Raw genomic sequence first — 118272 nt, 5'->3', positions numbered from 1 at the left:
TTTGAGGTTGTGGACAGGTGTCTTTTATACCGATAACAAGTTCAAACAGGTGCCATTAATACAGGTAATGAGTGGAGGACAGAGGAGCCTCTTAAAGAAGTTGTTACAGGTCTGTGAGAGCCAGAAATCTTGCTTGTTTGTAGGTGACCAAATACTTATTTTCCACCATAATTTGCAAATAAATTCTTTCCAAATCAGACAATGTGATTGTCTGGATTTGTTTTCTCATTTTCTCTCTCATAGTTGAGGTTTACCTATGATGTCAATTACAGGCCTCTCTCATCTTTTTAAGTGGGAGAACTTGCACAATTGGTGGCTGACTAAATACTTTTTTGCCCCACTGTATTTGACTGTCATAGTTTGTAAGTCTGAACATTGTGATAGTGATGCACAGGTTGTCCTCAGCACATTTGCTCAGAAAAAGTAGGCCCCACTGCTATTTAGTTTTCCTAATCTATGTCTCCCATGAACTCTGTTCCAGTTGTTGTCTGTCCTCACTCTAGTTTTGAAGTCACCAGAATGATGAATCTGTCATAAGTAACATACTAATTATTTATTAAATAATTGTCGTAAGACAGAAATATGTAAGGAAACAACATTTATAACTGAATTTTCAAATGAAAGCAAGATGATATATTTTTAGAAAAATACTTTCCTTTTTAGAGTTTAAAATAGGAATATTAAATTGATTACAGCAAATTCAACATTCACAGTATTCTTCTATTTACAAAGCTCAAGGTTGGAAACTCTAGCCCTCATTCTATTAACCTTTTAGCCAGTATGATATTCAGGCCCACTATCTGAAGATAGTTATTTCTGGCAAGCATGTGACCTTCAATACATTTATTACTGAGCAATACAAATAGGAGAGGTATTTATAAAACCATAGGTATGAGCCAGAAAAAAAACAATAATCTTAATTGGAAAAACATACGAGAATCATGTTAGGTAAAAAATATGTTTTAAGGTTTATGAAAATTGGAATAAAATTCTCTATCTCTCCATGACATTACAACTATTACTATATCATAAAAAACAAAGCTGCTACGGTATCTGCAATGAGACAACTGGGTGGCTGGTAAGGAAAATGAGTTCATAACAGCACTGATATCTATGAGCTCAGGCTAAATTAGTATGTGTCTTAAAATAGCCAGCTATTGATTCTTCTGTCCCTTAGAAAGCTTTGGGTTACACAGTGTATCTCATAGCAATGGTTTTCAAGGCAAGAATGTCAATGGTATATGATGGAAACAGAGTGGTCTGGTTGGAATAATGGATATATAACTCCATGCAATTCTTATATATTTTCAAGATGGGTAGCCCTTCCAACAAACTTAGTATTTTGTAATTCAGTGCAGCAGTAGTAATTTTTAGGGTAAACCTGTTTAAACAAATGATTTTATCATGTCCTGTACTATCTATTTACATAATGTAGTTTCAATTGCTCATGACCAACTTGTACCCTGAGAATTGAGCAACAGAACACTGCCCACCAAAATGTGTTAAGATATGCACTTTCTTGGATAGAAATGAGATCTGAAAATGTTCAGTCCCAAAATAAACTTGGAACAAATAATGCACTTTACTCCATGCTGTTCCCCAAAGATAACTGACATATTCTACATAGTATGTCAGGAATTTCAATCTGCCAATCTCAAGTATGTTTCAGGTCTGTTTTTCAGAGTGTTCATTATTCTTATACTGACACCCTATAATTATTTTAAATCAAAAGTGGGTAATTGGTTTAAAACATGCAATCTTCCTCATGCAATGAACGAAATATAGTAATAGAGCTCAGAAATTTATTATTTTTGTCATGAGCATATCTTATTTTAAACAATATTTTGTTTTTAAAAGAACTTATGAACGAGGATTTTTCAAGTTTTGACTTTTCGATTCATTAGAACCCTCCTTGAAGACTCAAAACAATGCATTTAAATCAAATTAAATTTGGAAATGAACCAGAAAAATAAGTTTACCTGACCAACAACTATAGAAGGAAATAAAGGAAGTCCTCCTCAACTGGCCATAAAAATATGCAGGTTCCCTCCCCCCCTCCATATCTTGAAAGCTGTAATTGTTCTTAAAATGCAAGACATTCTTTGAATGGTTCTGTGCAGCAGAGGAAAGTGAAGAAAACCACTAAAGGAGATACGATACTTGAAAATTCTAATAAGGACGGAGATTTTTCTGTTAAGCATTAAGAGTTGCTCTAAAATTTAACTATACTGCTAATTCATTTTGTAAACACAAATTAGAAATCAGGCTTCTGCTCACCTAAAGAGATTTAATGTTGATTAAAGTTAATCTTCAGTTTTGTTTAAAAAAAAACACCCAATTCTTCTGGAGGCCTTTGAGAGAATTTTATTTGAGTGGTTCTTACAAAGATTGTTGCCATATGAAAGTTGTTTGTTGATAGAAATATTAAGCTGTTTTGTCAAACACACTGAAGTAACCCAAAAATATATTTCAGAGCTCACAGAGCTTAAAAAAGAGCAGAGATTATATGCAACCAGACAAAATATATTCCTGCATTTCCTACTTCAACTTTTAATTAAGTACATTCCCTGCAATCATTGGAACTTTAATCTGGAAATGCAGAGATAGCTTTGTTTGGAATTCTAAACACACCTTACACCTTATTTACAAGAAACTTTTACAGAGACAATCAAAAGTTACCATCTAGAAATAAAATCTTCTAATCCTCTCAATTTTACCAGCTGTTCAATATTACATGAGCAGATCAGATGACTGAAAATTGTTCAGTAGCCTCTTCAATTTTCAATCCATACAAAACACACTAAATATGTCCAGTTAAATCTGATTTTAACCTTTAGCAGAGCATCTACATTTTAATAAATGTAAAATGCAACTTCTGCATTAAAAGGAAGGCTTGCAAAACATTAAAAATGTCCTCTCCATCTTTTTACAGAAAAAAAATCTTTTCTATAACCTATGTCTGTTCCTACACCATACTTTAGCCAAAAGTCTAAATGTACAAGAATTACAAGGCAGAACAAGTAGTCAGCTTTGTTTACAGTGGGAATGCTAATCATGAGAATAATCACAGCATTCCTGCTTATTATATATATTTCTTTAAAAGTAACAGGAAATGTACACAAAAGGACTTTACATCTTTTTCCTTTTGTTTTCATCTAAATAAAGGTAACTCAAGTCTTCCTTCAAAAATAGCTATGTACAAAACTGACTCAATCCTCCTTCATCGCCGAGTTGGAACCAAGAGCTGGGTTGCAGTCATAGAATCTGGGAAAAGATTATGGTATGTCGGAAGAGGAACATATGCTGCTGTGATCATTTTACCTGTAAGAGAAGAAAACAAAGTATTAATATCTAATAGGACAAAGTGCAATGCCTGTAAAATATAGGAAACAGCTTCCAGTTTTATTTTAGATAATTCAGATTACTATCCTACAATGAATATCCATCATTCAGTATGACTCAACTAAAACCAAAACATATTCAATATGTTTATCACAGACACAAGACCATGCGAAGCATTTATTTAAAAAATAAGTCCTCAGGAGATAAAATGTCACATAGGATAATAAAAAAGAATTTTAAATGCTTGTAATAATTGGACATTTGGTTCCCACCCATAAAGATAAACTAATTTGTACTAAGTATGGCAAAGATAACGTAGGTCACACTGCTCAGTAGGTAATAGTGCTGTGCCCTTGTGTAGAACTCTGGAATTAGCAACCCGGTTTCATGTGTTTGTCCAAGTCTCAGGAATATGTAAAATAAGAAATATTTCCTTATCTGCCTTATTGACTAAATTTCCTTGGGGCAATTTGTCACAAACAAGACAAATTATACAAAATAGGCATGATCAGAGATAGTCTTCAAATCAATTCCTTATTAGTTTTGTTAACTCTCCTAAATTTGGAATTTTCAACTTATCTCTTAAACTACCCCTAGCAGAAATCACATCAAATAATTTTTTGTTTCTTAAAAAGTTTTCCTTCATTTTGAAATGTAACTTGATGTTCTGTCCCCAACCACAGGCTCAGGTAACGGAGCCACAACACTTCTATTGGCTCTTGACAATATGTATCACTCGCCATATGGTTACGAGTTGAAAACACTGAAAACCAAATTTAGGAAATGTACTTTTACATCATTTTAAGAACACCTTTTTCTAGACTCCCGCTCCTGGCCCGAAGGAGTTGGTGATAGTACGGCAGATACTAACAGAGGATAGAAGATGCATCTGAAAGAGCAAATTTTCCAACTTTCCATCCCTAATCTATATCTATTAGTCATATTATAACCATACTGTATTATGACAATATAGTAAATATTCACTTACCTGCAAACCATCTTCCATGTAATGCATTGACAGCTGCAATTGCTGCTGCTATTGAAGGGCATTTGACATACACATTGCCCTGAAGTTAAAAAAAAACAAAACAGTATTTACAAGACAGCCCATACACCGTTTCCTTACCAGATTCCTCAATGCCTCCAGTAACAACAGAGATTTTGATGTACTGCCCTCATCAATAAAAGTCCTTAAAAACTCGGGAAAAATATTCAAAGAGGAAAGAGGTGCACCACCACCACTACCAGGTCATCATGTCACAGCAGATACTATCACCCCTTGTCCTGATGAAGAGTTCACCAGAGCTTGAATCTAGTCTACCATCTCAGCCTGGTGAGATCGTCTGTTGCCATGAGGTGAGCGAACATCAGTATGCTCATGTTATCCAGTTATATATCTTCATCCTGGTGAGCTTAGTGATGCTGTTGATGTCCTCTCAGTATCTGGATGGCAGGCAACAGGCTTACATTTGAAAGTAGCCTATGTTGAATTGTATAGCAGTCAAGCTTCAGCAGTTGAGCACAGGAAAAGTTTTATGGTATTTTGTGCTTCATAAAATGTTTTTTAAAAATGTAAAATATATTATAAAAATCTAAATTTCATGGGAATCATGGATCCTGGATTTCATAAGGTTACAAACATGAAATTTTAGTACACTATAGATTCATTCTACCTAGCAATTTATTTTCTTCGACTATTTGCTCTTCTCTATTTTAATGCTTAGATAAACATATTTAATTGATCTTTTTACTTGCAAATCAACAGGCCTTGGCATAGAAATTTTAAGAAAAAATCAATTGGTAAAAATACTTTTGTCTTTGCTAATTGCTTAATTTTAAAAATAATTTGTATTAAATCATTAACAGTTAAAACACCTAGCACAATTTTTTGACTAAGGTGAAAGCAAAGAAATGTATCTTAAGAGTGTATCTGTAGGATAACCAGGCTGAGCCTGAGGGAAGGGTCAAATGTGTCATTACTCTCGAGTCCCAGAAGAGATCTAAATTCAGGCCACCTTGAATTCTATTGATTCTTATCTACCAACTATTTGCTTTCATTGTTAGTAGTTCAGATTCTTGTAGAGAGCATCAGCTTGCAATAAACATTTATATTCATTTAAATTGCCTGGACTTCCTGATTTTCTCACACCTGACAATATCTCATTTATTTGCTCATTAACCCAATATACAGTGACCATTCAATCCCATCTAATGATTTTAACACCTAATCTCAGATAAACATCTTGAAAATGTTGAAGTTTTTCAATACTTGAAAAGAACAGTGCAATACAGAGCTTTTGAGTATAATCTCCTGAAGTAACAGGAAAATTAAAGTATAAATAACCACTGTATACTGTACTGTTACTGACACGCCTGTTAGAAGTTGGAAGAAAACACTCCAGGATTTATGCAACCAAAAGAAATGCAAGACTGTGGAGACCCCTCTTCTCAAACTAGAAACCAATGTTTATAGGTAGGTTGATCCAGAGTTTTGCACACTCTATTTTGTTGTTGGTTGAAATATCATATTTGAATTAAAAATGGTGATTATTTCCCCATTCCATAAACTTTATATTGAATTTTCAACATTGTAATATTCATATAATTCTACATCTGTGAGATAGAATTGGGAAGAGAGACAAGCCAAAAGCCCAATAGAACATCCAATTGAATAGTGTTTGATAAGTTTAAAATTGCTATGGACTGTGAGAAGAGGAAATAGTAATTCAGAAGAGGAATGATGAGATGAGCAGGAGATTGACCTGTAGTTGTCACTGATTAAATAATATGGATAGGTATAGCTGGCTGCCACTTAAAGGTAAACTGCCACTCAAGGACAGAGTAACAACCAGGAAGACAGGCCTAGTAGATGTATATCACAAAGGTACACAACGATTACTCTGGAGTGGTAAAAATGGTTGTCCCATGTCAATTTCTTTGAAATTAAAGAGGATGGAAGAATATAATTTGGGTCTTGAGAGAGAGACTGAACAGTGAAAGTTTGATGCTGGTAGACCATGTATAGAGGAAGTATGATCTCCTGGTTCTGCTGAACTTTTTAACAGCTGGTGATACTATCTATCTATCTATCTATCTATCTATCTATCTATCTATCTATCTATCTATCTATCGTGATTTTATATATTTATATATATATAGCACTTAGATTTTAAGGCATATGTTGCAGTGGTTCTTCTCTCAAGTAGGTAGTTCCAGTCAGTAAGGGAAAGATCATATCCCCAGGGCGCTCCAACATGAAGAATTATGAAGCGTGGATTTTCAATATATACTATTGACAGTACATTATCTTTACTATTCAATATTTATATGAAGCTATTGGGAAAAATTATCCACCAGTACCTGTCTATGGAGATTCTCAGTCATCCAGCCAAAGGTGCTTTTTCAAAAGGCAACTGGGCTTTCTTTATTTTGCCTTGAAGACATTTTGCTTCTAATCCAAGATTCTTTAGAACTGAAGGTTCTTGGATGAGAAGTCAAACATCTTCAAGGAAAAACAAAGCCCAGTTGCCTTTGACGATAAAACTATACAGCACTTAGAACTGTGTTATCCCTGCATTGAAATGGTTTTGTAAATGAAATGGATGTGTGATTTCACTGTTCCCAGTCCTAAGAGGAGGCGGCAGTCATAATGATATTGTTGTATACTATTTTATTATATTTGTGTCTTACAAATGTAATTAACCATTACAAATTATTAGAAATGGGAATTGTTTACATAGCGAAGTGGCATAAAGCACAAACAAATCAATGTTTGCGTCACTTCATGTTAGAATACTTTAGTTAAAAAACAGTGAAAAAGAATCTATATATTACATACATTAATAGCATGAACACATTTATAAAACTTTAAAGGGCCCAACCATAATGCTATCATTAGTTATTTTTTTCAAAAACATACCTGAGTTGAATTTTTGTCTACATAAATGTGGACAACACCTCCATGCTTGTTACATTCTTCAATCACATCATCTTTAATTTCTGTATCCCAGCCAGCTTCTTCTTCACTGCAGAGTAAGTTAAGAAGACAATAAACTTATGTCTTTATACCAAATAGAGAAAATTTTAGAAAACTACATCAGGTTAACTTACGTTTGAGGGTTAAACATATTGGACAGCTGAAAGCATTGTGTTGCAAGTGGTTGTACAGAAGCAGCTGCAGCTAAGACTGAAAAAGAAAACATAGCATGACTTTTCGGTCATTTTTATTTTGGTTTACGTATCAGCTTTAAATATATATATTATATTATACAATATAATTCTGTCATGAAATGCAATTCCTCACAAGCAAAGATTTTAAATCTGAATCCACAAAACTAACCCTAATCAGTGACTAATCAGTGAAGACATTGCCTCCAAAAGGAGCCCTTCCAACATACTGCTAAAAGAATGACTAGACAATTATAAGATCAACATTTAGCCCCATTTCTGTGTATCAACTTGGCAACTAAAACTAGCCAATAAATTCAATTACAAGTAGGATCTGAAAGAACAAAATTTCACAGCCATAAAGGGTAAATGCAGCAGTGGACAGGAGTTCATTATGTGACATAAATCGCAATGTTTTCAAATGCTTTCTCTGCAAGCACAGATGACTAACTTACTTTAGATTTAGGATGTTTGTTACCAAAAGGGAAAGCATAATTTTTCCACATTCTGCTTTGTATTTCAGCAAAGCTGGAAATTATGTTAGCTCTATTCTGACTAGCCTCGGAGAGTCAATCTGTTATGTAAAGTTTGGATCAGATACTTGATGGTGGATGTTATCTAGTTCAATTGATCTATTGATAGCTCCTTTAAGTGCCAGGTTTCCAGGAATTCTGTAGCACTTCTGCTCTCTTTGTATGGTTACTTGCATTTTCCCAGTTAGATGTATATGGATCATTTTGAGGGAATGGGTGACCGATGGGTAGTCCATAAAACAAATTGATTTCTTTCCATAATTAGAGATGGCTTTTACTAACATAGGAAGCTTTTTCAAAAATCCAGTGAGGATCATGGCCAATTCAAAAATTTTACTTAAATGAATGAATTATAACTCTGCAGGCTCACTGAGTACTATATTAAACGTTTATACAGCAAAAAGTACCAGTATTAATATAAATTGCAGAATTACAGAATCTACTAAAAGTCCCTTACTCAATATCAAATCTGGGGAAGGGACAAGTATACCCCAGATTCTGCAGTTAGAACTGAAACAGGCCTGCCTATCCTATATAAAGTTGTTCTATAATTAAAGATTGAAATTGTTGTTGGAGGATTTTTTCTAATCTGGCAAATTATCCAAAGTAATACTTTAGAGAAACAGACTAATATGTCACATACAGTTGCAAGAAAAAGTATGTGAACCCCTTGGGATTACGTGGAGTTTTGCATAAATTGGTCATAAAATGTGCTCTGAACTTCATCTAAGTCACATCAATAGAAAAACACAGTCTGCTTAAAATAATACTACACAAACATTAGATGTTGCCATGGTTTAATGGAACATAACATGTAAACATTCACAGTGCAGGGAGGAAAAAGTATGTGAACCTTTGGACTTAATAACTGGTTGACCCTCCTTTGGCAGCAATAACCTCAACCAAACGTTTCCTGTAGTTGCAGATCAGACCTGCACAACGATCTGGAGTAATTTTGGACCACTCCTCTTTACCAAACTGTTTCAGTGTAGCAATATTCTTGGGATGTCTGGTGTGAATCGCTCTCTTAAGGTCATGCCACAGCATTTCAATCGGGTTGAGGTCAGGACTCTGACTGGGCCACTCCAGAAGGCGTATTCTGTGCTGTTGAAGCCATCTTTTTGTTGAATTACTTGTATGCTTTGGGTCATTGGCCTGTTGCATCACCCATCCTCTGCGGAGCTTCAGTTGGCGGACAGATGGCCGTACGTTTTCCTGCAAAATGTCTTGATAAACTGTGGAATTCATTTTCCCACCAATGACAACAATCCCTCCAGGCCCTGAGGCAGCAAAGCAGCCCCAAACCATGATGCTCCCTCCGCCATGTTTTACAGTGGGGATGAGGTTTTGATGTTGGTGTGCTGTGCCTTTTTTTCTCCACACATAGTGTTGTGTGTTCAACTCAATTTTGGTTTCATCTGTCCACAGTATATTTTGCCAGTAGTGCTGTGGAACATCCAGGTGCTCTTTTGCAAACTTCAAACGTGCTGCAATATTTTTTTTGGACAGCAATGGCTTCCTCCGTGGTGTCCTCCCATGTACTCCATTCTTGTTTAATGTTTTCCTTATTGTAGATGTGTCAACAAAAATGTTAGCGTGTGCCAGAGATTTCTGTAGGTCTTTAGCTGACACTCTAGGATTCTTCTTTACCTCATGAAGCATTCTGCGCTGTGCTCTTTGCAGTCATTTTTACAGGACGACCACGCCTAGGGAGAGTAGCAACAGTGCTAAACTTTCTCCATTTGTAGACAGTCTGTCTTACCGTGGATACATGAACATCAAGGCTTTTGGAGATACTTTTGTAACCCTTTCCAGCTTCATGCAAGTCAACAATTCTTGATTGTAGGTCTTCTGAGAGCTCTTTTCTGCGAGGCATGGTTCACATCAGACAGTGCTTCTTGAAACCAGTAAACCCAAAACAGGTGTGTGTTTTTAAAGGGCAGGACAGCTGTCAGCAACACATCCAATATCATCACACTGATTGGAGTCAAGGTTGGCTCACTCCTGGCTCCAATTAGCTCTTGGAGAAGTCATTAGGCTGGGGGCTCACATACTTTTTCCTCCCTGCACTGTGAATGTTTACATGTTATGTTCCATTAAACCATGGCAACATCTAATGTTTGTGTAGTATTATTTTAAGCAGATTGTGTTTTTCTATTGTTTTGACTTAGATGAAGTTCAGAGGACATTTTATGACCAATTCATGCAAAACTCCACGTAATCCCAAGGGGTTCACATACTTTTTCTTGCAACTGTATACTGGAATGTTATTGTGGTGATCCACGGGCTGTCTTACAAATGTTTGGTTTTCCTGAATATATCAAAGTGAGTGGGACAATAGGAGGAGGAAGACATGTTGGATATATTTTCCATTTTGAATTATTTGTAAAAATTATGAAGGCAAGACACAAATAATTATAAATAAATAACACTCTTGTATCTGTAACCTTTAACTGGCAAAATGGTAGGATAAATGCTTTCTTCTTTCCTTATCCAATACAAGCAAGAGAATGTTTGAAATTCTGAGATTACTTCTAATAAATGGCAAGCAAGCTAATGGAATTGTGGGTGACCAGTTCTTAAATGGTGTACAATATTCAAATTAAATCTCACCTTCACTTTGCTGAGAAAGTCTTGTCTGTAAATCTGAAAAAGAAAATTGGAAAATTTTAATACTATTACATCTTGAGAAGAGACTTCAATAGAAAATGTTACGCACAGGTAGTCTTCTGGTTATGGCCATTCAGTGACAATTCAAACTTAAATGGTGCTGAACAAGTAGTATTCACAACCAGTCCTTGGAGTTCTGGCCATTGCAGTATCCCTATGGTCATGTGATTGTGATCCAGGCATAATGCCCGGCTCACATGCCAGTCACACAATCACAATTTCTGACATCCCCTGCTAGCTTCCCACAAGCAAAGTCAATGGGAAAGTAGGCAGGGGAAAATGGGCAGGAAGTCATGGTGACATGAAGTCTTTAATTAACAATTGTGCAGTCCTAGCTTAATGACAGCAACTATAACTGCTGTTGCTAAGCAGTACAATCACAGGACATCCCGTTTTACAATTGCATCACTTAGTGACAGCAATTCCAGTCCCAATTGTTGTCCCAGCCTGAAGTAACTTTTTCATTATATAAATGCATGATGTATATCTTGGCAAAAGGAAAACGTTTTAGAAAAGGAATGCCTGCTTACAAGAAAAAGCATGCAAACTGTTATTTCAAGTTAGATTTTTCTAGAATAACATCCACATAACAATATAAAAATTAATTTTACCTGCTACAGCACTAAATGCTAATGATCCACTCATTTGCAGTGCTTGCTGGGCAGCTGGAGGAATCTGCAAACCAGTACCTGGAATAAAAAAAACCCCATTGAATCCTTTTTGGGATCTACTTTTAACTAGGACATGCCTTTTATAAAGTTTTGAGAATAAATGTGATTGTGTTTAAATCCACTATGAAAATCATAAAAACCTCTTCATTTTATTGAAATACTGAAAAATATGACACAATGTCAGATACTGAAAGAAAGAAGCAAGAATGACACGCAAACTAATGAAGCTTTAGGGTTAGGAAGAAGCACATAGTACATTTATTAATTCACTTACCCTCAGCAAGCCTTGCCATCAACTGAAGACGACCAGTTGTTCCCAAATCAATTCCAGTCCTTTCCAATTCATCATTATCCAAAAATGAACTGGCACTGGATGCATCTGTACGTTCAGTCACATGTCCTACTTTCATTGGCCTACCTGCCAGTTCAAATCCATTTAATTGTTCCAAGGCCTTTTTAGCACATTCTGAGTCTGAAAACTGAAATATATAATTATCATTTGAAGCAACTGTTAAAACACGTTGCCTACATTGAATTTAGACACAAAACTAATACAGGTGGCTTAAAGAACAGACAAGGGTATAAAAAAGGTGAAAAGAGACAAAAACATTTGTCTGTTCACGAATTTATATCGTCTCTGCTTGACCACAGTTGGGACTAAGCAATGAGGTTGTTAAGCTAGATATTATATGTCTGTGACTTTTGATTTCATTGCTGGCTTCTCCATTAACTCTGTGTGTTGGATACCGACTGTAAAGTGTGCAAATTGTGATCACAATCATGGGGATGCTACAATAGCTAAGTGCAAGGAATGTTCATAACTTTTCTTTTTCAGTGCCATCCATCATAATTTTCAACAGTAGCTAAACAGAGCAGTTATTAAGTGAGAACTTATTAAGCTAATATTTTCATGCTGTTGTGCTTCCAAAGGGCTAAAAGTAGCATGCAGAAAAAAAGATTGAAAACATGGGAGAGATCTTGTAGAATATCCTAGTTTAATCACAATATCAATTTTAAAAAATTGATGGGAGACAAGATAGATTTCTATTCAAGAACATATGCTGTCTCCATTTAAAACACAATGGGCTACATACATATTATACAATATAAAATATACTTCTTTTATGCATTGAAATTATTTCCTAGTTATGATTGATAATAGATGGACTATCGTTGTAACCAAGAGTTAATTTATTGTCTCCTAGCCCATATATGTCAACTATATAAACTTACAGTAATAAATCCATATCCTTTGGACCTCCCAGTTTCACTGTCCATCATTAGCTGAATGCTTTCAATCTGAAAAAGATCAAGATTACCCATTAGTATTAATATATAATACTACATTAATATATATTAATGTAGGGTAAAAGTTAAACAGTTTTTAAAAGGTTCAAATACTGATGAACAGCCAGGGAAAATACCTGCTACCTCCTCCAATATTGCCTTTTATTCTTCCTAATACATTCCAGGAATAGTAAAAGATGTAGTAACTGTTTATTTGGAGCCATTTTAGATTTTTTGAATTCCAATCAGCTATAGCTGGGGTCCCCAACCCCATTATATTAATTACATTAATTGTACATATGAACACCCAATTTAGTGTGCTTTTAAACGTACATGTACAGTATAATTCCAGATTTAATAAGAAAAAGTTAAATTTTCTATTTTCACTTATTAAGCTTACACCTATCATTATTTCAGCTTTATATCTCTTTGAGTTGTTCTGATGCTAAAATTCTGTTAATCATATAAAATCATATTTGTTCTGTTTGGGACTGTTTTGAAGATGTTTCAGAAACTGCAGCTAACACAGAGCACAGCAGTCCGATTACTAATTTTGGTGACTACTAGCACTGAGGACTGAGACTGAGAACACTAGCACTGTAATTGCTCAACTGGTAACCAAATGGGCTTCTGGGCCTAACCTCAAGTACCATATTTTTCAGAGTATAAGACATTCCAGAGTATAAGACGTACATTAGTTTTTGGGGAAGAAAACAAGGGGAAAAAAATCTGCCTCTGCCTACCCAGCATCCATCGGTATTCATCTGGCTAGCATCCTTGCAGCAAACAGCAAACAGCCTGGTTAGCTTCAGCATGTTATCGCACCCTGATTTAGCACGAACAGCTAATAGGCAATTGGATTGGCCTCCTGGAATAGTGCTAATCAGCTGTTCCAGCCGGCGGGGATCGCCAGAGCCCATCGCCGCCTCCACGCGGGGTGTGCAGAAGCCAAAAATGTGCTGCATGGAGCCAGCTATGTGCTATGGCAATTCCCGCAGCCTGGAACAAGTCTAAAACGGAGCATGTGAAGGCCAAAAACACAATGCGCAGAGGCCGAAAATGGGCAAAGGGTGGGGGGCTGGCGGGTGGCGGGGCTTCAGCAATATTCGATGTATAAGACGCACCACAATTTTCACTCACTTTTGGGTGGGGAAGTGTGTCTTATACTCTGAAAAGTACAGTACCTGTAATCACTTTTAAAATCCTACATACTGGGATATATCAAGGAACTTCCTTTCCATGTTCAGTTCAAACAATAAGGGAAGACAGGTTCTCTACATGTACTTGGACAAGAAAAGCCCATGATTTATAAACACATTCCCTCTTGCATAGAACATTCAATCCCTATTCTCCTATTGTATTTCAATATTGAGCCCTAAACTGTCTTGGCTCTATAATGAATTTGTATTACATTAAAAATTATGATATTATAAGAGGATTTTTAAGCACAAAGATACTCATTTATGTTGAATACTAAGCAGAGATACTGTATTGAAAAAACATCTTACCCGGCCAAATGGTTCGAAGATTCCACGAAGCATATCTTCAGTTATATTGAAATGTAATGAGCCTACATAGAGTCTCATGGGGCCTGCACTTCCCTTTTGTAAATTATTAGCCATTGCTGCTGCTCTGTTTTTCTCTGCCTAAAAAAATTATATACACAGGAAACACTATAGATTACTATATACAGTAGTATAAACTATGTTGCACTCTACCAGGAAACATTTCTATCTATGTGCAAAATCCAAATCTTTCTCTGTTATATAAGCTATATAAACTAGAGAACAAAAACATTTATATTTGAGAGCTATCTGAAAACTAACACAGCTGATACTTTTATTTTACTTTCAAGATTTTGTTCTATTTTCTGCTTAAATTTTTTGTTATATAAACAGTCTTATTATTTGTTTGGCATCAAAAGTTAAAGAAAATCATGAAAACTAACTGAAAAGTACTATCTTTGTCTTTCATATTGAGAAGTTACGCAGGGTAATGTCTACTGCAAAATTAACCTAAACCCAATTTCAGGATAATACATAGTTCCTAGAATTTTCCAGCAACCTTTGAATCCTTACTTCCTCCAGATAAAAAAATTGCTACTGATCTATTAATGTTATCTTCAAAATAAGACAGGTTCCTCATCTCTTCTAAAGAGACTGGAAACCACCTGTCCTTTCATAATCTTATTTCTCACAAAATGCAGAATGTTAAGCCAGGTCTACTGGATATAATCAGCCAAGATGGAAAAGGATTAAGAATTATCAGTGACATCTCCACCAATTTGCAAGTATGGTGTAATCTAGGATCTCATAAACTATTTCTATCAGTCATAACAGGCAGCTGGGGTTTCAATTAAGGTTTTGAATAATCATGAATATAATACTGATAGTTTTAATAATGTTAACTATATAGAAATAACACATTAAGCAATATGGTTAATGAGGAATCATTTAGTCTTATCAGATCAAGCCTTATCTATTAGCACTAAGAAAAAAATTCAAGTCAAACTTACCTGAGATGCTTGTACAATAATTGGCACTCCCAACACTCGCTGTCCAGTTAATCCAATGGCCAAAGGAACTGAGCTGACATCAACGAATTCTACGTAAGCAATTCCTTTTGAACGTCTTGAATTTCTATCTGATATCATGCGTACATCACGGACCTAGAAAAAAAATTGAAGTATTGTTTTATTTGGTTGAAAGCTTTAATGGATTTAATATGTATATACCACTATAAAATCAAACCACTACCTGAAAATTTTCATATCTGATACAGGATTACTTAGTTTTCTGAGATTCCATCCATATAAGAAAACATCTATTTTGCATTGTATATGCACACCAGGAAGCTTCCAAGAGTACACAATATATATTGTATGCATATACATTACATTACATTAATACATTACATTAATACATTACAATACATTACATTACAATAATATTGTTAACAGTTTAACACTTTTAAATAAGTGGCTTAACACTTTTAAATGTTTTTAACTGGTTTGTCATTGTTTTTTAGTTACGGGGCCAAATTTATATATATCTTTTTAATAGTATTTTAATGTTTGTAGTTTATGTTTTTATTTGGCTGTACACCGCCCTGAGTCCTCAGGGAGAAGGGTGGTATATAAATTTGATATAAATTTAAAAAAAATCATACAAACTAGTTTATATATAAATTAAGTAAATTAAGTATCTTGATACATAGACGACTTTGTAATTTTCTCAGGAGGCCGGCACTGGATCCCACTGTTCTGGACAACTTTTGTCCAGTTTTCCATCTTCTCTTTTTTTGGGAAGGATTCAAGCCCAGATATGGGACAGAGCTCTGGCAAGAGCTGGCAAGAGCAGTATGAGGGTAGTACATCCATTGAAGCTCTTCTTGACCACTTAGCTGCCTTTGATACCATCAACCATGGTATCCCCTTTGGGGTAGGTTTTGGTGTTGGGAGTTGGTGAATTTTGTGGAGAGGCTTTGAGAAGCTGGGTGGGGAGCAACAGGCTTCAACTGAAACCTGGTAAACAGACTGGCTATGGGTAGGTAGTTCCTCTGTACCTGGGGGTTTGCCATCTTTAGGTTTGCAGAGGATAACACTGCTCTAGACAAACCCAGTACCTAATCGGGGGGGGGGGTGTCTTCCTGGACTTATGACTTCTGCTCAAGGAGCATGTAGCTGTCATGTCTAGGAGGGCCTATGCTCAACTTCAAGGTTGTACACCGACTATGCACTTTCCTAGACTGAAAAGCTAGTCTTTCAGTCACTCATGCCCCTACTCACTTCCCAGATGGATAAGTATAATGTGCTGTATATGGGGCTACCCTTGAAGAGTATTCAGGCGCTGCAACTGGTGCAAAATGCAGCAACATGAGCAGTTTTGGGTGCCCCTAGAATGGCACATGTAAATGAGCTGCACTGAATGCTAATTTTCTTATGGGTTCAATCCAAGGTATTAGTTATCACCTTTAAAGTCCTTCAAGGTATGGGACCAGAATACCTGAGAAACCGTCTCCTCCCTCCCAAGCAGGGAAGGCATGCTGTATATCCTGTCACTCAAGGAGTTTCAACTAATGGGATCTAGGAAAAGGACTTCTCAGCTGTCTACCCTATGGAACATCCTACTCCAAAGGCGAGCTGAGCCTCTACTCTTCTAGTTTTCTAGAAGAATGTTAAGACCTGGCTTTCCAATTAGCATGGTGTCAGGCACGAAATATCAAGACCACAAATAAATTTCCAATTAAATTGATTTATTGCTAATGATGTCCATGCACAGGAATCTATGGTTAGCACTATCTCGGTGCTAGATAAACGCCAACAGCATTCAGGAAAAGATGGAGTTAGTTGATTTATGGCTACACAGACACTTTAGGGTGATTCTTCTTTTGACTGCCATCAGTTTCTGCCGTTCCTTCTCCTACACATAGATATAGGATGCAGTCCTGGGGATGGCTGGTGGTCCAAAGACTCTTCTGCTGTCTTATTAATCTCCTAATAATCTTTGAATTTTTAACCTAATTTATCTTCATTTGCACATTTTAACCCATTTTAACTGTTTTTAAACTATGCTTTCATTCATGTATTAATATGGTTTTATTATGCTATTGTAAATTGCCCAGAATCACTTAGGTGAGATGGATGATGTAGAAATTTAATAATAAATAAAATAAATATCTCAGAACAACCCGGAAGGCATTAAAAGAACTGTCAAGAGTTCTTCATATCACACCTTTCCTACAGTAGAGAAAAATTCTTCCAGGTCTCTTGGCCTAATTCTCGCCGCAAGCTGCATGCAGAATACTGTTCGAGCATCCCGTTCCTCTGGAGTAAGATTATCAATAGGCTCTCTGAAAAACAGTAATTATTATTGATATTATTGTATCAATATAAACACATTTGAACAAGCTAGATTTGACCAGATTTGATTTTTACATTGTTAAGATCACTTGTATTCAAACACAGATAAAGATTCATTAAACTTTCAGAATCAGGAACATCATTTCAGTCTCCACTGTTTTTTCTCTGAGCAATATATTTCCTGAGCATAATTATCTCCCTTGTATTTTCACATGGACTATATTGCAAATGAAGTGAAAAGGACAGAGCTTTCCTGGACATCTTCCTATTTTAGCTTCACTTGAATGCTTTTAACTCTTGCACTGGAACATGGTGATAGCCAATGCTAAGCTCTCATGCCTTCTCTGTTGCAGAATCTGCCTCTGGAATAGCATTTCCCTGGAGGTTTGACTTGCCCTGATCCTACCATCTTAAGACTCTGAACCCCTAGCTTTCCCCAGATATTAATTTAGGGAACTATGTGCTCTCTGTGGGAAATGTATTAACATGCTGGTTAATTAGCTCATTTTGCTTTCATTGTATTGGATATGCTTTAAACTTTAAACACTGCTCAGTTGACAAGTGACCTATACATTTAATAAATAAATATTCAACATGCAAAATATGCATATGAAAAGACAAATAAGAGTATGGAACAAGGAACTAGATATAACAAGAAATTTTGGCTATCTTTAACCCAAACACCTGTGACTAAGGGATACCTGCAGTTTCAATGGATATACAGTGTGCAAGTTCTCCCACTTAAAAAGTTGAGAGAGGCCTGTAATTGACATCATAGGTAGACCTCAACTATGAGAGACAAAATGAGAAAACAAATCCAGACAATCACATTGTCTGATTTGGAAAGAATTTATTTGCAAATTATGGTAGAAAATAAGTATTTGGTCAATATCAAAAGTTCATCTCAATACTTTGTTATATATCCTTTTTTGGCAATGACAGAGGTCAAACGTTTTCTGTAAATCATCACAAGGTCGGCACACACTGTTGCTGGTATGTTGGCCCATTCCTCCATGCTTTGGGGCGGTTGCTGGGCAACACGGACTTTCAACTCTCTCCGAAGGTTTTCTATGGGATTGAGATCTGGAGACTGGCTAGGCCACTCCAGGACTTTGAAATGCTTCTTACGAAGCCACTCCTTCGTTGCCCGGGCAGTATGTTTGGGATCATTGTCATGCTGAAAGACCCAGCCATGTTTCATCTTCAATGCCCTTGCTGATGGAAAGAGGTTTGCACTCAAAATCTCACGATACATGGCCCCATTCATTCTTTCCTGTACACGGATCAGTCGTCCTGGTCCCTTTGCAGAGAAACAGCCCCAAAGCATGATGTTGCCACCCCCATGCTTCACAGTAGGTATGGTGTTCTTTGGATGCAACTCGGCATTCTCTCTCCTCCAAACACAAGTTGTGTTTCTACCAAAGAGTTCTACTTTGGTTTCATCTGACCATATGACATTCTCCCAGTCCTCTTCTGGATCATCCAAATGCTCTCTAGCAAACTTCAGACGGGCCCGGACATGTACTGGCTTAAGAAGGGGGACACGTCTGGCACTGCAGGATCTGAGTCCCTGGCAGCGTAGTGTGTTACTGATGGTAGCCTTTGTTACGTTGGTCCCAGTCTCTGCAGGTCATTCACTAGGTCCCCCCGTGTGGTTCTGGGATTTTTGCTCACCGTTCTTGTGATCATTTTGACCCCACGGGGTGAGATTTTGCGTGAAGCCCCAGATCGAGGGAGATTATCAGTGGTCTTGTATGTCTTCCATTTTCTAATTATCGCTCCCACAGTTGATTTCTTCACACCAAGCTGCTTGCCTATTGCAGATTCAGTCTTCCCAGCCTGCTGCAGGTCTACAATTTTGTTTCTGGTGTCCTTCGACAGCTCTTTGGTCTTCACCATAGTGGAGTTTGGAGTGTGACTGTTTGAGGTTGTGGACAGGTGTCTTTTATACTGGTAACAAGTTCAAACAGGTGCCATTAATACAGGTAATGAGTGGAGGACAGAGGAGCCTCTTAAAGAAGACGTTATAGGTCTGTGAGAGTCAGAAATCTTGCTTGTTTGTAGGTGACCAAATACTTATTTTCCACCATAATTTGCAAATAAATTCTTTCCAAATCAGACAATGTGATTGTCTGGATTTGTTTTCTCATTTTGTCTCTCATAGTTGACGTCTACTATGATGTCAATTACAGGCCTCTCTCATTTTTTTAAGTGAGAGAACTTGCAAAATTGGTGGCTGACTAAATACTTTTTTGCCCCACTGTATACTTTAAGTATAGGCACCTCACCTATTTACAACATTATAAAAATATTTTTAACTTCAATGTACTTTACTTGATCTCCCATCCTCAGAAAGAGTTTTCTAACTTGCTTTTCTGAAATATATACATATATGCATGGTAGCAACACCAGTCCAGAAGAATTCCACTGCCAATTATCTCTACACTCACACAGTATGTTTTCTAGCACACTGTCTTTATAAACATAAATCCACATACATTGCAAGAGCAGCCAATCACACAGAACAGAATTTTTTAATGACAAATCAGTGTAGAATATAAATGTGTAGAACAGTCAATATGTTATGGAAATTTCAACATTAAGCAAGATTCAAATCCCTACCTTACAGGGCTCTTGTCTTTTCTGAAAGGACTTTTGCTCCTAGATCGACGTCTGCTATAAAAAAAAAAACATGCACGGAATTATGAAGGGAATAAATATCAATATAAACCATTAAATCCATCATTAAAGAAAGTAAGACAAAACCTTATTTTCATGCTGTGTGGCAAGCCAATTTTTCCTCTCATGGCACTATTGAACTTGGGACCAGAACTAGGATTAAAGAAGAAAACAGTGTTATATACAGCCTTTATCATTCTGTTTGACATTTACCATTAAGAGATATATTCTTATTAATATCATAACCACTACACTGAATGGTTGTGAAATAAAACTGTCATGCTGATTTAATTATATTACAACTGAAGTTTCTAAAATTCTCAAGCTAAAAGTTTTACTATTTATTTACTCTTAAAGAAACCTAAAACAATAATTTCACACAACATACTAGGGGCTTCTGTAACGGCCTCTGAATCGACGTTCTCTGCTTCTTGAACGGCTGCGTCTCCGTTCTTTACTTCTACTGCGCTTTCTTTCTCGACTCTTGCTTTTCTTTCTTTCACGTTCACGGCTTCGTTTGCGGTCCTTGCTTCGGCTTCTCTTCCTATCATGACTACGACTTCTGCTCTTGCTTTTTTTCCTCCTGAACAGGACAGATTTAAAAAAATCAGTTATGTTTTCAAAGAGGAAAAACATTACTAACATTAGGCCATATGAAATAAGATTAGGTGACTTGAAAAATATGTCAATTTTAAATGAATATTACACAATATTTTAATGAATATAATAGCAATCAATTATACAACTACCTGTAAATTTCACAATTAAACATATTTAAGGTTAAAAGCAAAACCATTTAGGTGAAAAATGTATTTCAAACCAAGTGAATATATTGCTGCTTTTATCTTTACATTTCTATTTCCTTAAATTTTCTGTCACAAAAGAGTTTTTTAAAAATTGCAAATAATTTTACCTACCAAGTTCCTTTCTAGGAAATTCAGCTTCATAACTGTATCTGCATTGTTCATTTAATGACACTGGTTTTTCACTCTACTGCCTGTGTATTGTTAGATATGCTCCAAATGGCCACTGGAGCCAGTGGCTTGGATCCAAAGGAGCCCTTCCACTAGAGGAAAGCCTCTTCCACACACAGAAGGGCTGTTTCCAACCTAGCAGAAGAGCATTACGTGAGAAATGCGAACCAAAATTGAGGTAAGATATTTGATTTATATACTTTAGATCTCCTTATACCCACAAATTCATTCAATAGCTTAGCCTCATATTCAGTGTCCTCACATTAGAAATACCTTCCCATATATTTGCTTTAATGGACTGGATATTTTTTTCCATGAAGAATTAATCAAACACCACTAATGTTTCTTTGGCTCATAATTATCTAGATCCAAATCAGGTTTTTTAACTCCTATCGTTAAGTATGTGTTATATAAATGCATCATTTTACTAACAAATATTGGTTAATTAGAATACCCGCAAATACTGCTAAATTTAACTTTATTAATACAAACTTCAATATGAATGAAAATTGTATGTTTTATAAGCATCTCAATGGTGATGACATAGATACTAATGGAACAGCTTGCCTTCAGAAGCTGGGGCTGCTGCATCAATGGAGGATTTTAAGAAGAGACTGGACAGCCACTTGTCTGCAATGGTAGAGGGTATTCTGCTTGTGCAAGAGAAATTGGGTTGGACTACAAGACTCCAAAGTCTCTTCCAACTCTGTTATGTGTTAAATCCATTTTTTAACATAAGTCCTACAAGTCTGACCAAGATGCAAAACAGCACAATTCTAATGTAAATTCTAGATATACTAATGTACTAGATATACTAATGTAATTTAATAGTTCCTATAATCTAAATATTCTGTTTTCAGTAGAATAAATCTCCCAGTGAACACAAAAATATATTTCCAATTCCAACAGATACAGCAGGGAAGATTAAAAAATAACTAACAATACAACCATGATATAGGCTCAACCACATAGCTGGGATCTAAGGCTCAATAATAAAATCGGTTTTCAAAGTTTTGAACATACAGCAAAATCAGGGCAAATCTAATCTTTTGGGCAGGGATTGGCAATTAATTTTTCCTGAGGGTCCATGTAGAAATTTGGAGTGTTATGGAGGGCCAAATCAATAGTCTGAACTTAATTCTGCTGGAGGCACCCACATGTTGACGGAGGAGGGAGCGCAGAGCCTTGCCTCACCTTGGCTGCTGCTCTTCTGCCATAGAAGCAAAGAAGTTCTTTCTCTCACCACCTGACTAAATGGTCAGCTGGTGAGTGCACTTGGCTTCTTTTCTGTCCACTGCGGCATGCCTGTTTAAAATTTATTTTCTAATTTACAACTGATGCAACTGGACAGAGGCAGCCAAAGGGCTGGTTGTGGCCCAAGGGCCATAAAATGCCCAGGTCTGCTCTGGGGGAATAGCATCCCTCTCCTGTGAGATCTAAAAGAAGAGTAAATACAACAGTGAAGAGCCACTTCCACAAGTAACCTAGCTGCAAGCCTTTATAGGTAACTACTAGAACCTTCAATTGAAGTCAGAGGCATACTGGCAATCAATGCAGGCTTGCAGAGCACATGCTGAATAAGAAGCACCTTTAATTGCCCAAACTGCTGTATTTTGCATCAGCTGAACCTTCCAAATGCTCTTCAAGGACAGCCCCATTTAAAGTTCTTTGCACTAGTCCAATAGGGAGGTGACCAAGACATGAGGGACTGTGAGTAGAGCCTCCTGGCTGAGGAATGGATGCTATGCAAGCTATGCAAAGGTTCTCCTAGTCATGGCTGTCACATTTTCTTTGAACTGGAGGAGGACCCCCAATTGTCCACAGGTTTCGCCTGAGGTAGCGCAACTCCATCCAGAACAAAAGATGGAAAGTCTCCCAAACTAACAGAGGGACCCACTCTATCTCCCTAAGTCTGAGGTGAAGCCTGTATTTTCCCATCCAGATCAAATAGAGTTTGGCCAAATAAACGATGAATTCTGTTCTAGGTCAAACAATTTAGAGCAAAAGTGCAAACAAAAAATAGCACTTCATCTTATTTTAGTGCTTTAAAACAGAGTCCCCAACCCCCAGAAAGTCCATGGACCAACATCAGTCCGTGAAATGCCAGAAACCAGTCCACGCAAACAAGCGAAGTCCCATCCACGGGATGCAGGCAGCACACAAAACCACACCCCCTCCATTCCGCGGAAAAACCTCTCTCCAAGAAACCAGTCCCTGGTGCCCAAAAGGTTGGGGACCACTGCTTTAAAATGTTTATACAAGTAGCCCAAAACTTACAAGAGTTCATTTAGTGACTGTTCAAAGCTACAACAGCCCTGAAAAAAATGACTTATGACCATTTGTCACACTTATGACAGTTGCAGCATCCCCATGGTCACATGATCAAAATTTGAATGTTTGGCAACTGGTTCATATTTATGATAGTTGTATAGTGTCCTGAGGTTATGTGATCATCTTTTGTAACTTTCTGACAAGCAAAGTGCAGAAAGTGCAGTTAAGTAAAGACAGATTCACTTAACCGTGTTACTAACTTAACAATTGCAATGATTCACTGAACTGTGGCTAAAAATGGGGCAAAACTCACTTAACTAATGAAGTATTTTCAACCCCATGAAAAAGCTTCTACACAAGACACGGAGAACCCAAGTCCCATGCTGTGGCCCTAAAGCTTCCTGTGACTGATTAAAACTAACAGCTATGTTTTTGAACATTGTGAAACAGATATATCACAATTTAAAAGTAAAAATCATGAAAACACTGTACAAGATCCCTGTTGATTACATATTGTCATGGGCTCATACCCTGTTTTCCCCAAAATAAAGACATCCCCTAATTATAAGCCCTATCTGGTTTTTGAGCGCATGGCAATAAGGCCAAGCGCTTATTTCAGGGTTCAAAAAAACATAAGACAGGGTCTTATTTTCGGGGAAACACGGTAGTTACTCTGTTGTCTTCAACTATTTTCAAAAATGATATAGTTCCAAACTTTGGGGATTATTATATTTGGAATTTTGAGATATATAAGCACTACTGCAATTGCCATGAAAGGTGTACTCAATCACAACCCATAATTAATGATGATAAAGCACCAACTTGTATTAATCTACTACTTCATGTGGACTGTGCAGGGTCCATAAGAACTTTGACTTACAATGATAGTACTGGAACTTCCATCACTAACCAATTCATTTAGTGCACTGTGCCCGATTTTACCTGTTGCTATTTCATTCCATAGGGCAGGAAAAGAATTGTCTTGTACAATACTGGTTTTATAGAAAGTGGCTCAATCACCCCTCTCCCTTTGTTTCACAGTGCCATTTTACAAGAAAAGCTACTTTTTAATTTTGTGTTGCTTAGCCTAAATGAGAGCTATTTTCTGCAATAGAAAGCCTTCATCCAAATACCTATGTTTGACTTCGAGAAAGTGAAATAATTAATCATAATGGAGAAGCCAAGCAAAACTAATATCCTGCCAGATGGCAAAAAAAATATTTAAGTATTTTAGCCTGCAGTGTCACCAGTTGTGAACTATATATCCTCTACCAAAGGTTCTGGGTCTTTATATAATTTATAACATGTACATTCATTGTTTAAACAGGTTTCTATAGGATTTTTTTTTCTAATGAGGAAGAACTTAAAGTTCTTCCTCAAGTTGACACAAAGTAAGTAGTAATTTTTCTTCTTCATAATTGGTCCTAAGAAAACAGTAGATAGATAGATAGATAGATAGATAGATAGATAGATAGATAGATAGATAGATAGATAGATAGATAGATTACAAAAACAATGGCTCCTAGTCTTTTGAGGCCAATGAGCAGACATGTCATTTTGATGTTCACAGATGGATGCTACAATGGGTGTAACTTGCCACCTTTATCAGAAAGCAAACTGTGTGTTGCTTACTACCATTCTCTGTACTTCTTTGCAAATACTGCCAACTCTAATAATATTTTTCTCTTTTTTGGGTAGGTAGGCAAAGTATTGATTACAGCTACCAATTCCTTTTTATTTCTAGAAAGCATGTGGAGACTACTTAGTATTCGAGGTCGGCTTGGAAACAAAAAACATTTTGGAGGCTGATGCTTTATAGCCATGACGATGAACCTATGGCATATGTGCCAGAGGTGGCACGCAGCGCCCTGATGGCACGCAAGCCGTTGCCCCAATTCAGTTCCGCCGCACATGCGTGCTTGTCTCCTGCCAGCTAGCTGGTCTTCGGGTCTGTGCTGTGTGTCTGTCGGGCGCGTGCGGAGGGGGCCGCACGCGCATGGCAGACGCGTGGGGACTGCACATGCCTTGTATTTTGGGGGTTCGGTCATGTGTGGAGGAGCGTGCTTTGGGCACTCAGTCTGGAAAAAGTTAGCCATCACTGCCTTATAGCATGCCAGCTTCCTTCCTCACTCCATTTTTTAGGAGCAATCTCACACATTCTGACAACACTTGTCTTGAATTTAGTTGTCAGAATTTTAAAAATCGCTACTTTATTTTCTACAATATGGATATTACCTACATTTCCTATAATATAAATTTTTTAAAGGCCTTAATTGAATGATGTACAGGAACAGTATTTATCAAAAAGAGAAAAGTATTGCTAAATACAAAAAATATTTAAAAAGAACAGAGAACAATAATGAATATACCTTCAAAGCCTATGAATGCACACTATGTAAGTAAATGTAAATACATGTTCTATTTTATCACTGTAAAAGCAACTTACCAGACAATTCAACATAAAACATTTAAGACAAAATTTCTTTTAAAAAGAGGATTAAAAATATGGGGAAGAAACTTTTATTGACCACTTTACATATTGGAAATATACTACAAAACTACTGGAACTGGAATTGATATTGTTTATCCCTTGAATGGAAAACTAATGGAAGCTCCTAAGAATAAAATGCTAAAACAATTATTTTACTTAACTGATTGTCAAAAAGGAAAAGGAAAAAAGTCCTTATGTTTATATAGTAAAATATGACATGGTTAAATTCATTAAGACGTTTTAACATCAAAGGCACTGAACAAAAGGTCTTAAGCAAGTAAACACATTATAAAATCTCTATCTTTAAACTATTGTAATAATAGTGTAAGATAAGGTAACATTTTGAAGGTGACATTTAACTTCAACTCAGTACTGTTATGATCTAATTATACAACTAATGGAACAGAAATATCAATACTTTATTAATTTAATGGCCTACAACTCCAAGCCTCTTTTGATTTTTCCAAAGGAAAAGAAAAAACTTTCCTCCACTCAAAATAAACAGCAAAGATGCATAACATCTTCCTGCCAAGATAATATTTAATAAACAGAGGAATTTTAACTAATCAGTGCTGGTTTACCAAGCTGGTACAAAATTGCAAGGAAATACAGATAGTCCTCACCTTACAATCATTCATTTAATGACCATTCGAAGTTGCAACTGCAATGAAAAATGATTGATGAGTTTTTCACACATGAGACAGTTGCAACATCCCCATGGTCATTTGATCAAAATTTGGTTGCTTGGCAACTGGTTCATATTTATGGTTACAGTGTCCCAGGGACGTGTGATCCACCTTTTGCAACTTTCTGACAACTAAAGTCAATGGGAAAGCCAGATTCACGTAACTGTGTTACCCATTTAACAACTGCAGTGATTCATTTAACAACTGTGGCAAGTAAGGTCATAAAATGGGGCAAAAGTCACTTAATAACTGTCTTGTTTAGCAACAGAAAATTTTGCTCAATTGTGATCTTAAGTTGAGGACTACCTGCACAACCCAATTTGGTTTAGACCAGTGGTGTCAAACTCAAGGCCCGTGGGTTGAATCTGGCTCATGGGGCCAGCCTGGAAATAGAAAAGGACCAGTCCACAGTGCCTCTGGCAGGCAAAACAGGATGCAGGGGGGGCCACATGTGGATCCCCGTGCCCCATTTTCGGCCTGGACAGCCTCCAGCACTCAGCTGGCCAAAACGGGGCATGGGGGCCCACACGCTCCCCCTGCACCCCATTTTGGCCGCCAGAGTGCTGCAGGAGGCATCCGTCCCATCTCTCTCCCCACCCCCGGCCCGCAGAGAACTAGAGTGCTGATCCAGCCCTCAAAGAAATCCAGTTTGAAACCCCTGATTTAGACCAGTGTCTCTCAACCTTGCCAATTTCTTCTGTCTTGGGAATTCTAAGAATTGAAGTCCACCCACCTTCAAGCTGCCAAGCTTGACAATCACTGATTTTGACAGAGGAAAATATATACCCAAATCTGCACACATTCCCCCATTTCAAATAAAATTATAAAATTATAGGAGTAGGAAATGCTACCATCTATTAGAAAACAAATAAAACTAAATAATGTTGGCTGCTCTTCAGATTTAGGCAGATTTCGCAGGACAAGGGCAAATCAGAATCTACATAAATTTGTAACATAAAAGGAATAAACTCAAAGAGGTCAAAGTCTGCAAATGCACTGCCAAATCTATTTTACAATTTATCATTGTTAATTATATTTGTTTTCACATACAGAATAAACTTAATTCAAAGTATGAGGTATATGAACAGAGGAACCTAGGATCAGATTTGTATATTCTACAAATGTGGCATAGTAGTAGTTAGATTTTTAGCCTCTACAAAAGCAGTATTTCACCATTACTATAACTACTTTTTCTCAGCCACAAAGCTACTTATCTTTCTGAACTGGGTCCTTGACTTTCCCAGTGTACAGGATAAGTAACTAAAGATGCATTAGCAACCTTAGTTTAACCGCAGAGCTCCAAATTTAAAAAAAAACTGTCTTAACAAAAAAAAACTTGTAATGGAAGACAAGCAAGTTACTGGGATTTGAGTTAATGCTTTCTGTAATAACTTCCAACATTATGAAATAATTAATGCCCTGTTTAAACTAGTTTATGTCTATTTCTCAAAGTGAAACTAGCCTACACTGGGAATAAAAGCATTCCATTATATTTTGAAGAGTAAGAAGCTCTATTGTATTCTGAACTTCTACAATTAAATGTTTACTTTAGCTGGAGATTTGCCTATAAAAAATTAGTAAATTATTTCCCTTCATCTTTAAAGCACAGAAATATTTTTTTTTTAAAAAATAAAGCAACATTTATTCCAATATAATTATATGGCCTGCAAGAAAGATACACAATTGAAGGAGCCGAAGGAAAGAGTGGGGTGTTAAATTTTCTACTATGAAAGTCAGAAAATCATAATTTCAAGTTGAGAGTTATTAATATTTACCTCAAAAAGCAATAATAATACAGTAATAAAACTATTACTGTAAAAGCTCCGTTTTCTAAATGGACACTCAGTTGGTGAATTTCATATGCAAATGCAAAATGTGAATTTGGACTTTTTCAATGTTCATATCATCTACATAATTTTGTAATCATTTCAACTATGTAAAATGTACATATACGTTTGAGTTAAAGAGACAATCCTCCCCCTTCAATTAGCTTCATGAAATTGAGATTATGTTGTATTGTAAATGTTTTCTATCATGAAAAAATGGTCTTTTGTTTTGGAGAGAAGGGAGGACAAATGCTGGGAAGGATTATGTGAAAATGAAAACATTCAAATGTTTTCTTGCTTTTTTCCTACTATCTTAACCAAACTGAAAAGTGAATTACAAAAACTGAAGAAGGGATGTTAGACATCCAAAGTTATCAATCAAAAATGTGAATGCTTTATTAAGCAGAAGGACGTATTTAAAGAGCCAGCAAATACTTACTTCTTACTTCGCTCTTCATGTCCATTGGCACTGCTCAATTTGTTCTCATCCTAAGCAGGGTTGATAGAAGAACATCATGAGGACGAAGTGGAAACATTTCAAGTGGTCAAAAGGGTAATGGGGACAGGGATAAGAAAATACAAAACAAAAATTTAATACTAAATTTTACATTCAATATGGAATGCTACTAATTAAGGTAGACTTTTTTAACCACTTTGCTGCTTACATTTAAGTCATACAACTATAAATAGAAAATTACTATTTAAAAATGATTTAAATTGTACAAACTTTCTTACAATGAAATAAAACCATCCTGCAGTTTCCAGCACTGAAGTGGTTAAATGATAAAATATAAACAAGAAATATCAAGTTTAAAAGCACATTCATATGCTATAATCCCTTTTGACCAATACCAAGGCTATATTTCTGCCTAAGCCCCAAGTGACCAAGCTAGCAGCCAGCCACTATCGATTTCCTGTGACCGATGCCATTCCTGAGATCTTCGCCCATTTTCGTTGGAGGGTTGGGACTGTAAGAGCTTGATGCCACCTCTGTCACACATCTCGCCCTGAAGCAAACAGGGATTCACACTGCTTTAGTAATGTCGACTCCCAAGTCATTCATCAAAAATCCAACCAGTCCAGCCTAAATATTTCCTATTTCCAAACCTGTTTACATGGAAAATATCCATGTTAAACTAGCATACAATATATTTAACATTACAATTTATATTCATTTCAAAATTTTACATAAGTACTAATTGCATACTAAAACATGAACATTTAAAAGGTTACAACACTTTTCCAAATCTCATACCGAAGAGCTGCACTAAATATACTCCAAAATCAACTAACAGTTGCTGTTATGTTTATTGTAGTTATCACACCAGTTACACCATGAGTTCAACTGCACATTAAGTTTTAAATGTATATATATATATATATAAATTTGTGAAGCCAGTGCTACTGCATGCATAATTTCATAGTTTTATGAAGATCTGGTGAAATCTATATATATTTGCTCCTATTTAATTCTGAAGCTAGGTACTCAGTACTCAGAAGCGCAGAAAGGTAAAGATTTCTAAGAAATTACTAGATAAAAGAGTACTCTGTCACAATGAATGTAGTTCGAAATATATTTCATGTTTACTATGATGTGAACTATTCAGGGATCCAAGAATTTTGGAAACAACTTTCACATAACACTTTGATTACTGTCTGGTGTTGCTAAAAGATTAATAACCCATCCTTTAAATAAAAAAAAAAAGCTGTAACTCCTCTTGCATTAATAAGCAGACTAAAGATTTGCTTGTCATGAACTTAGGGAAAAAGTTATTCTTGGAACCCTGCTGTTTGCCCAAACCATTGCATTCACCTTCTTGGTCTATCAAAATTGAAGTGGTAGTCTTTAGGAGTGCTTTTGTTCGTTTGTTTGCTTTACCTAGGGGGACCACGGTACAGCGATACGTCACTCAATTACTACCTTATGATTGACAGTTCACACTGGAATCAAAGGTGAATTCATGGGAGTAGAGGTGAGATATCGTTAGGCAAGTCTACAAAGAGAGATAGATGGGCATTTATTCATCACGCTGAAGTGAAACTACTGCACAATATAATTACATTAACAGCATTTAGTTACTGGTAAGATACACGTAATGCATGTCCAATAAGATAAATCATGAGGGCTCCAGGGATGTTAGTTTATAGTTCAGCAGTAGTTTCATGAATAATGCTAAATGAATATTGCTAAAGAACTTGTTAGCATATCTTCTCACCTTCTTAAAGGGGGCTTCAAGCATTGCTTCAATATCAATATCATCAGCCATTTTTCAGGACACCTAGAAAAAAAATAACAAGATCCTTTAGTCAAGAATCTACTTCGGTATTTGTGATCAATTTAAGATTTAGTGGTACCACATTTCCAAAGGATGTTGCTCTAGAAATATGTACTAAGTACAGCTAAACTGAACTTATCCATGTATTTAGTACTTTTCTTTCAAAGAATGAGTCAGTTCTTATCTTAGAAAGTACTTCATAAACATGTACTCTACACAACTTTTTTTAATGAAAAGTAGATTAAGAAAATAAATTGTTTATGTGATTACCAATTTATTTTTAAAAAACCACAACGTATTATCTTAATCTACTGTTGAATTTCTATCTGTAAATTTCACAAAATTATTGCTTCATGTAGCTCATATTGCAACTGTGGTATAGAAAGTCAGCTTCTTTGTTCCATACCAAACCTAAATTTTAATCATGAGCAAGCAATGCAAAGGATACAGATCTTAAACAGCCCAAAAATCCTGTAAAGTAGATAATGATTTTTAAAGTCTGATCAAGTTTCTATCTTTAACCACTGGGATTTGTGAAACTGTGCTCTTGGTGGTGGTACATGTATGTTCTTCTAAGTAAACAAAATTAATGTTCATTATCACTTTTGGTAAAGTCTAAATGGTTCCTTACTTGAAGAGTCTATTCATCTAACATACTTCCTTGAAATTTATTTCAAATGTAACTCATGTGATGCTATTGCCTTACCTCCAAGATGTGGGAGAAACATCCCTATGATGGAAAAAAGCTCATTAGAGCTTCAGATTGGAAGTTCCTCATGAATTTGATGATTTCCTAATTCCCCGAAATCTGCCATGAATCATTGACTCCTTGGGTCAAAAATTCGAAACAGATTAGTCAAGCTACCTTAATAACCACTTGTATGGAATTAGTATAGATTCTCAAATGCAAACTTGTAATATAAGCTTCCAAGTTTGTCATAACAATTATGACCAAATACTTCAGTGAAATGAAAAGGTTACAAGTGGCAATTACTGTATATAAGATGAAACCAGAAAACATTTCCAAGTATGGAAATTGAAATACAGATGTGCATATTATCTTGCTTTTTACTACATTTTGAGAAAATAGTGTAAAGACAGAATGTGTGATGAAATGCATGCTCATTATTGAATTCAGGAAATAGGAAGAGATCTGCCTTCTGTTACAGCAACAATTATATTTCTATTCAGATCTCCTATATAATGTACCATTTCAAACTATTGTAACACTTTACTGTTAACAATTTATAAAAATTGCTGTAACAATTTTTCACCTTTTTCAAACACTAAAAATGCATATGACACGTATACCAAAGTGATTATAAAATCAGCAGTATTGCGGAGTTATTTGGATCCAGAGTGAGCGACATTTGAAGAAATGTGGGGACCCAAAATGTATTCATTGGAAATGTATTCATTTCACTCCCAGGAAAATACGTTTGAGTAAACAAATATTTTATTCAGACTGTCTGGTTATTGTGAGGCCCATAAAAAGGCACAACAAACTCCATGTAAAGGCACCAACAAGCCTTCTTACATTTGAAGATTCATATCTACTTTGGACCCAAATAGTTGCATATTGCTTTAAATTTGCCATTTAAGTCGAGTCCAGAGAATTTCTCAGGAAATCTTTCAATAAATGTAGAATCCAATGTAATGAAAGAAATATTAAAGTTGCCTCAGATGATCAACTTCTGTGTCATGATACTCAATTTATAGAACTACTGTGCTCATATATTATCTACCTCTGAAACAAATATCTACCAGAAGATATAACTGCTACTGCTATGTAGAAAGCAGTATCTTCAAAAATCCTGTATTTAAGTATCATCATCCAGAATGTCCCATTAAACATTCACAGCCCTATAGGAAGAAAAAAGAAGCAGTACTATGTAGAAAACATTTCTAAGCATGTCACAGAAATAAAATTAGGGATACACTTTCAAATTATGTCCAGCAATTGATTAAATCTGTAGCAAATAACTTCACACTGGCATATTTGACAGTAGAAATGGTAGTAAGAATAAATATGACTACACAAATCAATAAGTTGCAACACAACTTATTAAGAATCCAAAGGTCATAAACCTGTTGGAAAACTAGCAACTAAACCTAGCAAATGCCCCAGCTCTTGATATTTGGATGAAAATATAACTATTTGCAAAAAAAAATACTGCTTAAGTTTTAGTATTTGTACATGTAGCAAATTGTGATCTTCTCATGCTACATTTTAGGTTGAAATAAAGTACACCTGAACTTAAAAATATTTTCAACACTGTCCTAAGTAATATGGTGAATAAACAGCATGGGATAGGGGAATGTGACTTTAAACAAATACTACAGAGTTTGACATCAGACAATTTAGCAAACTCCCACTAAGGGAAACCTATCCTCAAACAAAAACAGTATTGGAAAATCTGCAATTTTATATATGGAAAGAACAGAACTTACTAAGTATGCCCTAAAAATTTATTCTATTTCTCTTTGTTTGAACATATAAAAGTTCCATAAGGTAATCTGACCAACAGACATTATGAATTACAATTTTTAGAGATGTTGAAATAGGCCTACACTACACATAGTGCCCTATATTACAGAGCAGTTCAAAGATAAATTTAAGAGCTTCTCAAGCATTTAAGAGAAATGTCAGTTATTCACAGAAATATGGAAAGAAAGGGCTTGTTAGAAATGCTGGTTTTCATTATAGTAAAAACAGCACAGCAGAAAATCTAGCAATATTATTAGTAGTATAAAACAGCATTAAATAATATGCTCATAGAGAATAGTATCATTTATCCAGTACTGGATCATTTCAATGTCTTTTTTTACAGAATGAGTTATAATTTTAACAGAAAGCAAACATGTGTAAGTATTATAAATTGAATACTTTAATTATGTTTTTGAAAATTAAAAATTAAAAAATGATCTAGTCCGAACAGATCAATTCAAATTACCTAAAATTATCTAAGTAAGCAGGAATATTAAAATATACAGATTTAGTCTCATAACAAGGAAGTCAGAACTCTGATGGTATTCGCTTAAAAGCCTGCTTTCCTAGGTTAAAATATAAATTATGACTTGTATGTTACAGAATATTATACACTGTAGCTTTTGTACCATATGTATGTGTGTGTGTGTATGTGTGTGTATACACACACACACACACACATATACAGACACACAGAGCAGATATTTATTTTCCATCTATTAAAGATATACTGATCTGACCAATTAAATGCTAGTTTTGCTTCTTGGCAATCTGGCCTTTTAATGTAGAATCCAAACAGTTAATTAAAACAAACTATATAGATAATGCATTTTCAGAAGCAATATCTAGTTCAACAGATCATAATCCACCATAAGACTTAGCACAGTAATCTACAATTCACACAAGCAAATTCAGGTATAATTCTCTAAAAAGACCTTGCCCCACACCCAAGTTGTAACAAACCACTGTTGAAACTTTTGTGCATTTCAAAACTAGTTTGTGACTTAGTATGCCTAGGTTAACTACAAATTAAAATCAGGTTTTTAAGCAAGGTGAGGTTTTTTTTTTCCTTACTAAACACTGTCTAGTTACATGAGTGAAATATTTTCAAACTGTCAAGCAAAAAATACGTACATTTACTTATTTAAAAATATCTACAAAGAACTACACATTTTTGGGAAACAAACCACGTGTACGGATTTAACCTCTGCAGATATACACCGTAGAAAGTTCGTTTCCCCCCCCCCACCTGAACATCTTCGGCCCAGTAACTATTCAAAAAAAAAAAATACCACAGTAGTAAACAGACTTTCTATTCTCCTTCCAGTAGTTATTACGATGGCTCTTTACTAAACGCCCTTATTCTCTCGGGTCATCAGCCTTTCGTTAATACACAACAGCACACACTGCGAAGTTTTAAGGCCCTTCCCGCGAGAATATCTAAAGCAATAAAGAAATAGTTAGGAATCTTGTGGCGAAATATATCCCGATCATAATCATGAGACTCAGGAAAACCTCTACTCCAGGAAACCTTCCGCGCGAAAATAAAAACACCGATTTCCAAAACTAAACCATACCATTCGACTTCCCTCGTTTTCTCCCGCCACCCCCGGGCACCACGTAAGAGGCCTGTACACCCACCCACCCCACAGGAGCTGGGACTTCCAGTCCGGCTGACCAGAATTAAATCAAAGACAAAAAGAAATGGGCCCGCCACCGAGAAAGCCTAACGCAGACACTCTTTAAGTCTCGCAGAACCTTCGCTGCTATTTCCCCGGAATAGTTCATAAAAGAGAGCCGTCAAAAATATGGAAGCTATTACCTGCTCTGCCGGCCTCTCGCTTCTGGCTCAGGTGTTTATGAGGCGGAGGGATACTGCCAGGGCCGTCGTTTGCTTGCTCTGGATCCAAATACGCGTGAGGAGAGGGGTGCTGGCCCTTAAACGAAAAAATTATCTCAGCAACAGGAGCAGGCAAAAAAAAGCTAGACTAAGAATGACCTCGAAAAATCAGTACGAGCAAAGCCAAGGAAGCTTCGCAACAAGAACACACGGACTCCGCTTTAGGCAAAGGCGACTGCTCCCTGAAATGGCGCCCGCCGCGTCCTGATGCTTGTAGGAGGATCTGTGTTGCCGCTATGGGGATGCCCAGACCTTGCTGCACGGGCTCTCGCGAGATTTCCGTACAAATCGATTGTGCGTACTACGAAATTCTCGCGAAGAATGCGTATCTCGCGAGGAAGGTGTTCGAAGAAAGCAAATTCAACAACTCGTAAGAGCGGTACGTCGTTTATCAAACCGCATCCAAAAATGAGGTCTATTCCATACGTGGTCAACATTCTCGCGAGAAGTTGTGTAATTTTGCGCGTCATAAAAGAAGGCAAAAATATTAGGCTCTACGTAGTAGGTGGAATGGGTTGAATTTACGGATGCCAGTTTAAAAAACGGTTGAAAAGGGTTATATGTATTTTAAAAATTGTACGTTCTGGGTTTGATAGACTTAATTTTCAACGGTTTATTTTTTGGAGAATAATGTGATTGTAAATACTGTGAATACATTGCAAATCCTAAATAAGTAATTGCTCAGTGAGACATTCATGGAATTGCACATCGTTCAACTACCCTTAGTTAGGTAAACAAATACTACAATTACATATAAATACAATTTAAATAAATGGGAGATGTTCAACATAAGTTGTTCGCCTGTGTAGAAAGTTAGCATCCACCCCACTCCTAGAAGAATGAAATAATTCTAGGAAATATTAAAAAGGCAGAATATTTCCCTGGATGAGAAAAGGAGAAATATGTTTTTAAAGACAAAGTGTCAAGCTTCCAAGGAACATGTTCCATGAAATAAAATTCAAGGCATCCATTTTCCATTAGAATCTATTTATTAGGAACATATCAAATTGGCAAGGACTTGGTGTAATTCCGACTGACCCAGATCTGGAATTACACCCAATAAAAAACAAAAGACAGAAACCTCCTCTCTGAGTCACAATCTCCAATCAATTCTCAGGCCATCAGTCCGGTGACTCCAAACCCCACCTTCCTCCAGCTGCAGGCATCTCTGTTCCCACGGGAAGGAATGCCACCTAAACATAACATTCCCCCTTTATCTCTATAACCTCCCTCTCAACAGTTTGAGAGTGGTGAGCCTGAAGTAATACTAAATTCCTTTGCTAGCAAACCTACAAGCTAAGAAAAGAATAGACAATAAAAAATGGCTACACATATGTCATCTTCAGGGCCGACACAAAAAGGACCTCCCTGCAGCTCCCTGCCCCCAGCAGATATTTGGTGCGCATTGACTGGGCCAGCCTATCTACAAGGCAATTGGACCTTCAGCTCCAGGGTGATAGGATTAAGACATGACCTCTCAGGGCATAATAGGATTAGCCCTCTACCCATCTAACAGCAGGGCTCCTCGAATTGCAAAATCACCTGGGGACATTACAATCCATCCACTATGCTACTGATGGTCTTCTTTTTCCTAGATTCAGTGATGAAATCCGCCCAGTTCTATCTGCCTCACCGAACCGGTAGTGTCGGGAGGCTCTGCTAACCCGCTGGGACATCATTATGTCCCTTTTTTTACCTTCTGCACATGCGCAGAAGGTTCTGTGCGTACGCATAGCGTGCGTGCACACGCTCCCGCACACTCCCGTTCCCGAACTGGTAGCGAACGTAAGTGGATTTCACCACTGCCTAGATTTATAAGTTACAATATTTCTTTGCCTAATGTGTGTGTATATTATACTTTGAGACTAGCTGTCCTCTAAAGATGCTTTTTTATTTTCCTTGAAGACGTTTCATTTCTCATTCAAGTTTGAACTGAAGAAGCTTATTGGATGAGAAGTCAAACATCTTCAAGGAAAACAAAGTCCAGTTGCCTTTTGAAAAAGCACTTTTGGGATAACCATGACCTGGATGACCAAGACTCTCCATAGACATTTGAAACTAGCTGTTTACACATTGACTGTGAACTCTGAGTTGATTAATGGTATTGTGAGAAGATAAAGACTTATTGAACACCAAAGTTCAAAAGCATCAATAGTCTTCTCATTCTGTTTCTTCAAACTCCAGGTGTGAAAAGAGGAGCTGACAAATGGCATCAATACTCCCATGGGACTGGAAGTTATGTTTCTATGAACAATGGAGGATGCTGTGGTGCCAGCACTTGCTCTATGATCTTTTCAAATGCATCTTCCATTGCTCCCAGCTCTGCAAGCCTACATTTGACTCTGTCATAGAAAGCTTTCAGTCCCATGGGAGTATTGATGCTGTTGGAGTAAGAGACAACGAAGTACCAAATTGTATCTATTATACATTCTGCTAAAAGTTTCTGCTGGAAGTTCTAGAGTTGAAGTCAGGAACTCATAATAACCTCTGCCTTAGATTAGTCAGATTTAAGCAATTATTGTGACAATCCAACCCACAGAATCCTCTGTGCCTTGACTGTAGGAATTCTGGTTCAATATGTTTTGCTGCCCAAACTGAACTTTGATGACTTTTAATCTGCACTGGACTTTGACCACGCTATTGTTTACTAATTCTATTGTGTCTTGTTCTGTTACTGATCCTACAATGCTAGACTGCTTTGAAAGTACCTGCATAACACAATATTTCTTGTCCACAAGTAGCATGGGTTTAGTTACATATTTATTATAAACATTTGAGGTGGAAATAGAATTATAAACCAAATTATGGTAGTCTAGTAGCATTAGAATTATAACGTTTTACTTTATTTAAAAAGTATTCAGACACAAACATTTACCTGGTTGGTCTAATTTTTCCATTAATACCATTTTCCCTCTCCAAAATCCAATGATACAGCAAAATCTGAAAATTAATGTGTCAAAGCCCAATGGGCTTCTAATATTATCACAAGTATCCTTTATACATTTATCCATACATTAACTAAGGGGTCATCATACATCCTTTTCTTAATTTTTGCTCGCTAAAGAATTATTGTTAAGTACTCCATTTATTGTCTTGCAGTGTTTACTTCTATTACATACTGCCTTTACCACGTTCAGTAACCAAACTTCAAATTTTTATTCATGCCTACCATTCCATGTTCACTTTTATCATATATTTCCTCTAAACCAATAAGTATACATTAAACTTAATTTCTGACATGAACATATTTTTCAATTAGTTGCTGAAGATCTCACCCTTTTGTGACAAAAATACATGTATTTGCTCAGGCACAGATATATATAGTATTGGTAAAATCAAAGTTGCCTACGTCTCTAAAAGTTTATTTAAATGGGTTGATTCTACTGCATAATGGCATATATACAATTCATCAAAAAATGGGATTTATGACTCAAGAAGACAATGGGCAGAAGTAGAGCTTTGGTAAAAAGCAGAATTTATATCCTTTTAAGTTATTTTAATCTTCTGTATGAATATGCTACCATAATTCCATTTTGGTCTTCCGGAAATATGAAATAGTAAGCTACTTAGGCTATTGCAGAATACTTTTATTTATTGTTGAAAATAAATGTTAGCTTTTCAACTCATGAGACCACCTATTACAATGCTTTCCCTCTTCATTCCAACAGAATTAAAAATTATTTTTTTTATCCAGCACAGAAAAAAAACTTAATTGTAAACAGAGTTTAAAGTGTTTACTGTTTAATAGGTTTACTGTTCAGTACACTGACAAAAACATTTAAAGGATTTCAAAAGAGTTTGCAATTAGCCCACGAGTAGTACAGAAAGGCAAAACAAAATACACGTGTGCACATGAATATACACACACACACACTCACAGATAGAGAGGAGGGAGGGGGAGAGAGAGAGAGAGAGAACAAAGAACGCTGGAGATCTGTCATACCTTTGCTGACTTCCTCAGAACAACTGGATTGCTATGGTCTTTTAGAAAAAATTGTACTACCAAAAATTGTACTACCAAGTAGTTTTACTTCAGAATATATAAGGATCAGTGGTCCGTTGCTACCGGTTCGCACTGGATCAGGCGAACTGGTACCGGTGGCAGCAGGAGGCTCTGCCCACGCGCCCAGACGCGTGCAAACGCCCATGAGCAAATCAGTAGCAATGAGTTTTGAAACCTGCTCAATAAGGATGCATAGAAATGAAACATTGGCAAGATTGCATGACAAACAAATACATATATAGCAAACTTGCTCATTAGTTTCAATTCATTGATGGCTACTAATATTACAGGTAGTCCTTGCCTACCAAATGCCTCATTCAGCAACCATTTGAACTTGCAATGGTGCTGAAAAAATGACTAGTGCCCACATTTACGACCTTTTCAGCATCCCTGTCTCGTGATCACCATTAGTCTTTATGTGTTGTCCTGTACCTGTGTTTTTCTCCCCCCACTTTCCAGCATGGAGAGGAAGAGATTACAAGAGAGTAATGGATACTCTGGATTGTTTGTGTAGGTTGTAGGGCATTTGCAGTTCCTATCCCTCAGTACAATCAGAGCTGCTGGTGCCATTGCATTGCTTTTAATATGCATTCTCCATTGTATGCCTGCTTACTTTCCTGTAATCCCTTCCTCTTTAATTAATGTAAATGCAAATTTTAATTCCCTTTTTGTTAATTATCTCAGCTACAGGGTAAGCATTCCAAATTATTTCTCACTTAGCAACCATTTTGCTTAAAGACAAAACTGCCAGGCCCAATTGTGGTTGCTAATGGAGGACTACCTGTATTGCAGATAAATAATGAATGGAATGCCACAAGGAATAGTCTTAGCTTCTCTATTCTTCAGTATGTTTGTTCATGATTTGATGAAGAGATTAAATGAGTGCTTCCAATATCAGCAAATGACAAAATTAGAAAGTTTGGACTTTAATTTGTCTTTTAGGGTATTAGTTACAACTTAAGACAAGAACACACATTTAAAACATTATTATTGCCTATCAGGTGAAAACTTGGAGATCTTAATCTTCTTCTTCCAGAGGCTTTCTGGATATACATAATGTAGTTCTGTCACCTGCCTTGATGTGGGATTTTGTAATTCTTGCTGCCTCCAGCTATTTTCTAGGAACTGTCTCATTTGGGTCCCCCTTTCCAACTCTTTCGGTAAGATAGTGGATTTCCACACAGTGTGTTAATTTCTACTAATTTAAAAGGAAAAAAGGAAAATATTAAATGCTATATTCATTTCTTGTCCTTAAAATGTTGAAGCATGTGACCAGAGAAATCAATCTTTACTTCCCCTCCTACTTTTGAGACCAATCTATACTAATTGCATGAGATAAATGAAATTAAACTTTATTAAAATTAGGAAAAGGTAAGCATTCAATTTTTACTTTGAGTGATGCATTACAAAACAATCAGTGAAAGAAATAAAAATAGCTGTTATAACGATAAGCAGTATATTAGAGGAATTTATTTAGAAGTAGCTCTATTGCAAAGAGATACCAAGTTGCTGAATTGTTAAGATTGCACAGGAGCATTGTTATTTTGTTTTGTTCTAACTCTAATACCAGAGACAGTAAATTGGACTAAAATTTTATAGCCAAAGTAAAAATAATAATATTCAATATTTCTAGTTAAATCCATTATTTCCTAAGATGATCAGATTTCTAAAGTTATAGTCCATTTTCTTGGAGTTTTTCATTCTTTTTCAGACATTCAGGAATGTTGTTGTGTAGCCATGGTAATCAGCTGCTTGGATTCCCATCTGTCCAAGAACTACCTGAAATGTTAAAAAAAAAAAGTTATTCTAACTGGAGAGGGATAGTTAATTTTTTTACATAAGCACTTCTCCCTCACTGGTAGTAGGAAAACCTCAGTTTGCCTGGCATGTAGTTAACTTAATAATTTCAATATAGTTATAGAGATGGAACAATGGGAATTCCAATGGAAAAATAATATTAAATTTGCTTCAAATATTATGTTAAATGAGAATCAGTACAAGATGTTTTATTATATCTCATCATTATTGCAATTACAATTGCCAAAATGAGCACCTTTCTCCATAATGCTGGGAATGCAAAGAACAGATTAGATTCTCCTTCTGTATGTGTAGCAATGTTGCAAAGCCCAACAATAATAGAAAATAATAATTTTTGAAAGCCATAATTCCTCCCTGGAATTTTTAAATTAAATTTTACTAACCTATATACATCTTAAAATATACTGAACTGGCATTGATATATTGAGACAGCTACAACAATTTTATTTGGTTTCTATTGGAAAAGATATAATTAGAGCCTCTCTAAGGAATAATTATTTACTAAATTTCAGGAATACAATTAAATGTCAAAATAACTATAATTTAAAATCTAATGTACAATTAAAACTTATTTAGAAACATTTTAGACTATAATTCTACACATGGAATTGTGCCACATCTGACATTTGAGTTTATATTTAAATTTGACATATATGTATACTCTTAATGCATTGTTCATTATCCATAAATTGTCTTTTTTATTCTTATTGATTTTAATCATGTTAACCAAATGTTTTAAAAGTTCAACAGAGGCATGTTTTCAAGAAATCAGATATGAAATGTTTCATAAAAATTGTGTATTTGAATATATTAAATTTATGATATTTTAGACTTAAGAGTTGTTAGCTGTACACTTCTATTTTAATTGCTTAAACTATTTATGATTTTTCTTATAATACTATAATTTCTATTTTTCTATAACCTTTTAAGCATGAATTACGGTAGTATTATACTTTTCTCTAAAACTGTAACATTTCTTTTCAAAACAATTAAATGGGGAAAAGTTATATATCTCCCAAATAGGATAAAGAAGCATAATGGTTTCAGTTGATGAAAGTATGTGTGCTTCAAGCAGAATATCCTGAAATAGATTGTTATGAAAACAGATTGCTATGAAAAGAATGCCAAGGAAGGTAGGTGAGATTTCTCTCTTCATTGGAAAAAGCTGCCACCAGGGGTTGCCATTGTATTATATTTGAAATAAGGCACCTTAGGCACAATTTCCAAAGAGAAGTTAATAGTAAATAGTTCAAGGCCATTTCTGCCTTGTTTGTCAGAAGAGGATGCTGTTTTGAATGGATTATGCTTCCATACTCGTTTTCTTTAGGACTTCCATACATTATCTTTATATTAGCAATGAAGTTTACTGTAGTACAATAAAATTACAGCTAATGTTACAGTGGATGGAGATCTGAAAAACCATAAAATAGTATTAAGTATGTTTGTCATTTTGAGTTATTTATAAAAATAAAGACAGGATATAAATATAAATAAATAAAAATAAGTAAAAAATAAAATGACTATATTATTACTTTCAAAAGCCATGCATTCTCTTATATGCATTAGTGTGCTCGAAACTAAATGAATAATAAACCTCTGGTTATTTGTCCACTTGGCTATTACTAACAAAATATCAATTTGCATTTAGTTTCCAAATGAAAATGTAATGATCAGGATCATATTCTGTGGGGAAATGGTGGAATTTTTTATATTTCAGTATACCCAAAGCCAGCTTCTTATGTGTTTTCATGACATGTTGCTTTATGCAGGGAAATATATCTATGCGAGTCAACTTGCAGTAGTACCCCATTCTTTTAAAATTCTTGATAGATTTTGAAAAAGATAAGATAGATCCCAGGGTAGCTATTTTCTAGCTTAGGTGAGTCTCGAGATGCAGGATGAAACTCATGATCTAATAAAACGAGCGATTACCGAAAGGAAATATGTTGGTATTATCAGATCGAAAAAAAGCACAACAATGCTTTTATTAAACGAAATTGTTTAACACTGTTACACTCCCGGGTCAAACTGCCCCTCTCCAACATAGGGACTGCAGAGCGGGGTCCTGCCCAGTTTAATATACGCGAAGCGGGGAGGGGCAGCGGCGGCGGCGGCGGCAGGCAGGATCAGGTTTCACATCCTGATCCTGTCTGGCTTGGGACCGAGAGCCTTCGCTCACCCTGAGGGGCGCAGGGAGAAAAATCCGGATAGCGCGGCCTGAGTGGAGATATGGCGGCGGAAAAGTGAGTGTAGTTTGGGGGGAGAGGCGAAAATTTCGGGTCAAGGCATGAGGGGGGTGCCCTCTCGGTCTGCCTCTTACCTGTTGAGCTGGGTGGGGCGCAGGGCTGGGCCCCAGGCGCCGCCAAAGTATCTCGAGACGCCGACGCCGCCATTCCGCGCTCCTTTTTGCACGGAACGCGCGGCCGAAGAACCTCGGAGGGTTGAGGGAAGAGACCGAAACAACTTTGGGGGTTTCGTTTGCAGGACCTAAACGAGCAAACGGCTCAGAGAGTTTCCCAGGAGTTTTTCGGCTTCGAGCTCAGTCGAGGCTAAAGAGGCAAAAGACAGTACGCGAGATGGCGGTGGAAGAGAAAGTTTACGGTGAAGAAGTGGGTTAGGGGCTTAGCTGGGCGAGCTGAGGTGTAGTTTACTTCACCCCTTGCCTTTTCTAATTGTCTAATGCTCGCGCGTTTCTTTTTGGAGGAAGATACACTTGGGCCGCCTTTAAAGTAAGTGGCGTTTGGAAAATATAACTTTGTGGAACAAAAATCTAAGTTTTCTCTTTGGTCTCAATAAATAAGGCTGGATAGATAGATATAGGGATATATCCTTCTTAACTGCGATATATATATATTATCCTGTTGACATGTGTGAGCTGAACCATTGTGGTTTGCAGTCAGTGGGTTGTGACAAAATTTATTGTGAATTGGGTCAATCCAGTTTGTTCAAACCATCTGAACATAGTTATCATAAATAGTATTTCTGCTCCTGGTGACAAGAGATAGAATTCTTCTTTCATATTAAAGAAGGGTTACTTCTTGTCATTGCTAATTAATCCTTTTGGCTGTGAGTTTTATAACTAGAGGACATTGACCACAGGGCAGTATATATTTTTAAATGTCACTTCTATTAATATTTACATAGGCATTGCTGTGGTTTAGATATTCAGTAAAATAATGTTCTTTTTGCTGTTCATTTCCAATTTACAGTACATAATAGGAAGAATCTTTTTCTTCATGATTTGTTTTTGATTGTCAGGAATATTGTAGAATATATGTATAATATCTTCATAGATTTCTTCGGAGCATAGTTCGTATTTAATAATAATAAAATTGATGATTATTAGTGACCCTTTCATAGCAGAGAAAGAGAATTTCTAGTTTGTAGTTGAATTTTGGCCTACTGCATATTCCATCCCCTTACTAAGGGCAAAACCAGGATATTTCTTTGTGCCTTTTATTTGGCTCTCACATTTCATGAAAAATGAAAAAGGGGAGGGGGGCTAACTGGAGGGTGCAGTATTAACTATTCACTTTAGGGACTGTCAGATCCTGAGATAATTTCAAGTCCATAAAATATCAATCACTTTGGGGGCCAAAAAGGACAGATAATTTGAGATTTTTCATATATTGCACTCCTAAATTTGTAAATACATTATTTTGAAACTATATTCTTTATTTTTTCCAAAATATATTTACATTCTATTACCCTGTTTCCCCCAAAATAAGACATCCCCTGATAATAAGCCCAATCCGGCTTTTGAGCGCATGGCAATAAAGCCAAGCACTTATTTCAGGGTTCAAAAAAATATAAGACAGTCTTATTTTCGGGGAAACACAATATATTTGTGAAACTAGACAAATCATAGAATCATAGGATTGCAAGAAATCTTGGAGGTCTTCTTGTCCAACCCCCTGTGCAAGGCAGGGTTCCCTCATAGCATTTTGGGCAAATGGTTGTCCAATTGTTCCTTGAAAAATCTTCAAGGATAGAACAGGAGCAACTCTGTGGCAAGCTGTTCCACTGTCAGGAAATTTCTCCTCATTTCCAGATTGGATCGCCCTCTGACAAGCTTCTACCCATTGCTTCTCATCCTACCCCAGGTTCTATGGAGAATAAATCAACATCCTTTTCCCTGTGGCAGCCTTCAAGTCTCCTCTCGGTCTCCACTCAGTCTTCTGTCATGTCTCCTCTCAGTCTTCTTTTACTTAAGCTAAGCATACTTAGTTCCTTTATTTAGGCGCTCTTCAAAGGATTTAATCTCCAGATCCATTATGATCTTTGTTGCTATTATCTGCCCTCTTTCTAGGGCCTCAACATCTTATTTGTATTGTGACCAGAATTGGACACAGAAATCTGGCCTCACCAGTGCCTTATAGAGAGTACTATAATTTCTCTTGATCTTGATACTCTGTTGATGTAGCACTGTGTTGGCTTTTTTGGCAGCTGCAGGATGCCCCTTCTGCCAGCATGGGTAGGGGCAAACTAATCCCATCAGAATGAGCTGTTTTCTCAGTTAGCCTGGACCATGCCATAAAGGGTTGAAAGGAGATAACTAACACCTTGAATTGGATCAAGAAGCAAACTGTCTGCCAGTGAGCTCACAGAACAGCAATATAACATGAGCCACCCTAGGAACCACAAGAACTGCCTCAGCAGCTATGTTTTGCACCAGCTAAGGTCTGCCCACCTGGGAATATCAGCAAATTAGATAATTAGAGCCTATAGTTTAGGAAATGAAACAAATAGTGTGTAATGTAAAATATTCTCTAAAGAATCTAAATCAGGAACATCCGAATTACCAACTGAAGGTTTGATATATTTCCAGTGTAAAGTAAGACAATAATACCTAATCAATAAGACTCAGAGAATTCAGTGTTATTTGCTTCCAAATAAGTGCATATAAAATTGAGCCTAACTTAACAAAGAAACAGAATGGTTTAAAATTAAGTTTCAGTCTGTTTAGTAAGGCATATTTCTTTGGGTTGGTCATTAACTCTCACCCCAATTTACTTGAAGAATTGCTATAAGAGTAAAATTGGAAGACAGTATATTATTTTGTGTTCCTAGAGTAGGGGACATATAACTCAAATACATTTTGTTATTTTTAATTGTTTAATAAAATTAATTTTTGAGGCCATAGTCATGGACATTTAGGAATGTAGATACCTCGTATGTCATACCTCAGATATATTACTAAATCATATCATCATTTAAATTTCTTAATACAAATCAACTACTTTATCACCAAGTCTTGTCAAAATCTACACCTAAGACTACCTGGAGTCTTAAATGGATCACAATAATTAGAACATAGGTAAACTCACCTAACTTAAGGTGGATTAGTGAATAATGTTTCATAAAAGGAATAAACATATCTAAGTACATACTTTTATATTGCATTTATTTTTAAACAGATGAGTGACAGTTCATTTAGCCTGCAAACTGATCTGTAGGTTAGAGATCCAGTTTGCATAGAATAGCCATGAAAATGCTTGCTAGAGGTGAATCTGGCATTCATTGTGCTTGTGGCATTCTGGCCAGAGTCACCTAATAGTGTACACTCCCTGCACACAATGTTATAGTTATAACCTACTGCTAAGTACAGCACTAATGTTCTTTAGCTGTAACAGAGAATACCAAATTTGGCATCGTACAGCTAAGGCTGGAAACCTTATCTAACCTGTCCATCTTACTCAAAAGGTTTCTGTGGTTTGATTCAACAAATCATGAGCAGCAGAGTTCAATACTTATGAACCCATGCCTATGGAATATTGTGAATTGGATTATGAGTGTTATAAATGGTAAAGTATAAAGCCTAAGGAACATGAGACATTATTGATGCAGATAATCGAGAAAGCCAAAAAATGCCGAAAAATGAAATAGTGCTGAGGGAGTCAAATGTTCAGTAAAGTAATGGCACGGGGCAAAAATTACCTTTGTGTCTAGTTGTTGTGGCATGCAATGCTCTATAGCAGTGTCCTGAGAGGAGAAGTTGAAATAGATTATGCCCAGGTTGTCAGGGGATCTGTAGATATTTTCTCAGCCCCCTTTCTGGTTCGTGCAGTATAAAGATCTTCAATGGAAAGCAGGCTAGTTGTGTTTTTTTCTGCAGTCCTAACTATCCATTGAAATCTGTAACTCTCCTGTTTGGTTGCTGTGCCAAACCAGACAGTAATTGAGGTACAATTGACAGACTCAGTAATCCCTCTGTAGAACTGTATCAGCAGATCCTTGGGCAATCTGAGTTTTCTGAGTTGATGCAGGAAGAACATTCTTCATTGTGCCTTTTTAATGATGGTTGTAATGTTAGGCGTCCATTTCAAGTCCTTAGAGATAATAGAACCTGGAAACCTGGAAGGTGTCTACTGTTTATACTGTGTTGCCTAATATTGTAAGAGGTGATAGAATATGAGAGTGTCTTCGAAAATGTACTATCATCTCTACAGTTTTAAGAGTGTTCAGCACCAGATTGTTCTGGTTGCACCACAGAGCCAGTTTTTCTACTTCCCTCTGTATGCAGACTCATCATCATCTTGAATGAGACCAATGACTGATGTGTCATCTGCAAACTTCAGTACTTTAACAGAGGGATCCTTCAAGATGAGTCATTGGTATAGAGAGAAAATAGTAATGGAGAGAGCACACAGTGCTAATTGAATGGTATTCCATGTGATTTCCCTAGCTGCTTTCAGGCACAGCTAGGTGAGTCAGTTTAGAGGAGGATTTTAGGAATGATGGTGTTGAATGCCAAGCTGAAGTCTACAAAAAGGACCCTTACATTGTTTGGGGATTCAAGATGTTGTAAGATGTAGTGCAGTGTCATATCGACAGCATCATCTGCTGATCTATTTGCACAGTAGGCAAATTGAAAGGGGTCTAGCAGCAGATCTGTTATAGCTTTCAGGTAGGCCAACACTGACCTTTAGAAGGCTTTATAATTATGGATGCCAGAGCCACCTGTCTGTAGTCATTCAACTTTTTGATGTAGGTCTTCTTGGGCATCAGGATGATAGTAGAGTATTTGAAGCAAGAAGGAACATAACACATTTCCACTGATCTATTAAAGATGGGGGTGAAGATGGAGGCCAGTTGATCAGCACAAATTTTCAAGAAAGAGGGAGTTACCCTGTCTGTCCTGCTGCCTTTTTACCTTTTTGTCTGTGAAATAAACCTCACACATCTTTTTCTGTGATCACTAGAGGTGGAGGGCCCAGAGGGTTGGAGTGGGTGTAGAAGACATAGCTGTTGTTGGTGTAGCTGTTATATTCCAGTATATGGTGATAAAGGAAAAATTAAAAATACATTTTGGGGGGAAATTGTGCAACATTCTGAAAGAATGCTACTCAGGGAGAAAAATTACTCTGCTAGTTGTCATGAATGAAATGGGTGTAGGAACCAGTGCTGTGGAGTCGGAGTCAGAGTCGAGGAGTCGGAGTCAGAGGAAATTTTGGGTACCTGGAGTTGGAGTCGGAGTCGGAAGTAAAAAAAAAACCTGAGGAGTCGGAGTCATTTATCTCCCGACTCCACAGCCCTGGTAGGAACAAATGAAAGTTTAGAAAAAGTGAATGAGACATTTGCAGAACAAAGCATGAATGAGAATGTTAACTGTTTTGTGAAGTTTGTCCTTATAAAAATAGTTGTCTGTAAAAATGTAATGGTAATTACAAATGTATGGTAATTACAAATGAAGTATAAACAATATTTTAAGATTTTAATCTATTTCCTCTACAGAAATGTCATGTCCTTTATATAAATTAGAATAATTCTGATGAAATTGCTTGTTGCATAGCCAGATTATCTTTTTAATGAAGTATCATCCTCTTAAATTTTCAATATGATTTTATTTTTTATAATTTATATGCCAGCCATTTACTTGGATTATTTTACATATTCAAAGGTTCTTTTACTTTACATGGTTCATTTTTATTTTTATTTCTTATTGTTAATATAGATAGTAGTTGTTATAAAATTTGTTCAGAAATATCTATCTTCTCTGAAAACTTTTAAATTCTTTTTTTCCTGTTAGGGGATTCGAGACTCCAGACATGGCATGGGATTCTTCTAGCTCTACAGACTGGGTTGCAATTGGAAGAGACGCCCCCTCTGGTGCTCCTCCCAGTTTCAACTCAGTCTCGAGACAGTTCAGACAGGGTTTGAGTGACCTCGATGCAAAATTGGAGTTGGTCATCAATTAGGATTGGAAAGAGAAAAATCAAAGTTTTGGAGAGAAAGTTGTGTTCTTTCGCGCTGGGGATTGGCGCAAAGCAGCGGACAGGCCGGGTGGACCCGTTAGCGGCTGCTGATGGGATATCTGCCATTTTTGGACGTTCCTGGAGGATAAGAGTAAGCAGATCCCGAAAAAAGATTGTCACAGCACACACACTGATGACCACAGACAGCTAAGTAGCGGCGTGGGGGTGGTGGCAAGCAGTGAAGCTGTTGGGCGGTTGCGACAGGCACCGAGGCGAGCAGGAATGCCTAAAATTGGTGGCGGCTTCGGCGCAGAGTGCATTTAGCCACAAAACAGCTGCCAGAGCCATTGGGAGCAGCGGCAGTGGCCATTTTGTACCAGGTTGAATGGCTGCAGACACAGGGGAGCGCAGGAAGTCCCAGATTCACTGCGGCTTTGGCGTAGGGTGCTTTTGCGTGCAAAACAGCTGCCAGAGCCGTTGGTCACAGCAGCGGTGGCCATTTTGTCACAGATGACAACATTGCAGCTCTGGTTAATTTTTTGAATCGGAGGATCGGCTGGTAGAAGAGCCTGGTTTCCAGCCCTCGGGCATGGCTGACACTCAGGGAGACAACCGTCTCCAATTGACTTTCAGGAGGCCTCAGACGCCGGATTTCAAATTTAGGAGTGTGAAGGGCACTGGCCCAAACCCGCTCAGGAGCCTTGAAGCCCCAGCCTTACTGCTTGATCAGACGGGATTGAGCGGTTCCGGCCAGCAATTGTCTCTTTCGCCCGCTAAAGGCTGCCTTGCTGCAGCAGCGGCAAGCGAAGTACGGCCCGTTAACATCAGTGCCAGGGAATTGTGAGTGCACATGGACTAAGGTGCCTTTGTGGATTCCCCCATTGTGTCCTGTTTGGAAATAATACTGCGATAAGCAATTTTCAGCAGTTTGATAGATAGACTCTACCTTGGACTGAGGCTTCAGTTCAGTTATTGACATTTGCTCAAAAGGGGGCAGACTCATAGTAAAATGACATCTGAGGAATCATTTCAGGGCCTGATGGAATTGGGTGAGGGATCTCATACCCACAGTGAGAAGGGGTGAGGCTCCAAACGCAGCCATCATAAAACAAAGAGGGGGAGCAAGGAGTCAGCGGCCAAAATAAAGGCCAAGGGCATATCTCTTAGGAGACCATCAAAGGCTCAGGAGAAGTCTGAACAGCGGCTGAAACAGGCTTTAGAGAAACTGATAGAGAAGGCAGCAAAGGTGACAGAAAAGCGCAAACACCTCTGCCCCCAAGGGGAGGTGGAGACCAGAGCAGGCCTTGCACAGCAGGTGACAGAACCGGACTTGGATCAGGAATTGTTGGTTGAGCCAGGTCCTTCCACTGGTGTTAGGGCCTCACTTTCGTTCTCCCCACTGCCGTCAAGTGCCAGGGCGTACAGGCCAACTACAGTTTCCCTGGCGGTCTCTATTGCCCCAATCAAGGCGGTGGAACACCTTTCTGGGGGCAGAGCCACATTTATGCCACATATGGTCCAGAAATGGATCTCGGAGGTGGTATTGCATGGCTTTGAAGTCGGCAGACAGCAGCATAAACAGCCAGCATTATGGGCAGAGGCACCAACTCAGAGTACCTACCAAGCCTTTTCGGCACAGAAGGAGAGGCTGTCTCAGCAGAGTGCTGCTTCTTCTTCCTTTTCGGCCTCAGTGTCTGGGACCAATGAGACTCTATCCTTTGATGAAGGGCATTTGGATCAGGAGCTGTCGGATGACGAGGGGCTTTTGCCGGACCAACTGGTTTTCAAAGGGTTGTTTCGGCCCCACTTGTTCAAGATCCTATTATTCAAAGTAAAGGTCTCAACTAAGTTAGGGTCAGCAGACACGAGACCGGGGGGTCTATAAAGAGCTGAGCTGCTCTTTTCAGAGCCAGTCACAGAGACGGACGCTATTCCAGTGCCTCCTTTATTTCTGGATATGATCCAGAAACAGTGGGCTTCCCCGGGGACGCATCCAAATACGACTTTGTATGAATGAAAGTTTTACAATGTGACTCCTAATCTTACTGAACTTTTACAGGTGCCAGAAGTTGACGAGCCAGTGATGGCCTTAGCTTCGCCTTCCACAACACTAGCGGAGGCGGAGGAGATGCTGAAGCCGGATGACAGGAAACTGGAGCTGGCGTTATGAAAAGCTCACCAGGCAGCGGCATGGGGTATTAAGGCAGCATCCTCCTTTACCAGGGCATCTCTGCTCTGGTTAAAGCAGATACAGGATAAGATACTGGCCAGTGACATTAGAGCCCATCAAGAGTTTAACAAAGTAGTGGCGGCCATAGAATTCATGGCAGATGCCACATTGAATTCGGCCAGATTTGGAATGCGTTCCATTGCCTCCATGGACACAAACAGGCGCCTACTATGGCTCAAAAATTGGCAGGCAGATTTCAAATGAACGTAGAGGCTGGCATCAGTCCCATTTAAAGGGTCTAAGTTATTTGGGGTGTCCTTAGACCCCCTTTTGGTAGAGGCTAGGGACAAGAGGAAAGTATTGTCGGCCCTATCTAGGCGCTTTGATAGTAGATCCACAACCACCTTTAGACGGTCTTATTTTCATCCCTACAGGGATCGAATTTCAACCGTACCCAGAGAGGGTTCGCTCAAGGGCAAGGAAATCAGACAACACAGTACCACCAGACAGGCCAGGGGTTCTCAGATAGAAACAGAGCACACCCCACGAATAAGTGGCCATTTTGCGGAGGGAGTAATCGGCCCTTTCGTCGACCCGCTGACTTCAGAGACAGGGCTCCCATTGGTGGCCGACTAGGTCTGTATGTGGACCAATGGGAGCAGATAACCACAGATGTGTGGGTAAGGGAAACTATTACATCCGGTCTATCTCTAGATTTTTAGTTTCCCCCCCACCCCAAGAATTTTGTCCGCTGCCCCGTATCACGGGACACGGCCAAGAGAAACATCATGGACAATGCCATTCAGCATTTGCTGGAGATTCGGGCAGTGGAGCCCGTTCCCATAGAACAACAAGAAAAAGGGTATTATTCCATGCTGTTTGTAATACAGAAGGCCTCGGGGTAGGGTGGGGCTGCGACCGATTCTCAGATTAAAGGGCCTGAACAAATTTCTGAGGTATCTGAGGTTTAAGATGCATTCTCTACAATCAATCTTGGAGAATGTACACAAGGGAGACTTCTTAAGGCCACCAGGGCCTCCGTTCTATAACTGTTGCACTTTCTTCAAGATGGTTTGGAAAAAGGGTTCGTCCCGTCGACTCTACTTAGGCAGGTCGTGGCTCTGGCTTCAGTTTTATCCTGCGGAGCGAGTGGCTCAATAGCAGAGCACCCAGAGGTGCAGAGGTTTTTAAGAGGGGCCACCAATTTAAGACCCATGGTGGTTCACTGTATCCGACTTGGAATCTTCCTAAAGTGTTACAGGCACTCAATAAAGCTCCTTTTGAACCACTCAGGACTGTACATCTGACCTTTTTATCATATAAGGTGGTTTTTCTCTTGGCCATCACATCAGCCAGGAGAATATTGGAGTTGTCCGTGCTCTCCATGAGAGAGGAATTATGAATTTTTCACACAGATCGAGTTATATTGCGGCTGGACTCTGCTTTTCTGCCCAAAATCAACTCCTGGTTTCATCGAGCACAGGAGTTGATTTTGCCGAATTTCTGCCCTAATCCGTCTCACTCCGGAGAGCGCATATGGCACACACTGGAGGTGCGAAGTGCCTTGCGTATCTATATCAAAAGAATGAAGGCCTTCTGGAAGACGGAGCACTTTTTGTGTCCTATTTACCAGCCACGATGGGGCAGAAGCTTTCGGCTTCCACACTAGGCAGGCTGCTCCAGGCGACTATTGCCAGGGCTTATGAGGTAGAATCTTTGCCGAGACCTAGGGCAATTACTGCCCACTCCACCAGAAGTGCGGCGACCATGGCAGCTTGGGCGACGTGTGCTTCGGTGGAAGAGATCTGTCGAGCAGCGACTTGGACGATTCCGTTGCTGTTCATACAACATTACAGCTGGACTCTTACACCTCGGTGGAGGCAGCGTTCGGCAGAAGAGTCTTGCAGTGGGTATTGGAGACGCCCAGCAATCAGGACCAGACAGATACCCACCCATGAAGACGATCTGCTTTGGTAAGTCCCATGCCTGGAGTCTCGAGTTCCTTATCAGGAAAACAGGTGTTGGTCCTACCTGACAAACCCCTTTTCTGGAGGGGAGGAGAGACTCCAGCCCCACCCTAAGGGGGGGTCAGGTCCAGGGCATCCTTGGGGTGTCATTACAGGTGCTGCTTTCTGGAACATCACGAGGACATCGTTGAAACTGGGAGGAGCACCAGAGGGGGCGTCTCTTCCAATTACAACCCATTCTGTAGAGCTAGAAGACAGAGTGAATCCCATGCCATGCCTGGAGTCTCTCCTCCCCTCCAGAAAAGGGGTGTGTCAGGTAGGACCAACACCTGTTTTCTTTTTATCTCATCCTAAATATTTTGTTTTTTTCTTGTCCTTTCTCTTAAAATTCAGTACTATCTTGCATAAGATAACTCCTAATGAAAGCTTGCATCCCCAAAAGTTCTCAATTTAATGTCTTTATTTAAATTAATTTTTAAAACAAAACTTTTAATTTTTTTACAAACCTCCATGATTGCTTCTTTTTCTAAAAATATTTCATTTAATCTTCATCTACAAAAATTAGGTTTTCTTTCATAAATTGAACTGATACCATGTTTCCCCAAAAATAAGACCTCCCTGGATAATAAGCCCTCCCCTGAAAATAAACACCCCCCAAAACAAGCCCTTCCCTGAAAATAAGCCCTCCTCCAAAATATTTAAATGCATGCGCAGCCGGTCCCCCCTTTCCTCTGGTTAGGGTTAAGGAGACAGAGCTGGAAATCGGGTAAGACGGCAAGAGGATCCCCATCTTGCTCCACGCGCCTCAATAAGACCTCCCTGAAAATAAGGCAAAGCGCTTATTTTGGGGTTCAAAAAAATATGAGAGGGTCTTATTTTCGGGAAAACACAGTAGGATTATGATTTGAAAAAGTATTGGGTTAGTATCTCTACTTTAGAAATCTTAGTAGCCAAGTTCTTTGAAATATAAATTGTTACCTATTCTTGAGAAGGATCTGTCTTTCTGAAAAATAGATATACTCTTGAACTGCCATTTTTGTCACATATATCAATCAACCCTAAATTGTCCACCAAATTTTAAAAAAACTTCTGATAATTTCCTTGAGTAATTTTAGTATTTTTCTCTGAAGTTCTTTCTAGTTGTGAGAAGATGCCCCTCTTCCAGCACCCATCATCAATTTTCATTAGAAAAATCTACTAGCCTCTCCATAAGTCATTTGTACAACATCACTTTATCCTTGTTTGGAGCATACATTCCCAACATCATTGTCTTAGTCCAATGTAAATTAACTTCCACCACAACAAATCTAAGCATGCTCATCAGTCAATATAATTTCTGGTTTTGGTTGGGGTTTAATATTCAAAACAATTCCATTCCCTCTTCACTCAATTTTTTATTAATCAAATAATTTGTATCCTTTGTCCTATATTAGTCTTTTGTAAGCATATAATTTCATGTTTTGTTTCAAATATTTTTTCATTTGAGGAACATATGTTCCATTTATACTTTATGTTAAACGTTTTAATCCCTAATCAAGTCAAAACTTTAGAAAAATAAATATATGAGCACCTAGTTCAATATTATCCCTTTTAAATTCATGTTGCATCTGACACCTCCATTTGAATTTCCTCCAATTTTTCCTTTTCCTTGTTCATCTCTTATTCTGCTCAATCTAGAATTTATTCTATAAGATTTATTGATTTCTGTTTCAGTGTCCTCCTCTTTCTAATCCAAATAAATTCGTATGGCTTTAGTAATCCTTTCTCTAATATCTTCTCTGAATTTTCAGGGATTGTTCTAACTTTCAAACAAAATTCCTAACTTTCTAACTTTCTGTCTATAATTTGTGTCTTGCTCTCTGAAATTTCTATTTTGTCAGTAATCTGTTATACTTCTCAAGACATTTGTTTTGGAGTTTTCATCTCCACAAATTCAACAAGCGATTTAATTTATTACTCAATTGCTCAAATATATTCTAAGTAAATCTGATGTCATTCATTTCTCTGCAGAGAGCTCTGACAATCCCCTTCTCCTTTCCATTATTGTTTATTTTCTAATAGTTGCCATTGTGATCCAAAAGTAAAAGTGAGTCGAACAAGAGAAAGGAAAAAAGTGAACTATCCCTCCCCCATTTTTTAATTTTGTATTTTTGTGCCTTTAATATTTTCATCTCTTAATAGTACTCCATAATTTCAATCCACTTCACTATCTATCTCTCCAGAGCAATGAAGCATCTGTCTGACTCATATTAAATTTATCTTTTGTTTTGTAAAATCTGCCAATTGCTTGCGTTTTTTAATACTAAACAAAAAAAACCCCACATTCCCATGAAGATTCAGTCTGTCTAATTTAATTTAAGTTTATGCAAAAGCACTTTCACCAAAAGGAAAAAATAGCATTTCTTTGGAATAACTAAACCCAAATATAATTAAGTAATGAGGATGGCTGAACTGTATGTATATAGAGACCATGTTATGCCTATGAACTTGGATGTGATCCTGTGACTCCCAGCCACTCAACTCATGAGCCAACTGCAAAAATCTCTATTACTATAAGTTACTCATGAGGAGCAGCTGTCCAAAGTCCAAGTATCTCACAATCTGTCCTTTGTCTGCAGAGATTTCACCAACCACTCACTGTTTGCCCTCTGACTGCTGTTCTTAGGCATAATATCCCCACTGCTTCATGATGCCTAGTCCGCTATGATGCTCATTGGGAGTGAGGCAGTCTAAACTATAAAATGGATATGGGATGAATGTTCATGTTTAAGATGCAAAAAAGCCCCATGCGTTAAAATTGTAGATTCTATTACTGTGGATGTCATTAATGGAATATTCTCTGCTTGCACCACTTCCAAGTTAACTAGAAGCCACTGACAAAAATATTAATTCTGTATGCAAAAGAAAAAGAAAAAAAGAAAAAAATCATTTGTTTATTTTACTTTATACACGATTTGGGCAAACATTCATTTAAATGAATTGCTGATGTGAAGTTTGCTTATTTTTTAATATGTGTATATCAAGAGAGAAGACTATCAAGGAAGTGTGGTGGCCTAGAGGTGGAGCTGTCGCCTCACACTCAGGAGGCTGTGAGTTCGATCCTAGGTAGAGGCAGATATTTCTCTCTCTGGGCACAATGAGTATGTATCTGCTGCACAAAATTCCGCATTGGCAACAGGAAGGGCATCGGCCATTAAACACTCTGATAGCTCCATTCAGTTACCCAGACTCTACCCCGAAAGGGATTATGGGGTCGTTAAAAGATGATGAAGAGAGAAGACTATTTTATTTAATTACACAATTACACCTGCCTTTCTGCTTAGCTTAACATATCAACCTCAAATGGATCTGAAAATTAAAAAAAAAATTCACAGAGGGGTCCCAAGCAGGTTCCAAAATAAGAGTGATTCTTCATGTGCAATAGAATATAGTGTTCCTGCACACCAAGATTATTATTCATATAATGTCATTTGTGAATTGGTAATTTTTTTTCCTGACAGTTCTTGAAACTTTTTGGAGACCAAAAAAGCTAGTTGTATGTTCAGAACAGATGATCAATTCCCAGTTAATTGAACCTTTATTAATTGAACCCAACTGCTGGATCTGCATAATAGGTTGAACCCCAAACTAAACCATACCGTAGGAATTGCTTAACATATTGAACTGTAAACTAGTTGACACGTTTTTATCAAGTGTGCTGTATGAAACATTTTCTCATCCAGTTTGTATCTGTATCATCATCATTACCACCGCCACTTTGGGCCAGTAATTTTCTACCAAACCAATCAATCCACAGAGGAGTTATGGAGAAAAATAGGAGGAGAGAGCACTACATAGACCCTCTGAATTCCTCTGCAAAAAAGTAATTGGCTCAAAAGTTGGAGAATCACTATGCCAAGAGCATAAACATTATTGAAGAGCCTAAAATAAATCGAGTTTAATCACAGTTGAATAATGCTTGAGGGACTGGAGGTTCCAATTCAGCCTACTCTTTTGATAGCAGAAGGCCTGCTGGCAACATTGTGATGTCACTGGAAGGCTTGTCCCTCATTCTTTGCCTGTTTGGAGTGTTTAATACAGTGTTTAATAGGAAAGTATATTTTATAGATTTGAATTGGAGTCAGATGATGGCTGGAATAGGGGCTTAACTTTAGCACTGACTACTTTTATTCATATGCTGAAGAAGCACAAGTTACATAGAGAGGGTAAATGTGTATGTTGTAGCATTTAGAGGAAACCTCACTCCTTGCAAAATTCTAGTTACTAGACTCAGAAATCATACTTCTACTTATTTGTGTTCAGCTGAATGTAGCATTTTGGCTAGAACTATCTGTTTACAATGATCACTGTCTTTGTTACTGTTGCCCTTGGCATGGTAGAATACAGAATAACAGAGTTGGAAGGGACCTTGGAGGTCTTCTAGTCCAACCCTCTGCTCAGGCAGGAAACCCTATACCATTTCAGACAAATGGTTGTCCAATCTCTTCTTTAAAACTTCCAGTGTTGGAGCACTCAGAACTTCTGGCAAGTTGTTCCACTGATTAATTGTTCTAACTCTCAGGAAAATTTTCTTTAGTTCTAGGTTGGTTCTCTCCTTGATGAGTTTCCATCCATTGCTTCTTTTCCTGCATTCAGGTGCTTTGGAGAATAGGTTCTCCCTCTTCTTTATGGCAATCCCTTAGATGTTGAAACACTGCTATCATGTCATCCCTAGTTCTTCTTTTCATTAAACTAGACATACCCAATTGAGCAACTATTCTTTATATGTTTTAGCCTCCAGTCCCCTAATCATCTTTGTTGCTCTTCTCTGCACTCTTTCTAGAGTCTCAACGTTCAAGTCTTGACAAGATCCTTCTGTATTTTAAGTCTATCTTCTTTTGGCTATTCCTGCCAGCTGGGTCTCGTCCACAAATTTGATGAGTTCCCCATCTGTGTTCCCCAAGTGTCTCTGGGGGAGTCCCAAACTGAAACTTTGTCTCACAAATAAGCAATTACAAATTGCTCCATTATACCTAGGATACCCTTGCCTCAGATGTAATTGCCTCCCATTTAAGATAATTGCCTCCAATAACCACTGTTTTAGATCTGTAGGTTCATAACTCTTGTGCTAATTTTAACACTTAATTTGGAAACTTTGTATCTTAATACTCTGTTGAGGAGCTTGTACTTCATGATTATCAGGCTATTCTTGTGGATTATGGGACTGTGAATGTACCATAAAAATAATGGCTTTAGATAGCAATAATAGCACTTTTTTTCCAGACAGCTGCATCTAAGGATTTGTTTGAACTCCAGGTTAATGTGTTTTGTTTTGTTTTGTGTTCTATTGCTCTCCCCTATTGCTAAATATTTTGGGGACTATATACAGAAATATGTTGGAACTCATTATTTCTATTGATTTTTGAAAGATTAAAATATTTTTACATTAGTCTCATTCTCTATGCTGAGATTAAACCATGGTTGATCAAGTGCAGTCTAGTGTAATCAAAGAGTTCTGTTTCGTTGCCTCAGTGAAAGAATCCTGTTTTGTCCTTCTCTTCTTTAAAATAGGAAGTTTCCACAATATTTAAACATTGGCTGCAGTTTCCTGAGGTCTTGGCCTTTTGTTCTATTCTAACTATAATTATAGGTGTTTCCTTTGTATTGTGCACCCTAATATACATAAATCTAGATCTTGTGACATGGAAATTAAAAAGATCTGTTTTAGACAATGTTAACACAATTTTATGTAAAATAGTCTATTTAAGAGAAGTTGTTTTATATTTATGTTTTAGTAAAATCTGCTAGTTGTTTTTTCTTTAAATTGATGAGCAGTGTGAAAGTTGCAAGATGGGGTATTAGTGGATAATATGTGAAGACTATGTATGTATGGTGGTAAGTTTGTGAACCCTTTTGAATTTTCAATATTTCCAAATAAATATGATTTTAAATATGATCTGTTCTCCATAGAAGTCCTAGAAATGTTAAACAATCCAATTAAATGAGTCAAAAATGATATATCTGTTCATTTATTTATTGAGGAACGTTATCCAAAGCTACATTTTTCTGTGCAGCAAAAGTATATGAATCTTTGCTTTTGGTATTCCCTTTGCTTGTGATACAAAGTCAACCATACAAAGTCTTGTTTGAAAAAAGCTATGATTATGTAAATAGAAAGGAAAAGATGAAACTAATTATGAAGCTAGTCTCAAAACTGAAACTAGTATTTTGAAATCTTGAAAAAAGAATTGTTTGTACTTGCATGCCAACTCAGAACAACTGTGTTCTTTAACAGAAGGAAAGATAGTGAGCATTCCTGCTGCTGTCAAAACAGTCATCTCTCAAACTTCTATAGTAATTAAGCATTCTAGAACATGCATATATCTTAAGATTTGCACTTCTTAATCAAATCTTTCCCCGGTGGAAAGAATAAAGGTTGCTGGCAAAATATAAATGGGGTATTCCATCAAGTATACCATGAAATGAACAAACACATTATTTATAAATAATTCTCACTGAATGACCATTAGTTCAGCAATAGTTTGAAGCTTTCATGATGCTGAATGACTGGCTTATGCCTGATCCCCAAAGATACAGCCATTCATCACATTATAAAAATTTGGCTGCTTAGCAGCACCCCCTTACAACAGCAAGGGTGTGTCAACTCTCCCCTCCATCTCTATCCTCTGGCCACCCTGCACAGCAGCAATCCTTGGGTGGGGGGGGCAGTGCTGGGGCTGAAGTAGAAGCCCAAGGCCTTCAGTAGTCTCCATCAGCCAGCACTTCTCCCAGGAATCTACTTCAGTAGCAGTACTGCTGCTGAGGAGTGCTGCCTCAAGTCCCAATCAGTCTGTCTGATAGTCAGAAGCTTTTGTTTTCTTTTAAAAGCATTTTTTTTTTGCTTTTAAAAGAAAAAAAAGCCTCTGACGATCAGCCAACTCAGCTGGGATCGTCAGAGTCTTTTAAAAGCATTTATTATAGAGCCTTGGTGGCGCAGCAGACTAAAGTGCTGTTAAGTAACACCAGCTGCCGGCAATTACTGCAAGTTCAAATCTCACCAGGCTCAAGGTTGACTCAGCCTTCCTTCCTTTCAAGGTAGGTAAAATGAGGACCCGGTTTGTGGGGGCAATAAGCTGACTTTGTATAAAAAAGAACACCGCTTGGGGGGGGGGGCAAAAGCCCTACTAAGCAGGTATATACAAAAGTATAAAGGTTATTGCTTAACGCATTGTAAGCCGCCCTGAGTCTCCGGAGAAGGGCGGCATATAAATCGAACCAATTAATTAATTTAATAACCTGTTTGGCTGAAGAGATTGTAGAAAAAATGCTTTTAAAAGGCTCTGACAATCCCAGCTGATGCCACACCCAGCTGAGCCGCGCGATCATCAGAGGCTTTGTTTTTTACTTTTAAAAGCATTTTTTCGGCCGAAGAAAAAATGCTTTTAAAAGTTAAAAAAAAAGCCTCTGATGATCGTGCAGCTCAGTTGGGCATGGGAGGGGGTAGGGATTTTTGCTACCGGTTCTCCGAACCACCCACCGCCATCGCTACCGGATCGGGCGATCCTGTCCAAACCGGGAGCATTTCACCCCTGGGGCAGAACATACTAGTTGAAAATTCTGGGAATTGTAATCCCGCTATATTTAAAGATTACCAATTTGGAGATGGTTCATATAGATTATTCTGCTCTGCTAATATTAACAATTGCTCATGCTTATGCTGTATTTGCTTAACTCTTGGCAGGATAAAGTACTGAAAGTTCTAAGTGTGATAAAGATTAGAAAGCTGCGACCTTTTGGAACTGAAGAAAAAATGGTGCTTTGATCACATAATCCTTGTTGGCAACTCCTTAAAGCAACTGTGTCTGTTGCTGGGATGGATGCCCTTCAGAGGTGCAACATGATCCCAGGACAAGATAAGTTTACTAAAGAATTGTGCATGCACATGTAATACCTGTTTGCATGTGCTCCAAACCATATTATTAGTCCCTACTTAAAAGACCTATGCTGTGGCTATGGTTTGCCTTAATTCCTACAAAATTCTTAAATCAACAATATATTTGAGCTGATTTTTTTTTTCATAAGGTGGCTGCAGATTTTCCCATTGGGCTTTGTCTTGCATTAACATTGCAGAACAGAGTACCATTAATTTTGTCTTCCTTTTAAATTAATTATCTTTCAACCAGTCTTTATTAATCAATTTTCACAACAGTTAGATTGCATCAAAGAAAATTAAGAGTTGCAGTATTTCTTCCTATTCTTGAAAGATATTTACTCTATGTCATCCTCATAAATACTTGCTTGTTTCTATAGATACCTAATTCTCATTCCTAATTGAAATAGCAGATGGGCCTTGTATTTGCCTTCAGTAGTCTTGTGCAGAATACACACTGTAATGTGTAACATGAACTATAATGGTCTAAATAGTTTGCAGCTGTGCCAAGACTTGGATGGTTTCATTACACACGCAGCTTGTTCAGCAAAAATAATCTATTTATAAAATTCAGTTGTGTTTCTTACTGTCTTATTCACATTGCAACTTGCAAGATGAGTGACAGGGCCCAATGCCAAGTCACCTGAATACTTTCTGAACTTATGTATATAACTTTTTTGAATAGTTTCGAAACGGCTGGACTAAAATTACAAAGCAGCAGCCATTAATACAGCCAGCCCACCATACTTAATACTGGAAAGGAGATGCCAGTCACATATGGAAGAAACAACTTGTTAAAAGCCATTGGGCAGTGACCTTCTTGATTAGAAACTTCTAAACTTTAAAAATTGGCTGAAGCTTTGTCTTCAATATAAGAATATGATTCCTTGTACAAGTTATAATATTTATTAGAATATTAGAATCTGTTTACCTTACTGAAGTTCAGGAAGGGTAAGAACAAGAGATGGACATTGTACTCTTGACCCTGTTTAGTATTTTTGGGAAAGAGTTCTGGGGGAACTTCCCAGAATATGAACTTCAATCATGTTCCAGCTCACTACCTTTTCATTTAGTGCTGACCCTGGCTTGCCTCCAAACAAATTTTAAAACATACTAAGCAAGCTCTTCCATTTCAGTTGAAGCAGGATTCAGTCATGTTCTTTAGGGCCTGGCAGAAAAATGTGATCTTCCATGGCCCATTGCTTATGAAGCTTTTCTCCTTTTGTAAAACCTAGTGAATTCTTGAAATTTTATTTGTTTAGAAATTAAATTTCCCTATATAAACCCATCTATTAATAGCTGTTTATTCTCATGAAGTCTTTCAATGTAGATCCCTTTTTCTCTCAACATTCTCGTAGATATATATTAAGAATTATATCTATACAAAATACATTTTGAGATTCTGAAAATATTGTTAAGTCTCCAAACTTGGATAATTAAAGTCAAGAAGCACAGTGAAAAAACAGGTCTCAGATAGAATATTAAAAAAGACAAACAGGAACAGGAGCTAGCCATAATGAAGATATCAAAGTAATTTCTGCCTTTTAGAGTCAACTATCAACTCCATTTTGGAATCAATATTAATGTTACATATTGCAGAATATTATTACATTCCTTGAAAATGTTTAGGTGAATCTCAGCTTATTGTTGAGTGGGCCATCTTGCATCAATTATTCAAAGACACATACTTTTATTTGGATACTGTTACACATTAACTTGCAGCTTCAAGACAACATTTGTTCTGAGTATCTTTCCTCTGTGAGGCACAAATACATTGACATTAGGGATTAGCGTATATTTGCCTCACTTTGGACATTAATAATGGATTCTTTTTCATATTTTATTTGATATGATTTTTCTTTTATTGAGTAAAAACCAATTGCACATAGGAATTGTGTCCAGAACAGTTTGCTGTAAGAGACACTGGAAGATTCTACGTAGTTAATATTGGTGTACATTTTTGCAAAGCAGAAAAATGCATATCTTACTAAACAAACTCTTCTATATTTTTGTTGAATGTTTACACAAGCAATGACCATTCTGTGTAGTTATATTTACATTAGTTTCTCTATAATTTTCCTGACAAAATGGAGGATAAATATGGAGATGTACATACATAATTGCTTGCTTTTACTGTTTCAAATTATACCTTTTCCCATTTCTGGCTCAAAATGCAGACAGACAATATGATTGGTAGTAGAAATAGACAGTTTTCCTCTAGGACTTGGCCAAAATAGCTAGTAAAGTTGCATAATTAATACAAATGTTGAAAAAGAAACATATTTGTTGGCATTATAAATAAATCTCAACCATCACATATATATCTGGGGGACACAATTACAAACGAATATACCTTAGGATACCCTGTTGAGAAATAAGAACATAGAGCCTTCTTTTCAGATTACTTGCAATCTTTTGAAATTGAGAGCTCAGTTTTAACGATCAGTAATTCATCATTTAGTGCTCTTTTACATGTGAAATTTTAGTTACTGTTATTTGAAGATAAAATACTGATCCTTAACATTAATGGGATGTACAAGTATCTTATTTGAGTAGTCTAACCAACAATCCTTAGATTTATCACTCAATACAAATAAGGCTTTCAACTGAAATATTGTAGCCAGCTTGATCAGGCTAACTAACACTGCAGTTTATGATGCATGTATATTTTCCAAAACCCAGTTTAACATGTAGGGAAGCAGAGAAGATGTGCTAGAGAAGCTAAGAAACAGCATGTCTTGGGAGGAAAAAACTTTGCAAAGGTAATAGTTGACAACCAAAAATAATTTTATCTCTACAAGTCTCCATCAGAAAAATAAGCAACCTTTGAAGAAGTTGATATCTCCAAGCTATCAGAAACTAAAAGTCACCGGAAACGTAAGGAGCTTGAATTTCAGACTCTGAAATTGAAAGCTTGCTGACTTTCAAAAGTGGGAATATTGATCCTGTTTCTAAAATATCACATTGTATTCTCAATTATTGCAGTATTATGGATTTTTCTAAAGGAATCATAAACTCACTCTCACTACTTTAGCTACAGTATCTCTGCAATATGATTCTTGTATTATAGGCAATTGTTGACCCATTGAGTCATTTCAGAGATTTCCTTACCAGATTCCTCAATGCTTGCAATAAGGACAGAACTTCTAATGTATTTTAAAAGTTCTTTAAAATTCATGGAGATATTCAGAGATGTATCTGTCCTAAAAGTAATCCCTTTTGAACTGTATAGCACAGTCAAACATCAGGAGTTGACCACAGGCAATATTTTATAACATTTTGTATTCTGTCATAAAAGCTTTGTGATAATTTTTATGTCATAAAATCTATACCTATAAAAGTGAAAATCACTCACGCCGTAATCACGAAATCTCCAGAACTGTAAAGCCTACAAACTTGAAATTTACCACATATGTTCCTCTTGGCTTCTAGATGCTAACTAAGAAAGGATTTTTTGAAATGACTATCAGAGCATTAGTATTTCCTATATTATGATTAACACGCTCTGATCGGTAGTGGCTTTCAAATCCCGTCGCTCCTGGTTCACTTGTGCACGATGCTTCTGTGCAAGCGCAGCTCCCGCCGCCACCGCCGGTACTCCCAATCTGGGGCAAACCAGTAGCAATTCACCACTGGCTCTGATGCTAAGGAGTTCTATTCCCCCACCCTCCTGAAAAGAAATCTGTTCCAAATACAAAACACTAACAGAGGAAAGGAGTTTCACTTTTAGTTTTACTTTCACAGCAGCAACCAGGGGATAGGATAGGGAAGGCTTCTGTGGGGCAAGCCTGAGGGACAGAAGGGGATAGGATAGGGGAGACATCTGTGGGGCAAGGCTGAGGGAGAGAAGGGGATAGGATAGGAGAGGCTTCTCTGGGGCAAGGCTGGGGGAGAGAAGGGGGATAGGATAGGATAGGATAGAAGTCTGTAGGGCAAGGCTGAGGGAGAGAAGGAGAGGAGAGGCCGATAATAACTATTAACTTTCAAGCTGTGTTGATTTATGAAGCCCGATCACATAGTTTTGTAGCGAACACGGGTATCCAGCTAGTCTTTTATAAAATTTGCTAAATTTCAATTCCATAGAAGTCATGGGACCTGGATTTTAGATGCATTCTGTTAAGTCAGCCTATTTGAGGTATCTTGGTTGAAAAGCTTTTGCCCTCTGGTGCACCATTTTACCCTGTTAAAATTTATAGACCCAAGAATTTTAATAGTATGTAAATATATTAATAGCACCTCTTGAACAGGCTTCTAAGTGTTAATGGATTTCATTTTGATTTTAACTCTTGTTTTAGGTCTTTATAATAAACCACAGAGAATTTGATAGTCGCAAAAAACAATAAACAAAAAAATGTTTATAGGTAGTCTTCAACTTGCAACCATTTGTTTGTCACTGTTCAAAGTTATGAAGGCTCTGAAAAAAATAACTCAGAACTACTCACAACAGTTGCAGTGTCCCCACGGTCATGTGATCATGATTCAGGTGCTTGGCAACTGTCACACATTTATGACATAGTGTCCCGCAGTCATGTGATCACCATTGGGCTTCTGACAGGCAAAGTCAATGGGGAAGCCAGCAAAGAACATCACATGTCATGATCATTTGATGTTTTGCTTAATGACCATGGTGATTCAATTAACAATAGCCATGTTTCACGACAAATTTTGTGGGCCCTATTGTGATCATAAGTCAAGGAATATATGAATGTATCCATAACTCTGAGAGGTATATAAGATTACTGGAATCCTGAAACCATAGAACTAATACTTGTATTTACTGGTTTCCAACTTAAAGGCAATCTTCTTAGTCATTTCTTTACTTTAGATAACAGGTGTCAAACTTGATTGCATCATCTGTCATATTGTGGCATTTTTTTTGCCTTTGTGGAGCCAGGATGGGCATGGCCTGTGCATGATGCATCCGGCCTGCGGGCCACCAGTTTGAAACCCCTGTTTTAGAAGATTGTTATAAAGATTTAAGTTAAGTCTTTTGTCTAGCCAAGAATTTAATTCAAAAGTGAAAAAGATCATACTTATTTAAAACATAAAAAGGGTATATTATAAATTAGTGTATATAAAAATAACATACTGTAACATATGTAAGACATTATAAATATGTTTTCTAATGAAAAACATTTAAAAATAATCTCAGATGTAATGCAGAACAGTCATGGCACCTATGGAGGGAGTTTTCAAAAGCACTTTAGAGGGTCACAAAAGTATTTTAAAAACACTGTGTTTTCAATCCTTTGAGTTTTAAAAGAAGGTATGTGAGAACCCTACTGTATAAGGAAAGCACAAAAGAAGCATAGAAAGAGAATAAAAAGTATAGCTATTCTTTCACATATTTCATGGTACTAAAATATTTGCCAAGAAAAATATGAATAGATATTTAAAAGACATACAGTAGGTTCCATTTGTCTTGCTAAATTAAACCAAAGCTCCACTACTTTGTATTTTGTTTCAAAAATGTAAATGCCCGTAATATCTTGCAAGCAAGATACAACCCCCTCATGTTTCTGATAACATTGGTAAGTCCTTCAAAAAAATTTTCTGCAGGAGAGAACAGAACAATGTTTGTATTGTTAGGAAAAGCTACTGAGTAGATATTACAGATACATGCTGATTCAGAAGAACAGTATATCTTGTGGAAACATCAAAAGAATCTCTACTATGTCAGGCACATTTTATTTCCATCTTAAGACAGTAGATCACATGAACTCTAAATTAGTGGTTCATGAATTAGTTTAAGAATCTTTAGTACATAAAATGCATCATTTGAGTATTTTGAAAATGACATGACATGATTTTCTGCTCTTAATCAGCTGTTTTTCCAAAAGTATCTGTAAGAATATATGTGTAAGCACCCTTAAGGTCTACAAATGTGTTTGCAATATATGGCAGTGAAGGGAAAGATAAGATGCTAATGATTTCTTGTGTACCAGGACTCATTATTTCTGGTGCTGAGAAAAGTACTGTAGCTTGTTTTAGTATTATCTATTAGTAATACCTATTATAGTAATAGTGTGCACAGATTTAATGTGAAACCTAGTAACATTATTGTATCTTTTGAAACATGAACAACAAAACTGGCATGTTCTACTGTTAGTATTTCTACTGAATAGACATTTGCTTCTAGTGCTAATACTACTCCAGTGATATTCAGTAAGGAGAAGATCTTATGTATACTCTAAGGCATCATACTATAATTAGCTTTCAAGGTGTCAGCCAGGGTTCTCAGTGAAGAGTATATTTAATTTTTTTTAAAAAACCCTACATTTGATGAATTACCAAACAAAAGGACTTAATGGACTCGAACAATTCCTAGATTAGAAATATTGAGTCAGTTATATCATACACTTGGTATGATTTACAGGCCCTTAAAAAGGCCAGCAATGCACATTTTAATATATCAAAGAGAAGAATTTTTTTAAAAAAACTATTTAAAAAAACAGCCATCATATTGCTCCTTAATAATAGTATTTATTGTTTGGAGAAAACAGTTGTATATAATAAACAGACAATAATGAATAGAGATATGACAAATTGCTTCACTTTGTGAGCCAAAATAGAACAAATGAAATTTCAAGTAATATGACTAAGGAGGGACTTATATTTTTGTGCCTTTCATACTATTTCTGTTTAAACAACTTGTAAAGGAAATAAAGAGTTGTCAAGAAATTACTTTAGACTTCATTTATATAGCATTTCTGAAACTTAATAAATTCTATAACCTAACTTATGATTCAGAAATTTACTTTTATACCTACAATGGATTATTTGTTTGCTTGTTTATTTAATACTATAGCTTATTTAATACCATGACCAAGACTGAGATAAAATTTAGAATTTTATCTTTAATTTAAAAACTTAAAGCAAAATTAACACAAAAATAAGAACTAAAACAGAGAAATATTTGCATTGCTTTTGTTGTATTGTTTTAATACAGTTAATTGTGGTTCCTTCTACATTGTATTAAGCAAACCATACCTTGTGTGATTTGAGAATCAGACCAGCCTATGGCACTTATCTCACTTTATACCATTTTTGCAAATTAAGATGCCAGATTAGTTTCCATTATTTCTCAAACGTCACCTAGAAGAATTATCGGAATTGAACATTGACCCTTCTAATATTTCCTCAGCATTCATTAAAGCTGGGTGATATAAAGTCGGAAAATGTCTTCCTTTTCAGGAAGTCCCACAGTAGCAAATAGTTCAGAGGTATGGTTTATTTTTACAGGCTGAAGCATTTTTGAAAGATTTTTTTTTTAATTTATGAATACTGAGCAAATGCCTGTGCTCTATAAAATAGTACAGAGAGGAATGTACAGATAACTATTTGGTGTTTGAAGTAACTGAAGTTTTGTTCATGAATCCAGTTAATAATTAAAATCTCTGGTTTCTCTAGTAGATAAATGTGTTACCAAATCATTAAAACAAATTAACTTAAATGAAATATTAGGTATAGATTTTTTTAAAAAATCTATTTTCATCTCAAGAAAGCTTGAGACTTGAGCAAATGTGTGTTAAAGACTGATTATGTATTTAGCTATACATTTTCAATTAATGTTTATGCTAGTGAAGTTTGTATTAAACACTTTTAAACTATATTCGGATAAAGAGAATAATTGGACAGTTACCTTAGAAAACATCTTTTGCTAAATCAGTGGAGAACCATTTGAGACGGTATCAAAATGCATTTCTTAATATGACAGAGAATGAAAATAATCAAATGCATGTTAAACTATGTATTGCTACTTTGGGGAAGATTATACCTGACATACTAAAGAAAAGCCCCTGTCTAAGTAACTTGAGATTTTATATGTTTTATTTATTTTACACACACTGCCTCCCTCCCTCCCTCCCTCTCTCTCTCATATCCTTCCCTCCCTCCCTCCCTCTCTCATATTATCATTTATATTAACGGTATCTGGGATAGAGCTTGGAAAAGGTGCCTTGCTGAACATTCAAAGTGTAAAGATGTACTGTATAGTAGTAGATACAGGTAATCTTTTAAGTAACTTGGTCCTAAGCTGTGCAAAACTTTGTATTCCAAATTTGGCCATGAAAAAGAACCAGCTAGTAATATACTGAGGTGAAAAACTCACATAAAAAAATACTGCCTACTTGAGAGAATTCAAACAATTGTTTTATTACTTCCAAAACTAGCAGATTACAGGGAGAAGTAGGTTACTATTGCACAAAGAAACCAATAACAACCCAAGGTTACATAGATTTTATGTAAAATGTTAATCAAAAGAATTTGAGTACATGTATACTGAATATACTAATTGGAAACTCTCAATAGAATTGCTTTATAGTATATAAGGAAAAAGATAATTCTGAGAGGAAGTGGGTAGCAATCATTGTGTGAAAGCGTTCTTTGAAATACAGCGGCACAACTTTTATACACTGGAAATGTCATTTCTCTAATCGTTATTCTGGCAAGTTGACCCTGTATTTTACTGCAGAAGGAGAGAGAAAGATAAGAGCACAACAATGTATCCTTGAATCTACTGCCTGTATTCTAGTCATAAATTCTATAAGCATATAGTAACAAATCAGCAGAAAAACTAGGAATTTTCAAGGGCCACCCTATGAAATGCAGCTTGCAAGAGTTCAACACTGAATTTCATTGCTTCATATCCAGTTCTTCACTGGATTGTTGTTCAGTGCTAGTTTTTTTTTTCTGGTTGAATGGGTCCATTTTCTTGAACAGAACACATACAAATAATTTTGTAGAGGTCAGGAGAACTTGTGATGCATCAAAAATAATTGCCAGCACTCAGGCGAACAAAGGATGTGAAAGAAAACTATGGAGATCAAGAAGATCAGCATGAGATTAAAGGGTTGCTGGGGTCTAGGTAACTATCTTGGAATGGTACTCTTCTACCAATTATTGGTCTGTCACTTAGGAAGCCTTTGGCCTAGTTCTCACAAATATGAGATGAAGAGATAAGCCTATGTTCCAGAATGATCCAACTAACACTGCAGATAAGAACACATGAGTTAATATTTTTCATATTAAATAATTGTTCATATTGGGACATTCTGTAATCTTTTTATATCCTTATGAATAAAATTTCCCCCCCAAAGTAATTTAAGGTATAACTTTACCTGCCTTTCAACATTCATAAGGCCTAATGTTTTGCCTAGACCACTGGTTCTCAAACATTTTGGTCTCAGGGCTCTCTGCAGCCCAAAAGAGCTGTAGTTTATCTGAGTTATATCTTTTGATATTGACGGTATTATAAATTAAAATTGAGTAATCTTAAAATATTCCTTTATTTAACTTCATGGACCTGTGAAAGAATCCCAGGATCTCCAGACCACACTGGCAACTTCTGGTCTACACCATTGCTGGAACACCAGCTCTTTTTTGAAAGTTAACTCAGGCTCTACTTAAGTGCAATGAGCTCTCCAAGGTCCTGAGACAGTTTTGCTCTGTCAAGTCCAGTCCTTCTGTTGATCTTAGAAGTACTGGTACCTAGCTTTAGTAAATATTTTTTTAGTTCCTCAGCTGGCCTAAGACAATAATAAACATTTCAAGTAAGATATGACTGTTTTGATCTGTAAAAAGGCTTCATCTTCTTTTGAAATGTGGGTTTACTGGATTTTGTGGACAGTTTTTCAGAATGGTGCAGTATCTTTTCTCGATTATATGCTAGATTTATTTATGGGTTATAGGTAGTTTGCATATATTATGTTAACAGTAATAAAACAATATAATAAGTACATAGCAAGTATATTTATAGATCTTGTTTCAGTTCTTACAGTCTCTGAGAATTCATGTCTCTGATCAGTTGAAAATATATTAAGAAAAAAGATAGGAGCTCATATTATTGTTAGAGATTGTGACTCCTCACACATGAAGAAACTGAGAGGAGAGAGAGGCCAGTAGTCTAAACCAGAAAATCAACTCCAGAACTATATTTTATTGAGATAGACTATAATAACAAAATCTTAATACTGCTTTGCCTTCCCTCTTTCTTATACCCCAGTGAGTTGGGGGGGGAGCCTACCTGAGTTGCTTCCAAATACTGTCTTGATTCTTGGGACTTAAATAATGTTTCAACCAGTCGTGAAATCCATATTTTTTTACTGCCAGTTCTGTGGGCATGGCTTGATGGGCATGGTGTGGCTTGGTGGGCATGGCAGGGGAAGGATACTGCAACATCTCCGTTCCCACCCCACTCCAGGGGAAGGATATTGCAAAATCTCCATTCCCACGCCACTCCAAGAGAAGGATATTACAAAATCTCCATTCCCACACCACTCTGGGGCCAGCCAGAAGTGGCATTTGCCAGTTCTCCGAACTATGCAAAATTTCCACTACAGGTTCTCCAGAACCTGCTGGATTTCACCCCTGGTTTCAAGCCTCTTTGCTTATGTAATTGTTGCATATTTCTGTCTCGTGAGAATAAGAGCCATGTGATCATCCCCTCAGAGATGTGTTTGGATTAAAATGTATTATTAACATCTTTGACACTTAGCTGGACAGACATTGGACTTGGATTTGTCTTCAGATAGGCTTTTTCGGCTGGTTGGAGCTAACAGGCAGGCTGTGTTTGCTGACGTCCTGTCTGACTGTGACCGCTGCATTCCCAGAGTGTTGGATGCGCTGGGATATTTTGAGGGTGGAGGACTGAACCTGAGATAGCATAGGAGGCTGAAGTCATCTACTGTGATTTTGTGGACTTGTTATGAGGCTGGGAGGTTGGGACAGTTATCTGACTGTATTGGGGTGCTTAACAGTGGTCAGAGCTGGGAACAGCTAGAGGATGAGTCAGTCAATGGAACAGGCTGGAGATCAGGCCATATCCATAGATCAATGTGTTTGCTATCCTTCTGAATCTGTGCTAGTTCTGACAAACCTGGGAACCAGAGGATAATTGAGGGCAGACAGGTTGCACCAGGCTTGCTGCCATATTGGTTGCATTTGTGATCCTGGTGTTGATTGCCCCTGTTGAGCTGTAATGTATTTTCATCTCTTTGCTACTGATCTCCATCACATAGGGAGATGACTGCATGGAACTTTCCAACTGGAGTGGCCAACCAAGAATTTGGGGCTTGGATTATTAATGGTGGCAGGGTGGGATGGAAAGCAATAGATGGCAGTCTTCTGTGGATTCCTTTCTCCCCCCTCCCCTCTGCAGAGCTTTTCTCTGATAGCTTGAAAGCTTATTTTCCTCTCAACTTTGTCAGCTAAGTGCTTTGTTTGTATGTTTCCCCCCTTAGGCTGAGCTAGGAAAGGGATTAACTGGGTGGAGTGGATAAGAAGGGGTCCGTATTGAACGGGTGAGAATGGCTGGGGAGGGCCCCCTTAGGTATTAGGCTAAATATATCTTTGTATATTTGTGTATGTGATTCTTTGCTGAGGGGCCATGGGTGCTGAAGGCCTGTGAGTGCTGAGAGCCAGTAAAGCTGAAACACCTCAGAATGCTTGGTTTTCTCCTCCCTGGGATAACTGTCAGTGGTTATTATGGGAGGTCCTGGGCCTTTGAAGTTAAGGTTTTTGGAAGAGAAGATGCCATGGCCACTGGTGGGACACGGAGGGCCATAATACTGTGGTGGTGATAGACATGGGAAAATCTGGTGGGAAAAGAGTGGGCTGCTCCAAGGAAAAGAGAACCAATGTTTTATACTTGTGTTGCATTTTAGCTTCTTTGTCTCTGCCCCAATACCATCTGAGGCCCTGGCTTCTGGATGTTTCTCTTAAATGTCAGGTCAGGTTGTAATAAAGTCTCCCTCATCTGTGATTTATTTGTGGTTGAGAGGGCCAATGTGGCATATATTACTGAGGTTAGACCTTGAAGGGAAGGGCTACAAATGTAGCCACAGCCCAGAAGCTAGGGCAGAGATGGTGGTATGGCAATTATCATTTGAGAATAGGAATAAATTCTCATTTACTTTCCCTGGCATATAAGGTTCATAAAATGGTTAATCACTAAAGATGTACTATATTCCCTGGATAAAAAAACAACACCGAAGATGTAGTAGTGCTTAAAAGTTTGTGAAGCTTTTTGAATTTTCAATATTTCTGCATAAATGTCACTAAAATATCATCTGTTCTAGATAAAGAAAACACAGATTTTAAAATGTACATTCGTTGATTCATTGAAGAAAATGATCCAAAGCTACATATTTGTGTATGGAAAAAGTACTCTTGAGACACCTTAAATCCTAGTTCCAGGGAAGCCATATTAAAGTCTCCCAAGAATGTAAGGCTGAGGAATTCCACCATCAACCCAGAGATGAAATCAAAGGGCTCAGGCAAGTAGATTGCTTTGCAGCAGGAAGGTTGGTACAACAGCAATAATCCCAACTGATCCCTAGAGCCAAACATAATGAACAGGGTCTCACATCCAGTAACCTATAGAACACTTCTCTGAAAGATATAAACAATTCTCAACTGACAGAGTAAGAGTTCTTGATAAAGATACAAATTACAGTGTCGAGGTCAGTTTAGGATTATGCAGGGTTTGGAGTATTATTATTATTATTATAAACTTTTATTCACCGAACATGAAATTTAGTCAACTGAACATTCAAAAATGCATCGCAAATACCATTGACTGGCGCTAATGGTTGATATGGGTTGCTGCCAGTGTCCTAGGTATCAACCAAGTACCTTCCTAAGATGTACAATGTTCCGAATAGTGCAGTTTTTGGTAGCTCTGCTGGTGTTATTGCAGGAAGCTGCAATTTCTTGATGTATTTTATAAAATTCTTGGACATGGTACCAAGTGCCATGATGACAATGGGTATCATTGATACATGTTTCATCCATAATTGCGTAACTTTGATAGCCAAGTCGCGATATTTCGTGATTTTTTTCCAGATCTTTTTCTTTGACTCTGACATCTCCTGGTACCGCGATATCAATAAATCGTACGTTTCGATTTTCGACAACTGTGATATCTGGCATGTTGTGTTCCAAATGATGATCCGTCTGTATTCGAAAGTCCCACAAGATCTTCACCTTCTCATTTTCGATAACTTCCATTTTATGTTCCCATGACTTCTTGCTGTTGTTGTTACTACTACTATTTCTATTACTATTACTATTAATTTGAATAAGTAAGCCCAATGCCATCCAGACCTCTTCTTAAATTTCCCTTTAAATTCTTTGTGAGTTTCCTTGAGACACTGGGAACAGAAGACCAAGATCATTTCTGATCTACTCACCCTGGTTGCATAGTTTTACAGTTCTTTGGACTCTGGTCTGTGTGTGGAATTTTCCACAGCCATCTGTTGCCTGTCCCACAATTATGAAGGACATAGATGAATTGCAATACCAAATGCTGTTTGCTATGCAGTATTCAGTCTGCTTCCATATACATATACCTCCCCTTCTACTGACAGCTGTTGCCCTCATACTTAGACCATGGGGTATACTTATTCCACATGTCACCAAACTAGACTGATTGACAAAAAAACATTTCTAGTGCTGAATCTCACCCACAAGATTAAAGCTCATGATTTGCTGATATAAATAAATTGAGGTGCTCAAAATATTCTACCATGGGTCATTTCACCTTTCAATAGAAGTGAATATATGTAGCTCACGGTTGGACTGTGGAGTCCTTGGTGCTCTCTGAACTTGCCTGTTGGCTTGCAGATGTTTCATTACTTTTTTTTTTAATTTGATTTATATGCCGCCCTTCTCCGGAGACTCAGGGCGGCTTACAATGCATTAAGCAATAGCCTTCATACTTTTGTATATTTATACAAAGTCATTTTATTGCCCCCATAATCTGGGTCCTTATTTTACCTACCTTAGAAAGGATGGAAGGCTGAGTCAACCTTGAGCCTGGTGAGATTTGAACTTGCAGTAATTGCAGGCAGCAGATTTAAGTGGATGTTAATTAGTCTGCTGAGCCACCAGAGCTCCCTCTGACATGGTAACATTACCAGTACCAGAAAGTGTGAGGTTTTACCCCTGTTTATATATAGTAGCTTGCCCTGCCAGTATTGGTCAAGTGCGGTTTTCTCCTTAGTAATTCCTTTGTTAAGATATTGCTATGTGCTTGATTTTTTTGTCTTCTGTTAACTCCTGCTTATCTGAACATTAGTGCTGAAATAATATAATTTGCTGGAGTAAATGAATGATCAGTGATGCAGGGTGGGAGGAGAAGAGTGTATGGAACCTGTTGGGCTAGCAAAACAGCCCCTGAGCCTTTGGGGACCCGGCAGGGCAGGATGGGGCAATAGACAGGATGGCATGCTATAGTATTTCTGTGGTCAGTTGTAACAGTGAATGACCACAGAGGTGATACAACAAAGTAACTTTCGGACAGGGTCATAAGTACCTTTTGGAAGTCTGTTGTAACTTCGGATCATCACTAAGTGATCTGTCGTACCTCAAGAACTACCTGTATTAGAACACGAGAATTACAATCACAAATTTATCAACTCTTTAGATAGCAAGCATCAGTGATATAATATCTTGGTGCCAAGTCGTAGTTTTCATGTGTTTATCTAGCATACCATTTCTTGTTTGGGCAAGCATTAGGCTTTGCAGGGTGATGAGAAAAGCTCATTGCAGGGATATTAATAGCCTTTTGATCATTGTACTCCTTTATCTGGATTATCTTCTACATTAAGGATTCTCTCTGAGTCATTGTACTCTCCCAAATGCTTATACTTCCCCTTGACAAATTAATTCCTTCTCTAGATTGCTAGTATGTTTATGACTCCACCAGTAGGGTTTGGTATAAACAAAACTATGCAAATATAAAATCATTTTTAAAAGCTACAAATGAATATGTACATAATGCCAAACTATTTATGTTAATTAGTTGAATTGTACTTGACATGTCTTGGATTGCCCTGATATTATTTATTTCTGTTGAATATTTCTATCCTCCTTTTAAAGAGAATTTTCCAAAAGTAGACTAAATTAGAAAAAATAAGTTCAATACTGTACAATGATATACAATAAAGGAGAACACAAATCAGAAGTTATTTAACCAAGTATGTCCAACAGTAGTGATTGGGACACTTTTTTTGTTCAACTAATGCTTCTTAATATTTCATAACTATTAATAGTTAGAAAACTATTGGCATCAAAGGCATTCATTTTGGAAAGTAAACAATCTTCCCTTAGCCATCTGGATAGATTGTTTGCAACAACATTGGTGATTGAACATATGCAGGGAACCTGTATTACATTGAAAAATGCAGTATTCTGCAGCATCCACTAGAAAATGGCTGATGGACAGTACCCAGATGAAGTACTTTGAGGGCTGAATGGTTGGGCAGTACTCCCAAGTCTGAAGAACTCTCCCACGACAGAAAGGGTTCCAGAAATCACTCTCCAAGGCCATCCAGACAGTGGTGATTTGCAAGAGGATTCTGGAGCGGTGCTACAGAGTTGGCTGGTGAATCATTAGCTGTCAGATACAAAAGACCAGATCAAGACATGAAAGTTTAATTAAATTGATTTATTGCTAAACAGCCTGTAAACAGGATTCTTCTCCATAGTGGTAGAGATAGCATCCAGGAATGGGTTAACTCTGTCTGTCAGCTAATTGGACTGAGTCTGCAAGTTGTGATGACATGCCTCCTCTGCTTGCGTCCCCAGCTTTTAGACTCTGTTTTAGCTTGGACTAGACGTGTTTTCTAGCTACTCCATTCCTGAATGCTTTCAACCACAGAGAATTACAACATGGATTGTTGACGGCTCCTAGTTTCGGCTGGTTGAGCTACTCAAGATATTCCGGCGTGAAGAGCTTTCAGCCTGACCCTGCTGAAGGCTGCGTGGCGGCAATCAGGCTGCCTGACTGCAGCACTGACAGGGCAGCGTGCACGAGCCTAACTCTGCAACGCTGACCCTGGGACTCGGGGAAGGACAAACTTTTGCATTCGCTTGACAGTGGGTGAGTCACCAGACTGTTGGAAAATTCCTGCCACGCAAAAACCCCCGGTAGCCAGTGCGCATAGCCTTGGATTGCATCCGGAGGCACTTTAGCCCCTGCCCGTAATCCGGGCATACTAGATAGTGTCAGACTGTTCGCAGCACTTTGAGCAGCAGGTCCCCAATCAGGCGAGACTGCTAGGCCAAGAGAATTAAAATGGCAGCTGCCTTTGCCAGAGACACCACTCTTGAGGCGGGAAACCCGGCACTCTCTGGCAACGACATTACTGATGGTGCAGGGCCCTCGAGAGTGAGGCCCACAGGAAAGAGAACAGCAGCTGAGCCTCACTCAAGGGAGCCGACTAAGAAGGCCTCTAAGACCACAGAATGGGAGGCCAAGCAATGCCTGAAGGCTATTGAGAGAGCGATCACTAAGGCTCAGAGGGAGGCTGATGAGAAGGCAAGGAGTCTTCAAACTTCAGAGCCAGTCAGTTCCCGACCATTTGCCTCACAACCATTGGAACTGCACGCTCTTCAGCACGGCCTGCAAATGGCAGCATGGTCACCAGATGGCGCTATGTAGCAGTCCTTTGACTGCCCAGCAACAGTGAGTTGTTCTTTAGCTCACTGTCATAAACCAGGCCTCCAGGGCATGCCTGGGAGCAGCTTGTAAGATAGGGATTTTCCTCTGCTGAGGCAACCTTCCGTTGCAGGCCTTCACTCAGAGGAGCGATTGGAGCTTCAAATCCCTGCCAGTATGGGAGCTTTAATCTCTGAGGCGATCAGACAAGGGATTGCAGCCGGTTTACAACAGAGAGCGGCTTCGATGATTTCTGATCACCCCAGGCCCCAAGTTCGCCATTAGGGGTCCCATTTTTCGGGGGAAGTTTTACCCCCTCAGGGGCAATACTCTCCAGCCTCTTCCAGTCAGGCATCTTTGTCGGAAGAAGCAGCACAGTGGGACCTAGAATTATCTGATGATGAAAGCTTAATGCCTGATCAACCTGCCTTTGTGGGTCTATTTCGGCCCCCATTGTTTAGATCTTTGCTCTTCAAAGCAAAGAATATTGTTCGCCTGGGTACCAATCAGACAACTCGAGACTGCATCAGGGTCGGATGATCCTACGGATTCACTCTTTGCAGAACCAGCCATAGAAACAGAGGTGGTACCCACCCCCAGGATGTTCCTGGATGTAGTGCAGAGGCAGTGGGCTTCCCCTGGGACAGGGCCCAATCCCAGTGGTCTGGGCAGATGATTTTATAATATGAGCTCAGATCTTTCCAAGGCCCTCCAGGTGCCAATGGTAGACAGCCATGTAGTGGCATTATCCTTACCCTCTGTCATGGCGGGATCTCTGGAGGACGCCCTCCAGCCTGAGGACAAACGGGCAGAACAATCATTAGTAAAGACCCACCAGGTGGCCACCTGGGCTGTTAAGGCCTCTACAGTTGCCTCATTTTTTAATAGAGCTTCACTGCTCTGATTGAGACAACTACAGGAAAGAATACCAGCGGGTGACATGAGGTCCCATCAAGACCTTAATAAATTAATGGTGGCAATGGAATTTTCACCGGATGCCACGCTGAATGTGGCGAGATTCGCAGCCAAGCTTGTTGTTGGCAACCTGACATCTTCTATGGCTCTGCCAGTGGCAAACCGATGCCAGGAATAAGGCATCCGTCCCATATTTGGGGGATAGGTTGATTGGAGACTCCCTGGACCCTCTTCTGGTTGAGTCCAGGGATAAGCGCAAGATTCTGCCATCCCTGTCCCGGTGAGTGGACTCACACCCACCCCTTTATTTTCGCCGCTCGTCCTTTCATGGGCTGGACAGTGGATTTGGGATGCTGCGTTCACAAAAGCCCTTCCTTCCCAGACAGGGACAACAACAGGACAGACTGGGCAGACAGGGACAGAGGTTCCCACCCAAAAGGGTCTTTTTGAGGTGGGGGAGTCGCTCTTTTCAGCATTCAAAGTGACTGCTCGACCAACCCTCCCATTGGGGGTTGCCTGGCTTTCTTTGCCAGCCAATGGGAGAACACCACCACAGACGCCTGGGTCAGGGAGACAGTGAAGTCGGACTTCTCCCTGGAGTTCTTCTCCACTCCCCCAAGGTTTTTCATCCGTTGTCCTGTGTCAAAGGATCGGACGAAGCAATTCCTCATGGAGTCAGCCATAAAACATCTGTTGGATATTCAGGCTATCCAATTGGTTCTGGAGGAGTTGCAGGGACAGGAGGGGTTTTATTCCCTTCTGTTCAGAAGGCCTCGGGGGGATGGAGGGCAATTCTGGACCTCAAAACTCTGAACAGTCACATTGTTTACCGATGGTTCAAGATGCAGTCACTTCAGACCATCTTAGAGTGTGTCAGAAAGGGCCACTTCCTCCTGTCAGTGGATCTGACAGAAGTGTACCTCCACATGCCCATCCTCCCCACCCACCAACAGTTTCTCTGCTTCCATTATGCAGGGAAACACTACCAATACCGGGCATTACCATTCAGCCTATCAACGACCCCAGGGCGTTCACCAAGCTGAGGGCTGCATTAGCGGGCCATCTCCGGAATCTACCAGTCAGGGTCCAGTTTTATCTGGACGATACCCTTATTCAGTCCAGCTTGGAACCCCAGGCGAGGAGGGACCTGGCTAACACGATCCAAGTTCTCCAGGACCACATATTTTCTATAAATATGGCCAAAAGCAACCTGGTCCCGACGAACCGACTGCTTCATTTGGGAGCAGTCATAGACACTGTGGAGTCCAAGGTCTATCTGTCACAGGAGCGCCAGTCCAGCCTGAGGGAATTGGCAGATCATATAAAGATATTTCTATCATCCCATGGGCATGACTCCACAGCAGAGGTCTACAGTGGTTCCTCCTCCTGTACCAGAGTACAGGTTCCTCCAGAAGTGATCCTTTCTCTCAAATGGTGGACTTCCCGGGCCATCTCCAAGGGCTGCCAGTTCAGAGAAACAGATCGTCTGACACTAACAACAGATGCCAGCCTCTTTGGCTGGGGCGCTCACCTGCAGTCACTTATGGCTCAGGGACGGTGGACTCAGGAGGATCTGAGCTGCAACATAAATTGGTTAGAGCTCAGGGCGATCCATTTGGCCCTCAGGCGGTTCGAGAAGGTAGTCTCAGGCAGACACATTTTGGTCTTGATGGACAATGTAGCCTCCAAGGCCCACATCAACCACCTAGGAAGGACCCACTCTCATGCAAGGGGCCAAGCAACTGGGCCTCTGGGCAGAGACTCACCTTCTGTCCATCAGGGCAGAACATATCTTGGGCATGGCAAATGTGCAGGCAGACTGGCTCAGCAGAGCCTCAATTGACCACACGGAGTGGTGCCTGCACCCGTCCCTGTTCTGGGAAATGACGGACCGCTTGGCCTCCCGGTAGTTGACCTATTTGTCACCCAAGACAACTGCCAGCTCCCCAGGTTTTACACCAGGTTTGCGACATGGGGCAGAAGGAGTAGATGCGCTATATAGTCTGTGGCCTCCAGGGTTGCTGTACACCTCCCTTCCTCTTCCGCTTATTCCGTGGGTCATCAGGAAGCTTCTGGAGGAGGAAGCAGAACTTCTGTTCCTGGCACTCCACTGGCCCAGAAGGCCTTGGTTGCAGACCTGGTAAACCTGTCAGTGGCTCAGCCCTAGAGGATCCCTCAGAACAGGATCTCCCTCAGCCAGGGGGCATTGGTCCACCCGGAGCCACTGTAGTTCCAATTTACCACCTGGCAATTTAGTGGAGCGTTCTGAGTGGGAACAACTTTTCCTCCAGGGTTATCAAGACAATTCAGGCCTCTCGGAGACCCTCGACTAATCGAATATATAATGCCACATGGAAGGCCTTTTGTGGGTGGTGTGCCAAAGTGAAATTGGTCCCTACGGACGTTTCCATAGCCTAGATCCTGAAATTTCTCCAGGAAGGACTAGATAATGGGCTATCCCCAAATACCATCAGGAGGCAGGTGGCGGCCCTGTCCTCAGTTTTGGCATGTGGAGCTGTGGACTCTCTCGCCCAGCACCCCATGGTCCATCGATTCCTCAGGGGAGCGACCAACCTGAGGCCACTGGTGGTGCACAGGTACCTGACATGGGATCTGGCCAAGGTCTTGAACTCCCTTACCGGGGGCCCCTTAGAGCCTTTGAGAGAGGCCAGCCTGCGATTCCTTGTGTAAGGTGGCATTTCTGGTGGCCATTACATTGGCCAGGCGGGTCTCAGAACTGGTGGCTCTATCGGTAAGGCAGGACCTTTGTGTGTTCCACTCTGACAGGGTGGTTTTGCAGCTGGATCCCCTTCTTTGTCCCCAAGGTGAACACTTGGTTCCACAGGGCTCACCCACTGGTGCTGCCGAACTTCTGTCCTAAGCCAGTCCACCACTTGGAACATAGGTGGCATACCTTGGATGCAGGGGTGGGTTCTAAATTTTTTTACTACCGGTTCTGTGGGCGTGGCTTATTTTGTGGGTGTGGCTTGGAGGTCATGTGACTAGGTGGGCGTGGCTAGCTGGTCAGTCATTTCTGGAAGGTCCTCGCAGTTACGACCAAGTCCTCGCACTTACGATCTGACTCATTTGTTTGCTTTTAACACTGATCAGCTGTAGGACGGCCCTTGGAAGCCCCACTGCAAGAGTTTAAACAGTTTTTTTCCCTCTAGTCAGCAGCTGGGACTCAGGAGGCAGCAATAGATTGGGGGTGGGACCAAATAAAAGGTAAGAATAACGTGGGTGCGGGGGTGGGAGGGCCGGGGGGGAGAACCGGTTCGGTGACATCATATCATCACTGCTACCGGCTCGGCCGAACCGGACCAAACCAGGAGGAACCCACCACTGTTTGGATGTGAGGAGGACCTTCCACATACACATCAAAAGAACTTCCTCCCTACAGAGGACAGAATCCCTGTTTGTCTCTTTCCAGCCTGCCATGCTGGGCAACAGGGTCATCCCCTCAACCTTGGGACAGTGGATTAGTGTGTGTATCGCCAAGGCCTATGAGATCCAGGCCTTGCCGTTCTGCTTCTACCAGAAGCACGGCCACAACTGCGGCATGGGGGACGCAGGCCTCTATAGAGGAGGTCTGTCGAGTGGCTACCTGGTTCTCTCCATCCCCTTTTATCCGCCACTATAAGCTGGACACTTACGCCTCGGCTGAGGCGGCCTTTGGCAGGCGAGTACTTCAGAATGTCCACACAGAGCAGGGGACTTCAGACCGGACTGCAGCCCACCCATAGGACAGCCAGTTTTGGTATGTCCCATTCCTGGATGCTACCTCTACCATTATGGAGAAGGGGCTTTGGTCTTACCTGATACGCTCCTTCTCGTTGGGGTGGAGATAGCATCCAGTCCCAGCCGGATTGGCCTCCGGTCCTGGGTCCATGAGGGGATACGACTACAGCATAGCACGTCAATCTGCATCAACGCCTTCATCAAAAAGCTTGGGATGCAAGCAGAGGAGGCATGTCATCACAACTTGCAGACTCAGTCCAATTAGCTGACAGACGGAGTTAACCCATTCCTGGATGCTATCTCCACCCCAACAAGAAGGAGTGTATCAGGTAAGACCAACGCCCCTTCTCAGTTAATGTTTAGCACCTATTTGAAATTAGATCAGGATCCGTAGAATTCAAGGAGAGTTGGCCTTAGTCCTTGTATGGCTCCATAGCGATTCTAGGCTGATCCCTCTTTTAATTCAGCTCCTAGATTCTGCCACTCCTGCATCAGTGAGAGGCAGAGAAACATTGTTAGTGCTAGACAACAAGGAGAGGAAGTGCCATGCTGAGTGAAAATAAGAAAGCTTGGAACTTTTTCAGTCCTTACCCTGTTTTTGAGAAACATAAGGACTTAAAATTTGGCGGCATAATTTTGCCTTTTTTCTGCCATGCTCATTTGATAATGGAATTTATAAATCTTGACTCTAAGGAGCTTGTGAGAGAGTGAAGTCTTCAGATTTTAACTGAATCTGATTTGCTAAGATACAACTTCAGACGTGCATGTTATTTAAAAGATTTGCTCTTTGACCACAGAGGTCTACAGAGGACCACAATCACAAAATAGTGGGAAAGCCACCTCTGACTTTATTAAATTTTAGAACAAACGATGAACATCAAACCAGAACTGTCCAAAGGAGGGAGCCAAGCCAACTAGACCTCTTGGGAAGCATTTTGTAGGAATGCTCAAAAAAATATTTCAAGCAATCAAAGCAATAAGAATAAAGATTGTTACACTAGAGATGTAACCAAGTGCAAAAACTTATCAAACCATTGGGAATGTTCCACAGTGACAAAGTTGATTCTTTGAAATATTGAATGGGTAGTAAGAATGTTCATTATGAAGGTGATATAAACAAAATTTTCCTAATGAAACTAAAAAAAGAAGCGCTTCAGGTAAGACCTCAAGCCATAAAAGAACAATTTCTGGATCTTCATTTCAAAATTGAATTAAAGATTGACCACATGGATCCAGCTGTCCTGAAATAAATATCTAAAGATTTTGAGAAAAAGAAATGTTTCTGCTGTTCAACAGATATTCTGAAGAAAAGAAAGATTTTATTTTGCTGATAATGAATTATAACTTGAAAGAAAACCTTCATAAAAATGGTAATCTTTAAGAAATACTCTGAACATTTAAAATGAATTTAAAATTGAAACTAGAAACTGTTGGGTTGTTGATCAAAAAGCTTGAAAGAAAACCTGGGTCATTGTTATACATACTGACAGTGTTGAAAATTCAGTATGTGCGGATGGAAAGATATATAATTCCCACAATGGAAGAATGGATGGAAAAACTAGTGGATTTGGTAGAGATGACAAAGCAAACTGTTTTAAACAAAGAGAAGAATTTATCCAATTTTGTTTCCATTTAGAAATCATTTCTGGACTTTATGCTCCAAATAGAATGTAAAAAATGAAACTGATTTTAGTTTAGGATTGGATAATTTTGTAGTTATAGAAATGGCTTGCAGTTACTAGAAATCTAATGTAAAAAATTGAGGTTCTAATTAGTATTTTACTGCACTGAGTGTAGTTGGAAGACCATTTCTTTTTCTTTTTATCTTGAACCCCCTTTCCTCTTTTTCTGATCATTATTTTCATTAGTGATTTATATTATAATAAATTTCAATAAAAATTCTTGGGAAAAAGTGAAACATGCAGCATGCAACCTAATGCTTTACAGGTTAGGCTTACGTTTTTAGACAAACTGACTGCCAGATTGAGTAGTTACAAGGAATTTGTGGGCCGGAATTTCTGGAGGAAAACAAGTTTTCTGCCCTTGTTTTTTTCTGTTTACTTTTACTTTTCTGTTTAAGTTTACTTTTCAAAGTTAGTCCTGAATTCCTTTTACTGCAAATGTTTTAGAATTGCAAGTAAGTATAACAGATGATTTCCTAAATTAAACAATTTCGAATTTTTATATGTCTAGTTTCATCCTAGTACTTAGCAGTACTTTGCCTCTCTTCAGACTTTGAAGTGATATGCAGGATGTTTTTCAACCATATAATCTAATTGCATTTACTAAATTACAATATACAGTTAGATTTGTAAATAATCTCTGACCTAGACTCCTTTGGTCCTCCCCCCCCAAAGAATATTCCATCTATCTGGGACAGGTAGAAACAGGAATAGTTTGAAGACTGGCCTTAAACAGCTTGAAAGTAACTAGTTGTTCCCAATTCATTTTCTAAAAGGGGAGCATTGCAAGAGAAAAATACAGTAATGGGGTAGAATAGGGTTCTCTGCAGGGGTGAAATGCTCCCGGATTGGGCCGGATAGCCTGGTCCAGTAGTGATTTTGGCCGGGGGTTCGGCGATCCGGTAGCGATGGCAGAGCAAAGCTCTGCCCACCCACCCAGGTGTCATTATTTCCTGGTTTTAACCAGGAAGTAATGTGTTTTTTACCTTCTGCGCAGGCGCAGAAGGTCTGCATGTGCATATGACACGTACACATGTGAGCGTTTCCTTACTTTGGGCAAGTAAGGTAAGTAGATTTCACCCCTGGTTCTCAACCCTAAATTTTATTTATCCAACCGGGCTGAAAAATCTGAAGAGAGTATGTAACCTCTCAAGAAGTTTGAAAGTTGCTAACATTGATAAGAATACAATTTTTTTCACAATGTGTAAAAGCACAAATGAAATACTTCTCTTTGTATATATTTGTGAAACATTTAAAACAATTGTGCAAAGACATGACTGCTTTAACAATTCAAGATGATGTGCTTTGTTTGCCTTCCTATGTAACATCAAATACCTGTTCTGAATGCTTTGCACAGCTGTAAGAAAGGTGATGCTGTTTGGAGAGTTGCATAAATGTTACCTTAAAGGGCAACTGCTTAGCATAGTAGCAAAGTTCTGTGTACTGGGAAGAGATACCATGTTCTATTACAGTTTATTATGGAACCACAGAATCACTGGTGTGTTTTCTAAGAGGGAAGGACTGCTTCAATCAATAAAATTTTAAAAGTTTACAAAAACTAATGAATAGAACAATAGCAATAGCAATAAATACCAAATGGTAATAAAACAGTCTCATGACTGAGGACACTGTAAATGCCTATAACTTATCAGCTATCTGACAAGGGCTCATGTCACTGGGGGGGGGGGGGATGCTCAGCCACAGAAACTTCAGAACGAACTGTAAGCACCCCAGGGAGGTCTTTCATAACTTCAAACAGTTGCAAATCAAGGACTATCTGTAGTCAACAATCCAGCTTTTGATAGTAGTGATAATCAGCGCCCTTTCCATCCTTCCATAATCTCTCTTTGACTAATCAGTCCCTCCAAATCTCAAAACAGCGACATCTCGGATAAAAGTGAAAATGTATGTGTTCAGCTACATTCTGTACCCACTGTAGTTTCTGGGTGGTTTTCAAGAGTATATAGATTTGTGTAAAATATATTACAGTAGTGCCATCACAAAATGACAGAGACGAATAATTGTTGTCAGTGCCTTCTGTTCTGAGAACAGCTGCAACTGGCACACCAGCCAGAACTGGGTAAAGGCAATCCATGGCCATAACTTTTATCAGATGTTTCATTAGGAGTTGTGGAATTGGCTATTCAAGCAAAGCTACTTTTGCTACCCTTTGGGGAAGACTAAAGCAAAGGGGGAATCAAAATTATTGATTACTTCACTCTTTCTTGTACCATCATCTTCCAAGTGAACAATGGAAAGATGCTTGCTATAAATACATACAAGTACATAAAAGCATTTGTACATGCTGTTTGTCATTGTATGCTGCATTAGTAGTTACAGTATAATCTGTTAGAGATACTAGGCATAAGACAGATGTGAAATGTGGTCATTTATAAGAGCAATCAATGCAGTTTCTATCCCCATCCCCCGCCTCAGTTCTTACTAAAAAGGGTTTAGTAATAAGTTTCTTCCAGAGCTCTTTGTAACTTCTACCCTGTCACTTAACAATCTTCCACAAAAGGGTTCACTCAGAAGCAATTTTGTCAAAAAAAATTTGTCACCTCCCTTTGCAAAAGTCAACAAGGTTCTGAAATGAATCACATCATGGGCTGCAGGGGAACTCCTAAAGTAGTCCTGGAGTTCATTGAGATTGATAAAATGCCTGAGGTGACCCATTTGAATTGACTCTAGTAATCATCAGCCTCCCAGTGGATAAGTATCACTCTTTTGCATCAAGGCTTATACAATACTTCAGGGCTACAAATGGATACAAGTCAGCCAGTGCTTAATAACTTAAGTGTATTATCCAATCAGGACTCCTGGCTTATATAAGTTTCAAAAATAGAGACACACATCCCAAGGTGTGGTGTATTTATGAATGTATAACAAAATTGTTTATATTATTTACGAAGTAGAAAGTATTCTAGCTTATTTATTGCATGATACCGTGTTTATTCCATATTGATGAATTTTCGGAAAAATGAAAGGAAATTTCTCCTGAACACAAGTTTTTTATTTTGGCTTTAAAAATCTTTTTTTAAAAAAACAAAGATATATAATGTTTTTGCAAATGAGCTATTATATGAGGGAAATATGTAGGTTAGAAGAGTGAACGAAAAGATGTTTTTTAAATCAGTGATGAACATTCTTACATTTGAATGTACTCTTCCCATTCTAATTTGGAAATATATAAATATTCCATTTGAAAGTACAGTACTCAGTGGATTTTTTGTCTTGTTACTTTAACCTTCTTCCTAATACATTTTCCTTTGGACAGCTCTGGCTCTTCGGCTTTGAAACGGAAATGAGCACCGCCCCCTAGAGTCGGGAATGAGTAGCACATATGTGCGAGGGGAACCTTTACCTTTACCTTAATACAGTAGTGGCCAAAATTGTGGAAACCTTTTGGGCAAAGTGTATTTTTGAGGTTTGATGGCTAATAACACTAGGTTTTTTTTGGAGTTTCAAGATAATCATATTCCACTGCTGGAATAGCCTGAGAATAGCCCAGACCTTGACCCAATTGAAAATCTATGGAGCCAACAAAAGAAACTTGTTAGTCAGAAGCGACCCATCAATAAAACCCAGTTAATAGAAGCAATCATTCAATCTTGGTTTCACATTATAACAGCTGTAGAATTAAAATACTTGATTCACTCCATGGGAAGACGTTGTAAGGCCATAATTCATGCTAAAGGTTACCCAACTAAGTATTAACTGACGTGATAATTTTTGTATATCTCATTTTTCTAAGTGTTTCACTTTTCTTCTTTATACTGTAACTGCTATTCTAATAGCAAATCCTTCATAAAAGTTATTGAATTACATTCTTGATTAAATTATCTTTCCATTGATATATAATTTTATGGTGCTACTCCAAAAAAAAAAAAAAGTGTTATTAGTTTTAGAAAATAGACTTTTCCCGAAAGGTTTCCATAATTTTGGCCACTACTGTACCAATAGTAATAGCATTTAGACTTACATACCATCCCCATAGTGCTTTACAGCACTTTCTGGGCAGTGCAATGTAAGTATTATTTGCTTATTGCCCCCAACAGTCTGGATCCTCATTTTACCAACCTTGGAATGATGGAAGGCTGAGTTATCCATGAGTCCCATCATGATCAAACTCCAGGCTATGGGCAGAGTTTGCCTGCAATACTGCATTTTAATCAGTGCACCATCAGGACTACCCTAACCCTAATCAGAACTTGTTTCTGAATTAAACTTTGCTAATCAGAAGTTGTTTCCGAGTTTAATAATTTCCAATCCTGACTGCTATTAGAAAGCAATAATTTTAACTAAGCTTTACTCCCTCTACTACAAAACAACCTTGCTTCAAAGTTATGGCCTCTGGTCATAGTGAACTAACCTCTTGCTATGCAACTCAATGCTGAATGGATTGAAAGTATGTTGTTTCAGCATAAGAATCAGGTGGCCTGCAGCTACTCAGATTATCCATTTCACTCAATCACCCAGAAGATATAGGAAATGAGATTTAATTGTGGACTCTTGAAAGATGGAGTTGCAAAATGGTCTATTTCTATTATTGACTCTATTAACCCTGCTCTGGACAATTAAATCTATTTTCTACTTAAACTGAGATCTGCCTTTTTTAGACTCTGCCAGAAAAGCAACAAGATAAATTGCAAAATACTGTATAGGCATTTATAGCTGCTTGCTTCAACATTACTTTAGAGAGAAATGTTAGCTGGAATGAACTAGCTTTACTTGACCAGTTTAAAGACCTGTGTGCAAGATGACCCATTTCAGCAAGGCACTCCAGATACCTTTGAGGAGGTACATAATTATTCAGTGCTGTCTATCCCTAGATAGACAGCAAGAAGAACTAAGGCAAACAGCTGATGAAAAGCTGTTCTGTATTTCCTCTTTCTTTCACATCAGCTTCTTCAGTGGATTGTTATTGTTCAGTCACTAAGTCATGTGTCTGACTCTTCCCGATTCCATGAACCACAGCATGCCAGGACCCCTGTTCTCCACTGTCTCCCAGAATCTGCCCAAATTCATGCCCACTGCATTGATGATAGTGTCTAACCATCTCATTCTCTGCTGTCCCCTTCTCCTTTTGCCTTCAGTCATTCCCAACATCAGGGTCTTTTCTGATGAGTCCTATAGCTTCTTCAGTAATCAACTATGTAACTGGAAGTAGTCGTCAGTTATTGTCAGCTACAGAAAAACAACACAGAAACTCATTGGTGTCTTACAATCTTCACATCTCCTGTCTTTATTGGAAGGAAGAAAAATTCAAAGTGGAATAGGACAATCAAAGTAGAACATCTGATTTGCTAGAATCATCCAGATGCTAGGAAACAGGAGACTTATCTATTGTATGCACCCCATCTTCAATATTTTTTTCAGTACCCATAGAAACCTACTTTTCCTAATTGGCCTTTCTACCCACCACCCCAAGGTGTCTTCAATAGGAAGAGAGTGATTTGGGACATCAAAATGAGAGTGCAGGAGTGTTACAAAACTTACTTTTTCCCTGCCTGCATCCTCAGAACAGGAGGGGCTTGATATTGAATGAAAATTAGACATTCATTCTCTGCCTTCATTCTGTTTTTAACTGATATGGATGTTTTTCAAACACTAATCTAGGACCAACTTATAACTAAGTTAAACCTAGATCCTAGATCTAAGCTAAAAACAACCTAAAACTAGAGAGAAATTAACCGACAATTAGGACAATTATCAGTGGAATGACTTGCCTCCAGAAGTTGTGGGTGCTCCAACACTGGAGGTTTTTAAGAAGAGATTGGGCAACTATTTGAGCAGGAGGCTGAACTAGAAGACCTTCAAAGTCCCTTCCAACTCTGTTATTCTGTTACGGTACTATCCTTCCATTAGATTCAGGGAGAATGGTCCTAAATAGGGCAAATGGCTTCATAGGGAGAGCTGAAAACCCTCCTGCCTGCAAATGCTCCTCAAGAAAAGGAAAAGTACTGCTGATGCATATTTTGTTGTTCCAGACTGCCCTAAAGGTCAGAGTGACCTAAAGGTCTAGTAAGTAAGTTTACTTTTGGAGTCAAAAATTACCAGTGCTTCCAGGCTCCCCAAAGCATCTGAAATTGTTTCCTTTGTGTTCGAACTTCAGGCAGACTAAGGCGGGTTGGATAGATCATTACTTCTGTTTAAATAATATGTCCAATAATTTGATTTTAAGGTTCATGCTTTCCATTGTAAACAAAGGAAAATAATACACCACTTTCTTAACTCTGGGTGAGGCACGGGCAATATAGAAAACTGTTTTCAAGAATGCTGTGCTTGATCAAAAGTTTAAGTCTGTAAATATTGGAGATGGAATGCACATATCTTCGTACAACACTCTAGTTAATTTTTTGCTTTTTTTACTACATATTCATTGCCCTGGCATTCCAAACCAGCATAACCAACCAAGATCTCAGCTTATGTGTAAGACTCGTGTAACAAAACATCATGTTTTAGTACATCTGAGTCTTTGCCATAAACTATGCTAAAATCTTCAGTTAGTTATTTTGTCAGTAAAATCATACGAGTTTCCAAAATTCAGGCAACTAGTGGACATGTCAAAATAAACACTTTGGAGGATATCAATTTAAGTGGAGCCCAGTCAAAGCCCATGTAGAAATGTGAATCTTAAACTTTCTTCCTAAACTCATCATAAAATCTAATTATGTAGTTTTATGTCTAATTATGTGTTTTAAAATCATATCTAAGAATCCAAGGTCAAAAATGTTGGTCTAGACAGAGAGGTGTTAAAAGCAGATAGATGTTCTCAAGTTAAATCGTATAGCTTTTTAAAAAATAGAATACAGGCAGTCATTGTTTAGCGACTGCCTCAGATACCAACTGAGTGATGAAAAAGTACATTTGTGACCAATCTTTTGCATTTATGATCTTCTCAAGTCTATAAAGCAAAGGAAAACTGAAGTAAGATAATAAGCACAGTTGCAGTTTCACTTAATGACTGCTTCACAGTTCCCAATTGTGGTCACTAACTAAGGACTACATGTGTTGGAGAAATAAATTTGTTTCGACTCTCATGTTTTCTTATGGTTGTAGTGATAATAGTTTTGTTGAATCATTCTTATACTTTTTCTTCATTGGGCTCTTTCAGGATAAGAAATGTACAAAAATAAAATAGTCAATAATAATAAATGCAGGGGACTTGTCCAGACATTCTCCAGGGGTCAACATGGAAGGAAGGAAGGACAGTATCTTCTGTAGCAATTTTTTTTTAAAAAAAATGTTTGTTTACAGAACTTCAAAAGGGAATCTTGTGTTTTCTAAGACTTGGTTAATATTGTAAAATGCCTGTTTTGAATATATTGAGAATTACCCATGAAAAAGCAATGGCATTCAGATGAAAGTGCTTAGATTTGTGAGAATAATGCTTTTGCATTTAAAATTTCTCAGGCACTAATTCCTGAACCGTTGCACCTTTTCCCAGTTCGCTAATACCGTTTACTGATAACTTCCACTAGTCCTCCAGTCCTCAATAAATATACAGTTTATCCTATTTAAATGGTGGGGATCTATATGCAAGAAAATCTTGTACATTGGATACTTGAACTTGAAAATTACAAAATCTTTGCAACATTTGGAAGCATTACTTCTTGTTGTAAAAAAGCACTACTCAATATTTTTTTTCTGTTTTGCAGGTATAATCTTGAATTGAATAGCATACACACACACACACACACACACACACACACACATATATATATGTATATGTATATGTATACAGATACACACTAGTTGGATACCCGTGCTTCGCTACGAAACAATATGATGGGGCTTGATAAATCGACACTTACAGCTTGACAATTAATGAGTAGTTACGATTGGCCTCTCCTCTCCCCTTCTCTCCCTCAGTCTTGCTCCACAGAACCGTATCCTATCCTATCCTATCCCCTTCTCTCCCTCAGCCTTGCCCCTCCGAAGGCTCCCCTATCCCCTGGTTGCTGCTGTGAAAGTAAAACTGAAAGTGAAACTCCTCTGCTTGTGTTTTGCATTTGGAATAGATTTCTTTTCAGGTGGGGAAGGGGAGTAGAACTCCTTAGCATCAGAGGGCTGTTTGGAAAGTGAAACAATATTTGCTGTGTGAGCAAGAAGGAGACAGGAAGGAGCCTGGCTGGCTTAGGTCAAGTGTTCTGTATTAAAGCTGCTTCCTGCTGTGAAAGTAAAACTGAAAGTGAAACTCCTCTGCTTGTGTTTTGCATTTGGAACAGATTTCAGGTGGGGAGGGGGAGTAGAACTCCTTAGCTCCTTAACACTCTCTCCTCAGAGAGTGTTAATAATAATATAGGAAATACTAATGCTCTGATGGTCATTTCATAAAACCCTTTCTTAGTAAGCACCTAGAAGCCAAGAGGAACATATGTGGCAAATTTCAAGTTTGTAGGCTTTACAGTTCTGGAGATTTTGTGATTATGGCGTGAGTAGTTTTCGCTTTTATATATATATAGATAGCATTGCTGCTTTTTAAAACACACCCACATGGTAGAAGTTCTACCTTGCAAGCAACTTTTATGAATTGGCTTCACAAGATTGCATCATGGTGAAGATTTTCTAAATTTTGTGGGGAGCCACTACCAAAAAAAAGTATGGAATTTCCTCTGTTACATTCTGTGTGTTTCATGACGCTGCAGTTCCTAGGATAGAACTGTGATCTTTTCAAATATTGTAATAGAAAGTTGGTGTAAATAAACTTTTATTTATTACCCACGTTTAGAGCATTTTTAATCTTAGAAACTTAATCTAAATACTTATTGATATATAATCCATCAGAATGGTACAGATCTCTCAGACTTTATAAATAGGTAGCCACTGGTCCTATGTGCAATCTTTTCTGTAGTTAGGATAAAGTATTGTGGTTTTGATGGAACTAGCTATGTTGGAACTAACTGTATTTCCTTTTTATTTCAGCTCAGATTGGGTAGAAATTATTGAGCCCCGTTCTAGGGAGCGAATGTACGTCAATTTGACAACTGGAGAGTGTGGTTGGGATCCACCACCTAATCTCAGAGTTCGGCAGTCTGATGAAAACCAGTGGTGGGAACTCTTTGATCAAAACAACAATCGTTTCTATTATTATAATGCCATCACTCAGCAGACTGTGTGGCACAGGCCTCAGGGTTGTGACATTGTGCCACTAGCTCAGCTCCAAGCCATGAAACGTAATTCCCAGTCTGATTTCAGGACATCACAGCACAGGAACAGTACAAGTAGTGAGGGACGAAATACTCCTATCCAGATAACTCTTCTACAGGACATGGAGAACAGTAAAGACAACATCAGTCTCGAGAAGAGGCCAGAAACTGAAAGGTAAATCATTTTCAAATTTGTCTATTTTGTTTTTCTCTTTTTTATAGCTATATAGGGAAGAGGGAGAAACATCCTTGTTTTAAAATGAAACACATAATACTAGAAATAGTTTTGGCTACTTAGTGTAAAAAACAAATAGATAAGTAGAGAGCCAGTTAAGTTTAGTGGATAAAGCAGCAGGCTAGAAAGTGAAAGATTATAATTTCAAGTCCCATTTAACCATGAAAGCCAGCTGGATGACTTTGGGCCCGTCAATCTTTCTCCACCCATGATATCAGGCTCAAGCTGCAAGCCAGTTAGCATCTCAGAAATATCAATGGAAGGGTTAATGAGTATCCGGTTTTTAAAAATTTGCCACCTGACAAAAATAATTTTACAGCAAATAACTTACTCTTAGTTCTTGATTAAAACACTATTTCAAATTGAAATCATCCAGACTTCTCAGTGTTGCTGCTTGCCATAAGATTGTAAGTACATAGGAACAAAACCCCAAGTCATACTCCCTTTTCCCAAGAAAAGAATGTTATAGCCAGCTTTTACATGTCTCCGTTACCAATCAGAGAAGCATAATAGAATTGCCGCCTGAAACATCGGTATTTTCTTTTTTAAAAAATGTTTTTGGATTTTCTGATTCTAAAAGTCAGCAGATATATTGAAAAGATCTAAAAACATGCCAAGATTCCAGTAGTAGAATTACTTTTTCACAAACCAAAACCAAAATAACCTTTCTGGTATATCCTAATCCTCTCATCTTGATTTTTAACACATCTCATGTTAATTTTTCTACCACAACAATTTTTCTTAGCTTTTTAATACTGAAGATGTAAAACTGATGTCTCTATGTTGTGTTTTTCCAATATTGTACTATAGCTAAAAGGTTCCCCTCACACATATGTGCTAGTCGTTCCCAACTCTAGGGGGAGGTGCTCATCTCCGTTTCAAAGCTTGAAGAGCCAGCGCTGTCGGAAGACGTCTCCATGGTCATGTGGCTGGCATGTCTAAATGCCAAAGGCGGACGGAATGCTTGTCCCTATTTTTCTACTTGCATTTTTTACTTTCAAGCTGCTAGGTTGGCAGAAGCTGGGACAAGTAACGGGTGCTTACCCCATTACGTGGAACTAGGGATTTGAACTGCTGAACTGCCAAACTTTCGATCGACAAGCTCAGTGTCTTAGCCACTGAGCCACCACATCCCTTATACTATAGCTAGCCTTGCTCAAATCATTAAGAATTGAACAGTTATCTTTCCTCACTAATGTCAGTAAACATATTTCAGAAACATAACTAAATTTTCCTATATCCATACTATTAATCCCTCTAATCATTTTTTATCAGAATCTTTGTACTACTTCAGAGTACCACTCTATGTGGTAGATGCCCTTTGCTTTACCACACTTCCAACATTTATTTGAGTCTTTCCCAGTAATTTTACTTACTTATGCTGGCATAAGTTAATAATTACTTAGTAATTTTCCCAGTTTAGTAATTTCTCATACTCCTCATTCATAATGCTGGGTTCTTCCAAAGTGTACTCATTGTGTGTCAGACATATCTTAAATCTGATTCCTGTATTTTTTTCAGAGTTGTTATATGTTTTGAAAATTAAACATTTAGAGGACTTTGAAAGCTCTAACATAAGATTTTCAAAAGCTTTTAAAAGTTGCAGTACTGTCATGTTACAAATTCTAGTTGTTTCTAATAATATTAATGCCAGGAAAATAGAAATGAATTCATTCACTGGGAATGAAGATATAGTCCAACAATTTGAAGGGCACTAAGATAAAAGAAGCTTTCTTGAAACCTATTTTCCTGATATCATTAGACTACCTGCTAAATGTTCATGAGATCATCACTTTTTCACCCATAGTTACATTTTTTTAATTTGGTTATTTCAGGCATAGTTTAAAATCTACAATGCTAACTCTTTCTAATAAATTAAAAGTTCTTGAAGGCAACTGCAATGAAGAAATTGTATTTTTTCTAAGGCTGAACATTTAAGAAAGCTAAATGGCTGCATTGCCAAGACCAAAGATAATGTTTACTTACAATCATCTTTTTTATTGCCATTCCCTTTATGTGATTATAGGACACACTGTATTCCTTAAAAGTAATTTATATTTTCCCATGTGGGAACTAGCCTTCCTTGAATGATAGGGTAAATCATTTTCAGAGATAAAGTGCAGGAGCCGAATAACTATTATAATTGTTGTTGATTTTCTTGACCAATATTGCATAGAACAGTTTTGCCAAGCATATATAATTACCATGCTGACTTGAAATATATAAGTTTATAGTTCTATTGCATCTGGAAATAGATTGAAATAGAGATAAATAATAATAAAGTTAAAATAATTTATTTCCACATTGCTGAAAAGGAAGGATTGATCCTCTTCCCTTTGGTATTTCACAGAAAGAGAAAAATGTGATTTGAAAATCAGCCAAAGATCAGTCCTTGATCCCAAAGTTGGGTTCTTAAAAGATTGTTTTTAATAGTTTCCAAAGCAAAAGTCAATTTTTTTAGAATGCCAATATATCACATAAATGGAAAAAAATCCTGGCAACTGATCTCTGCACAGAATTGTACAGAGGATGTAGTTACATTTCATCAAAACCTTTCGTAGCATATACAGTTAATCCTCAATTTAGTCATTTAGTGACTGTTACGATGGACCCCCTAAAAGCAACTTACAACAAGTTTCAAAGTTCCAATGTCGCCTCCCCTCCATGATCAGGTGGCCAAATTTTGGATGCTCAGCAACCAGCCCACATTTACTTCTGGTTTCTGGCAAAAACTGTCCTATAGTGAACATTTATGCTTAATGACCACAGTTCTACCACCACATTCATTTAATGACTGCCTCAAAAAAGATTGTAAAATTGGGTGCAGTCACATAGTGATCTGTTTTATGACCACCACAACTTATAACCGTAGTTGGGCTTAATTATGGTTGTAAATCAAGGACTACCTGTATATCATGTGACTAGGTGTATTGTATGTTCATATATGATTTTATATCAAGCCCATGTTAAAATCACATAATGCTTAAATGTTACTTTTTATTTAGACCTCCATTCTGAAAAAGCTAAGCATGGTCAGAGCTAATATTAGTACTCGGATGGGCAGGATCAGGAAATTCCAAAGCTATAGACTAGATTGGGAAGTTGAAATAACAGATCAGAAGAAAACAGTGGCAAACTACTTCCACATTATTTCTAGGAAAACAGTAGAATATATCCATTGTCATTGCACTGATAATATTTGCAGCATGTGGCAAGTATTCCTGATTGCATTTCCCAATTTTAATATTGAGCCTGGAACTGCCCTATCTATTGCTTAAAGGAAAATAAACAGAACTATATAGTAAGATATTGATAAAGCACAACTGATATAGAAGTACAAACAAAATACTAGAAAGCCTTAATATGGAAGTTTCATATAATCCATTTGACCAGCTGTCCATAACATTTTAACTATCATCTGATAATGAACAAAGGCAGCTATTCAAAACTGATGGAGCACCTGTCTAGTAATCATGCATAACACAAGCTCTTTTGCAGTATATCTCGGGTTGGCACCTATGACATATTTTTCTAACAGAAAGCTGGCAAGACCTAACAGAACTGCAGATGCAGGCAGCCCTGCTTTCTCCTATTAGTACTGGGATGCATCTGTTCTAACCTGTCAATTTGTTGTTGCATGAATAACTCTCCAATTACAACAACATGATAGGTTGAAAAAGCTAGTAGAGAGCAACTTTAATAGAGGAGGAAAAAAGTAGTGCTTAAAATAGAAAGACGGCAGGCTAAAAATGTTGTGCAAGTAAAAGCTTGAAAATTGCCTTTATCCCAAGATTTTTGAGAGATAGAAACTCCCCTATATAAGATAACCAATACACTGCCTGTGTAATTTATAATTTATTTTTATATGTGTTTTTTATGAATATCTATCAGACGGGCAGTTAAGGAATCAGCAGCATTAAATGGATTGTAGAGATTATAGTACAACTCCAAGCCACAAATTGCAAGCATTTGGAGAATCCGGTGACAGTTTGTAGAAATGCTGCAGAATCCTTTTTACCTCAAAATGTTTTCCAACTACCTTTTATATTTTCTTTTTCTCAGCACAGAATTTAGACAGTGGAGATTTGTCCAAAATTCAAGAAAATATTTGTAACATATACCCAGTTTGTAATGTAGCACAACAGTGCCATCTAAAGTATCTGGTAAATCATCTCATGCTGAAAAGCTCAAATAGAGGGAATTCGTTCTTTATTTTTCTCCAAAGCCTCTCCCATACAATTCCTTCTAAAACTAGTCATGCTTATCATTTAACCATAGAATTGCTCAGCCACTAGATAATTTTCTGAAATGATGGCTAGACTGGTGAATCAGAGATAGAGCATTTTGCTTGATTGGACAAAGCAGCAGTCATTCTCTAGAAAGAAGAAGGCTTGCAGTTATCCTTCACATTCTAATAGCACTGAAGATACTACTTGGAGAAGAAAAAAAAGCAGGACTTTCTTCTGAAATCCTTGATCTTAACTAACATACAATAGATAATTCCATTATTCCAACTGGATGGATTTTATTTGAATTTTGTGTGTGTGTGTGGTTGTTAACTTCCCATCTTATTTCTATTTTTTTCCTTTCCTCAAATATACTTTTTATAGCTTAAGATTTATCTTAAAATGGCTTAAAGTTGTAATAATTATATAATACTTATTTGGTCAATGACCTGCAACATAAAATAATAAAAGGGGAATAGAATAGAACAAATACAATCGGAATCAGTAAGAAGAAATGATTGTTAAAATTACAGTTAGAAAGATAAAAACTAATACAAACTAACCACAAACTAAAATAAAAAATAGTACAGAAAAAAAAACCAAATAGAAACAAAAATACAAAAGAAATAAAAATAAGAACATACTGAAGAAAAGGAAAAGAATTATAAAAAGTAATAACTTCTCTCTTCATCACAACAAGTATAAATAATTTTAGTAATTTTAGAACCTTGATCAAAGAAACCAACTTCATACAGGTACTCCATGACTTAGAATAGTTCATTTAGTGACCATTCGAAGTTACAAGGGCACTGGAAAAAAAAAACTTATGACACTAATGACCATTACAGCATCTCCATGGTCACATGATCAAAATTCAGACACTTGACAACTAATTCATATTTATGACAATTACAGTGTCCTGAGGTCATGTGATCACCTTTTGTGACCTTCTGACAAGTGAAGTCAATGGGGAAGCCAAATTTACTTAACTGCACTGATTCACTTAACAACTGTGGCAAAAAAAAGTCATAAAATGGGGCAAAACTCACTTAACAAATGTCTCAGCAACAGAAATTTTGGGTTCAATTGTGGTCATAAGTCAAGGACTACCTATATACCTTCCTTTTATTTTTAAAATTTTGATCTTTAATTTCTCAAGGAGTGTCCTAGATCAGTGATGGCTATCCTTTTTGCCGTCGCCTGCCAAAAGCGAGGGGAGGGGGGTATCATGCGCATGCGTGCCCATACCCATAATTCAATGCCTCCCCGCACCCCACGTATGCGCACATGATCCTCCCACGCTCCCCCTGCTTTTGGCACGCAATGGGAAAAAGGTTACTGGTAGGCCCGTTTTTCGCCCTCCCTAGGCTCCAGAGGCTTTCTTGGAGCCTGGGGAGGGCTCCACACCCCCAGAGGCCCTCTGGAGGCAGAAATGGCTCGTTTCCCAACTTCCGGTGGGTCCAGGAGGCCTGAAAATCAGCTGGCCGGCTCACACATGCATGCTGGACCTGAGCTAGGGCAACGCTCGCGTGTCCACAGATACGGCTCCACGTGCCACCTGTGGAATCTTGATTCCTTTTCATTTTTTCTTTGTTCCTTCTCAAAAAAAATTTCAAAGCTTTAACAAGTCTCTTGTAAATCCAATATAGGAAAGTTATCCAGATCACTCTTTTTGTTTAATATTTGTATATCTCTTTTCATTATTAAGACATCAGCTGGTTTCTCTTGTATGTACAGTATAGCATCTTTTACCATGTCATTATTGCAGTCTCATTTTTAAATCTATTTTCAGATCAGTTTCAGACTTGCTCCAGTAAAAATTGTTCCTCTTCCATAATAGCTTTTAAAACACAGTCTCTCTAAAGAGGCAGGCACTGTTAACTTAAAATTAACTTCTGAGTCCATTGTTCAAAAATATCCTTAAGTATGTGCACTGTTAAGATATTTTACCCCATATTAGTAAATAAAATGTTCTTTAATTATAATCTTTAGGGGTTTTTTTGAGCTCGTTCTACTTTCAATCCTTCAGTCTCATTGTATCATGTTTTTTTTTAAAGAGAATTCAAAACAAAAACATTTTCCCATGGAAAACATTCTTATAATGAATTCCAAAATCTTATTTCAAATCCTTCTGGACATGTAGTCTGCTTGTAACTTTCTAAAATTAAAGTTCTAATCGCCCTTTTGCTGTTTATCCCGAAATAATTTTTAAAACCGCTTAAACTTGTATTTAAAACTTCTTTCACTAAAGATTGAATAAATTCAGCCAGTACTGTAATTTCATTGACCCAGAAAAGAAATATGCATATGGAAAAATCTGGCCAATATAAAAAATTCTGAACAAGTATTATTTCTCAAATTTCTTATATTTCTGTGATAGCTGTGACAGAAAATAGAAAATATTTTTGCAATGTAATTAGTGAAATTTCCTGCCTTTTTCCCAAGATATAGATAGATTCAAACTTTGGGGCATTTTGTAGGCTGATAAAAGCAGTGTGTGTATTCATTTGTTTTATTTTTTAACATTGTATTTTTTTTTTCTACAGAGATACCCTTACTGGTTGGCAGCCTTTGCCAGGGACTAAAGCAGCCATGCTGGTCAAAGTTAATAGCCTAAGAAAAGTAAATTGTTCCTCAAGCAATTCCTTTCAGATGCAAAACGATTCAGAAATCAGCAGTCAGGAATCAATGAATCCCAAAGCAGTTGTATATGCCCAGTCTCAGTCTATCGTCCCAAACTCATTAACTCCAAAATCTACAGCTCCAGTAGAGATGAAGCGTTCAATGAAAATTAAAAAGACAGAGAATGGAGGATTTTGTCTGGTACTAACTAATGGGTATACTCCTCAGCCTCCCTCAGGAAATCAGTTACAAAAATTGCCTGCATCTCCCAAATATGCTTCTCCACCTCCAATATATGATGAACCATCAATTGACTCCCCAATTTATGATGAGCCTCCTACAGATATGGATATTAGAATTACAAATATGAGTGGGACAACTCCACAATTGTCCCCAAGCAATAGCTTAAATAAGAAGATGCAACCAATTAAATTATTACAGCCTCCAAGTATACAGCAACACCAGGGTGGAAAAAAGCATTTGAGAAACCCGTCTACAACAGAATACAGCCCTGTGGGAAAAGAATATATTAAACACATGGTCAACATTGACCAGTCATCCAAAAAAACTCATTCTACCACTGTGATAGTTGATGGCATTGATAAATCCCAGTTGGGTCAGCTTAGCTCTAGGGAGAGCTTCAAGCAGTCATGGAAAGTCGTAGAAGCTAATGTTCTTAAAAATATGGAAGTCCATAATCGCCAGCAGAGCAGTGTTCAGACTCAATATCCTACAGTGATAAGTCAGCAAGACTCTGGCTATTCGACAGGTCCTTCTCCAAGTTTAAGAAAGAGAAAAGGAAGACGACACGTTCCAGGCCTGGGAAGACCTTGTTCTGTAGGCAGCAACAGCGAACTTACTGTGCTGAATGACAAGCTTATTGCAGAGATGCGTGCAGTAGTGAATAGATCTGCTGCCTGCAGGGGGAGCAAAGGTAGTTTAGATGCAGAAATGTTAGACAACATGAGTATGCTAGAAGGTAATAAAATTAAGTTTCAATCAGACTACTTTAAAAAGTGTAATAGCAGGAACTCAAGAGATGATCTTACATCTAGTAACAGGTCATTATATAAGCCTACAATGGAGGGTAAAGGCCTCTCAAATGATCCAGCAATACAGCAAGATGTGGTGAGACAGAAGAGAACTTATGAAAAAATAGATTCTTTAGAAAAGAATGTGTCCAGCTTGATAAACCCATCATCATCAGACACAGCACAATTATCAACACAGGTATTTATTATTATCAAACCATTTTAATCACTATCATTAGAGTATTTATTTATTGTCGGAAGGTCAGGCATTTTCTAGCCCTGGAGATGGTGAAATCGTCAGGTATACACTTAACAATTATAAGTTTTAATTTAATTAAAACATGTTTACATACTTTATACTATGCTGGGAGTGAAAAATTAATCTATACCACTAGATCATAATACAAGGTATATGAGTTTAATGCTATGGTTAAAAGATTTGTTTCTTTTGTTTAATAGTTCGATATTAATGTGAAGTTTTACTAAAATTGCTAAGTTTTATTCAATAATAATACTCCCAGGTAAGATATAATATACCACAAATAAGTCAAGATTATAGGTTTTCATTTGAAAATGTAGATGGTAGAAGGCAAAAATAGATTGTATTTTTATCTAGGAGAGAGAGCGAGAAAGAGAGTGTAAGAAAAATGTTATGCTATAATTGTAAATTATTTACAATTTATGCCAAATTATTGCCCTATATAGAATATTATTGATTTTTCTACGTATACTATTTTGATATATTTTACCAAAAATGACAATTTTCTTATATTTTGCTAGGCATAATACATTAAATATTATTAAATGAATTAAACTACACTTCTAACAAAGATACTGAAAAATCCTCAGTACTCAAAATTGGTATTCGTTGCATAAATGGGATTGTTCATACAGTAGTGCTGTCAGATATAGATCATCCTTGACTTATGACTGCCTTTTAGCAAGCGTTCAAAGTTACAGTAGACCCCACACACACATACAAAAGCTACTTAAAACAATAATACAGGAATTGAGTTACATTCTTGGAATGAGTAAAATAGAATAGTCTAAAGTTAGCCTGCATAATCCAGTCTTCTAGAATCAGATACTAGAAGTACCAGGTGAAGAAAATGACCAAATTCAGTCATTTTTGTTCAAAGAAAATTATCAACTCAGAAAGCTTTTTCATGATTTTTTGTCTGTTGTTTTTACAGTGTGGAACAATTGGGTCTGATTCTCAAGAAGAGAATAATGTTCAGTCTGGAACCAACATCAGATATCAGTTTCCCTTCCACACCATACGAAAGCCCATCTCCCAAAGCAGCATGACTGACTGGGCTTCCAAAAATCTTAATATGCATACTCAGGGCATTTTTCGTCGGAGGCTCTCCATTGCCAACATGTTATCTTGGAATGGTGGCTCCATCAAAAAGCCAATGCTTATCACCAGTAACTACACAATCAAAAAGGAAGCCTGTGAAATATTTAAACTGGTACAAATCTATATGGGTGACCGGCAAGCCAGAATGGACCACAATAATGTCGCTTTGATGACCATCACCAAATGCTGGAGTATTCAAGGTTTACGGGATGAGCTGTACATTCAACTAATCAGACAAACAACAGACAATATGTGCTACCAAAGTCTGGCACGGGGCTGGGAACTTATGGCAATTAGTCTGGCCTTTTTCTCCCCATCACCCAAATTCCAATCTTATCTGGAAGGTTACATCTATCGTCACCTCAGCCAAATCGCAGATGAAAATAGTATGTGCTTTATTTAATAAAGTAAATTACAGTACTTTAAACAGCTGTAGATGAAATAAAGTAAATTATAATAGGGGTACCTATTATACCCCATTGTATTACCATAATACAATGCAGTGCATAGTACTAAATATGTTCAGGACGAAAGCTTGCTTTCTTCCCTATAAAATGCAGTATGTGTTGGCCGAGAACCTAGCTTCTTTGGCCTAGGCAAAATGAAAAAGAAAAAAAATGAAGGAAAAAAAAATTCCTTGTAATGTTTAGTGGGTTTATCTCTCTTTAGATTTAATGGTAGAGATTCAGTTTCATTAAAACAAAAACTTTATATTTCTATAAAAGAAGAATATTTTTGATAACTTTCCAAGAAATTATTACAAAGATTGATTGAATTAATTAATTAATTAATATAGTTGCATGTGACTCTGGGAAGTATACACAGTTAAAACAAAGTAAATCAACATAATTTAACTATTAAAACCAATTAAATATTAACATTAAATTATGAGATATATAACTCTGCACTTGAGTGAAATTTAATTCCTAGTGACTACAGGAGTGTTTTCTTGATAACAGTATGGAAGTTAATTGCCCTTGCCTTCTTCCAGGAAGTTTTTCAACGGCACAATCTAGCCTACAGTCCTGGAATTGCTTAATAATCTTTCACCCAAGATCTAAAGAGGCCTAATCTTGTTTAGCTTTTGTGCTCAGACAAAATTGTTTTCCCATCTAAGCATATATAATTAACTGCTATGTGTTTAAAGTTTTTTTTTTTACATTTTAGGCTGAATACTGGAAAAAACTGGATGTTTATACAAGGACGTTTTTTTCATTCTTTGGTATTCTGAAGTTTACTGAAAGCAAATAATTAGTTAAGAATCTCTTTTATATCCCAGGATTCTAATAGCATAAAGTCCAGATAGAGCACAGTTCATACTGGTTTGAAAAGTTTGGGGAAACAAACATTTTAGATACTTAGTCAAAATAATAATTTGAGAAACAATATTTTAAATTCCAAGCCTCTTTTAGATTGTATACATTGTTCAAATAATTTGTGAGATATTAAGGTTTGGGCCTTAGACTCATGTTATTGCTTGTGATAAGTGTAAAGAAAAACAACAGATACATATGGGCAAATTATATTTCACAGGGAGATGCACTTTGGATTTGTTCAATGAAGTCAACCTTGTGCAGATGGAAGAGGACAGTAAATATTTGACTGTCTTGCCATCACTCAATTAAAAATACTTTGTATTTTCAGTTACCCAACGCATTAAGGAACTTCTGGATCTGAAAAACAAAAAGAACTCAAAATCCAGGAAAAAGAGAAAACAAAGCACAGAGGATGAAGGTAAAACATATAAGAAAACAAAAATCAGCACATATCTTTGTTTGGGTATCACAGATATTTTGCACCCATTATTGCGATTGTTTGTACTTTAATATAGGTAAATTCAGTCTGGAGCATATGCAAGTATCAACAATACAGAAATAGTAACAAATGCAAAATGAACTAACTACTAGTGATATCTATAGAATTTATTTTGTTATTCATTCCGTAGAATATTTTATATAGTAATCTAATGTATTAACATTGCATCTGTAAACTCTAAGATTAACTATAAATAAATACTGCCTCAATCTACGGTCTCATTTATTTCAACAGAACTTGTAACCAAATAAACACAGTTTGGGTTGCAACCTTACTTTCATAAAGCAGTTGGGATTTTTCCATCCAGATGGGGTCAGTTATAATCATTGGCTCCAAGCCTCAAAAAAGTCCAGCAAAAATGCTAATTTGGTCATACTTCTGTGCAGATGGTCTTCTTTTTCCATTTCTTTGTAATCTTAGAATTTCAATTCAGTCCAATAGCTGATGCCTATTTTTAAAAATCCTAATAATTAAGTGCAGGCAGCTTCTGCTATCAGTAAAGGAAAATATTTGTAGTTTAGGGTTGAAATGAGGGGTCCTTGATGCTCTCTGAACTTGCTTGTTTTCTTGCAGACATTTCGTTACCCTAACTAGGTAACATCATTAGTGCCAGTTTCTGCTCGTCACAGCCTTACCTACTAATACATTTTTCCATTGATAAACTGTATCCAACTCCCCCCCCTCACACATACACCCCTATATTCCACCTAGATAATTTTCATTCTTATTTTAAAAAGTGTTTCACCTGATCTTAAGGCTGCTCTGTCTACTGGTATGCTTTACTCTGAGCAGTTTCTGATTATTTTAATGTATTGTCTTGCATCAAATGTAATATTAGTTAGTACTGTGAGAATTAGGTGTTCAACAGAGTGATGGCTGAAAGGAAGAAACTGTCCCTTTGCCTATTTGTTTTGACACGCAATGCCCTATACTATAGCGAACTGAGGAGAGAAGTAGAAATAGTTTATGTCCAGGCTGTGAGGGGATCTGTAGATATTTTTTCAGCTGTCCTTCTGTCCCACGCAATATTGGCATAACTTCATATTATGTAAGATTAAAGGCCTTTTTATCGCCATATTCTTCACATTAAATAGATACATAATTACGGGAAGCCCCCAATATGATATCAAACAACAGCAATTTTTTGAAGCAGGAGGCCTCTGATGTTGGAGATAACATACAGCTGTTATAGCTAAGAGTCATTGTTACTTTTGTCTTCATAAATCAGTTTAATCCCTTTTTTAATTCTTTTATATTGGTGATCCTCTCCAAATTTTATGCTAGTTGATTTATGAAATTTCTTATTTGCCTTATTAAAAGTGCTTTATTTTGTTTATCCTGAGTCTTCAATCTATCAGATTCATTAGGTAATTGAGATTTGTTTGATAATCCTTGGATGTCTCATTTTCCCCTATATTATGTATGATGTTATAAATGTTTTAAAACTAAAATTCCTTAAATGTTTTGGACTTCCCCTATGTAAATTTGTCCAAATCTACACTAGTGTTTCCAATGTATGATATACATTGGAAATGTATAATATCCTTTATTAGATGCAGCTAACAAAAGTGCATGCAGCATTTCGAGTGTAATTCTCTATATATTTGTGCAGTTGTATGCAAAAATGTAGGCAGTTCTGGGGGAAAGTTTGTATTTGTATGTTATGATTTTCGAATGAGTTAATAATACAGATTTGTGGATAAAACAAACTTTTGAAATAGTTTAGAATTGGGAGAATAAATGGTCCAATTATTGCCACTAAAAGTATATGGTATTTTTATAGCACTCTTCACCAAGGAATGTAAGATATTCTCCTAGCTCAAACTACCATAAATGAATTGAGTACAAGAGAAAAATACTTTCAGAAAAAACAACTGCACAACTATTTTCTTGGAGAAGGCTGTCCAGATTAATTTCAACAACAATGTGTCTATGAATGTATGTAGAATTCTTAATATTTAATGATAAGATTTAGGATTAGAGAAGATGTACAGATATTCCTGCTCTGGGATCATTTTCTTTTTAAAGGAGTTTTCCAGGGCCACTCTAATTAGTTCATTTTTATCTGCTAGGTCTACCAATCAGCACTTATGCCAGGTATTGTTACCGAAAGCTGCAAAAAGTAGCAATCACTGGAGGCAAAAAAGTGAGTAATTAGAAATATTTTTTTCTTTTTCCTTTTTTATCACTATAACTATTGAGATTGCTTTTATTAGCAATGAGAATAAATAGACTCAAAAAGTGCAGATGTACATTCTTATTGTACTATTAAGGAACTGAAAACAAAATCTGAAACATTTTGCTGGATCTTCTTTATGGAAGAAAAATATAGAAGGAAAGAAAAGTAAGACTGAGAAGGACTATTAAATAAAATCAGGTTTGGTGTTTGTTTTTTGGAAGTATGTTGAATAATCATGCTAAGATACGTTAGCAGTCAGAATTAACTTTATATAAGATTTTTTAAAAATAGTTTTTATTAGGTATTTTACATTTTTAAAATCAAAAACACAAAAAGAAAAAAAAGAAAAAAACAAACACATACATCAAACACTAAAATACAAAACTAACATTTATATACAATTTTACAACTTTCTGCATCGACATTTGTCTTTACATTTAAATTCCATCTTCCTAATCATTCTCTTATTTTGTATGCCCATAATTAACATTTTTGTAAGCAGGATAGTTACATATATTTATATCCACTATATTAGTACTGAATTTCAGTTTATATTCTTATTTCTTAATTTGATTTTTATTTTCTAGCCAGGTATAAAACCTGTTCCACATTTTGTAATAGTCCGAGTCATCTCTTTCTTTGATCTCCATTGTTAATTTGTCCATTTCAGCGCATTCAAGGATCTTTTTAATTATTATTTCTTCAGATGGTGTATTGGTCAGCTTCCACATTTGTGCTAAAGTAATTCTGGCTGCTGTTAGAATATGCAATGTAATATAGTACAGACTTTTTTCCATTTTTTATCAATCATTCCTAGGAGGAACATTTCCGGTTTTAAATCCATTTTTTGGAGTGTAATCTCTTCCAACCACCTCTTAATTTTGTGCCAAAATTTCCTCACACTAGGGCACATCCACCACATGTGGTAGTATGTCCCTAATTTGTGGCCACATCTCCAACATTTGGGTGATAGGTTAGGGTACTTTTTGCCAATCTCGCTGGTGCTAAATCCCATCTATAAAACATTTTATAGCTGTTTGCTTTATATGATACTGCCATAGTCAATTTATAATTTTTTTCCCACAATTTTTCCCACTTTTCCAATTCTATAACTTTATATAAGATTTTGTATTCCCGTGTAACTACTAGCAATTAGCGTTGAAAATAATGAGCCAGGGAGAGCAGTGTTTTGAATCAGAATCAGTATGTTGCAGCTAATTCTGTAGACGCTGCCATCATGCTGGGAGTTCGCATAAATAGATGCAAATTGCCACTGACAAAATCTATAACTCTTATTTTTCAGAATGTCTCAATGTTTTGATAGAGTAATTGAACTCAGCATGATATTGTATGTTTGGAAATACAGTAAAGATAAACAATATATGTAGGAAAAAAGCTCTTTGAGTTAAAGTTAATTTGTCAAGTTCAAAAGAGCAAAAAAAGCAATAGTTGAACAAAACAGAATTAATAAAATATCTAATCACCTTTCAGCTTTTGAGAGGAGAAAAGGAAAGGGAATGCACAATCTCAGTCTTGATATAACACATGAACTTTGATCACTTTTAAGCATATGAATACATATAACCATCACAAAATTCTAAAATATTAGCTACTGTTAGACAGTAATGGTCAGTTTGTATGGTCCCATCTGATGATGATCATAGTGAATGAAAGACTGACTTGGAATATAGGAATAATAGATGATAAACAGTAAGAATTAATGATAACAAAAAGATCAATGTGTATCTATGAAACTAAGAGAAACAGAAGATCTGTATGAAAATGCCCCGATCTTATTTGTTTTGACAACTTATTTGCCACTTTATTTCCAGAGACTCTGACCAGTATCCATAGAATAAAATTAGCCCCCACAAAAAAGAATCAGTACAGTAATACTCAAATCAGTCCAGTTCCCTACAATTTGTGGGTAGCATGAACTTATTTGTCTCTACACTGTCCAAAAAGGCAATAAAATGCAAATGGTTGAACTATCCAGGGTTAAGCTGTTCTGTTGCAGATAGGTACATAACTAAAAGAACTAAGCCTGGAATACCAAAAAATGGTATTCCTTTGTAATGAGACCTGAGCAATTCTCTCCCCAGATATTACTAGACAAGCAGACCCAACTCAATAATTAGCCCCTGAGCCACATAGAAATTTAAAAGTAACTATCGGCACCTTGAATTGCACTAGAAGTTAGTACAACTTCCAAAATAGTGATATGAAAAAATACAGTGAGGCCATTTGCTCATTTAAAGAAAATGGATTAGGATTAAAGATGTGCACGAAACAAAAGTGAATGGGTCAAGAAGGGGAAGACCAAGAAATTTGTGACTGGGAAAAGTTAATAAGGTATTTTATAAACAAAAATTTAAAGACAAAATGCTATGTATGAAGTGTAGTATGGGTGTGGTGGAAGCCAATAGTCTTTACAAGGGTAGAAAGATATGGGGAAAATGTAGTGAATTTATTTTTTGCACACATTTCTTTTTAACTATATTATTATTATTTCAACCCTTTAATTCTCTAACTTAAGTTTTTTTCTGTTTTCTTTTTATTCTGCATAACATTGCATATTCCAAAGAGAAGTTTTGGGATGCTTGTATGTATGCATATGCTTAAAAGTGATCAGTTAATAAGTATACTCCTAAAAAGAAAACTCATGAGTATATTCAGTATCCAATTTTGTAACTGGTTTTTTAATTTTTAAAAAAAAATTAAAAATACCTTTCCTTTTGAAATCCCCATCTTTCTTCTTCTGATAATATATTTCAAAGGGGACTTCTGGCGGTGATGTCATCGTGGAGAGGGTGAAGAAATGGGGCGCCGTTTCTAGAACCCAAAAAACTCTCTGTTAGAAGCTCTTATAGGGCATTCTTGAGCCTGTAGGCATCGGGAAATAAAAGGGGAAATTCCGAAGCCCCTGGGTGACACGCTATCGTCAGGGAGAATAAAGGAAAAACCCCTTTAAACCTGGTGGAGAGGAAATCGGCCTTTAAGGCGGATAGGAGCTATGGCGGCCGCCTAGAGGGAAGCAAAGAGTGAAAACAGCAGTTTCGAGTGGCAGAAATAGACCCAGAAGGAGAAACCGTAAAAACACGGAGAAGTGCAGAGTGAGGTGGGCGCGAAAAGGACGGATTAACAAGTGGCGGCGATTAAAGGAGAAGCGCAGCAGGAGAGGAAGATAACAGTGCGAGAGAAGGAGGAACCCAGGAAGTGAGTAAGCAGAATCGGAGGAGTGACAGAGTTAAGATCTGAGACGGAGACGGAGAGAACTGGAGAGAGTGGAAAATTGGAGAAATCAAATAACTTTAAATACTCTAAATACTTTAAAAGGTAAAGAAGAAAATAAGAAACTTTTGGAAAATTTGTGGGATTTAAACTGTGATTGGTGACTGAAATGGACTGAAGGTGAGAGACGGAGATTGGAAAGAGGACTGATGTTATTGTACGATAGAAAATAATTATAATTATAACTACAAGCAAGATTGAAGAAGAGAAGGAGCATCAAATAACAACAAGGAAAGAATAAATATATATTCTTATTCCTATATACAAATATATATATATATATATATATATATATATATATATATATATATATATATATATATATATATATATATATATATATATATATATATATAAACAGTAAAGTAAGGGGGGGAGAGGAATTGTATTACAGTTATTTATTAATTTTATAATTACGGAATATAAAAGAAAAAATAAGTAAATTAACTATAATTACATTGATTTGCAAGATAATAATTAATAATACTGTGATATTGTGATACTGTTAGTGTGTCATAGTACTATGTTATAGTATATATTTACATAAGTAGAATAACTGAAAATATATAAAAGATAAAGATAAAGGTGTGTGTATAGGAGGAGAAAGATCAACGATAAATATTTATATATTAGTGTGGGAAAACTTCACATGAGCATTAAAAATGCTGTCTTTAGAAGGGCATATGACAGCCGTGGCCAGGGGGGCTTTTTGTCAGGTTCGCCTGATACGCCAGTTGCGCCCCTTTCTGGACCGGGACTCCCTACGCACGGTCACTCAAGCACTCGTCACTTCTCATCTGGACTATTGTAACGCTCTCTACATGGGGCTCCCCTTGGGGTGCACCCGGAGGCTCCAACTGGTGCAGAATGCGGCTGCGTGGGGGATTATGGGAGCGACGGGGCGCTCCCATGTGACTCCTCTCCTGCGCGAGCTGCATTGGCTTCCGGTGGACTTCCGGGTGCGCTTCAAGGTGTTGGTGATCACCTTTAAAGCGCTCCATGGCTTAGGGCCAGGGTACTTACGGGACCGCCTTCTGCCACCAATAGCCTTCCACCAGCCGGTTCGCTCCCACAGAGAGGGCCTCCTCAGGGTGCCGTCGGCCAGACAATGCCGGCTGACGACCCCCAGGAGGAGAGCCTTCTCTGTGGTGGCACCTACCCTATGGAACAATCTACCCCCAGAGATACGAGTGATCTCCGACCTCCGGATTTTTCGTCGGTCCCTAAAAACTTATTTTTTTCAGCTAGCCGGTCTGTCCTGATTTTAGGGTTAGTTTTAAAATTTTAATATTTATTTTAATTGACAAGTTTTAAATTATGGGCCAAATTTATAAATTATTTTAACTTTATTTTTTAACTGTGATGTTTGTATAGATGTTTTTTATCTGGCTGTTCACCGCCCTGAGTCCGAAAGGAGAAGGGCGGTATAGAAATTCGAATAAATGAAATGAAATGAAAAATGTCAGCTATAACCACTATAGCGAAAACAGGAAAAAAACCAACTGTAAATTCTACAACAACAGTGGCATCACCACTACAGCAAAGAACAATAGATACCATGATAGGAAAAGGAAAAGAAAAGCCGGAAATAACACTAAATGCTATGCAGAATATGTTTCAAATGATTCAAGAAACATTATTAAAAACACAAGAAAAAATTCTGGATAATCATGAAGAAATGAAAATGTTCCATGCAGAAATCAAAAATGAAATAGGAGAGGTTAAGGAGTATATTAAGAACATGAATGACAAAATTAGAGATATCCAACAAACAATAACAGAAAACGAACGAAGAATTAAAAAAGCAGAAACAAAAATAGACCAAGTAGAGACAAAAATGGAAGCAATGGAGCAAAAAGCGTTTCAACTAAATAAGGAACTGTCCGACTCAATAGCGACGCTTGAGATGGAGAAAGCTTCATATTTCTTGTGCTTTCAGAATATAATAGAAGAAAAAGATGAAGATTTAGGAGAAAAAAGAGAAACAAAGAGAAATATTAAACATACCGATAACTAAACTCGAATTGGAATTGGCACTGAAAAAAGAATAAAACAATAAAACACTGGGCCAGACGGGCTACCGGTGGAACTATACAAAAACGTACAGGAAATATTGGAAGAAACCATTAGAACTATATAACGAGGCTTTGGAAAAGGCAAAAATCCCGACAACCTGGACAGAAGCAATAATTACTATTATACCCAAAGAAGATACAGACCACCAGTTAATTCAAAATTACAGACCAATCTCCCTGCTAAATACAGATTACAAGATATTTGCAGCAATTATAGCGGAAAGAATCAAAAAAGGATTAAATAATCACATATACTCGGACCAAAATGGATTTCTACCAGGCCGTCAAATCAAGAATAATATGAGGATAATAATAAACACACTAGAGTACTACGAATCACATCCAGAAAAGCAAGCTTCACTGGTTTTCCTTGATGCCAAAAAAGCATTCAATAATCTAAATTGGAAATTTCTAATGGGACAACTAAAAACTATGCAATTCGAGACAAAATTTGAAAAAATTATAGGGGAAATTTATACAAAACTAACGGCAAGAATAATTATGAATGATGATACCACAGATCAATTCGGCATAATAAAAGGGGTTAGGCAGGGATGCCCACTTTCTCCACTATTGTATATTTTAACATTGGAGATCCTTCTAAAAAAGGTCAGGGAAGACCAAGAAATTAAAGGGTTAAGGATAAGGAGAGAAGAATACAAGGTTCAGGCCTTCGCTGATGACCTTGTTTTTATAGTAGAAGAACCACTAGAGTCAGCACCAAAACTGTTTAAAAAATTAGAAGAATTTAGAGAAGTGGCAGGATTAAAAATAAATAAAAACAAATCGAAATTAATAACAAAAAATCTCACAAAGGAATAAGAAAAAGAATTGGAGAATATTATACAAATTCAAACAACTAAGAAAATAAAATACCTAGGGATTTGGCTATCGGCAAGAAGTTCAGCAATAAAAGAAAATAATTACGATAAATTAATAATACAGTTAAAGAAAGACTTAGACAATTGGAAAAATTGACAGATATCATTAATGGGAAGGATCTCCACCATTAAAATGAATATTTTACCAAAAATTTTATTTTTATTTCAGGTCATACCAATAAAATTGGAAAAAAACTTTTTTGAAACATTGAGTAAAATACATCTAAATTTATATGGCAGGGGAAGCGCCCACGTATTAAACTTAAATTACTACAAGACACAAAAGACAGGAGGAACAGCACTCCCAGAATGGGAAATTTACTAACAAGCAGCTGGGTTATCCTGGGTAAAAGAATGGATGGAATTAAAAAATAATAGAATACTAACAATTGAAGGACATGAAATACAAGTGGGTTGGCACACATTCCTCTGGGACAGAAAATACAAAACACATACCTATTTCAAAAGACATACAATAAGGAATGCACTATTACAAACCTGGTTAAAAATTAAAAAATAGCACTACACGAAAATACCGATTTGGCTTTCACCATTAGAAGCAGTAAGACATCCAAATTTAACAGAATTTAAAAAGGTAATAAGATATAAAGATTTAATAGAACAACAAGGAAAATTGAAACCAAAACAACAGTTGGAAATGGACCTGAATAGAGAAATTGATTGGTGGACCTATTCACAAATTCAATCTAAATATAAGGAACATACAAAAACACATGAAATTCAAAGAGAGAAACAAGAATTAGATAAAATTATATTAGAATCAGAAGAAAAACTAATTAGCAAAATTTATAAATTTTTATTACTATATAAAATGGAGGAGGAAACAATGAAGAATACAATGATTAAATGGGCGCAGAATTTTAATTATACAATAGATTTGGAGAAGTGGGAAATAATGTGGCAAGTGAATGCAAAATTAACACTCGGTGGCATACAAGGAAAATCAGTTGAAGATGTTTTACAGATGGCATCTGTCACCGACAAGACTGGCAAAGATACACCCGAATAACATGCAATTTATTTCTTACATGGAAATGTAAGAAATCCCAAGGAACATATTACCATTTATGGTGGACGTGTCTGGCAGCAAAAAAATTTTGGTCAAACATTAAGAAATGGATAGAACAAATAACAGAAAAACAAATAGAAAAGAAGCCAGAAACATTCTTGTTAGGAATTTTTACAAAACCATATTCCAAAGAAATAAAATATTTGATGCTACACATTTTAACAGCAGCACGAATAACGTATGCAAAAAACTGGAAACGGGAAAGAACCCCAACGGAGTAAGAATTAATAGATAAGATCTTAGAATGCGCTGAGATGGACAGATTAACAAAAGAAATTAAGGAAAAAGAAGAGACAGAATATTATAGAGTATGGAATAAATGGTATAATTGGCTTAAGACTAACAATAAAGAATAATAACTATTAGGAGACAAAAATAGAAGTACAAAATAGAGATGCATTATATGCGAGGAGTGGAATAAAAATGCATATAATATGAAAGTAGAAATGTATAATAGTAAAGAGAACTAAAATGTACAGTTCTCTATAGGGAAAAAAGAAAAAAGGGGGGGAAGAAAAAGGAGGGAAAGAAGATGGAGTAATAGATTAAGATAAAGGGGAAGAAGAATAAAGTAATAGCTGGAAGACCACTAAGAAACAATGCTTAAATATGATAAGTTATTTATATGTTGTATGTTGTGTAAATGTCCAATATGTGTTCTAATAAAATTACAAATTTTATATTAGAAAAAAAAGATATTGTAACATTAGCATAATTGGGTAGGAAAAAATGTACAGTACAGGAGAAGGAATATAAAGAACAATAAAAATAACTTAAAACATAAAAAAAAAAAGTATATTTCAAAGGTTAGCAAAATACTTTTCTCTGTGAGCATTCCACCTAAATGGAAGCTGAAATACAACATCCTTCCAACCCATTGCAAGTTTATTTAGGGGGGTTTGTTTCTTTTTTAAATTTTCTTGTTCTTACAGGGTCTTCGGAAGCCTACAGTTGAGGAGATAATACATGCCAAGAATGCTATTGTGACACCTTCATTGTTTGGCAGCTCACTGGAAGAAATCATGTCACGGCAGCAGGACATGTATCCAGATAACAAGCTGCCTTGGGTACAAACACAGTTGTCTCAGCAAGTACTGCGACTCGGGGGAGAACAGACTGAGGGAATATTCAGGTGAATATCTAACTACAACTGTTTAAATGATGCAGTAGTGATAGCCATCAACACTAGATCATTCATCTATATTTGATCACATATCTTATTTCTTCTTCTTGAGAGTAAGTATCTTAAGATTTCATATATAGAGTTTTAGAACAAAATATGCTTATAGGAAATGCAAGCATCTTACAACCTTCTTCTTCAGAACAAGTGCCTCTATGCTGGTGCTTGCGAGAGAGGGAGGGAGGGAGGGAGGAAGATTTCCAATGCTCTCTGTTAGATTTTTGCAAGGAAATCAATGGGGAAGCTGGCAGGATGTTGGAAATCACTCATGTTGTATTTTAGGCTGCTCTTACTCATTCTGTTTCTCTGTTTAGGTAAGGAAATATTTCTGAAACAATGACACAACAGGTCATTGGTTGTCTACTTACTATTAAATATGTATCTATCTCTTAGAAATGTTTCTTATTTGTGATACTAATTGCACTTTCTTCTGGGTATGTATGATTTTCTGCCTGAAATTCAGCTTTATTGTTGTCTGTGTATGCTTTCAGAATTCCTGGTGATATTGATGAAGTCAATGCTTTAAAACTACAGGTGGACCAGTGGAAGATTCCTACCAACCTTAGTGATCCCAATATACCAGGTATGGCAAAATAAGAAAACAGCAAAACTATTGAAAATGTAGTTGGACACCTCAGTTTGTTAGTAGTTTTAAGTTGTAAATATATATCTCTTATATATCTCCTGTCTTTCAGTTTCTACAAAACTTTTAATAATTGCTTCTGAAGAGAATAGTTGCTAGCCTAACCCTTTCTGTTCATGATTTGTGTCCTGTGATTGTCAAAAGCCTGAATCAGTGGAGCTCAATATATGGTGCTGTTTTTTGTTTTAAAAAGGATAGAGTCAGTTATTTATCTAGGAAGAGGAGGAAAGTGTATTGTGATTACTCAGGGATCCACTTTGGAACAGTAAGCACCACATATTATTTATACATTTTATGTACTTATTTTAGAACTAGCACATCAAAGCAGTTTATATTAAAACACAAAGACATAATAACCACATTAGCAATTCTAAATTAGTATAAGCATAGTACACAAACACAGATATATAAAGTTGGTAAAACAAGACAGTATGCTATAATTGTTGTAAATATCTCTGGGTGGCTTCTTGTCTTTAAAGCTTCTTTGCTAAAGCTGTGGTACCGGGAGTTGGAAGAGCCTGTCATCCCACAACAATTCTACAAGGAATGTGTCAGCAACTATGAGAATCCTGATGCTGCAGTTGCTGTAGTTGAACTTCTGCCAGAGCTCAATAAATTGGTCTTGTGTTACCTCATCCACTTTTTACAGGTACATAGATAGAGAATGCCTGAGCAGGAATCATTCTAAAAAAGCATAAAGAATCTATATGGTTTTTCTAGTTGGGAGGGTGTCATTTCACATTGTATTTGCAGATATTATGAAACACCAATTTAAATTTCTTCTATCGTCATACACCAGAGGCAGCCTTCGGTGCAAGGCTGTCTAAAGTGATTCCATTGTCTCTCTGAACATTTTCTTTTGAGGAGCTAGAGAAGCTACATTATCTTGCCTGTGACCAAACTTTTTATTTTTCCCTCTTTATTTGAGTTGTGTTTTATTTATTTTGCAGATTTTTGCCCAGCCAATCAATGTAGGCAAAACCAAGATGGATGTAAACAACTTGGCTATGGTAATGGCTCCAAACTGCCTGCGATGCCAGTCTGATGACCCCAGAATCATCTTTGAAAATACCCGCAAAGAGATGTCTTTCTTGCGCATGCTGATTGTGCACTTGGACACCAGTTTTATCAAAGGAATTATGTGAAGGATTGTTTTCTGGCAAGACAGTGCAAAAAGAGCAATTACTTGGCCCCAGCATTTCCTTTTTGGAGCCTCATATTGTTTCCTCTAGAGTTTCCAAGATCCTACAGTTCTTTGTGATGCTTTCATTTACTTATGCTGATAGTAAGGTTGATGAATCTTCAATAATCCCCAAATGATTCAAGTCAGTGACCATACTAGAAAGACCCAAAGGTGCTTTTTCAAGAGGCAACTGGACTTTCTGTTTTTTCTTTGAAGACTTTTTATTTCTCAGCTTCAGAGCTGAAGAAGAAGCAGCTTCTTGGATGAAACATCTTCAAAGAAAAAAAACAAAGTCCAGTTGCCTCTTGAAAAAGCACCTTTGGGACAACCATGACCTGGATGACTGAGAATCTTCATAGACATACTAGAAAGAATTTTGAGGCACCAGAGAGCAAAATGTTACATCATGTTCTGGGCCAGTCCTAAGACCTGCAATAGTTGTTTCCAGCAGTTCTGTATATTCAAAGCCCAAATGTTATATTGCTTTGCACTTCACTGAGAAATCTTAGTGGAATTAAAAGTGGAATTGTCTGTTGGAAACAAATTGTTTGCAGATACTGGGATTTACTTGTTACCTGAAGATTCAGTACTTCACTAGACATGCCTCATTTCAGGTAAAATTGTTACTTCAGGCTGCTAAAGTACATATTCTGCCTGGTTCTGACATTCAGATTGCTGACTGCTTTCTTCTCAAGTTTCTCTGGTATGTTTTCTGCCTTTCGAGGACAATTCTCTTACCAAAAAGAAGTTTTGAAGCAGTAGATGGGCTGTAGCTTGTGACAGAGGATGACTTTTGCTATGCCTGAGGGTACCTTACGATTAAAGTTCCAAGCGTCAATATTGTCCAAAAACAAAAATTCTCTTGAATTGAATTTTGGTACAAAGCAAAACAGCAAGAAAGTGAAACTGTACATTTCCCTTGTTTTGCCTACAGTGATTTGGGAAGAGACTATTTAAGTCTTAAGCCGCTTTTAGCTTACGTTTGCTCCTATATTGTTTGGATCAGATGATTCAGACTCAAGAAATCCTTTAATTTCTTTAATTCAGATCACTACAATTTAAGTAATTTGGATTTGGGATTTCTCCAGAATGGAGATTTATCCAGTAGGACAAATTGCAATATTATAGCCTCTTCCTCCTTATTTCAGCATAAACTAAAATCAGGTACTGAGGTGTTATAAAGCCTTTTAGAGCAAACATGAATAACTACTTAAAGGCTCCTGCCAATATCAAGATTTTGTGTTCTATTTCAGCTTATTCTAAGCAGATAAAATTATCTTTTTAAACATTGAATTAAAGAAGCTGCAAGGTGAAGAGATTTAAGTGAATAGAAGGTGCAGGTTTGGAGA

General features: G+C 37.4%; 2 protein-coding genes and 1 pseudogene across 9 annotated transcripts; 2 read left to right on the top strand and 1 right to left on the bottom strand.

The window, feature by feature from the left end:
- Nucleotides 1-2348: 2348 nt before the first annotated feature.
- Nucleotides 2349-35548, bottom strand: RBM39 (RNA binding motif protein 39). Of its 6 annotated transcripts, none has more exons than XM_034414112.3 (17): nucleotides 35045-35548; nucleotides 30675-30737; nucleotides 28898-28947; nucleotides 20599-20793; nucleotides 20298-20363; nucleotides 20154-20207; nucleotides 17404-17521; nucleotides 15186-15338; nucleotides 14179-14316; nucleotides 12617-12682; nucleotides 11658-11862; nucleotides 11324-11401; nucleotides 10656-10688; nucleotides 7453-7528; nucleotides 7262-7367; nucleotides 4331-4409; nucleotides 2349-3321 (listed from the first exon to the last, which is right to left on the bottom strand). In XM_034414112.3, the coding sequence occupies exons 2-17, from the start codon at nucleotides 30723-30725 to the stop codon at nucleotides 3221-3223; spliced, it is 1569 nt and encodes a 522-aa protein (XP_034270003.1). In that variant the 5' UTR covers nucleotides 30726-30737; nucleotides 35045-35548; the 3' UTR covers nucleotides 2349-3220. The 6 variants fall into 6 exon arrangements, with proteins under 6 accessions (XP_034270003.1, XP_034270004.1, XP_087745389.1 ...); XM_034414113.3 differs by having other exon boundaries at nucleotides 20154-20204; XM_087889263.1 differs by lacking the exon at nucleotides 35045-35548 and adding an exon at nucleotides 30380-30452 and having other exon boundaries at nucleotides 30675-30739.
- LOC117663711 (rho GTPase-activating protein 39-like) lies at nucleotides 35431-116938 on the top strand. Of its 3 annotated transcripts, none has more exons than XM_087889262.1 (10): nucleotides 35431-35501; nucleotides 92889-93287; nucleotides 100120-101425; nucleotides 102420-102972; nucleotides 104231-104320; nucleotides 106474-106547; nucleotides 114850-115049; nucleotides 115589-115680; nucleotides 116220-116389; nucleotides 116691-116938. In XM_087889262.1, the coding sequence occupies exons 2-10, from the start codon at nucleotides 92932-92934 to the stop codon at nucleotides 116883-116885; spliced, it is 3036 nt and encodes a 1011-aa protein (XP_087745388.1). In that variant the 5' UTR covers nucleotides 35431-35501; nucleotides 92889-92931; the 3' UTR covers nucleotides 116886-116938. The 3 variants fall into 3 exon arrangements, with proteins under 3 accessions (XP_087745388.1, XP_034270002.2, XP_034270001.2); XM_034414111.3 differs by lacking the exon at nucleotides 35431-35501 and adding an exon at nucleotides 42963-43186; XM_034414110.3 differs by lacking the exon at nucleotides 35431-35501 and adding an exon at nucleotides 43109-43672.
- Nucleotides 49728-52087, top strand: LOC148114546 (uncharacterized; annotated as a pseudogene).
- Nucleotides 116939-118272: the final 1334 nt, after the last annotated feature.

The sequence above is a fragment of the Pantherophis guttatus genome, chromosome 3 (assembly GCF_059756535.1).
Source record: "Pantherophis guttatus breed Tessera chromosome 3, ASM5975653v1, whole genome shotgun sequence".
NCBI classification, from domain to species: domain Eukaryota; kingdom Metazoa; phylum Chordata; class Lepidosauria; order Squamata; family Colubridae; genus Pantherophis; species Pantherophis guttatus.
The sequence above is the reverse complement of the archived record's forward strand: the minus strand, read 5'-3'. Positions and strand labels throughout refer to the sequence as shown.

Excerpts from the sequence above, each read along its gene's own strand:
- LOC117663711 (XM_034414110.3), top strand. The coding sequence starts at position 43,623 with ATGCTCGCGCGTTTCTTTTTGGAGGAAGATACACTTGGGCCGCCTTTA. Across the intron at positions 101,426-102,419 it reads CAGCACAATTATCAACACAG|TGTGGAACAATTGGGTCTGA; the intron begins GTATTTATTATT and ends TTGTTTTTACAG. Across the intron at positions 115,681-116,219 it reads TAGTGATCCCAATATACCAG|CTTCTTTGCTAAAGCTGTGG; the intron begins GTATGGCAAAAT and ends TTGTCTTTAAAG.
- RBM39 (XM_034414112.3), bottom strand. The coding sequence starts at position 30,725 with ATGGCTGATGATATTGATATTGAAGCAATGCTTGAAGCCCCCTTTAAG. Across the intron at positions 14,317-15,185 it reads TTATTGTACAAGCATCTCAG|GCAGAGAAAAACAGAGCAGC; the intron begins GTAAGTTTGACT and ends TAATTTTTTTAG. Across the intron at positions 11,863-12,616 it reads AAGGATATGGATTTATTACT|TTTTCAGACTCAGAATGTGC; the intron begins GTAAGTTTATAT and ends TATATATTTCAG.